The sequence below is a fragment of the Mustelus asterias genome, chromosome 13, assembly GCF_964213995.1.
Source record: "Mustelus asterias chromosome 13, sMusAst1.hap1.1, whole genome shotgun sequence".
Classification (NCBI taxonomy): Eukaryota; Metazoa; Chordata; class Chondrichthyes; order Carcharhiniformes; family Triakidae; genus Mustelus; species Mustelus asterias.
In genome coordinates, this window is record NC_135813.1 from 88,675,450 (window position 1) to 88,819,628 (window position 144,179).

A 144,179-nucleotide genomic window follows, 5' to 3' on the forward strand; every position below is an offset into this window, starting at 1 on the left:
CAGCTGATGAATCAAGCATGGTTGCCTCACAAACTTTCGCCCTCCTGTGAATACTGACACTGTTCGCAATGCTCCCAATGATTACTATATTGAAGGAAAATGATCAATAGCTGGGAGTGATTACGAGGTGGTAATTGGGCGGCACAATGGTTAGCACTGCTGCCTCACAGCGCGAGGGATCCGGGTTCGATTCCCAGCACCCTCCTCCAGCAGCCATCCCCCCCCCCCCTTCACTCCCAACAGCCATCGCTGGCATCCCCTAATCCTCCTCCCACATCCAGCCACCAGCACATCTAAATGAATTCCCCCACCCCAATTCCCCATGGGGGTCCCACTGGGGCCAACCCCTTGGCACAGATTTGCACTGCCAGGTTGGCAGGGGCATGTGCCACCTGGCATTGCCAACCTGTGCCGAAGGGCAGTGTCTGACCAAGTCCCTCTCCCCTTGGGGGATATAGTTACCTTTGCACACCCCCAGGGAGACCCCCTGGCAGCTTCACATCAGGTTGGCGTGGTGTCAGCATACGGCGGTGAGGTCAATACCTGGCGAGGGGTGGTTAATGATGTTGAAATCTGCTCAAACCCGTGTAATAGGTTCATGCCACCATGGGTGTGATGACATTGCTGGCAAGAACTGTGACCTCTGGATCCTGAGCAGGTCCCCCCCCTCCCTTCCCCCCACCCCGCTCCCCCTCCCCCCCTCCCCCCGCCACAGCCGCCGCCCCGGCATTTGCACAGATGGCGAGAGTGGGCTCAAGATTGCCCCCACTCTCACAGTTTAAAATAAGGGGTGTTTTTAAAAAACACTTCAATTATACAGTCCCCACAGTGCGGGGGGGGGGGGGGGGAGGGGGGGGGGAGCAGGGTAAATACGTGAGGATACAGGGATAGGGGCGGGGTGGGATTGTTGACAATGTAGGCTCGATGGGCTGAATGGCCTCCTTCTGCACTGTAGGGATTCTATGATTCTACTTCCTATGTTAGATTCCCTGCTGTGTTAAAGTCATTCCTGTGGGTTGCTTTGACATGAGTGTTTCTTCATATGATAATGATATGGAAAGTGCCCCGGCCTTGCGAACCTTATTCACGCTGTCTGGTTTTGGTCATATTTCCCGATTTATCTCAATGGCAGCTCAGTTTCCCTCTTTTGCCTCTCATTCCTGCGACTTGCGGCTTATTGTTTTCTGGTTTCAGGAGGCTGTCCAGAATGAGCAACTGTGGAGCGGGTCATATCAATCAAAACTGGAAACCTCCCTGCCCTGAAAGCCCTTTCGACACAGGCTTGTTTGGAAAGGGTTGCTGAGATTGAAGGGGGTTGGAGGCGTGGGGGTGGGGAGGGGGGGGAGGGGGAGTGGGGTGGGGGGCAGGGGGGAGTTTGAGGGAGGGGCGGGGGGGGTTGGTAGCGGGGTGGGGGTGGGGAGCACTGCCGCGTATATCAGCCTCTTTAACTGAAGGTCTATTTGTCATAAAAACAGGCGTGTTATTCTTGCCGGTCCAGCTCCCTGTGTAAGTGCGGTAACTGTGCGAGCTGTCTGGCCACGAACACCAGCTGCCTCATGTTCCTTCACAGTTGTGAGGCTGCAGCAGCTCGATTGTCCAGACCCCGAGTTCCGCCCCGAGCTCTGGAGTTTCTCATTCTGCTTCAAATGTTTTTGTTTTAAACAGAAGCTTCTTGACTTGGGTGCACCCCCCCACCCTCACCCCCCCACCCTCACCCCCCCACTCCCCCCCCCCCACACCCACCCCCATTCCCCCCATCCCCCCCCCTCCCCACCCACTCGCTCACTCAGGTGAACAGCCACAACCCTGTGGCCGTACCTCTTCGAAGCAGAGCATGCTGGTTACTTGGGCCGATATCGATTCTCCAACCATTGAACTGAAAAACCGTTCATTATGGCATTGCTGCTTCCGGAAGCTTCCTGTGTGCAAATTGTTGCTGCGTTTCCTACAACAACAAATTAAATTTATGTATTACTTATTTATTATTGGTGTCACCAAGTGAGATCAACTGAATTGGGGTCAAGGGAATTGGGATCAAGTGAATTGAGATCAACTGAATTGGGATCAACTGAATTGGAATCAACTGAATTGGGATCAATTGAATTGGGATCAATTGAATTGGGATCAAATGAATTGGGATCAACTGAATTAGGATCAAGTGAATTGAGATCAACTGAATTAGGATCAAGTGAATTGAGATCAACTGAATTGGGGTCAAGGGAATTGGGATCAAGTGAATTGAGATCAACTGAATTGGGATCAACTGAATTGGAATCAACTGAATTGGGATCAATTGAATTGGGATCAACTGAATTGGGATCAAATGAATTGGGATCAACTGAATTAGGATCAAGTGAATTGAGATCAACTGAATTAGGATCAAGTGAATTGAGATCAACTGAATTGGGGTCAAGGGAATTGGGATCAAGTGAATTGGGATCAAGGGAATCACGATCAACTGAATTGGCATTGAGTGACCTGTTTCTTCTGCCTCATGTGGTCATACATGGTACTACAGCGAGAACTTACCCCAAGTGAGAATGGAAATAAAAGTGAGATTTTTGGGGGTAACATCCCGTGGTTCGTGAGCCCCCCACTTTGAAAAATGCTGATCTCAGATGCTGCTCCACCCGCCGCCAGTCCCCTTTGCCTGCAGACAGGCGCCCACCTCCAACGATTAAACTCCCCCCCACCAGTGTGAGAAAAGCTGAGAGCAAACTGGAAAATTCCAGCCGCTCTCTCTTGTTCAGAGTTAACGAGGTTGTGAACGAACCTCATCGCCTGCCTGCCAATGGGGCGTGGGCGACCATGCCACGAGCAACCCCCATCCCCCCACATCCACGCCCCCCTCCCCCCCCAGTTAAAATGGCCAGTCTGGGAACAGCATCAGGAAGCTGTAACACCAGCCAGTTCCATTATTTTCCGACATCCTCCCCTCAACCCCCCTCCCCACTCCACATTCCCATCCTGGTGGGATCCGGAAATTCGGCTCCAAGTTATGAATCGGAATGCAAATAGAAAATTCCAAATGGATCAGGTGGCACCATGCAAGGAAAAAACTATGAACGGTGACACAATGGCCAGATGCTCCTTATTGTTGTCCAGTAATTTGATTTGATTTATTATTGTCACATGTATTCGTTTACAGTGAAAAGTATTGTTTCTTGCGCGCTTTAAGACAAAGCATACCGTTCATAGAAAGGGAAAGGAGAGAGTGCAGAATGTAGTGTTACAGTCATAGCCAGGGTGTAGAGAAAGATCAACTTAATGCGAGGTAGGTCCATTCAAAAGTCTGACAGCAGCAGGGAAAAAGCTGTTTTTGAATCGGTTGCTACGTGACCTTAGACTTTTGTATCTTTTCCCCGAAGGAAGAAGGTGGAAGAGAGAATGTCCGGGGTGCGTGGGGTCCTTAATTATGCTGGCTGGTTTGTCGAGGCAGCGGGAAGTGTAGACAGAGTCACTGGATGGGAAGCTGGTTTGCGTGATGGCCTGGGCTTCATTCATGACCTGCTTAGTTCCTTGCATCTTGAGCAGAGCAGGAGCCATACCAAGCTGAGACACAACCAGAAAGAATCCTTTCTATGATGCATCTGTAAAGGTTGGTGAGAGTCACAGCTGACCTGCCAAATTTCCTTAGTCTCCTCCATTAAGGAGGGGGCGATGGCCGAGTGGTATTATTGTTAGACTATTAATCCAGCAACTCAGCTAATGTTCTGGGGACTCGGGTTCGAATCCCGCCACGGCAGATGGTGGAATCTGAATTCAATTTTAAAAATCTGGAATTAAGAATCTACTGATGACCATGAAACCATTGTCGATTGTCAGAAAAACCCATCTGGTTCACTAATGTCCTTTAGGGAAGGAAATCTGCTGTTCTTACCTGGTCTGGCCCACATGACTCCAGAGCCACAGCAATGTGGTTGACTCTCAACTGATCTCCAAGGGCAACTAGGGATGGGCAATAAATGCTGGACAGCCAGCGATACCCATGTGCCACGAATGAATAAAACAAAGTAGAGGTGTTGGTGGGCCTTCCTAACTATAGTGTCAGCATGGGGGGACCAGGACAGGTTGTTGGTGATCGGGACACCTAAAAACTTGAAGCTCTCAAATATTTCCATTTCATCACCATTGATATGACACATTAGAAGGTACAGATTGGTGGCAGGATTGCACTCAGCTGTGATGCACCCCACAGGTGAACAGCCTGGCAACACTGAACTCACCCATGAGGAATTGGCACTGGGACCAAGGTACCGGGGGCCTGAGGTACTGTAGTGTCGCCGCCTTGTCACAAGTCGGCTTACATTAACACCGCAATGAAGTTACTGTGAAAATCCCCGAGTCACCACACTCGGGCACCTGTTCGGGTACACGGAGGGAGAATTTAGCAAGGCCACTGCACCCAACCAGCACGCCTTTGGGAAGAAACCGGAGCACCCGGAGGAAACCCACACAGACACGGGGAGAATGTGCAGACTCCACACAGACAGTGACCCGAGGCTGGGAATCGAACCTGGATCCCTGGCGCTGTGAGGCAGCAGTGCTAACCACTGTGCCACCGTGTCGCCCACCTTCAGGAGAGGGATAAATTACAATTGAAAAAATTAATCCCTTGATGTCAACGTGCTTTCTGAATCTTTATTTGCTCTGTGAGACAGCTGCAGGTTGCTCTCTCTGGAATCAGCTCAGCGCAGGAACTGTACACACAGCTGTTTGGCAGTGTCACGTTGTAATGTGTCTGATAACTAAAGCTTGACTATAAAATCTAGACAAAGGAATGCGCAATTTGCAAAGTGGCCGTATTTCACATTTTCTTTCTAAATGCTGCAATGTAATTAAACCTGATTTCTGAATAAAAGATCCTGGCTGCCTTTCGGGGTATCCGGTTCACAGACTCTGCCCAAGGTACAGCTAGCTCACTCCCAACATCCCCACAGCTCTGCTGTGACACAGCCAGACATTGCCATCTGCTGGCTGGCCCGGAATATTACATGCTCATTCACAATTATTGGGACAGTAAGTAGCCTCACAAAAAGTCCAACAGGTTTATTTGGTAGCACGAGCTTTCGCAGCGCTGCCCCTTCATCAGGTGAGTGCACGATTTGGTTCACAAACAGGGCTACCAAATCCTGCACTCACCTGATGAAGGAGCGGCGCTCCGAAAGCTCGTGCTACCAAATAAACCTGTTGGACTTTAACCTGGTGTTGTGAGACTACTTACTGTGCCCACCCCAGTCCAACGCCGGCAACTCCACATCACAATTATTGGTGATTAACATAGAAACATAGAAGATAGGAGCAGGAGGAGGCCATTCGGCCCTTCAAGCCTGCTCCACCATTCATCACGATCGTGGCTGATCGTCCAACTCAATCGCCTAATCCTGCTTTCTCCCCTCCCGTTTGCCCTAAGTGCTACATCTACCTATATCTACCAGAAGGAAGGATGTGGAGGCTTTGGAGAGGGTACAGGAAAGATTTACCAGGATGTTGCCTGGTATGGAGGGCATTAGCTCTGAGGAGAGGTTGGAGAAACTTGGTCTGTTCTCACTGGAACGACAGAGGTTGAGGGGCGACCTGATAGAAGTCGACAAGATTATGAGGGGCATGGACAGAGTGGATAGTCAGAAGCTTTTTTCCAGGGTGGAAGAGTCAATTACTAGGGGGCATAGATTAAGATGCGAGGGGCAAGGTTTATAGGAGATGTACGAAGCAAGTTGTTTACACAGAGGGTGGTGGGTGCCTGGAACTCGCTGCCGGGGGAGGTAGTGGAAGCAGATACGATAGTGACTTTTAAGGGGCATCTTGACAAATACATGATTAGGATGGAAATGGAGGGATATGGTCCCCGGAAGGGTAAGGGTTTTAGTTCAGTCGGGCAGCATGGTCGGTGCAGGCTTGGAGGGCCGAAGGGCCTGTTCCTGTGCTGTAATTTTCTTTGTTCTCTTTTCTAGCTGCTTCTTGAATTAAAACTTATCCACAATTATTGGCGATTTTAACAAACCATTTAAAGCGTAGCCTTTCAAACTGGCAAGTCCAAAGGTCAGATTTAGGTTTGTCTTCATCATCTGTTCCCCTTCCCTTTGCTGTTGTGACAGGTTTGCCTTCTTCATACGTTGTGGCTCAGGGACCCAATAGCCTCCGCCACATTTACTGCAGAGGAAGACACTGGGCTGAGAAGATGGACGGTTCGCAGCCTCTCTGGTCCCTCTCCTCAGTCGGCTGAGATTTGTGTTCCTGCCCACCTCTTCCAAAGCCTTTCCAAACAACCAACCTCCAGAGGTCACGGCCGTCAGCGACTGTCGCCCAGTGGTCAGCGCCAATGTCCGCCATCTTCTTATCTCACTGGTGGGTCTCCCTGTGGCTGAGGCCATGACCCAATGGCTATCTCACCATACGGAAGGTCTTTGAGTAAATGGCTGGCATCTATCTGAGACAGCGCAGCGCAGACATCGCTGGCTGAATGGTGGGTTCTTGCTGATGGAACAAGTAGGCACCAGGATCTCTGAGTTGGTGACCTTCTCCTGCCAGGAGATGTCAGGGACGTGTCTGAGACAGTGAGGGTAGAGACTGTGAGGATAGAGACTGTTCAACCTCTTCTCCTGCCTAGCCTATGTTGCCCAAGTCTCACCACTGTAGAGGCTGGCACTGAGAACTGGCACTGAGACTTGGTCCTGGGTATGGGTCCTGGGAGTGGGCACTGAGTGTGAACACTGAGGGTGGCCACTGGGAGTGGGCACTAAGAGTGGGCACTAAGAGTGAAAACTGAGAGTTGGCACTGAGAATGAGCACTAAGAGTTGGTATTAAGAGTTGACACTGAGAGCAGACACTGAGAATGGGCACTGAGAGCAGGCACTGGGAGTGGGCACTAGGAGTGGGCACTGAGAGCGGGCACTGAGAGCGGGCACTGAGAGCGGGCACTGGGAGTGGGCACTGAGAGCACTTGCTTGGTAGACTCGCTTTGATGTATACCACCTTCAATATTCACTCTCCCCACTCTACCAATGCAAAGTAGCGGCGCTGTGTGCTTTATGTAAGCTGCACCAAACCTGCTTTTGACCTCACCTTCCAAACCCAGAAGCTTTACCACCTGGAAGGACAAGGGCAGCAGTGGCATTGGGAACACCAGCACAGGCTCGAAGCCACTCACCATCCAGACTTGGAGTTGCATCGCCATGGCTTCACTGTCACTGGATCGATATCCCTCCCTAACAGCTGTCCGAGCATAGCGACAGCACATCTGCCGCAGCAGCTCAAGGTGGAGGCTCAAGGGCAACTAGCGATGGGCAATCGGCAGCAACAACCCTCTCGAAGGATTGAGACTGTCTTCTGCAAATCGGTTTCGCTTCTCTTTTGCAAGTTAGGATTGGAGAATTCTGGAACATTTTCAGCATTTGTGCAAACCCCCTCAAACAGGAAATCTCCAGCTTTAACGGAGAGAATATTGGGATGCTGGGGAGATGTTAGTGAGGCCGAGTGTGTTGATGCACCCACACACCTCCCAGGGGATCACTGGCTGGCAACCAAGAGCGGCTGGATCGTCCTCGGCCAGACTTCATGCCGAGGCCAATCGATCTCCTGGGATAAGAAAAGCAGAATACTGCAGATGCTGAAATCTGAAACACAAATAGAAAGCGTTGGAAAAACTCAGCAGGTCATAGGTTCATAAGATATAGGAGCAGAATTAGGCCATTTGGCCCATCGAGTCCACTCCGCCATTCGATCATAGTTGATATGCTCCTCATCCCCATTTTCCTGCCTTCTCCCCATAAGCCTTCAACCCATTACCAATTAAAAATCTGTCTAACTCCTCCTTAAATTTACTCACTGTCCCAGCATCCACCACACTTTGGGGTAGCGAATTCCACAGATTCACAACCCTTTGGGAGAAGTAGTTTCACCTCAACTCTGTTTTAAATTTGCTGCCCCTTATCCTCAGACTGTGACCTCTCGTCCTAGAATGACCCACAAGAGGAAGCATCTGCTCCACGTCTACTTTATCCATACCTTTTATCATCTTGTAGACCTCAATTTGATCTCCCCTCATTCTTCTAAATTCCAGAGAGTATCGGCCTAAACTGTTCAATCTCTCTTCATACAACAAACCCCTCATCTCTGGAATCAATCTGGTGAACCTCCGCTGAACTGCCTCCAAAGCAACTACACCTTTCCTCAAGAGATCCTGCACATCACAAACTGATCCCAAACATTTTTATTACACGCTACCTTACAAAGATATAATAATCCAGTGTCACACCAGGCTTTTGGACTTGAGTTACATCAAGTCAACTGTGCAGAAACCCACATGATCCTGTTTGATGTATATGTTCCAGTAAAGTCTCCACTTGCCCCATCAGCATCCCCATCTCCCTCACACATTTATCTAGATCACCCTTAGATGTGTCAATACTAAATGTTTTCATCAGTCCTTCTAGTCGTGGGTTGCATATTTTAATCACTCTCTGGGTAAAGATATTTCTCCTGAATTCCCAGTTGGATTTATCAGAGATTATTAGCGATTGCAGCGCCAGGGATCCACGTTCGATTCTGACTTTGGGTGACGGTGTCTGTGTGGAGTTTGCACGTCCTCCCCGTGTCTGCGTGGGTTTCCTCCGGGTGTTCCGGTTTCCTCCCACCGTCCAAAGATTGAACGGGTTGGGTTGTTTGGCCATGCTAAATTGACCCTAGTGTCAGCAGGGTGAGCAGGGTAAATGCAAGGGGTTACGGGAATAGGGCCTGTCTGGGATTGCTGTCAGTGCAGGCTCGATGGACAAAATGTCCTCCTCTGCATTGTAAGGATACTTGGATTCTATGATTCTATTTTATATTGATAGCTCCCAGTTTTGGTGTTACCCTTAAATCATAGAAACATAGAATCCCTACAGTACAGAAGGAGGCCATTCAGCCCATCAAGTCTGTACTGACCACAATCCCACCCAGGCCCTATTCCCGTAACCCTCATTTACCCTGCTAATCCCCCTGACACTAGGGTCAATTTATCACAGCCAATCAATCTAACCCGCACATCTTTGGACTGTGGAAGGAAACCGGAGCACCCAGAGGAAACCCACGCAGACACAGGGAGAATGTGCAAACACCGATAGTGACCCAAGGCCAGAGTCAAACCCAGGTCCCTGACGCTGTGAGACAGCAGTGCTAATCACTGTACTACCGTCCCAACCTAAATGAAAGCATTTAGGGACTAACCGATCTGCTCTTGCAGAGAGCTAGCATGGAGGCAAGGGGCCGAGCAGCCTCCTTCTGCATGACGGTCATTTTGTGGATTCATTGAAATGGAGATGGGAAACAAAGGAAATGGTTCACGTGGATATGGTCCTGTGATGTCCCTTTAAGAGATGTTTTTTTTAAATCATGACCTCTGCAGCTCACAGCCTTAGGTGATGTCATTGGTGGGAGGAGAAATAGGGGTTGTTTTCAGTTTCGTTTTGGCTGCAGTGTTAGAAGCATTTCTGAAAGAAGTCTCTCTCTGTTTTGCTTTGAAAGTTTTGTCAGTTAGCTGAAAGAAAGGCTTGTTGTCATGTTGCAGTAAAGAATCAATATTTTAGGGAGCTGACAACTACAAGCTGCTCTGAGTTTTCAAGATCATTTGAAATCAGCATTCAACCCAGAGAACTGGATTCCAGTATCAAGTGAGCTTTAGCCTGTGCGGTGATAGATCTGTTTAAAGGGTTTTGTTTATTGGATTTGGGTTTTAATTGGAACATGTTAGAGATATTTGTTAAGAGTGATACATTATAGTGATTGTTTTGTTTCTTGTTTGTAATTGATAGAAGTTCTTGCTAATTTTCTTACTGTACATGTTAACTATATTCTTAAATAAACTTTGTTTGATAAAAGCTCCCTAGTGGGTCGTTTGAATCACACCTGAAGTGAAACATCTCATGCCAAATTCAAGATTCAGGCAGGCTTCATAAAACACTTTGCAGTTTCCAACCTGAACCATAACAGTCTGTAGATATGTGCATCCACTTTCGGACTCTACAATCCTAGCTCATTGGGTAAGGTAAAGGCGAAGTCGCATAATCCCAGATGACCATAGGTTGCTGTCCCCTTTGAGGAGGAGAGCTGACTGGTGATGATTTAACCTGAGGGTCACCACACCTCAGGCAAGGAGCAAGGTTGAGATGACAGGGCCTTCATGAATAGTCTCAGCCGGTACGGCAATTGAACCTGTGCCGTTGGCGCAGCCCTGCATCTCAAACTAGCCGTCCAGCCGACTGAGCTAAACCGACCCCCTGCTCTGTGGGTGGTCCTCCCCCCACTTTGGTCAAGTTTGACTTCGCAGCCCAGTCCCAGAGATGTTGGGCACAAAAGTCTAGGCTGACATACCAGCGGAGGGAGTACGGAGGGAGTGCTGCACTGCCAGAGGTGCCGTCTTTTGGTTGAGACATTAAACTGAGACCCTGACTGCGCCCCCCCCCCCCCGCCCCCCCACAGATAAAAGATCCCCCAGCCCGATTTTGAGGAAGAGCCGGATGATATTCCTGCCGGCTTGGCCCCTCGTTATCCCTGAATCAACATCACAAAAACAGATGATCTGGTCATCAGTACTGCTCCCTGGTGTATATTGGATTCTGCGTTCCCTACATCACACTGAGTTTACCTCAGAAATACCTCATCAGGCTGCAAAATGCTTTGAGAACTCCTGAGGTTGTGAAAGGTGCTATATAAATGCAGCTCTTTCTTTCCTCTGACTTGGTTCTAATCACTGAGCTGCAATGGAGACACTGAAAGCAAAATGGAGTCTATGAGATCGAGCAGAAAGAAATAGAATCATAGAATCCTTACGGTGCAAAAGGAAACCATTCGGCCCATCGAGTCTACACCAACTCTCTGACAAAGCATCTTACCCAGGCCCACACCACGCCCTTATCGCTGTGACCCCATGCAATTACCTTCCATTGCCCTAACCTACACATCTTTGGACACTAAGGGGCAATTTAACATGGCCACTCCACCTAACCTGCACACCTTTGGAGTGTGGGAGGAAACCGGAGCACCCGGAGGAAACCCAAGCAGACACGGGGAGAATGTGCAAACTCCACACAGACAGTGACCCAAGCCAGGAATCGAACCCGGGTCGCTGGTGCTGTGAGGCAGCAGTGCTAACCACTGTGCCACCGTGCCGCCCCCATATTACAGTTGCACCAGGATTGGAGTTTAATTTAAGAGATGGAAACAAGGGCAGTGAGTGTTGGTAAGCATGCCTTTTGCAAATCCGTGGATCGTGTGACTGGCGGAAGGGTATGGCAAGGTTATTTGTCGCAAGGTTATTCATCACATTGTACATTTGATATTCAGTTGGAACTTGGCACAAAGAAACATTCAAAATCCAAATCATTCTGCGTCACGGCCAGACAAGAACCCTTTCGCATCCTCACATGCTGCTCCGAATCCTTTATATCATTTTGCCTTCTTCCATATCCACCGAACCTGTCCCAGGAAACGCTGCGAGTTAACTTACTGAGTGACGGAACAGTTTAAATGACAGAAATGAAGGAACTATTCACGGTGTTCAAGGCAGCCAGGTTCAACACTCAACAGCAGGATTCCTTCCAGAAACTTCCTGGATGTTCTTTTTTTTTCTCTGGTAAATAAAGGAGGTCACTGATTGACAGGAATCCTCTGCCAGTCCCAGCCTCCGCCAGGATTCTGTTTCCACAGTTGTTTAAAAGCCACAGTGGTCACAAGGACAAATAATCGTTATTCTGTCACCGCGGTGACCACTGGGGTCACTACATCTGGCACAAGTAAAGGGACATTGTTCTTCAATGAAATTATAGCTGTGTGTGTGAGTGTGTGTGAGTGTGAGTGTGTGTGTGTGTGAGTGTGTGTGTGTGGGGGGGGGGTTATGGGCACAGAGGAAGTAAGTGACTGTCTCAGTGGTCAGCAGAGATTAATAGCAGGAAATTAAAGTGCCAGCCTGGGAAATGTTAATGAGCTGATAAGGTGCAGAAGGACTGATGGAGACAGAGAACCGAGGAGTGGTGCAGAATCGGTCACTAGCACCATCACCAGGGTGGGGTGTGTGAATGTGTGTGTGTTTGTGTCTGTGTGTGTGCTTGTGTGCATGTATATGTGTGTTCCTCTGTGTTTGTGTGTGTGTATGTGTGTGTTGGTGTATTTATGTGTGTGTTTCTGTGAGTGTGTGTGTGAATGTGTGTGAATGTGTGTGTATGTGAGTGTGTGAGTGTGTGCATGTGAGTTTGTATATGTGTGTGTATGTGAATTTGTATATGTGTGTGTGTGAGTGTGCATGTGAGAGTGAGTGTGAGTGTGTGTGAGTGTGTAAATGTGTGTGTGACTGTGTATGAGTGAGTGTGAGCGTGTGAGTGTGAGCGTGTGTGAATGAATGTGTGTGTGTGAGTGTGAGTGTGTGTATGTGAGTGTGTGTGTGTGTGTGTGAACTTGTAAATGTGTGTGTGTGTGTGTGCGTGTGTGTGAGTTTGTGTGTGAGTGTGTGTGTGTGTGAGAGTGTGTGTGAGTTTGTATATGTGTGAGAATGAGTTTGAGTGTGTGTGCGTGTGTGTGTGAGTGACTGTGTGTGTGAGTGTGTTTGTGACTGAGTGAGTGTGTGTGTGACTGTGTGTGTGTGTGTGTGAGTGAGTGTGTGTGTGACTGTGTGTGTGTGTGTACATGAGTGTGTGTGTGTGTGTGAGAGTGAGTGTGTGTGTGAGTGAGTGTGTCTGTGTGAGTGTGTGTGTGTGTGTCTGTGTGAGTGAGTGTGTGTGTGTGAGTGTGTGTGTGTGAGTGTGTGTGTGTGTGTGTGAGTGAGTGTGTGTGTGACTGTGTGTGTGTGTGTGTACATGAGTGTGTGTGTGTGTGTGAGAGTGAGTGTGTGTGTGAGTGAGTGTGTCTGTGTGAGTGTGTGTGTGTGTGTCTGTGTGAGTGAGTGTGTGTGTGTGAGTGTGTGTGTGTGAGTGTGTGTGTGTGAGTGTGTGTGAGTGTGTGTGTCTGTGTGAGTGTGTGTGCGTGAGTGTGTCTGTGTGAGTGTGTGTGTGTGAGTGTGTCTGTGTGAGTGTGTGAGTGTGAGTGTGTGAGTGTGTGCGTGTGATCTTATTTGTCTTTTCTGCCTTTCGCATTTTGGAGTTTTTTTTTACAACCAGGGAAGTTCAGTTGAAGTGTTGTAATGTCAGAAACATGGCGACCAATTTGTGCACAGCAAGATCCCACAACAGCATAATCTATAACTGGGGGATGAATAATAGCCAGAACCCCAGAATAAATCCCCCCTCCCCCCTTCACTGTGGCAGCTTTAGTGTTCACCCAGAGAGGGCAGACGGGACCTCTGTTTAAAGTCTTATCTGAAAGACGTCACCTCCAACAGTGCAGCACTCCCACGGTACCGCACACAAAATTTCACCCATAGGCTCTCAAATTTCCAGCCATTCTTGGGTGTTGGAAATCACGAGCGAGGTTGATGTTCATTACCCATTTATTACCCATCGGCCAAGTTTGTTCCCCATCCCTAGTTGCCCTGAGAAGGTGATATTTGTGACATTTCAATGCAACATTAATTCTTTTTAAACCATTTGGGAGGGCAGTTTTAAAAGTCCAACTCACACACAGGAAGGCAGAATCATTCAATCACAGAACACTACAGTGCGGAAGAGGCCCTTTGGCCCATCACATCTGCACTGATGCATGAACAGCAGCTTAAGATATTGGTGAATCTGTTTTGTTTTCACAACAATACAACAATTTCACAGTCACATTTAACAATAGCTGGCTTTTATTTCCCTTTGTGGTAAAGTCCGTTCCTGTGGAACCTGGGGTGGTTGTGCCATGCTGTTGGCTGGAGATCAGTCCAGCCTCCAGAAGAAGGGGAGCTGAAATTCTTCTTGAGGAAGACAAGGTTTTGAAGGACTTTGTGACTGAGTTCGATGACTTATACACTGTTGAGCCAATTTGAAAGATTTGTCTTAGCTTTATCTTAAGTTTCTGTTTATTTAGTAGTCGCAATTTTGATTTCAATTTGATTTGGTTTATTATTGTCACATGTATTAGTATACAGTGAAAAGTATTGTTTCTTGCATGCTATACAGACAAAGCATACCGTTCATAGAGAAGGAAACGAGAGAGTGCAGAATGTAGTGTTACAGACATAGCTAGGGTGTAGAGAAAGATCAACATAATACAAGGTAAATCCATTCAAAAGTCTGACAGCAGCAGGGAAGAAGCTGCTCTTGAGTCGGTTGGTACGTGACCTCAGGCTTTTGTATCTTTTTCCCGACGGGAGAAGGTGGAAGAGGGAATGTCCGGGGTGCGTGGGGTCCTTAATTATGCTGGCTGCTTTGCCGAGGCAGCGGGAAGTGTAGACAGAGTCAATGGATGGGAGGCTGGTTTGAGTGATGGATTGGGCTACATTCACGACCTTTTGTAGTATCTTGCGGTCTTGGGCAGAGCAGGAGCCCATACCAAGCTGTGATACAACCAGAAAGAATGCTTTCTATGGTGCATCTGTAAAAGTTGGTGAGAGTCGTAGCTGACATGCCAAATTTCCTTAGTCTTCTGAGAAAGTAGAGGCGTTGGTGGGCTTCCTTAACTATAGTGTCGGCATGGGGGGGACCAGGACAGGTTGTTGGTGATCTGGGCAGCTAAAAACCTGAAGCTCTTGACCCTTTCTACTTTGGCCCGTTGATGTAGACAGGGGCATGTTCTCTTTTACGCTTCCTGAAGTCGATGACAATCTCCTTCGTTTTGGTGACATTGAGGGAGAGATTATTGTTGCCGCACCAGTTCACCAGATTCTCTATCTCATTCCTGTACTCTGTCTCGTCATTGTTTGAGATCTGACCCACTACGGTGGTGTCGTCAGCAAACTTGAAAATTGAATTGGAGGGGAATTTGGCCACACAGTCATAGGTGTATAAGGAGTATAGTAGGGGTCTGAGAACACAGCCTTGTGGGGCACTGGTGTTGGAGATGATCGTGGAGGAGGTGTTGTTGCCTATCCTTACTGATTGTGGTCTGTGAGTTAGGAAGTTCAGGATCCAGTCACAGAGGGAGGTGCCAAGGCCCAGGCCACGGAGTTTGGAGATCAGTTTCGTGGGAATAATGGTGTTGAAGGCTGAGCTGTAGTCAATAAATAGGAGTCTGACATAGATGTCCTTGTTATCTAGGTGTTCCAGGGTTGAGTGCAGGGCCAGGGAGATGGCATCTGCTGTGGACCTGTTACGGCAATAGGCAAACTGTAGTGAATCCACGTCGTCCGGGAGGCTGGAATTGATTCGTGCCATAACTAACCTTTCGAAGCACTTCATAATGATGGATGTCAGAGCCACCAGCCAATAGGCATTGAGGCACGCTGCTTGGTTTTTCTTAGGTACCGGGATGATGGTCATCTTCTTGAAGCAGATAGGGACCTCAGATTGTTGTAAAGAGTGGTTGAAGATGTCTGCGAATACCCCCACAAGCTTGTCCGCACATGATCTGAGTCCTCGTCGGAGTACCCCATCCGGGCCAGTCGCTTTCCGTGGGTTGGCCTTCGAGAAAACTGTTCTGAGATCTGCAATGGTGACCCCAGATACAGGTTCATCCAGGGCTTCCAGGGTGGAGGGCGTGCTCTCGCTGACCTCTTGCTCAAAACGGGCGTAGAATGCATTGAGTTCATCAGGGAGGGGTGTGTTGGAGTCGGCGATTTTACATGCCTTCATCTTGTAGCCTGTTATGTCTTGTAGACCTTGCCATAGTCGGTGGGGGTCGGTGTGGCTAGCCTGGGACTCTAGCTTGGTCCGGTACTGTCTTTTGGCATCTTTGACGGATCTCCTTAGATCGTATCTGGCCTTCTTGTATAGGTCAGTGTCACCTGACTTGAACGCCTCAGACCTGGACTTCAGCAAGCAGTGGATATCCCTGTTCATCCATGGTTTCTGGTGGGGGAACACACGGATTTGCTCCTTTGGCACACAAATAGGTTTACATTAACCCTGCAATGAAGTTACTCTGAAAATCCCCTTGTCGCCACACTCTGGCGCCTGTTCGGGGTACACTGAGGGAGAATTTAGCATGGCCAATGCACCGAACCAGCACATCTCTGGACTGTGGGTGGAAACCGGTGCACCCGGAGGAAACCCATGCAGACACGGGGGAATGTGCAAACTCCACACAGACAGTGACCCAAGCCGGGAATTGAACCCGGGTCCCTGGCGCTGTGAGGCAGCAGTGCTAACCATTATGCCACCACATCTGTCTTTTAATATATAATTTATAATTTAAAATTACCCTCAATTTGCCTGTTAATTCATGTTTAGTTTATGTTGACTCTGGATATTAGAGCACAGGAGATTATCTAAGATAGTACTTAGTGTTTGCTTTGTTTGATTCTTGTATAGTAAAAATTCTTTTGTTTTAAACTGTGGAATCTTGTATCTTCATTCTTTTAGTAAATAACTGAGATTTTGGAATTCTACTTATTTTCCGAAAGCAGTTATTGGTTTCTACAAAGGTGGTGACGATAAATTTAAGTATCTACCCTCTTGGAGAATCCTGCCCACCACTCTCTCTCCACATTGACTTTTCCTTGCTAGCAGACAGGAGGTTGGTGGAGGTTCAGGTCCAATAGAAGTTTCCACATGAAGATGTTCCTGGCCGTGAGTGTAAGTTAATAGCATTGGCTGGAATAATACAAGGCACGTTGATGCACCATCAATCGAGCAAAGACTAGTTTGTATGCAAGAACAAATAGGCTTTTGTTCGCAAAAGACTTGGAGCATACCCATGCCGATGAACTGGTCCAGACTTAGGCAGGGGGGTGGGGAGCAGTCGCCTTTATACCTGGACCAGGGGGGGAGGAGTCCCGGGCAGGGCCGGCAGGGGCATGTCCAGGCATGTCACACACACAGGCAATAAGCTAATGGTGTTTTACCACACATGTGCCCCCGGAAACCACGACGGTGATCTTGGCACCTGTCCGCACCTCCATATTAGAGGGGTGAGCTTGGGGCTGGGTGGGGAAGATGGTGGGATGGGCAGGGATGGGCAGGGATGGGCAGGGATGGGCACCCACTCCATTCTACATGTTCCACCCATGGGAAATATACCCGCCAGGGACACGTAAGATTCAGCCCATTGCGTGGCACAAACGTTACTTGCCACCTATCAACCAAGCCTGGATATTGTCCAGGTCTTGTTGCACATGGATACAGACTGTTGCAATATCTGACTAGCTGAACGTTGTGTGATCATCAGCAAACATCCCAACCTCTGACCTTATAACGGAGGGAAGGTCATTGATGAAGCAGCTGAAGATAGTTGGGCCTTGGACATTACTCTGAGGAACTCCTGCAGTGATGTCCCGGGGATGAGATGATTGACCTCCAACCACGACGGCCATCTTCCTTTGTGCCAGAATAACTCCATCCAGCGGCAACATTTCCACCTGATTCCCACGGGCTCCGGTTTTGCTCAGTCAGCACATGGGCAGAAATCCAAAGGCGTCGCTCCACTGTGTACAGGCCGCCAATACCCCTCTGCGCACGCAGCGGTGACATCAGCACGTCCTCACGCGATGACATCCCCCTCATACACATCCTCCCCCTCATCCCCCCTCCCCTCATCCCCTCAACTTCACCCCATTCCCCTCACCTTCACCCCATCCCCTCACCCTCATACACATCCTCCCCCTCATCCCCCCCTCCCCTCCTCCTCACCCCCTCCCCTCCCCCTCGCCCCCTCCCCTCCTCCTCACCCCATCCCCTCACCTTCACCCCATTCCCCTCACCTTCACCCCATCCCCTCACCCTCATACACATCCTCCCCCTCATCCCCCCTCCCCTCCTCCTCACCCCCTCCCCTCCCCCTCGCCCCCTCCCTTCCCCCTCATCCCATCGCCTCCTCCTAACCTCATCCCCTCCCCCTCACCCCATTGCCTCCTCCTCACCCCCTCCCCTCCCCCTCACCCCACCCCCTCCTCCTCACCTCATCCCCTCCCCCCCTCCCCTCCCCCTCACCCCATCCTCTCCTCCTCACCTCATCCCCTCCCCCTCACCCCATTCCCCTCTCCCTCACCCCATCCCCTCCTCCTCACCCCATCCCCTCCCCCTCACCCTATTCCCCTCACCCCATCCCCTTCACCCCCTCCCCTCCCCCTCATCCCCTCCCCTCCCCCTCACCCCCTCCCTTCCCCCTCACCCCATCGCCTCCTCCTCACCTCATCCCCTCCCCTTCACCCCCTCCCCTCCCCCTCATCCCCTCCCCTCCCTTCCCCCTCACCCTCTCCCCTCCCCCTCACCCCATCCCCTCCCCCTCACCCCATCCCCTCCTCCTCACCCCATCACCTCCTCCTCCCCCCATCCTCCTTCACTCCACCCTCCTCTTCCTGTGCTAGCACTCCAATTGTTCACATTATATATTAATGATTTGGAAGACGGAACTGAATGTATTATCTCCAAATTTGCAGATGGTACAAAGTTGGGTGGGAGGGTGAGCTGTGAGGAGGATGCAGAGATGCTTCAGCGTGATTTGGACATACGGATGGCAGATGCGGTATAATGTGGATAAATGTGAGGTTATCCACTTTGGTAGCAATGATAGGGAGGCAGATTATTACTTGAATGGGTGTAAATTGAGAGAGGTGGATACTCAGTGAGACTTTGGTGTTCTCGTGCATCAGTCGTTGAAAGTAAGCGTGCAGGTACAGCAGGCAGTAAAGAAGGCAAATGATATGTTGGTCTTCATAGTGAGAGGATTTGAGTATAGGGATAGTGATGTTTTGCTGCAATTGTATAGGGTGTTGGTGAGGCCACACCTGGAGTATTGTGCGCAGTTTTGGTGTCCTTATCTGAGGAAGGATGCCCTTGCTATAGAGGGAGTACAGTGAAGGTTTTCCAGGCTGATTCCTGGGATGGCAGGTCTGTCATATGAGGAGAGACTAGGTCGGGTTAGGATTGTATTCACTGGAGTTTAGAAGAGTGAGAGAGGAACCCATAGAAACTTATAAAATTCTAACAGGGTTAGACAGGGTAGATTCAGAAAGAATGTTCCCAATGATGGGAGAGTCCAGAAATAGGGGGTCATAGTTTGAGGATAAGGGGGAAACCTTTTAGAACTGAGGTGAGGAGAAATTTCTTCACCCAGAGGGTGGTGAATGTGTGGAATTCACTCCCACAGAAAGCAGTTGAAGCCAAAACGTTGTGTGATTTCAAGAAGAAATTAGATATAGCTCTTGGGGCTAAAGGGATCAGGGGATGTGGAGGGAAGGGGGGGATCAGAATATTGAATTTGATGATCAGCCATGATCGAAATGAATGGCGGAGCAGGCTCGAAGGGCCGAATGGCCTACTGCTGCTTCTATGTATGTTTCACTCCATCCTCCTCAAACCCGGCCTCCTCCTTCTCACCTCCGTCACCCTCCTCCTCAACCCCCACCCCCCTCTCCCTCAACCCATCATCCCCTGCTCCTCGGTGAGCCTGCCTCCCCACTCGGACCAAACTCACTGCCTGAGGCACGACCTCGACTAGGGCCTGGAAAACCGACTCCCTCCCTGTGAGTGACAGGCATTCCGCTTCAGTTAGGAATGAAAGGAGACGGCCCAAAGCAAAGGCGTGACGATATGGGCAGCGCCATTTTTGATCCTGGCCACTGCCTGCACTGTCGCTCACAATCACATAACGGCGAAAAAGACAAGAACAGTTGATGTGCGGCCTTGGGTAACAACCGCAGGCAAATGCACGGTGGCACAGTGCTTAGCACTGCTGCCTCACAGCACCAGGGAACCAGGTTCAATTCCCGGCTTGGGTCACTGTCTGTGTGGAGTCTACACATTCTCCCCGTGTCTGCGTGGGTTTCCTCCGGGTGCTCCGGTTTCCTCCCACAGTCCACAGATGTGCAGGTTAGGTGGATTGGCCATGCTAAATTGCCACTTAGTGTCAGGGGGACTAGCTAGGGTAAATGCATGGGGTTATGGGGATAGGTCCTGGGCGGGATTGTGGTCGATGCAGACTTGATGGGCCGAATGGCCTCCTTCTGTCGGGATTCTATGTATGACTAGGCACAGGAGAAAACCAAAGAAGGAAGTGCTTGTATGATCAGTTCATGGGGACAGCTTCTTCACATCTACCTCTCATCAGTTTGTGCACCTTTATCAAGTCTTCCTTCCTCTAAGGATCAGAGCCCCGAGGCTCTCCTTGAAGTACGGCAGCGTTGATCTGAAGCACTGGGAGGAGCTTGCTGGGAATAGCTCAAAATGGCAGCTTCTTAGTCACCAGAGTGCATCCAACTTTGTGTCCAAATGGTGGTACGAAAGGAAAGAAAAGGAGGAAAATTCTACAATTCAGCTCTAACTAAAATGTAAAGTCAAGTCGGCAGAGTCCCAGATGACCATCGGCTGCTCTCCCCTTTGAGGGGGAGAGCTGACTGGTGGTGATTTAACCTGAGGGTCACCACAACTCAGGTCAGGGGCAAGGTTATTCATGTGACAGCACGGTGGCACAGTGGTTAGCACTGCTGCCTCACAGCTCCAGGGACCCAGGTTCGATTCCCGGCTTGGATCACTGTCTGTGTGGAGATTGCATGTTCTCCCCGTGTCTGCGTGGGTTTCCTCCCACAGTCCAAAGATGTGCGGATTAGGTTGGTTGGCCACGCCCAATTGCCCCTTAGTGTCCCGGGATGTGTTAGTTAGATGGATTAGTGGGGTAAATGTGTGGGGGTGACGGGGATAGGGCCTGGGCGGGATTGTGGTCGGTGCTGACGTGATGAGCTGAATGGCCTCTTTCTGCACTGTAGGGATTCTATGGTTGAGAAGGCGGGGCCTTCGTGAATAACCTCAGCGGGTACGGGAATTGAACCCATGCCACTGGCATCGCTCTGCTTCACTAACCAGCCGTCCAGCCAACTGAGCTAAACTGTGTAAATTTGACGTCACTGTCTGGGCCAGCATTTATTGCCCATCCCTAATGGCCCTTGAGAAGGTGGTGGGAAGTCCATGTGGTGTAGGTACACCCACTGTGCTGTTAGGGAGGGAGTTCCAGGATTTTGACCCAGCGACAGTGAAGGAACGGCGATATATTTCCAAGTCAGATGAGTGACTTGGCGGGGAATCTCCAGTTGGTGGTGGTGTTCCCAGGTATCTGCTGCCCTTGTCTTTCTAGATGGTGGATCTGGTCAAGATGCTCTTTCGGAGAGTCAATGCAGACTCGATGGGCCGAATGGTCTCCTTCTGTATATGTCGGGATTCTATGGTCTCCAGTTCTCTTTTGAATGTTACCATTGAACCAGCTTCCACCATCTTGTTTACAAACTGTTAATCTCCAACCAGACACTTTAATTCCTTGATGAGGTGTGGGCATCACTGGCAAAGCCAGCATTTGTTGTCCATCCCTAATTGCCCTTTAACTGAGCGGCTGAGGGTTGGGCTATTTCAGAGAGTCTGTTAAGAATAGTTGCTGGGCGGCACGGTGGCACAGTGGTTAGCACTGCCGCCTCACAGCACCGGGGACCCGGGTTCGATTCCCGGCTTGGGTCACTGTCTGTGTGGAGTTTGCATGTTCTCCCTGTGTCTGCGTGGGTTTCCTCCGGGTGCTCCGGTTTCCTCCCACAGTCCAAAGATGTGCGAGTTAGGTGGATTGGCCGTGCTAAATTGCCCCTTAGTGTCAGGGGACTAGCTAGGGTAAATATATGGGGTTATGGGGATAAGGCCTGCGTGGGATTGTGTCGGTGCAGACTCAACGGATCGAATAGCCTCCTTCTATACTATAGGATTTTATGATAAGAGTCAACCACATTGCTGTGGCTCTGGAGTCACATGTAGGCCAGACCGGGTAAGGACGGCAGATTTCCTTCCCTAAAGGACATTAGTGAACCAGATGGGTCTTTACAGCAATTGATGGAAGTTTCATGGTCACCATTACTGGGCATCGCTTTGCAATTCTAGATTAATTGGCTGGGTTTAAATTCCACCAGCTGCTGCGGTGGGATTTGAACCCGTGTCCCCAGAGCATTAGCCTGGGGTCTATTGGATTACTAGCCCAGTGACATTACACTGTGACAAACACCCACAACCTGGCCTGCTGAGTGTTCCCAGCATCCTCACATCAGATTTGCGGCATCTTCAGAGTGTTGGGTTTTTCCAATATATTCAATTCCGATCAGCCCGCTAGGATTAACAATGATTGTGGTACATCTTTAACTAATGAATGATGTGGCTGTTTAAGCTTCCGGAACAAGAGTCAAGCTGGTGCTTCTGTGAAAACAATCGGACCATCTTATTTAAAACCATTCACACAGCCATGGGGCTGGCATTATTCTGCTGTTTGCACAGATGTTGATTGTCCAGTGTAGACTGACTGCAGTGCATCATACAGCCAGTAGATGGCAGACTGTATCTTTGATGGCAGCCACACAGGCACACAACAGCAAAATAATATTGGATCAGGAGGAGGCCATTCAGCCCCTCGAGCCTATTCCACCATTCAGTTAGATCTTGGCTCAGCAGGAACTCAATTCCATTTTGATTATCTTTGATGCCTTCACCCTACAAAAAGACTCAGCCTTGAAAGTTTCAGCATCCCCAGCCTTTTAAGTTTATTTTAGTGTCACAAGTCGGCTTACATTAATCATAGAATCACGCAGTACAGGAGGCCATTCGGCCCATCGAGCCTGCACCGACTACAATCCCACCCAGACCCTATCCCCATAACCCCATGTATTTGCCCTAGCTAGTCCCCTGGCACTAAAGGTTTACAGGGATATGGGCCAAACACAGGAAAATGGGACTAGTTCAGTTTAGGAAACCTGGTCAGCATGGACAGGTTGGGCTGAAGGGCCTGTTTCCATGCTGTATGTCTCTCTGACTCTATGACAAATTGCCTCCCTCCACGCTGTAAATGTTTCAACATTTCTTTCTTTGCAACCTTCCAACTGTCTAGAAACTAAGGGACAATTTAGCACGGCCAATCCACCTAACCCGCACATCTTTGGACTGTGGGAGGAAACCGGAGCACCCGGAGGAAACCCACACAGACACGGGGAGAACGTGCAGACTCCACACAGACAGTGACACCGTGCTGTCCCACACTGCAATGAAGTTACTGTGAAAATCCCCTAGTTGCCACACTCCGGCGCCTGTTCGGGTACACCGAGGGAGAATTTAGCGTGGCCAATGCACCCTAACCCGCACTGTGTACAATTCTATGTCGCCCTGCTAAACTGGAAAAGATGCAAAAAAGATTTACAAGGATATTACCGGGACTGGAAGGTTTGAATTATAAGGGGAGGCTGGGACTTTTTTCCCTGGAGCATAGGAGGATGTGGGGTGATCTTATAGAGGTCTATAAAATCATGAGGGGCATCGATAAGGTGAATAGCCAAGATCTTTTCCCCAGGGTAGGGGGAAGTCCAAAACTAGGAGGGATAGGTGTAAGGTGAGAGGGGAAAGATTGAAAAAGGATCTGAGGGGCAACTGTTTCTCACAGAGGGTGGTGTGTACATGGAATGAGCTGTCAGAGGAGGTGGCAGAGGAGGGTACAGTTACAACATTTAAAAAACATTTGAACAAGTATTTGGATGAGGAAGGTTTACAGGGATATGGGCCAAACACAGGAAAATGGAACTCGTTCAGTTTAGGAAACCTGGTCAGCATGGACAGGTTGGGTTGAAGGGCCTGTTTCCATGCTGTATGTCTCTCTGACTCTATGACAAATTGCCTCCCTCCATGCTGTGAATGTTTCAACATTTCTTTCTTTGCAACCTTCCAACTGTCTAGAAACCAGGGCACGCAGCAACCGATCACTGTAATTACACAGGCATCGCAGTTTAATTGAGTTAGTTCAATAATTCTGAATGGAATAATAGTTGGTCTGTGGTGTGTTACAGGATGATAATTTAATTAAGGGCTGCTGGTGACATGATAGCACAGAAGTAAAGATGACGAATGCATCCAATCATTGGGCCGTCCACTCACTTCCTGCCCCAGGATTAGGTTATGGGACTAATTACAGACTATATGATGGATATATCAGATTATCACTGCATAGACCCAAACATTGTCTGGCACAACAGCGTCTGCTATCAGCCTTAGCTCCGCTGCTAGCCCTCTCGTCTCTGCGTCGGGTATTTCTGAGTACAAGGCACACTCCAGAGGATCAACCCTGTAATTTAGACTGGCAGTCCTGGTGCTCCTACTGAGAGAGTGCCAATACAAACAGCAATGTGACAATGATCACAACATCTATTTCAGTGATGTAGGTTGAGGGATAAATACTAAAAGTAAAGTTTTAAAGTTTATTTATTAGTCACAAGTAGGCTTACATTAACACTGCAATGAAGTTACTGTGAAAATCCCCTAGTCGCCACACTCCTGTTCGGATACACTGAGGGAGAATTTAGCGTGGCCAATGCACCTAACCAGCATGTCTTTCATACTGTGGGAGGAAACCGGAGCACCTGGAGGAAACCCATGCAGACACGGGGAGAATGTGCAAATTCCACACAGACAGTGACCCAAGCCAGGAATGGAATTTGGGTCCCTGGCGTTGTGAGGCAGCAGTGCTAACCATTGTGCCACCCAACTAGCCAGCTCGCCAGAGAAAACTCCCCTGCTTTTTTAAATTCATTTGTGGGACATGGGCATTGCTGGTTGGCCAGCATTTATTGCCCATCCCTAATTGCCCTTGGAGGGCAGTTGAGAGTCAACCACTTTGCTGTGGCTCTGGAGCCACATGTAGTAAGAAGTCTCACAACACCAGGTTAAAGTCAAACAGATTTATTTGGTAGCACAAGCCACAAGCTTTCAGAGTGCTGCTCCTTCATCAGGTGAGTGGGAGTTCTGTTCACAAACAGTTGTAATTAGCCCTGTTTGTGAACAGAACCTGATGAAGGAGCAGCGCTCTGAAAGCTTGTGGCTTGTGCTACCAAATAAACCTGTTGGACTTTAACCTGGTGTTGTGAGACTTCTTACTGTGCTTACCCCAGTCCAACGTCGGCATCTCCACATCATGGTCACATGTAGGCCAGACCAGGTAAGGACAGCAGATTTCCTTCCCTAAAGGACATTAGTGAACCAGTTGGGTTTTTCCTCGACAATCGACAATGGTTTCATGGTCATCAGTAGATTCTTAATTCCAGATATTTTTTATTGAATTCAAATTCCACCATCTGCCGTGGCGGGATTCGAACCCGGGTCACTAGAACGTTAGCTGAGTTTCTGAGTTAGTAGTCAAGCGATAATACCACCAGGCCATTGCTTACCCATATCTCCTTATTTTGCCTAATTTTGCTTTATAATGCTGCTGTGAAGCACCATGGGATGTTTTATTACATTAAAGGTGCTAACTAAATGTACGTTGTTGTTGTTGTTGGTGATGAACAACTAGCTGGAAAGTGCACCAATCAGCAGTGGGTGAGGATAGGAAGAGTTTCACCTCTTTTGCTCACCCTGGGTGGACAAACACAGCTTTCTATGCTCATCCTTGGAGAATGCTGAGGTAAACTAGACCAAACAAGAAGTTATTAGATCAATAGAGGCCTTTAAAGTTGTGAAAGGCTTTGATAGGGTTGATGTTGCACAGATATTTCCACTCGCTGCAGAGACTTGAACAAGAAGCCATTAAAAATTACAGTCACTAATAAATGATTAGTGGGTAAATATGTAGGGATATGGGGGTAGGGCCTGGGTGGGATTGTGGTCGGTGCAGACTCGATGGGCCGAATGGCCTCTTTCTGTACTGTAGGGTTTCTATGAAATCCGATGGGGAATTCTGGAGAGACCTCTGTCTAACAGAAAGAATGTTCCCGATGGTGGGGAAGTCCAGAACGAGGGGTCATAGTTTGAGGATAAGGGGTAAACCTTTTAGAACTGAGGTGAGGGGAAGTTTCTTCACCCAGAGGGTGGTGAATGTGTGGAATTCACTGACACAGAAAGTAGTTGAGGCCAAAACATTGTCTGATTTCAAGAAGAAATTAGATATAGCTCTTGGGGCTAAAGGGATCAGGGATATGGGGGGAAGGGGGGGGATCAGGATATTGAATTTGATGATCAGCCATGATCAAGATGAATGGCAGAGCAGGCTCGAAGGGCCGAATGGCCTACTCCTGCTTCTAGTTTCTATGTTACATAAGTTGCAGGCATTACAGACCAAAGTAAATGATTTAAACAATGTGAAGTAAAATGATAATAACAATGATACCAAATATCCATTTCCCTCACTTGTCCCAACACAGTCAGTGGTTTCAGACAGCCTCACCTCCATAGACAGAAAGGAAAGAGTTGCAATGTTGCTGTGCTTCCTCCCTGTTTGAACCAGATAAGTTCAAAACCGAGAGCAGCCCTAACAACTGCCCTTCCTGAGATAAACTGCTCCAACAGGGGCCATGGCCCACCCACTGTTACACTAAGTAAACCCATTATTGTTTTCTTATAGAATCCCTACAGTGCAGAAAGAGGCCATTCAGCCCATCGAGTTGCACCAACTCTCCAAAAGAGCATTTTGAAGAGTTGGTGCCCTCCCCTCCCCTCCCCTCCACCCTTTACCTGTAACCCCGTGCATTTAACATGGCCAATTCACATAACTTACACATTTTGGGACACTAAAGGACAATTTAACATGGCCAATCCACCTAACCTGCACATCCTAAGACACTAAGGGGCAATTTAACATGGCCAATCCACCTAACCTGCACATCCTGAGACACTAAGGGGCAATTTAACATGGCCAATCCACCTAAACTGCACATCTTGGGACTGATTTCCACAGCAACCTCTCGGTTGCAAGACTCTCCCCTTTAGGGTCACATTGAGGCATGTGAATTAAATCTGGTATTAGAGCAGAGAGCCAGAGAGAGTTTCTGCATTGTATGTTTGTGGGTTTAGTCCAGATTTTCAAATGTCCACACTTACAAAGGAACTTGAATTTGGCTGGGTTGATTTGGATCAGAGGAAGAGAGTCACACAGCCATCGTGGCCAGGGCATCAGGATGTCTATTCATTTTGAATCGTCATGTTAATTTGTTTTACTGATTTGCTGGGGCAAAGCCTCACACTCTTCCCCCTAACCCCCCCGCCCCCCCCCCACCACCCCCCCTCCGCCCCCCTCTCTCCCACTTCTGCAACAATACCTGCCCAGTCTAATCCAACAATCTGTCCACTCCCAGACCTGACCTCAGAAAGTTATTGTTCAATATAGCTATCCCACTTACCTCCCAATTCATTTTCTACCTGCGGCCAGATGGAAATTGGGAGCGTTCCAAATGATTGTTCAACTGAAACCAAACTTGTCACAATCTCTTTGAGCTATGAAATTGCTGGATTTAATCAAATTGCAGATTAATTGATTGGTGGACTTGCAAATCCAGTCCTGCTTTGTAAATGCACTGCTCAGGATGACATTATCACATTGTAGCCACATGATCAACTGTCTGTGATGCAATGAGGGACTGCAGACTTTGACTGAAACCATTATCTTCGGGCCCTACTACAACCTTCATTCACTTGCCACCCAACTCCACCCCTCTCCTTAGCAACTGTCGGAGACTGTTCGCAACCTTGGTGTGATAGTTGACCCAGAGGTGAGCATCCAACCACATGTCCAGGCCATCACCTAGCTCCACCTCCTTAACATCACCCAGGTATGGTCCTGATCAGCTCGTCTGCTGTTGAAGCCTTCATCAATGCCTTTGTTACTTCGAGACCTAACCATCCCAAAGTACTCCTGGCTGGTTTCCCACATTCTACCCTCTGTAAACTGTCTTGCTCACCTATCAACCCCCTCCTTCCTGCCCTACATTGGGTCTCGGTTAAATCAACTGTAAAATTCTCATTCCTATTTTCAATTTGTTGCATAGCCACATCCCTCCCTATCCCTTCAATCTCCCCCAGCCCCACAACTTTCTTAAAGACCTGTGCTCCTTGAATTCCTCAGTACTTAGAGTATCCCCAATTTTGAACGCTTCACCATTGATGGCTGTGCCTTCAGTTGCCAAAGCCCTTAAATCTGGAATTTCCTCCCTAAACCTCTCCACCTCTTTCTCCTCCTTTGCGATGCTCTTTAAGATCTACCTCTTTGGCCAAGTAAGAAGTCTCACAACACCAGGTTAAAGTCCAACAGGTTTATTTGGTATCACGAGCTTTTGGAGTGCCGCTCCTTCATCAGGTGAGTCTCATATAATAATAATAAAAAATAAACCTGTTGGACTTTAACCTGGTGTTATGAGACTTCTTACTGTGCCCACCCCAGTCCAACACCACATCTTTGGCCAAGTATCTGATCATTCATTCTGTCCCAATATATTTCCATGCAGCTCTGTGTCAGATTTTGCTTTATACTGCTTCTGTGTTTTAGTTTAAGTGCCATCCTCAGAGCCTCCCTGAAAAAATGCAACCATTCCCACTGGTTTGTGGGAACCTCTTGCTCAAAACTGCCAAAACTGGAGAAGTATCATCCAACTAAGTGCCAACCATTTCAAAACTCTTTGAAAGACCCAGGTGGAGGCCAGGCACAAACAGCAGAAGGAGCACACCGAAAATCTGAGCATCCTACACAGCCACCTTATCGAACACTACCTGCCTCACCTGTGGTGGAGCGGGGAGGAGGTAACAAGGAAGTTAGATAAAAGAGAGCCAGTGGATGTGATTTATTTAGATTTCCAGAAGGCCTTTGACAAGGTGCCGCATAGGAGACTGTTAAATACGTTAAGAGCCCATGGTGTTAAGGGTAAGATCCTGGCATGGATAGAGGATTGGCTGACTGGCAGAAGGCAGAGAGTGGGGCTAAAGGGGTCTTTCTCACAATGGCAGCCATTGACTAGTGGTGTGCCTCAAAGATCAGTGCTGGGACCACAACTTTTCACAATATACATTAACGATTTGGAGGAAGGAACTGAAGGCACTGTTGCTAAGTTTGCAGATGATACAAAGATATGTAGAGGGACAGGTAGTATTGAGGAAGCAGGGGGGCTGCGGAGGGACTTGGACAGGTTAGGAGAGTGGGCAAAGAAGTGGCAGATGGAATACAATGTGGAAAAATGTGAGGTTATGCACTTTGGTAGGAGGAATGAAGGCATAGACTATTTCTAAATGGGAAAATGCTTAGGAAATCAGAAACACAAAGGGATTTGGGAGTCAATGTTCAAGATTCTCTTAAGGTTAACGTGGAGGTTCAGTCAACAGTTAGGAAGGCAAATGCAATGTTAGCATTCATGTCGAGAGGGCTAGAATACAAGAGCAGGGATGTATTTCAGAGGCTGTATAAGGCTCTGGTCAGACCCCATTTGGAGTATTGTGAGCAGTGTTGGGCCCCATATCTAAGGAAGGATGTGCTGGCCAGAGGAGGTTCACAAGAATGATCTCTGGAATGAAGAGCTTGTGTAAGAGGAGCGATTAAGGACTCTGGGTCTGTACTCATTGGAGTTTAGAAGGATGAGGGGGGATCTTATTGAAACTTTCAAGATACTGCGAGGCCTGGATAGAGTGGATGTGGAGAGAATGTTTCCACTAGTAGGAAAAACTAGAACAAGAGGGCTCAACCTCAGGCTAAAGGGACAATCCTTTAAAACAGAGATGAGGAGGAATTTCTTCAGCCAGAGAGTGGTGAATCTGTGGAACTCTTTGCTGCAGAAGGCTGTGGAGGCCAGGTCATTGGGTGTCTTTAAGACAGAGATAGATAGGTTCTTGATTAATAAGGGGATCAGAGGTTATAGAGAAAAGGCAAGAGAATGGGGCTGAAAAAAAAATCAGCCATGATTGAATGGCGGAGCAGACTCAATGGGCCAAGTGGCCTAATTCTGCTCCTATGTCATCTGATCTTATGGGGGGACCCAGCGTTGGACTTTTAAGGTACCTCAGAACCTATAATGCCTGAGTGGGAGAAAGCCATAAGAAGATTAGAACAATGCAAAATTATGTTTTTTAGTTCTGTAGTTTCTGTAATGTAAATAGGAAAGGTTTGTAAAGAAAAGCAAAATACTGCGCATGCAGGAATTTGAAACAAAAACAGAAAATGCTGGAAATTCTCAGCAGGTCAGAGAGAATTGTTTCCCCTCATTGGGAGTCAATGTTCAAGATTCTCTTAAGGTTAACGTGCAGGTTCAGTCAACAGTTAGGAAGGCAAATGCAATGTTAGCATTCATGTCGAGAGGGCTAGAATACAAGAGCAGGGATGTATTTCAGAGGCTGTATAAGGCTCTGGTCAGACCCCATTTGGAGTATTGTGAGCAGTGTTGGGCCCCATATCTAAGGAAGGATGTGCTGGCCTTGGATGAGGGGTTAGGGCCTGGGTGGGATTGTGGTCGGTGCAGACTCGATGGGCCGAATGGCCTCCTTCTGCACTGTAGGGTTTCTATGATTCTATGATTCTATGATTTACAGATGCAGCATAGAAAGCATTCTCTCTGGTTCTATCACAGCTTGGTATGGCTCCTGCTCTGCCCAAGACCGCAAGGAACTACAAAAGGTCGTGAATGTAACCCAATTCATCATGCAAACCAGCCTCCCTCCCATTGACTCTGTCTACACTTCCCGTTGCCTCGGAAAAGCAGCCAACATAATTAACGACCCCACGCACCCCGGACATTCTCTCTTCCACCTTCTTCCAACCGACTCAAGAAGAGCTTCTTCCCTGCTGCCATCAGACTTTTGAATGAACCTGCCATATATTAAGCTCAGTAAGTAGTCTCACAACACCAGGTTAAAGTCCAACAGGTTTATTTGGCAGCACGAGCTTTTGGAGCGCTGCCCCTTCATCAGGTGAGTGGTGAGTTTTCAGAGCGCTGCTCCTTCATCACGTGAGTGGTGATCACCTGATGAAGGAGCAGCGCTCCGAAAGCTCGTGCTACCACATAAATTTGTTGGACTTTAACCTGGTGCTGTGTGATTACTTACTTTACCTACCCCAGTCCAACGCCGGCAACTCCACATCATATATTAAGTTGATCTTTCTCTACACCCTAGCTATGACTGTAACACTACATTCTGCACCCTTTCCTTTCCTTCTCTATGAACGGTATGTTTTGTCTGTATAGCGCGCAAGAAACAATACTTTTCACGGTATGCTAATACATGTGACAATAATAAATCAAATTGAAATCAAATACTTAGAATTTATTGTTTTTATTGCTGTTTATATTGAAATGTGTGTTCCCTTTCTATGGAGTTTAATATTGCATATTGAACTCAGCAGCATGACACTGTAACTTTAAGTGAAAATCCTGCTGTATCATCCTGGGATTAGGGATGTTCAGGGAGCCCCATGGTCACATGACATGATGTAGCAGTCTGCAGCAGGCGGAAGGACACAAACATGTAAATAACATAAGCAACTTCGAGTTAATAAAAACATAGATCTAGAAAAATCGTACACCTCGAGAATATATAGGTTTCCTAAAAGGATGGCACAAGCACGTTCTATTTCCTCGAATATACCTCTGATGATGTGATGGGACTACATAACGCCGGCGGAGGCAGCAGGTTCAGTAGGGAGGAGGTAAACCGGCAGGGCAGCCGGGCCACCTGATTGAAATTCCTGACGCCTAGTCCCCGCCTTCTCTGCGCGCCGATTGGTCCGGGCTGGCGCGCGGAGGGCGGGGTCCGCTGGAGGAGCTAGGACTGCGATTGGTCGGAGCTCGCTGTCAGTCATTCTGAGTGACGTGGGAGGTGGGCAGAGAGACCTGGAGAAGAAACGGGGGGGCCGGGAGGGGTTTGGGCAGCCCGTAAGCGGACGAAGCCTGTGATTGGCTGACCCCGACTGTCAATCAATGTGAATGACGTATGAGGGGCGGGGGGAGGGAAGAGAGTGAGCAAGGTGGGGGGCGGCGACGGGCGCTCCGAGTGGTCGGAACCAGCTGTCAATCAATGTGTGACATATGAGGAGGGCGGAGATCGGGAGGGGGAGACCGTGATTGGCTGCGCGCGGGCTGTCAATCAATGTGAGTGACGTTGAGGGGCGGGGGAGAGAAGAGAGTGAGCAAGGTGGAGTGGGCGGGCTGGGCGGTGGGAGGGGGCGCCGGCGCTACGATTGGTTGGAACCCGCTGTCAATCAGTCTGAGTGACGCATGAGGTGGGCGGAGATCGGGAGGAGAGACCGTGATTGGCTGCGCGCGCGGGGCTGTCAATCAATGCGAATTGCACTGGCTGGGCGGGGATGGGGAGGGGAGAACGGGGCAGGATGGGCGGGCTCTGGGACGGGGCTGCGGCGCGCGGATTGGCCTGGGGGGCATCTGTCCATCAATATAAACGAGGAAAGGGGAAATAGTGATTGGACAATTCGCCTTGTCAATCTTGACAAACGTATGAGGGGGCGGGGTGAAAGGAGTGGTGAGAGACGCATGCGCCGTAGCTCCAGCCGAGCCCGGGAGGAGCAAGGGGGGCCACAGCGAGAGGCAGCCGCCGGCAGCTTGAAATACTCCTCATCCTCCCCTCTGTTACCCGCACTGACTGCAAACATGACTCAGATACTCCCCATCCGCTTCCAGGAGCACCTGCAGGTAAAGGAGCGACCCAGGCCAATTAAATCAGTCATTATTTAAGGGAAAAGGGGGGGTTTAATGTGGGGGTTAATGGGGGAGGAAGCCCCTCACCCGGAGCCGGTTGTTAGGCAACCGCGGCCTAGCTGTGGGAAAAGCCTGAGACTAGGAGTTTAGGGGGGGGGTGGTGGGGTTGGAATTGTCCTTTTTTTTGCCCCCTCCAATAAACCTGGTGTGTGGTGGGCTTCGGGTAGCCCTCTCTCAGGCCATCCATTTTAATTCCCCCCTCCCCTGGGGCTGTTCGGCCATGGGGGGGGGGGGGGGGGGAGGTGTTCGACCAGGGGAGGCTTCACTGGATGCTGTTTATTTAGCAAATGATTATAAACGGTGTGGGAAAGAACGGGGCTGGGGGTGGATACCCATCTACCCACACTGGGGAGGGGGTGTCTGGCGTAGGGTTGAATGGGAGGAAAAACAACCCCTTTTTTATGGGATGGAAACTATTTATCTACTCTCCCCTCCCCAATTCTCTCCTCCCCTTCCTAGGGTGCTATGCCTTTTTTTTGTAATTGAATGAATGGAATGACAGCGCCGCCTCCTTTTTTAAAAAATCTTCCATTGGAATGGTCAATCTATCTCCCTTTTTTTTTACCATCCAAAACCACTGCAGTGGGAACAAGCTCAGTCGGTGCAATAAACTTGTTTACTCAAGATGCTTGATGTTGTTGTTTTAATGCGTATTGATGTTTTAAAGCAAAACACTGCTTCTCACACCATTATGTTAGCTAGATTGAAGTATAAGTGGGTTCAGTATGTGAAAACACTTGGTGACTTTCGTGTATCTAGTACAGATTTTCTCTGGGTTTATGAAGTTTGTCGCATTTGCTTAATTAATCAGTTGTTTCTATTAGTTTTGCAGCAATTTAAGGCTCTTCACATTCCTAGCTGATGTAGTGCAGGGAGCTTCGCTCTGTTCTATCTATTTGTATCTTGATTTTAACTCCAATTGCGACATTGCCTTGGTGTGTGGCTGCATTGAGCGGCGGTAGCGTTGAGATTGTAATAGGGCCAGAATTTAAATCTGTTCCATTTTAAAAATGTCTTATTTGCCTAAAATTTAAACCGCTTCCAAGACTGTTATGGCAATCCCTCCAAACTACTTTGTTGCCCTGTCACTATTTTAAACGAAAGGTAGTAACATACCTGAGATGTTTACTTTCCCGTTTTTGCACTCCCGACCGAGTTCGCAATGTTGGCATTGGACAGTCGGTACATCTCAATTAAGGTTGTTTCCTAGCTTCCCTGACATCTCTTCCCGCCCGCATGAGTAGGACCATGTTTGTCGCAATGACTATTGATCGATGGCTTACAAGATGGTCGAACTTTTAAATGACTGTCAGAATCCTTTGCCGTTCAGTCAAGTGGAACAAATGGTAATTGAGCCGCTCGACGTTATGATGTTTGGCTTGAGCCTTCCCTTTGCTCATTGTCAAACGCACTGATTTGTCTTTCGCCACCCCTCACGATGCAATAGGTGCTTGATAGCCGGTGCAGACTCGACGGACCGAAGGGTCTCTTTCAGTGCTGTAAAACTGACTCTTGAGAACTTAATCAGCTTTCAAACCTTAAAACCCCTCAGTAATAGGATTCTGTTTTCCTATTACAGAATCACCAAGGGTGATGTACCTCAGAGGTATATCGGGACACTCGAGCAAAATAAATATGAAATTCCATCAGGAATAGAACATATGGCCCATCAAGCCTACTCTGCCATTCAAATATGATCAAGTTGGGTTTCAACTCCATTTTCCCTCCTGTCCCACATCCCTTGATTCCCTGACAAAGTATTGATTGAGCATCCACATTCTCGGGGTAGAGAATTACAAAGATTCACTACCCTCAATCTTCACGTGAACAAGTAATGTAGCATGTTCTAATTTTCAAGGATGCGTGGAATTTTTTGTGCTGTAACTTGCTCATGGAAATTCCTGGGTATTGAAAATGTACAGTCGTTATCCCATTTGAGTTGCTTTTCAAGTATTCCTTTGGTTACAAAGTTGGGCTGAACTGAGGCGAAATAGATTCTGCAAGTGCAGTAAGTCTAGTTGTAGGATTCTGGTTTTGATTACTGACTTGTGTATTATATAAGACTCCTCCATTGACTGTAAATGCACTGTTCATATTCTCCTGGTAGTGCTGCACTAGTGGTAAGATGGTAAAGTATTTGTAAATCTGGATAATGTGTTAATGTCTCTTTAAAAAAAAATTCAACTTTTTGAATTGAAATATAAAATTTGGACTTATCGACAATCTTGTCTTTGGAACTTTGCCTTTAGTTCGGACAGGGTCTGTTTGAGACAAATGAAGTGAAATTCTGAATTAAGTGTTGGTAGATGCCTGTCTTTGAAGAGCCTACATGAAATTGGAAATGTCAACTAAGTGGGCAGACTTTTTTTTAAACTTTTACTCCATCCTTAAAGTTACAAAGCCATTGCTTAGTGGGCTGGGCAAATTCAGATCTATTCCATACTTGCTACAAAAATCAAATTCCATTTGAATCCAATTCATGGTCCCCAGCTGACAAATAAGACATGGTACCTTGTCTTGGGCTTGATCTTGGCCAAAATGCAATTGTGACTAGTGTATTCTTGATCCACAATCATGTGTAATTGACTGACTTCAGCACTGGGCAGAGACACTGTTCATACTTGTGGAGCAGATTAGTAGTATCATCATCTGCCCTAGAGGCAGATTGAAAGATAGAGAAATGGGACTAACTATTTCAGTTCTGTGCTATTAATCTTAAATTATAATGACTGAACATTTTTTAACTAAGATGGAAAAATGAACAAACAGCTGGGTACAGTTCTACAGTCAATTCTTAGTATTGCAGCAGTTCCCACTAACCCGGAGTCAAACAGGCTATAGTAGGAAGAAAATTTGATCCTGCCCTCTGATGTATATGTTCAGCAATGATGGTTATCAAGAATAGATTCATAACCATCTCTCCTAATCCCTTCAAGGTTGCTGAGGCCATTTGTGGCTTCGTCTGGACTCAAATCAACTTCAATCATTAATACTGTGGGTGGCATGGTGGCACAGTGGTTAGCACTACTGCCTCACAGCACTAGGGAGCCAGGTTCAATTCCAGCCTTGGGTGGTTTTGTCTTGTGAAGTTTATATGTTCTCTCAATGTCTGCTTGGTTTTCCTCCTACAGTCCAAAGATGTGCAGGTTAGATGGATTGGCCATGCTAAATTGCCCCCTTAGTGTCCCAAGATGTTAGTCATGGTAAATGCATGGGATTGCAGGGGAGGGCCTGGATGGGATGCTCTGAGCTGACTGGCCTCATTCTGCACTCTAGGGATTATATGGTTCTAACCTTGGATTTTTGTTGGTACCACAGACATCTCTTTTAACTTTCAGTAATTTGTACAGTGTGATGGGGCTTGTGGGAACTCAACAACTGCCTTGAAGGGTTGTCTCTTGAATCTGTAAGTTGTAGATCCTTCATGCAACTGCAGTAACAAATGCCTTGGATTAACTGTAGGGGTACTAGGAAACTAGTGATTTGTAGCAGTAAGCACTAGGTGTTGTGTAGAACAGAGATGGGAAAACATCATTGCATTTGAAAATGACTCACTTCACCCTGACAGCTTGTATATTTGTAGTGCCTTTAATACAGATTTTAAAAACAATCTCCAAGGGCATGTTTTAAAATAAAACAACACCGGACTGCACATGGATGGGCCAGATGAGAAATGTGCTTGGGTAGATTTTTAAGGAGTGACTTGGAGGAAAGTGAAGTGTAGGGAGTGAATTCCAAAGCTTGGGACCTGGGCAATTGAAGTACACAGCTATCAGTGGTGAAACAGTTAAAATCTGGGATGCTGAAGAGGTCAAAATTGGTTGTGATCATATTTTGGAGGGTTGTGGCGGAGTTTGAAGACCAAGGTGAGAATTACAAAATAGTTGTTGTCTGACTGGACAAAGTTGATCAGCAAGCACATTTGCGGTGAAGGAGTTGGTGCAATTTTAAGGCATTGGTATCAGATTTTGGACAAATTTATGGAGGATAAAATGTGGAGCATCAGCCAAGTGTGCATTGGAATAGTTAGGTCTAGGGGTAATGAAGGCATGGATGAGGATTTTGGCAGCAGATGGGCAGATAATATGGAGGTGGAAATAGATGGTCTATGGCATGAATGAGGTTGGAAGCTCCTTTCTTAGTCAAATATGGTGTCCAAGTTTTGCAAACATTGATTTAATCTTGGGCTGTTGCCAGGGAGAGCTAGAGCTGATGGGGAATGGAGTTTAGTGGTGACCAAAAACAATTATTTCAGTCTCGTTTAGTTTTGGGCATTCTGCTCATCCAGAACTTTCCAACAGTAGTGTGGTACAGTGATGACTTGCTACTCAGTTGGAGTGAAAAATGGGATTTTTCAGCATTCAGTTCTGAAATGTTGACTTCAAGGTTGGCAGTAATTTTAACAGCAAAGGCTAAGTGACCCCGCAAAATATTCTGCAGCATTAAGATTGGAACTGGGTTTGCACTCATTATCCAATGTGTGGTTGACATTTTAGTTGTCACCTAAAACGGCTGATAATTCGAGGTTGGACATTTCTAGCTAAGTTGAGACCAACTCTTTCTGGAGAGGAAGAAATAGAACAGCACTAAATTGTACTGTCAAATTCACAGACCTGGGTGAGCTGAGTCACAGAATTTAAAAGGAGCTTAATAGTGGAACAGGTGCCCATAAGATTAATTTCCCTCTATCACTCTGGTATTCATTCCATTACTGATATCATGGATATTATGATACTGCTTTCATGGGATTAGTGTCACTGGCCAACATTTGTTACCCATCACTTTAGTGTCAGTGAAACTAAAACACCTGTTATTTACAAATAGCAGTTGGTATTTGTTTCAAAACTGCTGATCAGAGCCCCTATAAATTTTACAGGTATTGATCAAAGTTTTGGTATGAGGAGCATTTTGGGACTGAGTCTGTACTCTGGAGTTTAGAAGGATGAGGGAGGATCTCATTCCAATCTGCAGAATACTGAAAGGCCTGGATAGTGGATGTGGGGAAGATGTTTCTGTTATGAGGAGAGACTAGGATCAGGGGGCACAGCCTCAGTAAAGGGGCAACCGTTTAGAACCAGGTAGAGGAGGAATTTCTTCAGCTGGAGAGTGAATTCATTACTACAGAAGGCTGTGGAGGCCAGGTCATTTGAGTTTATAAAGAGATAGGTTCTTGGTTGATAAAGGGCTCAAAGGTTACAGGGAAAGAGTAGGAGAATGGGGTTAAACTTATCACAGTAAGTTTTAACAACACCAGGTTAAAGTCCAACAGATTTATTTGGTAGCAAATGCCATTAGCTTTTGGAATGCTGCTCCTTTGTCAGATGGAGTGGATATCTGCTCTAGTTCAACTTATCAGCCATGATTGGTGGAGCAGACTTGATGCACTGAACAGCTTAATTCTGCTATATCTTGTAGTCAATGTCACCTGTTTAACCCTTTTTTTACAGGCCTTTCTCTCTAACACTTCTGCAGGAGATCTTTTCTGTTTTTGAAATAGCTTGGTTAAAAACAAGTTGAAAGTTGGATTCTGCAACTAGCAATGTAAATTTCCAGACATCCAGCAATGAGAACAGTTAACACAGCTACAAATATCTGGACTGTCTCTTGGGGTGAAGACAATTTTAAATGAACAAAAGTATTTGAATGTAGTTGGTGCTTCAATCAACAGTACAATGCTACTGAAGTTAATCTTTGAACAAGATGCAAACTGGTCCTTGTACAAAAAGCTAGTGCATTGGACTCTGCAGAAGTGCACACAGCTACATGAATCTGTTTTAGCATTGCTACAGCTGTTCACATGAGGTTTCCTAACTTATCCCAACTTGGGTTTTCTTCCACCTGTGCTCCTTTATGCTCTTATGGATCATTATAAATGCTAAATAAACAATCTTGTTCCTGTGAACCCTTCAAATTATCTGGTATGTCTTGTTTGCTAAAGCTTTGGAGTTGCACTGCACTTTCCTGTCTGGGGCATAAAGATTGCCATATCACCACCTGGTCAAGTCATATTCTTTGTATAACTGATGCACAACACAGTATTCTCAACTCCATTCACAAGCTTGGGGTTGGTGTCTGCCTTGATGGAATTGAGGACATTAGTTGCTGACAGCTCCCACTGTTGAGTGGATACACAGTTGGTCATTCAGTTTAGATCATAAGGTGGCCATTTGGTCCATCTGTTCTGCCATTCAATGAGATCATGACTGATATGGTAAACTGCAACTCCATTTTCCCACCTTTATTCCCTTACTGATTTTAAAAATCTGTCTAACCATGAACATAGACCTCCTGAAGTAAAGAATTCCACATTCACTACTACCAGAAGAAATTCCATTATCTTAAGGGGACAACCCATTATGCCCTCTAATCCTAGACTCTCTCTCATGAGGGATCTCGGCATCTACCCTGTCAATCCCCTGTTGTCTGTCTCTAAGGTTGCTTCTCCTTTCATCATGCATTGTCCTGTCTATCGGTCTGCTGGTGTGCTGGTCCCTATTGTCAACTTGGGAAGCTTGTTTCATAACCAGCTAGTCATCTCTTCTGGAGAGGGGGTACCTTTTGGTATCACATTTTATTCCTGCTGATGTACATAGAAACTGAGCAAGATATTTAATACTCAATGACAGACAGTTAATTGTGTAACCTGTTACTTGTTGGAGTCTGACACTTTCCCATGTAACCTTGGAAATCACTTTTGGGTCATTGCAGTTGGGAATAGGGGTAGCTTGAGTTTCCATGCTTGTTTAGACAATTAACTGAGATACTGTCCCAGAGGTCAGCCTGTGCTTAATTTCATGGACAAGGTTTAAATCCTTGTCAAGTGAGTAGCCATGAGTCTATGGTGCCACCATTTTAACCACATGCACCAAGGTTAGCAGCAACTACCTTTCCTACAGAATACAGGCCAGTGTATTTCAATGCATACCAAGGGGGTAAGGCACTCTGCTTTTGTCTTGTTTTGTCAACAACTTGTATTTGTATAGTATCTTTAATTCAATAAATTGACCCAAGTTGCTTCTCAGCATAAAAGCAAAATTTGACAACCCTCATGAGCTGACACCAATAACAAGCAAGATTGTTCTTGTTGTTTGTGTTGCAAGCAAGGTCAACATTTATTGCCCATTGAGATGGTGGTGATTCATCTTGTATCTACTGCAGCCCATGTTATCTAGTTATACCTGCAGGGCTTTCTGTAGTGATTTTAGTACTGGGCCATTTCACATCTGGGCAGAACTGGATGAGGATGATGGACTTACTCCCCGATAGAGTTTTATAATTGTTAATGAGCATTTTATTACTGATTTTAGTAATCTCCCAGCTGCTATGGCGGGATTTAAATTCCTATCTAATGGGTTATTAGTCCAGTAACATTGCCACTATGCTACCATTCCCCTTAAGAGATGGGTTCCAAGGAACATCTTGTTGGAGGGGCATCCAGAGCAAAGCAGCTGAAGTCACAGCCACCAGTGATAGTGAATTGGGATGGCGAGGGTTGTGTGGTTGGTGGAGATTAGATGGAGGGGTTTGAAAAACAAATCTGGAATCTAAAATCGCCTTGAACAGTGCTGCAATTCAGGATACAGATTTGAATGGCTTCCAGTTTACAAAGGGTGGAACATGGAAAGCTGGCTTGGAATGGTCCAAGTCGAGAAATAAGTGAATAAGGGTTTTGGCAGCATTAGCTGAGGTGGAGTCAGGCAATGTTCAAGAGGAAATGGGTGGTAATGATATGGATGTGATCAGAGCCTCCTATCTATTAAATAACACCCTAGATTGTGAACAACCTGATTCTCCCTCACCTGTCAAGTGATGGAATCTGGCTTGGGAACAGTTTGCAGCAGAGATCCTTATTATTCATTGATGTTGGATGTGCATGAGATCTCACACCCATGACTATTCCACTTATTCTGACATCGATGTGTCTTGTTTTGTGTGCAATAAATTGAGTCCAGTGAATGAAACATAGCTAGTACAGTTTATTTGTGAGCAATTTAAATCTGTCTTGCTCTTTGCCTAAACCAGCAGTTTGAAGCTGAGGGCCAGATTTCAGCCTGTGGACAAGCTGTTCTTTATTAGACTCAAAGAATCAACAATGTGTGGCATTCAAACCTTTTGTTTAACTTCATGCTTGTGGTCCATGGAAGATTGGCAACCCTATTTTCTGATTGGGACTATTCCAATGTTGAGAGCATCTTTTTGTCTCAAATGAGAGCAGTATTTTACAAATGCCTTTGGCTGAAGGTTAAGTGAGGCTCAATGTTTGAATCTGCCGAGTGACAGTGGACATGAACCAACAGCAAGTGTAAGGTGGTTAGAGATGTAGGCAACCAACCATCATTGCTTAAAGAAACTAAACAGCAAAACAAGTTGAAGTGATTTTGTCGATTTTACAAATTAGTAGAATGCATTTATTCAAATGTATATTGTAGTCATTCACATTTTTCCTGCCCTGTCCCCTTGGCATTCACTGAAGCTTTCTGACCTAGCTATCTCGTGAAGCCTTTTAGCTACCATTTGATTTATTGTCACATGTATTAACATAGTGAAAAGTATTGTTTCTTGCATTCAATGCAGATAAAACATCATCTTGGAGAAGGAAACAAGAGTGCAGAATGTAGTGTTACAGTCATAGCTAGGGTGTAGAGAAAGATCAACTTAATGCAAGGTAGGTCCATTCAAATGTTTGGCAGCAGCAGGGAAGAAGCTGTTCTTGAGTCAGTTGGTATGTGACCTCAGACTTTTGTATCTTTTTCCTGAAGGGGGAAGTGTCTGGGGTGCATGGGGTCCTTAATTATGCTGGCTGCTTTGCTGAGGCAGTGGGAATTGTAGACAGTGAATGGATGGTAGGCTGGTTTGTGTGATGGATTGGGCTACATGTACATTCAGTCTCTGAGAAAGTAGAGGTGTTGATGGGCTTAACTATAGTCAGCATGGGGCGACCAGGACATGAAGTGCTTGACCCTTTCTACTTCATCCCTATTGATGTAGACAGGGGCATGTTCTCCTTTATGCTTCCTGAAGTCAATGACAATCTCCATTTGGTTGACATTGAGGGAGAGATTGTTGCCGCACCAATTCACCAGATTCTCTCATTCTGTACTTTGTCTCGTCATTGTTTGAGATCCGACCCACTGCAATAGTGTTGTCAGCAAACTTGAAAATCAAATTGGAGGGTAATTTGGCCACAGTCAAGTGTATGAGTATAGTGGGGGGGCTGAGAATACAGCCTTGTGGGACACTGGTGTTGAGGATGATGTTGTTTATCCTTACTGATTGTGGTCTGAGTTAGGAAGTTCAGGATTTGGCTGCAGAACAAGGTGCTGAGGCCTAGGCCTGGAGTTTGGAGATGAGTTTTGTGGAAATAAGTGTTGAAGGCTGAGCTGTAGTCAATAAATAGGAGTCTGACATAGCTGTCCTTGTTATCTAGATGCTCCAGGGTTGAGTGCAGGGCCAGGGAAATGGCTGTGGACCTGTTATGGCAGTAGGCAAACTGTAGTGGATCCAGGGAGGCTGGAATTGAGTCGTGCCATGACTAACCTTTTTTTGAAGCACTTCATAATGATTGTCAGTCACCAGCCAATAGTCATTAAGGCACACTGCTTGGTTTTTCTTGGGTACCGGCATGATCGTTTTCTTGAAGCAGATAGGGACCTTTGAATCACAAGCTGAGAAATGCTCTTCAGAAGGTGATCAAGACCATATAGATAAAAATAGAGCAGTGATCTTGTCTCCAATTCTACAAGATGTGTGAACTGACCCTCGTGTGAACATTTTGGGAACTTGGGTTGAAGTAAAACAGGCATTTGACCCTGTATGCACTCAGTTGAAGTTGCACCATAATAAATTTATTTCTTAAAAGCACTAAATTTGAAGCATTTAAGAAGCTTATTTCACTGGGAAAAGATTTGAACCGTTGGCTAGGTGGCTAAATATAGTAGTTTGTTGGAAAAGTGGAACTCATCTCCACAGTTTTCAGGAATTGGAGGATTGCAGTGTTCTTGGGGGCCGGTTTAATCAGCCTGCCATTATTTTATGCTTTACCACCATTAGCTACTCAATGATTTCAATCTTAGAATTATTTAGCTTAAAGGTTTGTTTTACCAAGTCATCTTGGTGCTCTTTTGATCTGCAATAGAAAGTTTAAAATTACAATGAGGATGGGAAGTAGCAGCTCAGACTTGCATTTGTATAGTGTCTTTTAATGTAGTGAAACATCCCAGGCTGCTTTGCAGGAGCGCTATCAAATAAAATTGGATCCATCCCAATATTCGCTTGTGGCCAACTGATCAAAGGGATGGAAATTTGAAGTTGGGTCCTAGGGGAGGGTCACCAATGGTAGAATGAAAATTGGATGTGAAAAGGTCAGAATAGAGATGGGGAGGGGGTGATAACATGGGAGAAATTTTAAAACCAGGATGACCATTTAAATATTGCTGGATTGGGAGCCAGTAAGTCAGGACAGTGGAGGTGTGAAATGTGCTGGGCAACAGTTTTGGAAGGTGTAAGCTGGCAGGGTTACCAGGTCAGTGTTTAAATTCTGTGCATTTTGCAAAGTGAGACAATATCAAGTAAATAGTACAATTTAAAGTGTGAGAACAGACATAGAATGTTCATGTACACAACTTTGAAGGTGACAGGACAAGCTGGTGATGTGATTACAGCACAGAGCCTCACTTTTATAAATAGCAGCACAGTTTTGCTTAAACTGTTGGTTAGATCTCAGATAGAATATTGTCTATTCCTGAGCATCACTGCACTTTTGGGAAGATGATCCATGGGATGAGTGACTTCAGTTAAATGGAATGAGAAGCTTGAACTGTTCTGTGGCCACCAACTGGGTTAAGAGTATGAGTTGCTTAAACTGGACTGATCTTGGTAGGGAGCTGGCAGAAGGGTCAACCAGATGCCAATTTGAGCTAAATGCAGCTTTGTGCTGTGAGATTCTAGGATTTGTAAAAGAGCTATTTTTTTCCAGTGGGTGAAGGCTGACACTTAACCAAGCCAAGAGATCTTAACATTCTTGATTGGGTTAGGTGGATGTGGTAAGAGGTATTTCCAGTTGCTGATGTGAAGCTAGGGGACCAGATAGTTGTGATGAATCCAGGGGAATGATTTGTTTCATGGGGAGGATGGTTGAGGTAATAGCTTGGATCTCAAACTGGACAAATACCCGAGAAACTCACTGAAAAGCTGAGGTAGATAGAAGGGGTGAATTTAGTCAGTCGTATACCTAAAGCCTTGACCTTGTGAAGCCAGACTGTAAAGTGTCCATTAGTTCTGCAAAATTAGCTAAATCCCAGTAATCCAATATCTGCTGCACAGCAATGTGGTTGACTAAAATGCCTCAAATGGCCAAGCAATTCACTCTGTTCAAGGATAATGTGCAACAAATGCTGGCCTTGCCAGCAATGTCCAGATCCCATGAACAAATAAAGAAAACAATGCTGTATAAACCTTTTTCATTTGGGCTAAGCTCTGCATGACTTTGCCATATTGTGCCAATGTAAGCATAATATAATTGTCTCCAGGTTTGGTGAAAGAGCTGAATTGCACTGATATAATTCAGTTGCTAAATAAACATTTGTTTTTGTCCCTTAATGCATAAATTAAGGGCTGCATGTGAATCTCAAATTTTCATGAGAATCTGAGTCTGGTTCTTTCAGCTCTCTAACTTTTGCCCATAATAACAGCAGACTTGAATGATCTATTTTAGAACTTGCTGAATAACAACTCTGGAATTTGTCCTAAAGACTGGGAAATAGTGCAGGATGACAAGAATTTGCATGAAAACATCTTTTATGCAGTGCTGGCTGTGACTAACTTTTAAGAGATTGGTCTTGAAGAATGTTGGTCATAAATTTAATGCAAGCAGAAAATGATCCAAATCAACAATTCTTGTTGTAACTGGCAATTTCCTAAACTTGAAACTTAAAGGCGTTGGCAGGTCTTTGCAGGATTTGCAGTCAAGTGGTGCTTTAGTTGCTGGATCTCTTCCCAGCAGTAGGATATCAACAAGCAATATTCTTGCATTTGGGATTTGATTATAGGTGGCAGCAAAGAGGCTGATCCATTGGGCTTGATTTGGACCAAAGTTCTCTAGCTCAAAGGGTGCAAACATCTTTACACTTTTCCTACCATGTGCTTTGTGCACTATTTTTTAAAAACTACAGCGCTTTTAAACAGTAAAATAGAGAGAAGTTTAGCTTGCCTCTTGTGGTGTCTTTGAACAGTGAGATGTGATGATGAGACTAGAGGAAATGTACTAATTGGTGTGATTTCTGCTTATAAAGTCCAATCGAGCGTTTCACTAAATTTGTGTGCTCTGTTCCACCTACCTAAAAAATGAGATTTGTGCCTATTAATGTAAAAATCTGGAGAATAAATAGTTAACCTTTAAGTCAGTGGCCTGTCAGAACTAGATGCTGCTTAACCTGAGTATTTTTCAATGTTTTCTGTTTATACTTGATGTGTTATTGGAATTGTGGATTTGTTTTATCAACAGCTGGCCTTCAGGTTTGGTTTACAACTTGTCATTCCTACTTGGAAGTGGTTACTAATCACCTGTGAATTTTAAAATTATTGCAAGTGCAGATGCTAATTGTCCCATTGAGTACACAACTCAAATGGACCATTTAGGTTAACTGGTCTATGATGGCTCAATGCGCCACCCTACTAATAACACCATATCCTTCTATACCCTTATGTACTTACCTGGCTGCTTTGTTTCCATGGCATTTGTCTCAAATTACTGTTTGCAATATGCCATTAAGAACGATAACCCTCCGTCTTGTCATGTAATTATCACCCCTATATTTGGACTCCATATCTAATCTGAAGTAATTGCGCACTGTTTCCTCTATTTTGAGTAAGACTGCTGTGTTTTGCTGATTTCACAGGCAAATGGAAGGAATTTTATCCATGAAGCCAGTGTTCTGCAAGTCTGGCCATAGTGGTGTTCCACTAGGAGCCCAATTATGCCAAGAATGTTATAAAAACTGAATTTGACTTGGTTTTAAATTAGCAGACCTTAGACTGCAGATCATTGTGACCCTTCAAGGCAATGTCTTGAGGCTTGAATGCTTGTCTGCTGGCTAACTCAGCCCTGTACAATTTGAACATGGTTTCCTTGTTCTAATTTATGCATAAGCCTGTTACTATAATCTTGCATCCAATCAAGATTAGTCTAGTTTAGAAAGATGTCTGGAGCAGGACTGAAGAGGTGCTGCACTGTCAGGAAATACTGTCTTTCAAATGATAAACTGAGGCCCCTTCTGGGCACTTGGTGGATATAAAGGATTCTAGGGCACTATTTTGAAGTGGAGATGCAGCGTTGGACTGGGATAAACATAGTAAGAAGTCTCACAACACCAGGTTAAAGTCCAACAGGTTTATTTGGTAGCAAAAGCCTAGTAATAAACCTGCTGGACTTTTAACCTGGTGTTGTGAGGCTTCTTACTATTTTGAAGAGCAGGGGAGTTGTCTATAAGCAAATGTCTTGTCTAATATCTCTAAAATAAATCAGAAACCTAATCTGGTCATTGTCACAACATTACCACAAATGCTGTTTGTGGGACTTGCTGTGTTCAAATTTTGGCTGCTGTATTCACTAATTTCAATCAAAGTACTTCATTGCCTGTAAATGTGCTTTGGCATATCCTGACATCATGAAATATGCAAGCCTGTTCTTTTGCTATTGTGCACTGCCAACCCATTAGACTTTCCTGTGCTTGCAATCCATAAAACAAACTTCTTAGTTTTCTCCAACTAGAAATGGGGAAACTACTGATTTTTCAGTAGACTGATACAGTAAGTGTATTGTCACAACTATTCCATAACCTACAACAAGCAGGCTAACTGAAGCTCCAATGGCAAAGCTATATTAGTGGAAGGAACATTAACATGTGAACACAGTTTACTCTGTTACATTGTATTGGAAAGCACTAGGTTCATGTCCAGTGGCGAGCAAGGCCACAATATTCATTCACCCATGTGGGTATAACTTTGTAGAGATTGAAAATGGGGTCAACTGTTTTTGCAATCATTAATCTTAACCAGATACAAATAGTTCCATTTTATTCAGCACATTAACCCCACTGTGATGGTGCTAGACATGTCACTTTACTCGTGTAATCTTGCAGAAGAATGGGTCACTTTGCACTTCAAGATCTCTCCCTAAAATGACAATCTGATTGCAGGAGAAATTCTGACCAGGGTTTTCTTTAATTTACATACAGGATGAGTGTCACTGGCTACTCCAGCATTTATTGCCCTTGAGAAAATGGCAGCTACCTTGAACTGCTGCCCCCAAGGTGTAGCCACACCCACAGTGCTGTTGGGGAGGAAGTTCCAGGATTTTTTAACCAGCAATTGAGTGGTTATACATGTCAAAGTCAGAAAAGTGAGTGACATGGAGGGGAACCTCCAGGCAGTGATGTTCCCACGCATCTGATCATCTCCTAGACAGTAGTGGTCATGAGTTTGGAAAGTGCTGCTTAAAAAACCTTGGGTTCCTGCTGTGCATCTTGCAGATGGTACTCGCCACTGCCAGTGCCTCTGGTGGAGGATCAAATGTTTGGAAAGGGTTGCAATCAAGTGGGCTGCTTTGTCCTGGATGGTGTCAAGTGGAGTTTGCACATTCTCCCCATGTCTGCATGGATTTCCCCTGGATGCTCAGGTTTCCTCACCATCCAAAGATGGGTTACATTGTACAGGAGAAGCACTAGGTTTACAACCAGTGCCAGGTGGATTGGCCATGGTAAATTGCCCCTTGGTGTCAGGACTGACGAAGTAAATGAGAGGCTATGGAGGTTAGGACCTGGGTGGGATTGTAGTCAGTGCAGACTTAATGGGCCAAATGGCCCCATCCTGCACTGTAGGATTTTGATTCTGGAGTGTTGGAGCTCTACTCATCCAGGCAAGTGGAGAGTATTCCATCTCACACTTGTGCTTTGCAGATGGTGGACAGGCTTTGGGGAGTCGGGAGGTGTTACTTGCTGAGAATTCCTAGCCTCTGACTTGCCTCTGTAGCTAGTTTTTATATGGCTGGTTAGTGGGGAATTTGGTGGTAAATGCTATTAAATGTCAAGATGCAATGGTTATCCTTTTTGTTGGAGATGATTAATGCCTGACAGTTGTATGGCACAAATGTTACTTGCCATTTTAGTCAGCCTTTATATTGTCCAGGCCCCTTGCTGCATTTGGACATAAACTGAGCATTGTACAGTATTCTGCAAACCTTCCCACTTGCAACATTATGATGGAAGGTAATTGAAGCAGCTGAAGATGGTTGAACCTTGGGCACTATCCTGAGGAACTCCTGCAGTGATGTCCTAAGCTGAGATGTTTGACCACTAACCAATACAACCAATTTTGTGCTAGGTGTGACCCCAAATGGTGGAGGAATGCCATACTTAGTCAAATTCTGCCTTAATGCCAAGAACAGTTGCTCTCAACTCCCCTCTGGAGCTCAGCACTCATGCATGTCTGAACCAATATTGTCAGGACCCACAGCCTCTGCAGTATTCAGTGCCATTGGCTATTTCTTTGTATAATGAATCAAACTGGGGCCTCTGGCAGAAGCTGAGGCGAATCTCAATCTTCTGGCTGAAGATTGTTGCAAATGCTTCGACCTTGTCATTTGCACTGCTGTGCTGGTCCCATCAATGGGAATATTTGTGGAGCTGTCTCCTCCAGTGAGTTTAATTGTGCATGGCTGGATCTGGCAGCACTTGGATTTGATCTGATTGTTGTGAATTGCTTAGCTCTGCTTGTGCTGTTAGTCCTGTTGTAACTTCAGGTTGACACATTTTAGGTATGCCTGGTGTTGCTCCTTGCATGCTCTCCTGCACTCTTCTTTGAACTGGTGGTGATGAGATGCTGGGCCATGAGGTTACAGATTGTGGTTGAATACAGTTCTGTTGCTGATGGTTCAGTACCTCATGGATGCCCAGTCTTGTGGTGTTCAAAGTCCATCCCATTTAGCGCACTGGTAGTGCCACACAACACAATGGAGGGTATCCTCCTTGTGAAGATGGGACTGTGGTAGTATCACTGGACAGATGCATCTGGCAGGCAGGTTAGTGAGGATGAGGCCAAGTGTTTTTCCTTGGTTACCTCATCACCTGACACTGTCAGTCCCAGTCTAGCAGCTATCTTAAGACCTAGCCAGCTAGTGGTTGTATTACTGAGCCACTGTTGATGGATGTCCTCCAGAGTCATTCCGTTCCCTTGCTACCTTCAGTACTTCCTCCCAATTGGTTTTCAAAATGGAGTACTAGTTTATAGCTGAGGGGTTGGCATAGGTTTAACCTGGTGCCATGAGACTTCATGGGGTCCAGACTCAATATTGAGGACTCCGAGGCCAACTCTCTCCTGCCTGTATGACTGTCACCTCTACTGGGTCTGTAGAGCATTCCCAGGTATGGTGGTGTCTCTGACATTGTGTAAGATATGTCAGGCTGTTGCTTGACTAATCTGAGGCAGCTCTCCCAATTTTTGACAAGTCCCCAGGTGTTAGTAAGAAGAACTTTGCAGGGTTAGACACATCTGGGAATGCAGATCCTTGAGTGACAGCACAGGTGGTGAAGAAAGCATAATATGCTTGCCTTCATCAGCTGAGGCATCGAGTAGAAGAGCTGGCAAATTGTTAGTTATGAAATGTTGGTCAGCCCACATTTGGAATAGTGTTCAATTCTGTCACCATGCTACCAGAAGGACATGGTGGCTTTGGAGGGAGTACAGAAAGTTTACCAAGATGTTACCTGGTATGGAGGGTATTGGTGATGAGATTAAATAAACTGGAATTATTCTTCCTGGAAAGACAGAGGCTGAGGGGCATAGATAAGGTGAACTGTTGGAAGCTTTGAGCTGAAGGGCCTGTTCCTGTGCTGTACTGGTCTTTGACAGGGCTGGGTTTGCCTTTGTTTCCAGTGCCTTGGTTATCTGGTTTCATTCACTTGTTTTCTTTGTAGCAGATAGTTTCTTTCTTTGAATAGTATCATAGGATTTTCATTTTAGTTTTGATATTTGATACTACTCCCATCAGTACAGTGCAGCCCTAATTTAATGAATGCTGAACCAAGAAAAACATTTTGACCAGAAGCGGCATGGAGGCCTTGTGTGCAGTCCATTTGGAGATCAAGAAGCTATTTTTAAATGCACTTGGGAAGGATGGTACTGTTGAGGATACTTCTCTAGCAAATGTGCCATACTGACTACCACAATTGTCCTATTAAGCAAATACTTCTGCAATTATACTGCACTTTATCTGCAGCATGACTGATACTAATTCAGTGTCCCTTTTCAAATTTATTAGCCAGACTGGTACTGCTTACTGTTTCAAAGCTACCTCAGCTTGGAAAGATGTTGGCAATATAGAAACTGTTTAAGCAGGTTTATTGGAATTACTAGAAGTTGTTTCAATGTTATAAAGCTGTCAATTCCTCAAGGAAAGTATAACTATTGACCCAAGGGGACAGTTTGTCTTGCATACTAAAATGTTAAGTTCTGAACTGCTTTTGTGATTCTATATACTAGACCTTGTGTATTTTGAGAAAATTCTCAACTTTTTCAGGAGTGACAGTGAACTTTTCTAGGCAGATCCAACTTAATTTGGGATGTCCTGGTTGTGATTTGGTAAATTAGCAATGTTTAAACCTAGGCATAGATGATTCTACATTGGGCTTTAAGAATAAGGTTCTGTGGTTTTTTAGCAGATATTGGTTATCTATAGGAAAATGGTTGCATTCAAATAGTCAATTCTGGTCAGTAGCTTGCACAATTTCTTGTTTGGATGTGTTAGTGAAAGAACCAGAAATCTGAAACTTTTTTAATAAAAGTATGACTGTAATAAAGATATTAATCTGACCACAGGAACTGTTGGCTTGTAAGGGAAGGAAGTATGGGAGTAGAGACTGCAGTTAAATGGCTTGCAAAAAAATGATCTGGCTGCTTTGAACTGTATTTCTGCAGTCGTGTGCTCATGTAAGATGTCTTAGCAAAAAAATCTCTAGTTCTGGTTTCAATAGCTTTGTTTGAATTACCAGCTTGCATTTTCAGTACTAAACATCCTGGTTTACCTAGTTGCCTAATTCCAGTTCTGGACCAAATGATGACTCCAGTCACCACATGGATGGCATTTTAAAACATGAATTCATTCTAACTTTTAAATAACTGGAAACACAGCTTGCATACTAGATTGTAACTTTTCCATTTAACATGGATTCAATTCTCTTTTTTTTCTCCTCTTCAGCTTCAAAACCAAGGGGTGAATCCTGCCAACATTGGGTTCAGTACCCTTACCATGGAATCGGACAAGTTCATTTGCATCAGGGAGAAGGTGGGAGAACAAGCGCAAGTGGTGGTGATAGACCTGAATGACCCAACAAACCCAATTCGGCGTCCAATATCTGCTGACAGTGTTATCATGAACCCAGCAAGTAAAGTGATTGCTCTGAAAGGTATGTCTCCGAATACAACAACCTTGTTGAAGTGGCACAGCCTTGCTAGCCACAAATTAGTAACTTTTAATGGCATAAGCAGAATTATTGCTTCTTGCACACTACTTTGTTACTGATTATATACTTTCCTTCCTGCATTCTTGTCTCCATTCAGATGGTGAGTTCTTTCTGTGTTCTGTGGTAGTTCCGTCTCTGTAGTAAGTGGGTCTTTTCATTATGAGCAAACCACATCAATTTAATGTTTGCACTTTGTTTAATAACTTGCTATGAATAATATCTGTTTCTAACCAGATTGTTGGCAGGGGAGTCTAACACACAAACCTTGTCACTTCCAAGATGTTTTAGGCTTTACTAATTGGAATCGGGTAGTCTTAATGTTTGGCTAATTGACTAATACCCACACTGCATTTGTCTACTTGGTGATCACTTGTTTAAATTGAATAGAATTAGTACCTTTTTCTCCCTTGACTACACTTCTGGTACCTAGACCATTTTAACAATGAATGTGCAACTGTTAATTTTTTAAGCCTTTTGATCAGATGTTGAACATAAACTATTGGATTTGAAAGAGGGATAGTGGTGAAATCTGATCTGACAACTCTATCCTCTTGCACCTAGTGATTTTAAATAGTAATATTCATAACTCTCTCAATGTTCAAAGACTGATAAGGAGAGAGCCAGTAATATAAAGGTGGACAGTGAAGAATTTCTATAGATATTTAAATGAGAAAAACATTAATTGCCCAGACGCACATGCTATAGGACAAATGAAAAGTAGGGCTATGGCAGATGAATTAAACTGGTATTTTACATCTGTATTCACTAGAGGGCACAAACAACATCTCTGATATAGCTGTAAATCAAAGTGGGAGGGAGGAGCCCAGGGAAATGGCATTGAGCAAATTGGGTCTGTGGGCTGATAAATCCCCTGGTCTGGATGGACTTCACCCTAAGGTCTTGAAAGAAGTGACTAATGTAAAAGTTGATGCTTTGTTTTAATTTTCCAATCTTCCGTTAGATTGGAAGGTAGCAAATGTAACTCTTGGTCAAAAAGGAGACTAAGACCAGTTAGCCTAATATCTTTTATGGGCAAATGTTAGAAACCCTCATTAAAGATGGGGCACTTATTCAAGGCAATTGGGCAGAGTCAAAATAGCTTTGTGAAAGGGGAAAAGATGTTTAAATCACTTTATTGTAGTTTTTTTTAAGGAGTCACATGCTGTGGATAAAGGATGTATCATTTGGATTTCCAGAAGACATTTGATAAGGTGCCATATCAGCAGTTGTGTAAAATAAAAGCTCTTACAGTTCATGCTGTAAGGGTAACTGGCATGAATTGAAGATTGGCCAACAGGAAACAGTTGGTATAAGTCTTCTAGTTGGCAGGAGGTGATGAGTAGTGTTGGGGTCAATGCTGGGGCCTCAACATTTTGCAATTGATATAATTGACTTGGATGGAGGGACTGATGGTATGGTTGCTCATGACAAAGGTGGGTAGGAAAGTAAATTATATGGGGACTTGAGACTACAAAAGGACATGGGCCAATGAGGTGAGCAAAGATCTGAAAAATGGAGTATAATGTGGGCAAATGCAAATTTGTCCATTTTGGCGAGAATAAAGCTTAGTATCTAAACAGTGAGATTGCAGAGGGATCTGGGTGTCCTAGTGCACAAATCAAGGCTAGTATACTCGTACAGCAAGTATTAGGAAATCTAATAGAATATTATTGATTATGCCTCAGTTGTACAGGGCATTGGTGAGGTCTTATCTGGAAGTAAAATACTGTATGCAATATTGGTCTCTTTTTAAGGGAAGATGTAAGCTGTTTCAGAAGGCTTTCTAGACCAATATGCCAGGTTGTCTTTGGAGAGGTTAGACTTTGTATCCACCAGAGTTTGAGGCAACTTGGTTGAAACATCTGAGGATCCTGAGGTATTGACAGGATGTGGGGAGGATGTTTCCTCTTGTCAGAGAATCTAGAACCAGGGGTAAAAATAGAGTTATTCATTTAAGACATGGAGAATTTTTTTGAGGGTCATGAGTCTTTGGAACTGTTTCCACTGTCTTAGTCTTTGAATATTTTTAAGGTAGATCTCATTCTTGGCTAATAAAGGTGAAGGGTTATCAGGGGTAGGCAGGGTTGAAGTTACAATCAGATCATGATATTGAATGGTGGAGCAGAATTAAGGGGTGAGTGGTCTATTCATGCCCCTAGTTCCTATATAAGATGGGGTTCTGACCAAGACCACAGTATAAACGTTTCATTTTTGTCATAAGTAAGCCTACGTCCTCACTGCAGTAAGGTTGCTGAAAATCCCCTAGTCACCACACTCTGGTGCCTGTTCAGGTACACTAAGGGACAATTTAGCACATCTAATCCACTTAACATGCACATCTTTGGACTGTGGGAGGAAACTGGAGCAAACTCATGCAGACACAGGGAGAATGTGCACAGACAGTGACCCAAGCTGGGAATCCAATCTGGGTCCCTGGCACTGAGGCAGCAGTGCTAACCTCTGCCATCATGTTGCCCACAGTGCTTGCCACCTTTAGAATCATTACAGCACCAGGTGGCCATTTGGCCCATGTTCCTGCTGGCCTGTTTCTATTAGTCAAAAGATTCCTGCTAGCTTTTGGCTTGTGGTCAGGTTACACTATTCAAATGTTAGTTTTTATTTTCATAACTTAAATCCAACTGTTTTCTTTTCCTCTTAAATTTGTGACCATCTAATTTAACAGTGGTACACAGTTGCTGGAGTCAGCATCTGCATACAGCCATTTTGTGCTAGTTGAGAATTTCACCATGCAGGGTGATGGAAGCAGTTTCACTCCTTTTCTGAATTCATTAAGTGTAATGTTATAGCACCAGTGTTTACAAATGTGGCAAGATCCACCTAGTGTTGGGGCTAATAGATTTAGTGAGTGCTGACAGTGAGGTGCAAGTCTGACAGTAATGGTACTAAAATAGATAGTTCTCTAATGCCAGATCATTTTCCATTTTCATGCTGTTGTGCTGATTAGATTACAAACTAGCAGCTAAATCACTTGCAGAATTACACGTTTAAACAATTGAACCAGAATAATAGCATTTGGTCTGCAATTTTATTAATACAAAGCTGCTGATAAATCATCTATTAAATGGTGCCTTTAAATGTACTAAATATCCCAAGGCACTTTGCAGGAATGTGGTCAAAGAATTTAATACCAAATTGCAGATGACCCATGACTTGGCTAAAGGTGAAAGGAGGGAAGAGGTGTGCATGGGGAGGGAATTTGGAGCTTGGGGCCTTGCCAAGTGAAGGCATAGCCATTGGTGGAGTGATCTCATTTTGAGGGCCTAAAGGCCAGAATTAAACAGCAAATATCAGCAATGCTAAGGCTATGTGAACATGCACTCAAGTAACCTGATTTTAGCAACACTTGATTTACTAATGAAGTGACTACTGCTTACCAAGTTTGTTTTTGGTATGGAAAGACTTAAGAGATGCTTGTGCTGCTAAAACAGCATTTTGAAGAGTGTTCCCCAAATCCAGAATCCATGTTGGAGGGCTGGACCTGGACTAATTAAATCTTGAACCAGCAGAGAAGATCACAACGTGAATGTGGCTTTTTGGCGTGCTTGGAAGTTTAAAATTCCCTGAACTTATTGCTAGCTTAGCTGAATCTTGTCTGGGTTGCACTGACAATATTGCTGATGTGATCAAACTCGTGCCAGTGACAGGATGCTGCAGTTGTTGTCTTGCAGTATAAATGGTTGTTTTCTACTTCAGTGGGACTAGAAGCTTTCCTTGGCAAACAGCTTCACCCAAGCCAACATGTACAGTAAATGACAAACCACTTTATATTTGTTTAAAATGCTTCGTGGTTTGGCCAAATGAAGTACTTGTAACATGAATTATGGGTGTGTCAAAAATTTATTCATCAATAATTTGCAATGTTTTGATGGTTGTGGTTTGCTGTCTGAAATGACCTGTTAATCTATGCATGTGCTGTGCTTTCTGCTCTAGTCTTCCTTTGTTGAGTTGTGAAGATGAGCCTTTGCAAAAAAGCTTGCGTTTCTCTTCTGGAGTGGCTCATTTAGTAGTATCCAGAAGTGGAGTTTGCCTGAATTAACAACAACATTTCACTGTGTACTGTTGCTCAGATGTTGTATTGTAAAAGGTTGTGTAGGATTTATTGGCATGCAGTTTTTTGATCAGATTGGTGACTCTGCTGTTGTATATGTTCTGCTGACAGCTGAATTATTTAAAATTGCAGTTGATCGGGCAAACACAGAAGGAGAATGCACATCTCCACTTTCTCCCCTTTCTCCCCCCCCCCCCCCCCCCCCCCCCCAAAATTAATCCCCAAGTCCAGGTGACCTACAGCTACCCCATGTCTGCTGTTGACCTAACTGCTGGTTTAAAAAGTAACCATCATTCCTTGACTTCTAAACAGAAATTCAAAAGAGATGCTTTAGCTAACGTACAAAACTGTGGTGCAGCATGAAATGGCCTGGTTCTAAGTACATCAATTTCTTTACGGAGCTGCTAGTCCTCAGTCTTCAATCAGAAGCAATTTGTAATCGGTAGACTGGCAGATTTCTGCAATTTAAAATGACCAACTGTATGAAGCAAACATGATGCAGTTATGCAATGTAGACCTGAGATTGAATGGTGTTTTATAGTCTAGACTATCAGACTTTAGATCTACCAGTGTCTGTTACTGTAGCTTTGCTAATGTGGTGCAGTTCCTTTTGGGTTATTTGAAAATCTTCAAATCATTGTGTAAATATGACGACACATGAAATGAGGTGCTGGAGGAGAAGAAACATGTGTAGCTGTTGGTCTTCAGCTGTGTTCCTTAACTAGTTCAAAATCTTTCATGAATAAATTCCTACTTTGCAGAAGTAGCTTAGGACTGCACTTGCATTTTTTGTATTGTTTGAGGTGTGTATTCATGCTGACTCCTTGCACTGCAAACCATATATGCAGTTTGAAAACAAAATTGTCATTGCTGTCTACACAGATCAGGTTACCAATGGCCAAGGGATATGGTGCTTGGACTAATGCAATTACATTGCTGCCTCTAAGGGTTCAAACTTGCACACTACACTCCAACACTGACCCCAAGAACTCAACCACATGTGGTATTTGTAATGTGAACATACTTCATACAGTGAATGGAAAACCTTGTCCAAATGGTCTAATTTTTTTCTCTCGTATTAGCTGGAAAAACCTTACAGATATTTAACATTGAAATGAAGAGCAAAGTGAAAGCACATAATATGGTTGAAGAAGTGACATTCTGGAAATGGATCTCTTTGAATACTGTTGCCCTAGTAACTGAGACTGCAGTATTTCATTGGAGCATGGAAGGTGACTCTCAACCACAGAAGATGTTTGACAGACATGCAAGCTTGGCAGGCTGTCAGATCATTAACTACAGGACAGACCTTCAGCAGAAGTGGCTGCTCCTAATTGGAATTTCTGCACAGGTAGGTTGCTGTAGTAAGTTTTTTTTAAAGCCATATATTTTGGCTCCTTGTGATTTTGATTTCTTCCACTCCCCTTAAGTGTTCATTGCAACAGTTATCAGTGGCTAAGTTGCAGCATTTGAGTAATGTACATTCCAACTCCAATGATGTATCTAGGCTACTGCACTGTTGCAAGCACTATCTTTCAATAAAATGAAATATAGGCCCTGTCTGCTTATTTGGGTTGACTGATCTGTGGCACTAAATGATGTCCTGGCCAGTACTTCCCTCGATCAGGAATATGTTTGGTTGTTGCATTGCTATTTGAGACTTGGACTGCCACTTTCATATTGACTACATTGGAAATAATTCCTGCCTATAAAGCACTTGGGCAAGTGCTGATAAACTCTGCATGGAAGCGAGGCTGAGTAGCAGCTGTACTAATCATGGAGAATTTTGGATAGATGTGTCCAGTTAATAGATTTCCCCATACTCTTCCCTTTCTCCAAGCCAAAAAGGCAGAACATGGTTTTTGTGCTGACCTAAAATGCTTTGAGCTGGATTAGTGTCCCTGTTCGCTGCTCTGACACCCATCGACACTGAATCTGTGCAATCCTTTGGCATTAATGCTCACTGTCCATCTATTTTGGAGAAGTGCAGTACTCCCAAGTTTATCTAGTGTCTCCATTCTACAGCATGGTTTTCTAGTGTGGCTGTCTGCTAAGTAAAGGTGTATGAACCACCACCTTGATTTGGACTCTTTTTTTTTTCAATAAGGAGCAAGACTCCACTACTTGACCTAAAAAAAAAATCAGTTGCAATTGCAAGAATCATGTCCAGACTGATGGTTGTGAAATGTTCTGTGGAACAATCATAGGGAAGAGACTTGACTGAAACAAAATGAACATTGAATCCCAAGTTCAACTTTGCTCCTTTGTGTATACATTTATTAAAACACCATTTGGCTTTAAAGCTGCCTAAAGAACAGAATTAACAGCATCTCAATCTTGCACATGTCCAACTTTGCAAGTTAACAATTATGTTCAATAGTGATTTTTATTTGCGCTACACCAGGAATCTTTTGCCACTCACATTGTATCTGTGTACTTTAGGCAAAAGCAGCAGGTTATCAACTTAATCTGTGCCTAGGGATTCCTAATCTCCATTTAATCAAGTTCAAGCATTCCTATACAGCACAAATTTCCCCAAGTGAAGCAGCAGTTGGGCAAGGAGGGCATAACTGTATAGAACAACCCTAAATGAGGGGAGCACAAATTGTCACATAGGCTTTGTGCTTTTCCTGGTAACTGGTACTGCCTGGAAATCTCACTCTTCAATTTTCAGATATCAGCCCATGCACACCCAAGTCGTCCTCATTTGGGAAGTGCACTTTTTTCCACTTTCCAAGCCAGACATCTGGGGTTTAAGATTGCCCACGAACAATTCTGTTTCAGAACAATTGGGTTGAAGTTTGCCCAGGCTCATTTCACATGCTAATTCTTACAATCAGCAGGCAAATTATCAGTTGGCACTGGGTATGAATTGGGTTCTGTGGTGAAGTGTATAGCTTGGCTGTCAAATAGGAAATACATGCAAAATGACCACTGATCTGGAAACAATACCTGCTCCATATTTTAACCAGTCAAGTGCCAGATTGGAATATTACTCCAATCCACAATAGTCTGCTAGTTGTTCTGGGCAATAAATTCAGCCGTTTGGTAGTGGTATTGTAATTGGGTGTGGGTTGTAGGTAAGTGCACTCTGCCTTGCTCAAGGCTGATGTGAATAGTGCCAGCAGCTGACCATGCCCAACTGACTGCTCCTTTCAACTGTCTCTTCCTCATTTCAGCAAAACCGAGTAGTTGGTGCAATGCAGTTGTACTCTGTGGACAGAAAAGTATCTCAACCGATTGAGGGGCATGCTGCAGCCTTTGCTGACTTCAAATTGGAAGAGAATCCTGCACCATCAAACCTCTTTTGTTTTGCGGTCCGCAGTCAGGCTGGAGGGAAGGTAAGGTGCAAAGTCAGTTTCTGCTTAATGGAGACGTTCTGGTGGCAGTTCAAACTTTCACATTTTTAGTGTTTAAGTTTAAATCTACAAGTCCATAATTACCTCCAGAATTGTCCTGAGTAAGCTACTGTAGAAAACAGCATTGCTGCAAGATGGTATCATGAGTAACTGTTATGCAATATGATGTATCACTTCCCAGATAATCCACCTGGGAATTGGTTATATTACTGTCTTTTGTAGCTAAAATGTATGCCCTGGCTTTCTGAAACTGACTTGTAAAATATCTTGCAGTTGCATATTATAGAAGTAGGTCAGCCAGCTGCTGGGAACCAGCCATTCACGAAGAGAGCAGTGGATGTGTTTTTCCCTCCTGAGGCCCAAACTGATTTTCCAGTAGCAATGCAGGTAAATAACTTCATTTAAACTTTGTTTGAGGTCAGCCACTACATATTGTACACTATTGGAGCAAAATGTGCAGCTGTCTTGGCATGAATTCTACAGGTGCAATTTTGCTTTCCTTGGGGCAGCAGTGATTAGCATTGCTGCCTCACAGCACCAGGGACCCATGTTCAATTCCTGACTTGGGTCACCTGGAGTCTGCATGTTCTCCCAGTGAGGGTTTCCTCCCACAGTCCAAGACATGCTGGTTAGGTTCACTGGCCACACTATATAATTTTAATAAAAACAAGACAGGAGTAGCTGTTTACTAACCAATTCATAATACAGAGCTAGTGCAAGGTGAGCAAGTTCAGCACATTCTGCCAGAAGACTGCATTTGACAAGTAAATTACTGTAGATGCTGGAAGCTGAAACAAGAACATAGAATGCTGGAAAATCTCAACAGGTCTGAAAGTATCTCTGGAGAGAGAACAGAGCTAACTTGTCATCCAGACTCAAAATGTTAGCATCTGGGGAGAGAATAGAGCCATCAGACCTGAGATTTTCCAGCATTTTTGTTTTGTCACTGCACTCTAACTGGTGTAAGTGTCCTCTTAATCACATGAAGATGGGTGTGAATAATTCTTCTCTTCACAGAAAAGAAATTTGTGACCAATTAAAAGTAAGATTATCTTTCTGCCCCTACCTGCAGTATACAGTATCCCTGGTTGAGGTTAGACCCTTGAGTCATTGTAAATTTTGTAATGGAATGGCACACAACAATAAAGTCATCCTGGTTTATGCATAAAAACACTTGAGACAACAGCACCAATCTGTGACTTAGAGAACTGCACAAGTGAAGGTTCTCAAAGATCCTATGGTACAGCAGCAAGCATTTCTACAGTTCACAGCCCTCTGCTTTGAATCAATCCACTGCACTAGTTGTCTCCTGTAGTGACCATTTGGCAAAAACCTGAAACTGAAGCCTTGGGTGTGGTTGCTAATGACAGGTGAGGGCAGTCGTGTCCCAGGACTCGGGTCTTATGATCTTTTTAGTGGGTCACATCCACCCACCCTAGTGCTTGACATATCCTTGTATTTGGTATTCCAAAGGTGAACACATATTCACTTCTATATGTGAAATGCAATGGAATTTAGTTTTGTATGATTGGAATGTTTTCCTTTTTGTAGATTGGAACAAAATATGGGGTTATATATCTCATCACCAAATATGGTTACATTCACTTGTATGATTTGGAGTCTGGTGCTTGTATCTACATGAACCGTATTAGTGCTGAGACCATTTTTGTGACTGCTCCCCACGAACCTACATCTGGTATTATTGGAGTCAATAAAAAAGGCCAGGTATGTTATCTGCTGAAGGCTTTCGCATTTCTCAATCTCAATGAGGCAGCTGATAAGTTTCCTTTTTATAGTTAACATGCTGCTTCCTAATTGTTCCTGTATAATGTTTGGCTTGCAAGGGCATAGCATTAAATGCTTGCAATAGTGTCCCTGAATCACAAACTGGATGTGACAAGTCAAAGTCCGGATACTCATTTCCACTTTTTTGACAGGAACATTTTACTGCAAAAGCCACTTCATCCATTCCTAGGTGTAATGTGGAAAGCAAGTGCAGAATATTTGACAGAGATCTTGCTCTGTGCATATGTATAGATGAGTATCGTTTTCTAGCCTGGGGTGTACTACCATTACTATTTAACTGTCCTGTTGAGATTTCTTGGATGTGACTAGGGTGCAGATTACATTCTACTAGACTTTGCACATGATTTGCTTGTATTTTACTGTCACCTGTATAAAGGTCTTTGTATACTGTTCCTTAATCGAGCATTTTTTTTACTTGCAGGTATTATCTGTCTGTGTGGAAGAAGAAAATATTGTTAACTATGCCACTCACGTGCTCCAAAACCCAGACTTGGCTCTGCGTATGGCTGTAAGAAGCAATCTTGCTGGTGCTGAAGAGCTCTTTGCGCGAAAGTTTAATACCTTGTTTGTTCAAGGAAGCTATGCTGAAGCTGCTAAAGTAGCTGCATCTGCACCAAAGGTGTGTGCATTCTGCACCCCCATTCCTCATAGCCACTGACTGTGAAAATAGACCTTTTCTTGTAACTTCCAATTTGTAATGAATTTTTGATCTGAACTGAAAAGTAGCACTTTTAGACACCATGTTTGCTGGATTTGAATTTGTCAGCTTCCACTTAGCTTATTTTCCAACCTGAGGGATGGACAAGCCTTCTAGCAATGATGTGGGTATTCACATTGAACAGAGCAGAAGCAGTGCAAATATTTGCTATGCTTGTTTAATTTGAATTTAACTTGCATTCCATGTGCATATTTTAGCTGCCACATCAGATAAGCAGCCCATTATTTTTTCCCTGCCTATTTTCACCCATTCTCCCATTGTTTTTCTTGGCTAGTTTTGCCATTACCATCCCATTGGTTTCCTTCTCTCTCCATTCTGTGCTAGAATTATCCTCAAAGGACCACTAGTACCTTTTTTACCTTTACGAACAGCAACCAAAGATACCCAATTCCAACACTGCCCCCACTCCCCTGCCCCAGCCACTTTCACTATCAGACTGCTGCAAACTTCCTACATCCTGTTTACCCTCAAGCTGAGCTTTCAACCCAATATCTTCTACCTGCTCTAAACTCTTGTACCGTTATATTCTTGAAGCTAGATTTAGTATTCCAATGATCGGCGGCACGGTAGCACAGTGGTTAGCACTGCTGCTTCACAGCTCCAGGGACCTGGGTTCAATTCCCGGCTTGGGTCACTGTCTGTGTGGAGTTTGCACATTCTCCTCGTGTCTGCGTGGGTTTCCTCCGAGTGCTCCGGTTTCCTCCCACAGTCCAAAGATGTGTGGGTTAGGTTGATTGGCCATGCTAAAATTGCCCCTTGGTGTCCTGGGATGCGTAGATTAGAGGGAATAGTGGGTAAAATATGTAGGGATATGTGGGTAGGGCCTGGGTGGGATTGTGGTCGGTGCAGACTCGATGGGCTGAATGGCCTCTTTCTGTGCTGTAGGGTTTCTATTATGATCTTCTTCCTTGGTGCTATTTAAGTTCACTCTTCCAGAACTGCTTGTATGGTGCGGTACAGTGAGGCAGCAATGCTACCCACAGCACCAGGGATCCAAGTTCAATTCCTTGTTTGGGTTGCTGTGTGGAGTTTGCATGTTCTCCCCATGTCTGTGTAGGTTTCCTCCCACAATCTGAGAGACATGCTGGTTAGGTGCATCAGCATGCTAAATTTCTCCAGTGTACCCAAACAGGCATCAGTGTGGCAACTAGGGGATTTTCCCCTTCACTTCATTGCAGTGTTAATGTAAGCTCACTTGTGACACTAAAAACCTGTTCCCACTGACCTAAATGACCCATGGTTCTTTCTCCCCCACCCCACATGTGCCTTGGAACAAAAATGAAAAATTTAAAATCTAATCCTTTTGTTACCTTGCCCATTCTTCAGCTTTTTTATTAGTCACAGGTAAGGCTTGCATTAACACTGCAATGAAGTTATTGTGAAATTCTCCTTTGTTTGTTCCCACAAACTCTGTTCCTGACTGCAGTCTTATAAATTCCTCCTCTTTAGTAACCTCAAAGTCACCTTGACCAAGATTTTTGGTCACCCCTCCTATTTACTCTGGGTTCTATGTAAATTCTAGTGGCATGGGTCTGTTTCGTCAATCCACTTCTGCATCCTGAAAAAGTCAGCAAATCTGTTTTACTACTGGGTCCATGTGGTGCAACAGCTTGGAACCTGTGGACTTGTAGTCAGATATTTTGTATGTCAGTTGTGTTTAATAGCAAATTCCAGTGTGGTGATAACTAAATTAATTTGCTTCCAACTACTTTGAGCATGATCCTAAAATTATATGTAATAGTGTGCATGTGGGAGTGTACACAAAGAACTCGAGCCTGAAATGTGCAGTGGGTAAGAGTTGTATGTTAAATATGTGCAGTGCTGTGACATTAAATGCTATAGCTGGGGTTACTACTGTCTCTTTTTTATTAGGGTATTCTGCGGACTCCAGACACCATTAGAAAATTCCAGACTGTCCCGGCCCAACCAGGGCAAGCTTCGCCTCTTCTCCAGTATTTTGGGATACTCCTTGATCAGGGACAGCTGAACAAGTATGAATCATTGGAACTCTGCCGACCAGTCCTGCAGCAAGGCCGCAAACAGCTGCTGGAAAAATGGCTGAAAGAAGACAAGGTGACCAGTTTTGTCTCTACCGGGGCAGATGGGGCTGACTTGTCAGGGCCTAGAGTATATTATAAATGCAGCTTTAAGTATTAAGAGGATTGCATCCACTTTCATCTATAGTAATTCATTTTTTTCTGTGCTTTGAACTTTTGTAGCTGGAGTGTTCTGAGGAGCTGGGGGACTTGGTGAAGACAGCTGATCCCACACTAGCTTTGAGTGTCTATCTCCGAGCCAATGTGCCAACTAAAGTTATACAGTGTTTTGCAGAGACTGGGCAATTCCAAAAAATTGTTCTCTATGCAAAAAAGGTATTTTCTTCAATCCTAAATGACTTGCCTATTCCACTGGAAATGGTGCCTGTTAAATGTTTGTTCATGTATAACTCATTAATGCAATGCTAGTAAATGCTTGAGCTTGGAGGCTACACAAACTATACATTAAAATAACTATTTTGTAAATTTTCATGTGCTAGAATGTGTATTGGTTTTCATGGGAGTTTCAGCAAAAATTATCTTGCCATTTATAATTTGAGATCAGCAGATATTTTTCCATGACGTCACATTGTGCTTTGTGTTGACAGGTTGGTTACACTCCTGACTGGGTTTTCCTGCTGAGAAATGTTATGCGGGTGAGCCCTGACCAGGGGCTTCAGTTTGCACAGATGCTTGTCCAGGATGAGGAACCTCTAGCTAATATCAATCAGGTTAGTTACAGAACTTGTCTAAGCTTTGCTTTCCTTAATCAAAACTTTAGATGTAATCGGTGTGCCTCCAGCTGATTAGCTGGGGCTGAGCAGAGCTCAGTCAAACTTGATTTTTGGTACTATTGTGGGGGGTTGGTTTCTGGGAATTGGTATAGATTTGGTTAATAAAAATGTGGATGAAATCACTTTTTTTCCTTATTTAATGTGGCCTATAGGATCAAACACAATCCAATTTGAGCAGCAGCTTTGCATTTAGTTAGAACCATAAAATCCCTGCAGTGCAGAAGGTCAAGACTGCACCAACCCTCCAACAGAGCATCTTGCCCAAGTCCATTCTCTCTGCCCTATCCCCATAACACTGCACATTTGCCATGGCAAATCCATCTACATGTCTTTGGCCTGTGGGAGGAAATCAAACCAGAGCAGCTGGAGGAAATCCACACAGGGAGAACATAACTCCACACACCTCACCCAAGGCTGGAATTGAACTGGGTCCCTGGCACTTTGAGTGCTAACCACTGCTGCCATTTCTGCAACCTTTAACTGTTTCTGTAAACTTTGAGAAGTGTAAATGCAGAAATTTATTTTTGGGCAGATGTGATGTGCTTTAATGCAATGGTGCAGGCTGGCTTATGATTTTTAGCAGCATGTTGGACTCTGGGCTCACTATCAAGCTTTGTGTAAGCAGAAATGAAGATATTTGAGTAATCTTTATCCAAATTGAATGAACTACACTACCCTGTTATATAATGGACCAATGAATGCTCATGATGACAGAATCCTTGATTTTTGGACTTTGTTGCTGAAATTCTTTAAATTTAGAACTTTAAGACCTAGATATGCTGAGTGACTTTCAAGTGAATTTACACTAACAGTTTGACTAATAGTTTCCTTAAACTCTACTATCTTCCAGTGACCTTCACAGATAAGTGATTAAGCCAGACCTCATGACCATGCTTTGAATATCTGCATACCTAACCCTCTGCTCAAACTGGGATTCTACAGCACATTTTGATGCCTGTCAAATGGCATTCCTTGAGTTATGTTTTTTACTATTGACGACTTATTTGTGGAATAAATATTGGCTAAAACACCAGTCCTGTTATTTGAAATAGAGCCCTGTGACCCTTTTTTACATCCAGCTGAGCAAGCAAATGGAATCTCAGTTTAACATCTCGCCCAAAAAGACAGCACCTCCCTCATTACAGTGCACCATCAGTTCTGCATGGGAGTGTGGGCCTTGTGCTGAATGGGTGGATTTGAGCTTGGAACCTTGTCAGTTGTGGTTCAATTGGTACCACTCCTGCCTCTGAATCAAAGTTTAGCCTATAATTGTCAGCAGGCTATCTGATTGTGAAGAGTGTCAAAGCCTTTTCTTTGTCCTTTGTTTGAGTCAGCTAGGTAACTGTCCAGAGCAAGAATCTTGCCTCCTGATAGAGCAGCTTCCCTGGCTAGAATTGGCTGACTCTCAGCAAGATTCAAATCTGGCAATTTTTTATTTTGATCAATGTGGATGGACACTGACAATTGTAATACTGAGAAGCTGTGACAGTTCCTGAAGGTTAATGCTGTGTTTCCCTCCTAGATTGTGGATATATTTATGGAGAATAACCTGATCCAGCAGTGTACCTCTTTCCTATTGGATGCTTTGAAGAATAATAGACCTTCTGAGGGTCACTTACAAACCCGTCTACTTGAAATGAATCTGATTCATGCACCACAGGTGGGAAATATGTTTTACTAACTTGCTATACTAGGAGTTTGAGAACACAATCCCATGTCCTTCACTGGTGTTCATTGCATTATTTCTGGACTGATAAATTGGCAACGTACAGATTATATAAATGTCCCTGTTTTGGTCTATTGACATCTTGCTGTTATTGAATTAATGTTCTGAATATAAAAGTATTATTGACTTTTTTCCAATGCTATCCTTCTCTCTCCTTGCAGCATCAAGGGCTAAATGCTAATCTGACAAAGCTAAATTTTGTCTGAAGTAGCCATTAACAGTAGCATTGTTTGTACACTGATATAGTGCAATGTTGAGCATCCAAAGCATTAACAAATTTGGTGCATTGCAGTGTGGCCATGGCCTTGGTTCTTGGGGCAAGTGGAATGGAGTATGTTTGTGGAAAGCATTGGGGGCCATACTGAGATTACAAAGTCCAATCAATTGGGTTTTCATAAAGTTCCCACTTCTGATGTGTGATTCATTAAATTCACATGTTGGTCAAGGTGCAATCACTAGTCTCAATATTGGATTTCTTTATCTAAACTTAGATCAATTTAATATTGCAATGCCATCCATAGCCTGGCTATTTACCACCTGGAATTCTGACTTGCCTATACTAGTTTGAATACTGCTTAAGTTTCAGATTGCATGCAACCTTTAAAGTTTGTTTGTCACAAGTAGGCTTACATTCTCACCAATGAAGTTACTGTGAAAATCCCCTAGTTGCCACACTCCAGTGCCTGTTTGGGAGGGAGAAAATTTGGCATGACCAGTGCACCTAACCTACACATCTCTTGGATTGAGGGTTGACACATTCAAGGATGGGAGGGAATCTATGCATGGAGCCAAAGGAAATGGGCAAGGTATTAAATGAGTACTTTGCCAAAGAGAAGGACTTGGTGGATGATTAATCTGGGAAAAGGTGTGTAGATAGTCATGTTGAGATCAAAAAGGAGGTATTGGGGTTCTTGAGGAACATTAAGGTAGACAAGTCCCCAGGGCCTGATGGGATATACCCAAAATACTGAGGCAAGGGAGGAAATTTCTGGGGCCTTGAGAGAAATCTTCGTATCCTCACTGGCTACAGGAGTGGGCACAGTAAGAAGTCTCAACACCAGGATAAAGTCCAACAGGTTTATTTGGGAGCATAAGCCACTAGCTTTCAAAGTGCAGCTTCATCAGGTGAGTTGGATTTCAGTTCACAAACAGGGCATATAAAGACACCGACTCAATTTACAAAATAATGGTTGGAATGCAAGTCTTTTCAGGTAATCAAGTCTTAAATGTGAGTGGAGAGAGGATTAAGCACAGGTTAGAGATGTGTATTGTCTCCAGCCAGGACAGTGAGATTTTGCAAGTCATGGGGGTTACAGATAGTGTGGCATGATCCCAGTTGAGGGCATCCTCGTGTGCAAAACTTGGCTATCTGTCTCTGCTCAGCAACTCTGCACTGTCGTGAAGGCTGCCTTGGAGAACACTTACCTGAAGTTCAGAGGCCGAATGCCTGTGACCACTGAAGTGTTCCCCAACAAGAGAACACTCTTGCCTGGTGATTGTCAAGCAGTGTTCATTCATCTGTCGTGTCTGCATGGTCTCCCCAGTGTACCATGCCTCAAGACATGCTTTCCTGCAGCATATCAGGTACACAAAATTGGCTGAGTTGCAAGTGTATGTACCATGTTCTCATGTGAGATGATGGCATCCATGTTGATCCAGCATGTCTTGCAGAGGTTGCTGTGGCAGGGTTGTGTGGTGTCACGGTCACTTTTCCTGAAGGCTGGGTAGTTTGCTGCAGACAATGGTTTGTTTGAGGTTGTGTGGTTTGAAGGCAAGGTGTGGGGATGGCCTTGGCGAGATGTTCATCTTCATCAATGTCATGTTGAAGGCTCTATGTCATAGCTTCTCTGTTCCAGGGAAGTACTGTACAACAAAGGGTACTCTGTCCACCATGTCCTGTTTGTCTTAGGAGGTCGGTCCAGTTTTTCACTGGCGTGTCGGAACTGTTGATCGAGTCGAGCACCATATCCTGTTATGAGGGCATCATTGTGTCTGGAGGTGTCTGTTGCAATTCTCTGAGCAGATCCTGTGTATACAGAGGGCTTGTCTATAGGGGATGGCTTCTTTAACGTGTTTGGGTGGAAGCTGGAGAAGTGGAGCATGAGGTTATCTGTGGGCTTGCAGTACAGTGAGGTGTTGAGGTGACCGTCCTTGATGAAGATGCATGTCCAAGAATGCAACTGAGTAGTCCATGGTGAGTCTGGTAGGATGGAACTTGTTGTCGTCATATAGTTGTTTCAGTGATTGTCTGCCATGAGTCCAAAGGGAGAAAATGTCATTGTATCTAGTGTATAGCATTGGTTGAAGGTCCTGTGCAGTGAAGAGGTCTTCAAACCTGTGCGTGAAGATGTTGGCATATTGAGGTGCAAATTTGGTCCCCATGGCTGTTCTGTGTCTGGAGCTTTACAGAACCTTAGTCAGACTGCACTTGGAATAGTGTTCAATTCTGGACGCCAGAAGGATGTAGAAGCTTTGGAGAGGGTATAGAAGAGTTACCAGGATGTTGCCTGGTATGGAGGGCATTAGCTGAGAGGTTGGAGACACTTGGTTTGTTATCACTGGAATGATGGAGGTTGAGGGGCAACCTGATAGAAGTCTGCAAGATTATTAAGGGGCAAAGGTTAAAGGAGATGTACTAGGCAAGTTTGAGTGGTGGGTGCCTGCAACTTGCTGCCGGGGGGGGGGGGGGGGTACGCACCTGGCGAGGAAACCCATGCAGACATGGAGAATGTGCAAATTCCACAGTGACCCCAACCCAGGACCCTGGTGCTGTAAGGCAGCAGTGCTAGCCACTGCCACCCATCCACGTGAACCAGAAAATATCTACTGGATATTGTATAATCGAACTGTTGCCACCATCTTAATTGAAGTGTAAATTTGCTAAATTACAACACTTATTGACTATAACTACCTGTTTTGATGTCCTTGCTAGTTGGGCACTAACTTGAATGTTGGCTAATAATCAAAAGCCAGAGGTACTTGCAGCTAATTCAGCAATTCTCAAGGGCTGAAAGATCTGCTTTGCTATCTTGTGCACGATATGCTGACTGTCTAGAATATGACCTCTGTATTGCTACATCTTAATCTAGTCAATTGTAACAGCTGATTAGTCATCCATATAACTCCATGAACTGCAATAATGTGTTTACTAATAGGACTTTGTTTCTTCAGGTTGCTGATGCAATCCTTGGAAACCAGATGTTCACTCACTATGATCGTGCCCATATTGCCCAGCTATGTGAAAAAGCTGGTTTGCTGCAGAGGGCTTTGGAGCACTATACAGATCTGTACGATATTAAGCGTGCTGTTGTGCACACTCACCTTTTGAACCCTGAGGTATGAGTTTCCCTAATACAAAACTTATTTGGGCAGGCAATAAAAGGTTAACAGTCAAATACAGTTTTGACATGGCTGTCTCTATGACACCGTCAGAGTTAGAGGCAAGGCTTTTTCTTGGCAAACTGGCATTGTCTCAAATTCCTAATTCAGCATTCTGTTCCCTTAATCAGACAATTGCTGCCTCTTGTGGCTTCTGGATGTATAAGACCACTTGGAGACTACAGTATCATAATTGGCTTCCTAAAACTGTTTAATGATTCTGACAGTTACCAAATGACTTGCAACTTAATGTAGTACAAGTTATTGGTTAAGACTGCAATCCAGTAAACATTGACTTTTGCATGAGCAATAATTATGGGGTTGCTTGTTTCTTAAATACCTTCCATTTAAAAGTAGCCATGTTGGAATGTAGACATGGTTAAAGGATATATAAATGCAAAGTAGGATGGCTGCATGGAATTGGTTCCTTCAGTAAAGGCAAGTAAGCTGGCTAAGATCAAGCCCCAAGATGGAATGCAAAGCTGTTTCTTATTGGCTTGAATGTCTTGTGGGGATCATGAATGGGATTCTATTTAGTTTTTGGAGCAAGCCAGGAAAGGATTTGGGCTTGCCCACACATTGGCTTTTACTTCTAAGAATGGAGTAAAATTTAAGAAACCGAGCCTGGCCTGAAATCTGGTGTGATGTCTGTCAGTTTACAACTTGTATGTCCCCTTTTGGGGAATTTGAATTGGAGTAAGCAAGGAGATTGATTTAAGATCTTGCTGTTTATTGGCTAACTCTGAGAAAGGATATTAAAATTCTCAGGCTTGTGTGAATGAAAGTCAGCCAGGATGTTTATAAACCATTGGCAATTTTTCCTGAGTTGATCATGAGTACTAGCTTCCTGTGGGATTTACATGTCCCTGGTTACTGAACTGTAGAGGTCCACACCCTGCAATAAGATGGGAAAGCCATGTGTGACATGGATTTTTGAGGGGGGGATTAAATGAACAGCTCAAGCATTGCCTCCTAAACTGGGTCTGGCTCAAGTCATTTATCAACTGCAAATTTTTAATGCGTTCATCTATTGGAATGGTCATTGCAGAGCAGCATCATGGCTGAGTCAGGGCAGCAATGGGAATTTACCTGGGTCAGCCAGTTTTGAAATCCAGTAACCCTGGCTGAAAGCCATCCTGGCTCTAATTTCTCCCACACCCAAAAGATCTTTCAGGGAATATACCCTTAGAATTGAATCATTTCCCCCAGAATTCATTTGCTTTCAAGATTTGAAGTTGGATGTTGATCTCCAACTCTAATGATATTTGAGATGGATGTTAAATTCCACATCAGTATTTTGTGGCACTTTATGCAGGGTGTCTTCAGGTGTCCTGGCAGACTTAGTTTTCTCACATAGCCATACAGTGCCAAAGAAGGCCATTCAGCCCATTGAGTCTGCACCAACTCTCCAACAGAGCATCTGACCACAAATATTCCCTGCTAATCCCCCTGACCTACATACCTTGGGGCACTAAGGGATAATTTGCATTGTCAATCCACCTAACCTGCACATCTTTGGACTGGAAGGAAACCCACGCAGACACCGGGAGAATGTGCAAACCAGACACCCAAGGTTGGAATTGAACCTGGGTCCCTGGCACTGAGGCAGCAGGGCTAACCAGCCTGTTTACTAGCTGATTTCATTCCACTGGGATTTGATGGTAAACATCCTGGCATTGTTGCCTACATTTGTGAAGCTGTTGAGGTACAAATGCAATCTCATCCAGCTGGTTTTAACCAATTCATCCATAAGTCATTTGTAGAAAACTGGTGTTTAATTGTTTCTTCTTCCTCTTAGTGGCTTGTGAACTTCTTTGGCGCACTCTCTGTAGAAGATTCTCTTGAGTGCTTGCGTGCCATGTTGTCGGCTAACATCCGCCAGAATCTTCAGCTTTCTGTGCAAGTCGCATCCAAGTACCATGAGCAACTTGGCACACAATCACTGGTGGAACTTTTTGAGTCCTTTAAAAGTTATGAGGGTAAGTTGTTTTACAGCACAAGTGAGTGTAACACTGCAGAATGCTTGAGGAAATAACTTGTATCCTTGTGCAGTAGATACCCATGATTAACTCCTAACTTCTGCTAAACTTCCCGTTTCCAAACATTTTGCAGGATTACCTTTGTCCTAGTCAGTTTTACAGCACAAGATGCCCTTGAACCAAAATCATCCAATCTAATGCAAATTGACAGAAATATCAGCAGCACTCTAACCTGTTGCTGTTTTTGTCAAATTGGAAAGATTGAACTGGAGTAACCATTTTTTCTAATTGTATGTATTCTGCAACTTAATCAGATCTAATGTCAATTTCTTCACCCTTTAGCTAGCGCATTCATCTTTCGATCTGCATTATTCAAATTCAGTGGCCTTGTTTCAGTACAATTTCATTGCATCCACTTTTTTCTGCTAAGAGTTTCTCAACTTGTTGTAGCTTAAAATATTCATAGTGCTTAAAAATGGCAGCAACAGAACAGTATTCAAAGAACCAAATTAAGATATTTTAATATTTTGCTAGTGGGGTAAGTGTGAAGAAACTTTGCTTGAGAAAAGAGCCATGGGGGGTGAACTAATTCTTCAGGACTGACTATAGGAGTTGGATAGGCTTCCTCCTGTTCTTGGGGCAATATCTGATTTCTAATAGCATTTGTGTACTAGAGGTTAAAATCAATTGCAGGTGTAGAGATGTGCTTTTTCCCCTTTTGACATAACCTGATTCTTGTTGAAGAATGTTGCCAACAAGTCAAAGCAATACCAATAGCTCAGCCTGTGCAGCAGATTGCTGTTGCTCTAAGGACATGAAATCCAGAGCTGCTAATGGAGTAGGTTCTGACATTGACTTGTATTCTGCTGAATGTGATGAATGATTCCAGATGAAGTAAATGTTTGTTTAGAGCTAATTTCCTCATTTTTTTCCAACAGGGTTATTTTATTTCCTCGGATCCATTGTGAATTTCAGCCAAGAGCCAGATGTTCACTTCAAGTATATTCAGGCAGCATGCAAGACTGGGCAAATTAAGGAAGTTGAACGTATATGTCGTGAGAGCAATTGCTACGATTCAGAACGTGTGAAGAACTTCCTAAAGGTACTTTGTGCTGCCATTGTATCTTGTTTCATTTGAGTCTTGTAACAACACATTGCCCATTGGGTCACATTCTTGCCTCTTGGAAATGTTTTGGCTTGCAGCCTAATTGAATGTCCAGTGCTATGTCCAGTGCTATGCGACACACGACAGCGCAGAGTCGCGGAGCAGAAACTGATAGCCAGGTTCCGCACACACAAGGACGGCCTCAACCGGGATATTGGGTTTATGTCACACTATTTCACATAAATATTTCTGCTTTTTTCCTCCTGAGTCTTTATCATGCGATCCTAGAATCAGAATTTATGTCACACTATTTGTAACTCCCACAGTTGCGTGGACCTGCAGAGTTTCACTGGCTGTCTTGTCTGGAGACAATACACATCTTTTTAGCCTGTCTTGATGCTCTCTCCACTCCCATTGTTTTGTTTCTTAAAGACTGGATTAGTTGTAAGTATTCGCATTCCAACCATTATTCATGTAAATTGAGTCTGTGTCTTATAAGTTCTGTTTGTGAACAGAATTCCCACTCACCTGAAGAAGGGGCTCAGAGCCTCGAAAGCTTGTGTGGCTTTTGCTACCAAATAAACCTGTTGGACTTTAACCTGGTGTTGTTAAACTTCTTACTGTGTTTACCCCAGTCCAACGCCGGCATCTCCACATCAGTGCTATGTGGCCAGGGGGACTATCCTTCTGCAAGGTATTGATTTAAGTTCTAGTGAAGGTCCCTTACCACTATTCAAGATTCCTGCTTGATATGGTATTTCAGCTCACTGAAGTTGGCAAACACCACATTGCCCACAGAAACAAACTTTAAAATTGGCAGGTACATTTTCCCTACATTAGAAGTGAGTATAGCCTGGCCAGCCCCTCCAGCATGCTCTGCATCACTATCTGAAACATTCCTACTTCATCTACAATTCCCTTGGATTCCAAATTATTCAGTTTGAATATACACCAACTGTGTAGCTGCATTGGAGGTCGAGAATTCCAAAGATTGTCAATGAGTGAAGAAATTCTCCTGTCTGTGGCTGGCTTCTGATCTTGTGACTGCTCAAAACTGAGTAACCAGAGAAAACCGTCCCTGTCGAGCCTCTATCTTCTCGAGGGGATAGATCTATTCTGGTTTCTCTTCAATGCTTCAGTGATGCCTTGAACAAGCTCTTGAAGTGAAGGAAAGAGGGAGAATCTTCACTTGATTTTTTTTCAGAAGTGGATGTGTTTGGGTTTGTTAATTTGTCTTAAATTGATCTGCCACTTTAGTAGCATGTAGGTTATTTCCTCCACTGGTATGTTAGAAATGTTCAGGGTTAAACATGACCAGATTTACAGAAACTAAATTTGCCATGCTGTTGATTACCTACAGATTCTGAAATGTCACTGTCTAATGCTGCTATAAAGAATTTTAAACTGGATGGATATATATCTGTAGTTTGGGCAACTGACTTGAATTACTGCTTTCAACTTTTAAATTGGTTGTGTAGTAAAACACCTTTGCAACTAACACCAATAACCTTTTTTTGTGGAGGGAGGTACAGCATCTTTATGTATACTCTAGGTTAATGGTGACTTACCAGATGCACCTATTTCAGTAGTTTTTGTCTGCTCATACCATTCACTGCTCCATCTTTATGCAATGATGTTTGAAGAATGCATATCAAGAAATTTGGGTTAAAGTTTGAATTTTATTTTGGATTTGGTGGGGGGAAGCAATTTGTTCCAAATTAGGCTGGTGAAGTTCATTGAGCATTTTTTGCATGGGAAATGGAATTTTTTGTATCTGCCTACCCTATGGATTATATAACATCCATAACTTTTCAAATTACAACTGAAAATTGTAATCTCACTTAAAATATTTATTTGTACTCTAAATCCGAAGGGTCGCAAGTTATTTCAAATGTGGTTAAGCATTGTTCTTGAATGCCCAGTTTTGGCTTTTTAAGAACTGATGTTTGTCCAGTTTGGAATTAACTGATGGGGTTTGTGGTGTTTGAAAATGTTGGCTCTATAGCTGTTCATGCTTCAGTTAAACAGTTGAGTCACTGCAGCCTGATTTTTAGTTGCTTCTGGTACCAGACAGTAATTCTTTACCTTGTTTTCAGGAAGCTAAGTTGACTGACCAGCTCCCGCTTATCATTGTGTGTGACCGGTTTGACTTTGTTCATGACCTAGTTCTGTATCTGTACCGCAACAACCTGCAGAAGTATATTGAAATTTATGTCCAGAAGGTGAGTGAAATCATTAAAGCCATTTTGGGAATTGAACTTTCAAATGTTGATTCCATGCAAATGGAGTAAGCTATTTGGCCCTTTGAGTCTGCTTTGGCTTTCAATAAGATTGTAAGTGATCTATCTCAACTCTTATACTGATTCTCATAATCTCTCAATCTATCTAGCAGCCTTGAATGCACACAGTTGCTGAACATCCACAGTACTTTGGGATATTCAATTCTAGATTTGTTATCCTTGAGTGAAGAGATTTTTCGATCCTCCAATTTGAACACTCCAGCCAGGAAAAACCTCTTCCCAACATTTGTCCTGTCAAAGCCTTTAAGAATGTTTGTTTCAGTGATGCATCTCATTCATCTAAACTCTAGGGAATATTTATAGAACAATCTCCATTCCAGGAATTAATTTGAACCTCTTTAATTGTAGCTCCTCAAAAGCAAATTCCTTTCTTGGAAGGAGCCAAAACATTACACATTACTACAAAGGTGATCTCACCAGGGCCCTACATCCTTGCATTAAGACTTGCTTAAGGCTAATGTGCCATTTTCCTTCCTAATTGCTTGCTGTACCTCTGTTTAAAGGTGAATCTGAAATCCTTGAGGGGTAGAGAGAATAGTTAATGATTTTCAAACAGAAGGCACAATGGCTTCCTTTGTACTGATTCTATAAGTAACATTTTGCATAGCTTGATCTGAAATCTTGCAAAAGCAGTGTGACATTTTAAAAAATCCATATAGGGTGACATTTCAGTAGACATCTTGAATGTTAACTCTTAACTGGTGTATAACTATTCTAAGAATTTGACCTGTTTTTGGGCAAAAGTAACTGCTTGGAAAGCAAGAATAAATTCATGAGTTGAAAGCCAAGTTAATCCACTTCAGCTTTCTTATGCTAGCAAAAACAAATATTGCTAATTCTCGTCTCATTGTGTGCAGGTGAATCCTAGCAGGCTTCCAGTAGTGGTGGGTGGACTGCTGGATGTGGATTGCTCTGAAGAAGTTATTAAAAATCTTATCACTGTAGTCCGTGGACAGTTTTCAACTGATGAGCTTGTGGGTGAAGTGGAGAAAAGGAACAGGTCAGTAACTACAGTAGTTGATTTTGTGCTTGCCTCTTTATTTTGTTTTGAGGTAAGTGAATGGGGTTCCCCTGCTGGCTTTCAGTGGCATTGCTACTTCTGTCGCCTTCAGTATCAGGTTGTTTTTTATTTGCCCGTTCCCTCAAGTACTTGAAGGAAGCATGTTTAGTCACTGAAGGATTCAGATAGCCCTGTATACAGGAGACTTAGTGAACCATCATTCTCTCTCATTACCTGTTGGCGTCCTTCGGTTAAAGCACTAATGAGGATTTTTATTTTTGACTTGGAGCCACAACTGATTCCTATGTAATGTACATAATGGGGCTTGGTTAGCATTGCAACAGACTGGCAAGAGTACAAAGTTGAGGGAGCTGGAGAAAATAGTGGATGCACAGCAGGTCCACCAACATGCAAACTTAAACACAAATGTACTTTAAATTTCCAAACGTTCTGCAACCTCTGATCAAACACCCAAATTAGCACTTAACCACTTGAGTGTTCAAATTCCCACTCTTAATTGTGCCAAGAAGCTTCATGGTGCAGACATAGTCTCTTCACAGCTCCAAGACTATCTGTCTCTTGTGTAGCTTGAAACCCATGACCTTCTGACTGAGGCAGGTGCTGCTTTTGAGCTCCAGCTGACATTGGGGGTTTGCCTTGGCCATCTTTTCCCATCTGTAAATTTTGAAATCCATCTACAAATTCTTGAGGTATAAATGGCCTTGAATATCATTTCTACTGGTCTATCCTTTTCAAAAAGCTATGTAGCATCTGATTTGGCTAATGGTTGAATTCTAAGAATTGTGGTATAAATACCAAGTGTTTTTGATCAGACCTCACTAATGTTGTCTCATTACAGATTAAAATTGCTGCTTCCATGGCTGGAGGCTAGAATTCATGAAGGTTGTGAAGAACCTGCTACTCACAATGCTTTGGCAAAGATCTATATTGATAGCAATAACAATCCTGAGCGGTTCCTGCGTGAAAACCCTTTCTACGATAGCTCTGTGGTTGGCAAGTACTGTGAAAAGAGGGATCCACATTTGGCCTGTGTTGCTTATGAAAGGGGCCAGTGTGATCTGGATCTCATAAAGGTTAGCGTCTGTGTTATTTGGCCTACAGCACATTCTCTGAGATGGATACTATCTAGATAAAGGCTGGTCTGATTCATGCTACCCAGAACTAATCTTTTGTACCAGAACAAGCTGTTGCGGTGCAAGGGAGCATTGAATTTAATTGCAGGTGTAGTCAACTTCTATGAACTGTAATTGTAGTAACCTGGAATGCATTTAGGCCACTTGTGACATAAAATGCACTTGTTATAGTTACCAATATTGCTACAATAAAGGAGTCCCTTTCATTTACCTGAACAGTTTGGCAAGGCAGTAGTTGAGTACTCCAATCTTCAATCCAATACATAAATTTAATTATTTTGTAGAAGGGTGTTGACAAATATGGAGTTGTAGGGTGTAATACATCAGATCAAGCTAATTTGATCCTTTAAATGTATAATTTAACTATCCAATCTTAGGTTTGCAATGAAAACTCTCTGTTCAAGAGTGAAGCTCGCTATCTTGTACGTAGAAAGGATCCAGAGCTTTGGGCCAATGTCCTTGAAGAAAATAATCCCTTTAGACGACAGCTGATTGACCAGGTATGCTGTTACGTTCTACTATCTTTGTCTTAAACTTTCAAGTTGTGTTTGCCCAATTAATGAATGCATGACTTTTATCAAACTTGCTGACTAGAAAGGTACCATGTTTAAACCTTTGTGCAGTAAGAAGTCTCAATACCAGGTTAAGATCCAACAGGTTTATTTGGCAGCACAAGCTTTCGGAGTCTTGGGCTCCATCAGGTGAAGGAGCCTGAGACTCCAAGCTTGTGCTGACAACTTGTTGGACTTTAACTTGGTGTTGAGACTTGCTGTTCTTGCCCCAGTCAATCGCCACATCATGGCTACCATAAACCTTTTGTGCACAGGGTATGCTGATTTCACCTGGACATAAAGCTATTGAGTGAACAGTCAGGATGTCTGTCTGATCCCTGGAAGATGGCCACTGATTCTCAATAAATTAGTATTGGTGATTTGGATGAAGAAAGGGTTTAGAATGAAAATAGGTGGATTTAGAATGGAGATAAGAATTTGAATTTTAGCAACACCACCTTAAATGGATTCCGTGTAACAACATGGACACTTTGGTGTTAATGAAACCTGATGCAAGCTTTCAGCTAGATTGAATATGCCAGACTCCAGAAGAGCTGAATGCCAAGCAACTGTTAGATGCACATCAGTGGATATTGTAAGCAGGGTGACATTTGAAGGTGTTCAGTTGTTTTACTCGTGAGACTTGGCCTTGCTACTGGGCATTCAGCAGGGTTACAATGAGAAATTTACCTTCAAATTTCCATTAACTGTCTGAATTTGTTAGACCAGTGAGTGGCCCTCCATCTCTGGGCTGCAAGATTGAAATCAGGCTTGTTCACTAACCATGACTCCATGAATAATATTTAAATACATTTGAAATGTTTAAATCATTTGTTAATAGAACTCATCAACTTGATATAAACAAAATATATATTTGCACCAGAGCATTTCAGTGTGCAATCAGCATGTCTGTCTCTCTCTCCATGTGCCCTTGCTTTACATGCATATCACATCAATCGTACTGGCAGGAAAACTACATGGTTAGAAATTGGAATGTCAACCTTGCATGGGGGCAGCAGTCTGGCAAATGTCTTGTGGGCTGCATGTGGCCCTAGGTCACAGGTTGCCCACCACTGAGCTAGATTAGGTGTGTGAGCATCTGCTGATTGTTCCTGACTTGGATGTGGCAGAATGATTGATTCATTCCTTCATCTTGCCTCTTACCTGGTTACTGAGTGCCATCTTTTGGCCACCTAAGATATTGAGCTTGTTTGGAATTTATTTTGGTTCAAACAATTTTCAGCAGTAAGACTCTTGAACTACTTTGTACATTTTTCAGGTTGTCCAAACAGCCCTGTCGGAAACCCAGGATCCAGAGGAAGTATCTGTTACTGTGAAGGCCTTTATGACTGCAGACCTTCCCAATGAGTTGATTGAACTGCTTGAGAAAATAGTTTTGGATAACAATGTCTTTAGTGAACACAGGTAGAAAATTTTGACCTAAACTAATTCTTGCAATGTAAATCTATTAAACATTTTGCAAATATTGGCTAAATGCAGGTGTTGTAATGGACTATTTGCATGGTTTTATCTCAATGGATGATTGGCATTAGCTCCCAAAAAAAGGTCTGATGGCATTGTAGTTCTACTGAGTACAGTGGCAGTTGGCACCCCAGTGTTCAGGTGTTGGAGTTGCCCCTCCACTGCTAAATCCAGGGGGTGGTGATGGTGAGATTGTGGGTGAGGAATGGGCTTGGTCTTCAAGTCCTGAAGAGCTGTACATCCACCACTGTTTTGAATTTCTGCAGCTGAAGACTTATTCAGTTTCAGTCACTGCTTGTGCATGGAATAAGTTTAAAATATTTTGTAGTTTCTATTTGATTGCATTTGCCAATGAAATTTGTTTTGGGATTGATTCTGAGATTAATGTAATCCCCATGCACAGAAATCTGCAGAACCTACTGATTCTCACTGCTATTAAAGCAGATCGAACCCGTGTTATGGAGTACATCAATCGTCTGGACAACTATGATGCTCCTGATATTGCCAACATTGCTATCAGTAATGAGCTTTTTGAAGAAGCCTTTGCAATTTTTCGGAAGTTTGATGTGAATACCTCTGCAGTGCAGGCAAGAACATTTGTTTTCTTTGTTCTATTGAGTTATTACTTTGAATAACTTTAGGTGCAAGTTGGCAGTGTGTATTGGTTCTGTTGTCTGACTTTGAAACACTTGGAGGATGAGCACAGGTATTAATTTGGGGAATTAAAATGGTTAGTTTAAACTTTTATTGATCTCCATCCTTAGGTTCTGATTGAACACATTGGAAATCTTGATCGAGCTTATGAGTTTGCAGAGCGTTGCAATGAGCCAGCTGTATGGAGTCAGCTGGCAAGAGCACAGTTGCAAAAAGACCTGGTTAAAGAAGCCATAGATTCCTACATCAAGGCTGATGATCCATCTGCTTATATGGAGGTTGTGAAAGCAGCCAACAAGAACAGTAAGTAATGGACAATGAATCATCCATTACTTTGTTACTGAATGCAGTGTTCTAATGTAAATCAAAACATCCAAGAATGTGGCCATCCATTCTGTTTCTTTCCCTGACCTATTAATCTTCCAGCCTCCCCTCATCTCAACACATCCTGCTCATTAGATCATTTCCACAGCTCCAAAACCAGTTGCTATTATAACTGGTTCGTTCCCTTTTGAAATCTGAATCCCTTTCCCCTCCATCCCTAACTACAGCCCCATCCCCATGCCTGCTTTCCTTGTTTCTTGAATGTACCAAATTTTCCTGTACTCCATTTGTGAATTCCCTCCAATGTTTCTTGCCCTTGCCACAACAGTATGATCAAAGTCACAGCACATGCTGTGACCATGTTACCCTATCCTTCTCTACCTGTCAGTAGCCTTTTATTGTTAACTATGCCATCCTCAAGCTGCCTTGGTTTGCCAGATGAGTGGGGCTATCCTCACCTGGTTCTGTTCCTATCCAGCCATAACTAGTGAATTGTCTGCAGTAGTTTCTGTTCCCATGCCCACAAGTCCCTGAAAGATTAATCCACTTGCACCATTATTCCAAAACATGCCAAGGGTCCCACATAAGCTGACAAAAGCATGTCCTGTCCATTGCCTCAGCTGGATTGCTTGTCCAACATCCATTCCTGGAATTCAAATGGGAAGATCATTTGTTGTGGTGCATTGCCACTGGTTCCATCCCCTTGCTGACCATATTTGCAGCCTTGATATCCTACTTGCCCTGGAGCTGAGCTTCCAACCCATATCTTTTCCATTATCAAGACTACCATCTCCATAATATTGCCCATCTCTGCCTCAGCTTATCTGCTAAACCTTTAAATACATCTATCAACCATTCCAGTGTACCCTTGGCTGGGTGCTCCACTCCATCTTATTAACTGAACTGTTCAAACTCTACCTGTATCTTATTGCCTGGTGTGGGATGTAAACTAGCATAGACCAGTTGGGTTGATTTTGTTTCTGGGTTGTGGACTTGTATAATTAGCTTGCATTTCACATACCCATTACTCCATTACCTAACCCCCATTGACTCCTGGTCCACCAGCAAGTGAGAATTTTTATCCCCCTGTTCAAATCACTCTGCACTTGCCCCTTATCCCGTGACTGTAACCACCTCCAACCTTGATGCATGCATGCCTGCATGCACCTTGATTGCCCTGCCATCTCGGCCCCAAGCTCTGGAAGTTCATCCCTAAACCACTTCCCTCTTTCTTCTCTCCAACTCTTCCATCACCATCCTTTAAAACCCACCTTGTTTCACCAGGCCTCCTTGGTTTGGAGTCCAATTAGTCCAATTTCACCTTGATGTTTTGCTGTGTTAAAGTGCAATTATAATTGCAAGTTTAATCTTTTTTGTTTGCTTGAGTCTACTTAATCAACTATGTGTTGAACATTGAAAGTGTCAGCCAAAAAGCTGCATTTTTTACTGCCTTATCATGCTACTGCTATCCTACCACCATTTTATCCTTTGACAATCTCGTCATTCTGCAAATCAGAAGTGACTTGTCCTGCAGTTTGATTTGACTGACTTTTCACTACACTAACGTGGTAATATTTTTGTCAGCTATACAGACAAAGTAGATCATGGGGAAGGAAACAAGAGTGCAGAATGTAGTGTCAGTCATAGCTAGGGTGTCGAGAGATCAACTTAATGCAAGGTAGGTCCATTCAAGTCTGACAGTAGGGAAGAAGCTGAATCAATTGGTACATGACCTCCTCCAACTTTTGTATTTTTCCTGGTGGAAGAATGTCTGGGGTGCATGGCGTCCTTGATTATGCTGGCCGCTTTTGAGGCAGTGGGAAGTGTGGACTAAGTCAATGGATGAGAGGCTGGTTTGCATGATGGATTGGGCTGTATTCACAACCTTTTGTAGTTCCTTGCAGTCTTGGGCAGAGCAGGAGCCATACCAAGCTGTGATACAACCAGAAAGAATGCTTTCTATGTTGCATCTGTAAAGGTTGGTGTAGCTGAAATGCCAAATGTCCTACTTCTGTGAAAGTAGAGGCATTGGTGGGTTTTCATAACTATAGTGTCAGCATGGGGAAATTAGGACGGGTTGTTGGTGAGCTGGACACCTACACTACACAATGACAAGCACCCTATTGCAGCTGTTACTCCAGCTGACTTGGAGCAAGAAAAGCAACTGAATGGAATAAAGGCTGCCTATCCAAAATGTTTTTGTTACTCTGCAGGTTTTCAATTAGCGCTAGAATTTCCAGTAAGAGCCGATTTGACTCTTCTGTGCTTGACATCCTTACAACTACCCAATTAAATTCTTTCCCATCTGTTCACCTGTGCAATATTGCTACCTGATGATTTGCTCAAACAATTCATTTCCCACCACCCCCTTGAGTGTTTTGAAAGTTTGTTTAAGATATTTAATAGGTTTGTTATTAGTGAATATTGTAATCCAAATTTGACCTTTCAGATAACTGGGAAGATCTAGTGAAGTTTCTGCAAATGGCTCGGAAGAAAGCCAAGGAGTCCTATGTAGAGACGGAGCTGATATTTGCTCTGGCAAAGACTAACCGTCTGTCTGAGTTGGAGGAATTTGTTAATGGACCCAATAATGCCCACATTCAGCAAGTAAGTAATACCTTGAATACATTAAGCTTCTCAAATTATCACTTTGTTAACTTGCATTCATTTGTATTTTAAATGCTTTACCTGTAAATCAAAGTTGTCCAATTTGCATGCAACCTTGGCTCAAGCCACAGTGCATTGCACCTGTATAGATTTGAGTTACTTTACTGTGCTACACCAAATGGAGAGAACATTTAGAAATGCTCAGTTAATTTTTCAGTGGAAGGTTTGAATCTCAAAGCATTGTGGGTTCCTGAACTGACTTTAGTGGTTCCAACTGGTATAGTTACCACATGATGTTCAGACCATTAACCTCCCCTGAAGTGTTTAGGTTTTGTTATAAAATTAACCTTTTTAGTTTGGAACTTGCTGCCTGCTAGGGTGCTGGAAGTAGACAACTATTTGAAAGAGATTGGATGGACATTTGAAGCAAAAACTTGCACAGCCAAACAGAAGGAGCAGGGGAATGGGACTGACTGGTTTGCTCTGCAGCAAGGTGGGATAGATTCACTTGATGGGTGGAGTGGTGGTCTCCTATACTGTGTAGTTAGACAAATTTCTAACTCTTGTGAAAACTGACTTATGGCACAGATGGCCATCAGTCTGTGCTGAGAACATGTATGGAACTAATTGTAACTTCTGAATGTAGGTTGGTGATCGCTGCTATGATGATGGCATGTATGATGCAGCAAAGTTACTTTACAACAATGTCTCCAACTTTGCACGCTTGGCTTCCACTCTGGTACATCTAGGAGAGTACCAAGCTGCTGTGGACAGTGCCCGCAAAGCTAACAGCACCAGGACTTGGAAAGAGGTATGTGGTATACAACCATCATCTAAGTTAGTTACTCATTGCCACTGAAGCGGTTTTTGCATTTCGGTCTAACTAGTGTATGGAATTGGTTCTTGAGAAGATTCTGAATCTCTGGACAATTAGCCAATGGGTGTTAAATGCTGGCCTGGCCAGTGAATTGCAGCCCACAAATGGATGAAAACTGATAAACTACCTACCTAACCAATGATCTAAGATGGACACTGGTATGAAAACATTTTTATCAAGTTTCTATTAAATAGCCACTGAAGTTTTATCTAAACCTCTGTTGTGAATCTAATTGACAACTGGTGTGCAGATTTAAAGTTAATTTAATGTGAATAATCTTTGGAATTGCCTCTTCACCTCTAGGTTTGTTTTGCCTGTGTTGATGGTGAGGAGTTCCGTCTGGCCCAGATATGTGGACTACACATTGTCATCCATGCAGATGAGCTGGAGGAGTTGATCAGTTATTACCAGGTAATGCCAGTTCTGTAATGGCTGTTTAGTTTCCCCTCTGCTGCAAGTATATGGTCTACCAAGCATTACTGGTAGCCACTGTATTGGTGTTTCCACACTTGTAACCAGTACCAAAACTGAAATACAGGATTGATTTGTGATGTAGATACTAAAGCAGATTGGGGACATGCTGCAATGCAGTGCAGATTTTGTAACTCAATCCTAAGTAGCTAGAAGGTAAACAGTTTGCCTCTGATTTGGCTTGGATTCCATGGTTTAATAAAGAAATTAACATTATTGAAACATTAGCAGGGCATGTGTACTATAACAGTAATTATTTGCATGGGAAATGGGTGGATCTGGCTGGCTGCCACAATGCTTTATAGGAGACTTGTAACCATAATCTGACAGCAAATGTTGTAGGCTTTTGCTGTGCTTCCTGTTGACTGAACAGATCAATTTAGAACAGATATTCCAATTTAGAAATAGATATGAGTGCTCTTTCCTAGATTTCAACTAAATGCAAGGTTTTGTGATAGCTTTTTGATACTAGGTGTCATGAGTAGCAAGTAGGTTCTAGAATGATGTCCGAAGCACTTGCATTATTCTGACTTCCAGTTTTTTGTAAAGTTGCGAGTATCTCCTCCTGATCTCCATATACACCTAGCAGGGTCCTGAACCAGTGCATCTTATTACAGCCCTTGTGTGGCACATTCACTGTTCATAAAGTCCAGTGCCTTGAGCCAGATGTGAACAGTTGACTGCCCTCCCTGGAAAGCTGGCTCTCTACTCGAGGGAAAGAGTTGGGAAAATTAAACATTAAGGTTGGGCTTTGCCCAGCAAAATGGATGGTCATTGAAATGTTTAATCCAATCTGAGTATGTATAGATGTTCAATAGAATATTGATCCACGAGTGGACTGTAGGAAAAGACGATATCCATAGTGACTAGGAAGTTATTGGTGAGCTTCCTAATGGCAGTGAGAGCCTTATTCTACTCTAAACATAACACTTCAATGTTTTTAAGATCAAATCAATGACCTGTATTTTAAAAAAAATTGTCCCAAATTTGCATTTATAGGATACTCCGATGAAACAATGAAGCTTAGTTTGATTTATTAGTTATCAGAAATGTTGCTGCACTTAGTGAAATGGCCTGAATTCCATTACTCATTCTAATTGCTGGTGTCAAGGATAGAACACTATTTCAAATGGTGAAAAGCATGGAGGCCCTTGGGCACTTGGGGACCCAGGGTCATAAATCATTAAAATGTCAAATGGGTACATAGAATCAAATGGTCTAATGGAATGCTGGTCTTTGACTAGAATTCAACTGGCTGAAGTCACTCTAATGACATAGTTAGATGACTGGAGTACCGTGATCAGCTCCACAAGCATGATGCTTAAGAAAAATTGGCTGAGTAGTGTAGACTTGGCAGAATTATCAGGATTCCAGGTTTAATTGAGGAACGATTACTCAAAGGCTGCATTTCCTAGAATGTAGAAGGCAAAAGAGTGACTGACTATAAGGAGAACTGTTGACAAATAGCTAGGAAAGTGTTTGAAGACTACATGGGGTTGCAAATGGATAAAGATTCAGCAAAATATGGCAATTGGTGGATAAAATGGAGGGGTGAGGGGAATGTTTGGCAAGAAGTTTTAAAAGCGGTATTAAACAGAATGGATGCAAGGTTCTTGAGATGCAGAATGATCTAGGTATTCTAGTGAGTCACTGCAGGCCCAGCAAGCATTTAACAAAAATAACAATTTGTTTAACAAATTTAATAAAAATAAGTTGTACAGAGCATTGCTGAGACCAATCTTGAATACAGTGTGGTTTTGGTTGTGTAAATGCATTGGCAGTTCAGATTTTACTAGATTGATACCCGGAGCCATGAAAGGTTAGTGGGGCAGTCAAAATTGAGTTGAAACCACAATTTGGTCACCACTGGTGGAGCCAGCTCGAGGGGCTAAATAGTCTGCTCCTGTTTATTGTGTTCATGTGCTATTGTTACCCTTGAATTAAAAATTGCTTTATTTTGCACTAGGATCGGGGATACTTTGAGGAACTAATCTCTCTCTTGGAAGCAGCATTAGGTTTGGAACGGGCTCATATGGGAATGTTCACCGAGTTGGCAATTCTGTACTCCAAATTTAAGCCTCAAAAGATGCGTGAACATTTGGAACTCTTCTGGTCCAGAGTTAATATTCCAAAGGTATTTGCAGTTTATACTTTCCACTTCAGTTTCTTTCAGACTTTCCATGCATAGTAAAACATTCTTCAAAACATTCCAAAGGTGGCTTAAAGTTGGCACATTGCAGTGTTCTGTCTTGATTGAAACTTAATGGCTAACTTCCTGGTGAAGTGGGCTTGAACTTCACCAGATTTGTATATTCTGACAAAACAGAACTGTAGGTGTTTGTTCAAGATATCTGATACTGAAAACCAAACCAGGATTATTTCAGTGCAATTGTAAATTTTTATTTCCAGTGGCAAGTTGAGAATTCTATGCAATGAATTATAATCACTACTGCCCCAAAGGGTGGCAGAAGCAAATTAGATAAATATTTAAATAACTATGCTGGTGGATAGGTCTACCAAAAGTAGGCATAATGGGTTGAATGGCTGCCTCCTGTGCTCCATCATACTTGTACCATTTTCTATACAAAACACAATCTCTTTGGAAAAAGTTGGGATCTATTTGATTATGCAGATTAGCCTCATTTGAACTGGCACTTGCTAACTTTGTCTTGCTTTCCAGGTCCTTCGTGCTGCAGAGCAGGCCCATCTTTGGGCTGAGCTGGTCTTCCTGTATGATAAATATGAAGAGTATGACAATGCAGTAATTACTATGATGAGTCACCCAACCGATGCTTGGAAGGAAGGGCAGTACAAAGACATTATTGCAAAGGTACTTGTTGCTGACCAATATGCTACTGTACCCAAGTGAGATATCATTCCACAGTCCTGTTTCTGGGTAGTTGTGTTTTTGTGCATAGATTGGTGTTGCTTCATCACTTGGGTCAAAATACTGAAACTGTTGCCCATAGTGAGTGCTCCATGTTGGGTATCAGTAGGAGATTTTTGAAGTAACAAGGCAGAATTCCTGTTCTCATGCCAAACAAGTGGTTAATTCTCCAATTTCCCCCTCAGGTTGCCAATGTGGAATTGTATTACAAGGCTCTGCAGTTTTATTTGGACTTCAAGCCACTATTGATCAATGATCTCTTGCTGGTGTTGTCGCCACGTTTAGACCATACCAGAGCAGTCAGTTTTTTCAGTAAGGTAAGTCATGATTTATGAAGTACACAGCGAAATCCTTTGACTTATTGAGATTAAGTTTCAAGATTTTGTGTGGACAAATGTTGCTGTGACTTTGAAAGTGTTTAGTATTACTGTTTGCTCTGATCTGTAGGTGGACCAGTTGCCGCTGATTAAGCCATACTTGCGTTCTGTTCAGAATCACAATAACAAATCTGTGAATGAAGCTCTGAACAACCTACTTACTGAAGAGGAGGATTATCAGGTCAGTGCTGCAATGTATTGAAACTTCTAGGAAAGACTTTTTTGAGCAGGACAACTGCTCAAGTGAATTCCCAATTCAGAGTTCTTGGTGAATTAGCAAGTTGCTTTTTTCATAGCTTAGTGGTTTTGCACCAGATCTTAATGGGAAGATTCCATGTAGAATTGGGGGGGGGGGGGCGGGGGGGAGAAAGATAGTCTATTGGAATTGTAGGTAGCATCATTACATGTTTACCTGTGACTCAGTCACTGCTTCAGGGCATCCCTGCCTCCATTGTTAGGGTGGCCATTTAAAACCAATTTATACTATCTTCTAACTTGGAGTAAGTGTTCCATTAAATAGGAAGTTTTATTTCTAATGGCATGATTTGTCTTTAGTGATTGGTTCCATTTCAAGCATGCTAACCTTGTGTATCCTATGTTTTATTGGGTCTTTGATTTAAGGATTTTTGGGTGCCTTTTGAGTAGTGTGCTGCATGTACTGCAGTCAGACACAAGCGCACTTCCTCCCAAGGAGCTGTCAACCCCAAAAGTGATCCCTAGTAATTGTCATGGGAGCAGTGTAAACAGTAAACTTTAATTCAAATCTTTTGGGTTTTTGTACTTTGGATAAGGTTGTCAGCAACTTGTTCGAAATTTGCCCTGACTACATGCTGTTTTGTTTCACCTTTTTTACAGGGCTTGCGTACATCTATTGATGCATATGATAACTTTGACAACATTATCCTTGCTCAGCGATTAGAAAAGCATGAGCTAATTGAATTTAGGCGCATTGCTGCTTATCTCTACAAAGGTAACAATCGCTGGAAACAAAGTGTGGAGCTTTGCAAAAAAGACTGCTTGTACAAGGTAAGCATCTGTTTGAATGCTTTCAATCTTTCTCCAGACATTTGAGTGAAAAATTGATTCTGAACTTCCTGTGTAAGGATTCAACTTTTGAGTAACTGCCTTGTTTTGTAGGATGCAATGCAATATACAGCAGAGTCCAAGGACACTGAGCTCTCCGAGAAACTCCTGCAGTGGTTCTTGGAAGAGGGCAAGCAAGAATGTTTTGCATCCTGCTTATTTACATGCTATGATTTATTACGACCCGATGTAGTTCTTGAGCTGTCATGGAGGCATAACATCATGGACTTTGCAATGCCGTACTTTATTCAAGTTATGAGGGAATACCTTAGCAAAGTAAGTGAACTTTTAAAACCCTTTGTGCTACTTTCAATCACACTAGTTAAAAGCAGCTTATTATAGGGATTGCACAAAACACAATATTGAAGCTTTTGGAAAGTTGAGATGACAATTCATGGTTTGACCACTGACCTAGAAATCAGGCTTTCATCTGCATAAGTTGGAGTAGATGTTCTTGCATAACTGAGCACAAGTAGAATTGGTAACTTTGATTATGCACTTTGGTTTGGTATTTTTGCTATATTATTCCTGGTGGCACTTCATTGGAGTATTGATCAAGTTTGATATCAGACCACAAAATATTAGAACAAGTGACTAAAGTTTGAGCAGAGGTAGGTTTCAATTGCCTTAAAGGAGAAACTGTTGTGGGGAGGGATTTCTGCATTGAAAAGCTTAGGCAGCTGAATAACTTGCATTGGTGAATTGATTGAACATCTGATCTACAAGGTCAATCAGTGAACGTTTGTGGAGCTTTGTAGAACAGCGGATTGGAGGGCAGGAGGAGTGAGGCTATCTCTGCCTATGTACAAGACTGATCAATTGAATCTAGCAGCATTGGCTTGGAAGCTGGGTACAGTATTGGTGTATTAGCAAACTGGTACAGTATACCTGAACTCAAGGCATTACTCTTTGCATAGTTTTGATTTGATGCAATTGAAATAGGAAGATTGCCTCCTGTCCTAGATGTTAGTTTTTCAACTGGTTCAAAAGAACAAGTTTAACATTTGCTGTGTTCCATCTGTCTATGAATGTTCTTTAGCTGTTCAGGTTGGCTGAAATGTAGATGTGGGTAGGCTAGAATAGACACTGCAGCAGATTAGCATAATGTTTCATGAATATGCTAGGATTGCTGTGAGCAACTGCAGTAGACATTTGTGTACTTGGTGTGTATGTGCATAGTCTGCATTAGTTTGTCTATTGTATGGACTGTACTTCAGTTAATCAAATGAGGATTACAATGATTTTCATGGTGGCATTCAATAGACAAGCCAACTGCTACCTACGTGTAGACTTGAGTGAAGGTGTTTGAGTTTTTTTCCTTTCCAACCATTGAGAAATTGAAGCATTTGCTGGTGTAGCCCTACTAAAGTTTAAAATCTTTTCTATATGGATCATTTTGATTTTCCTGTCTTTAAATTTGTGCTTTTACTCTAGGTTTCAAGTTTCACCTCTGAATTTTCTTGCAGGTTGATGAATTAATGGAAAAGGTGACCATCTGCTTTTTCTCTAATATAGTTGGACTCCCTGAAATGTAGCTGTAGGTTTTTGCTCAATGCAGAGGGAGCTCCTTAACCAATCATAATTGCCTTGCAATTAATTCTTCTGTAGATATTGACTAATCCTTAGAACTTTAACTGCTTGCTGTCTTATCTAACTGCAAGATTTTTGTTTGGCTTAATGACCTATCTTCTAAGACTCTGGAACATGTTGATGAAGCATTGCCTTTTAAACCTCCCTGCTTCCAAGAGGCTTTATAAACCAACCTTCCAGCTATTAAAACCCTGCTGGGCATTTTTGTCACTTGTTAACAAGATGTTCACTCTTTCGAATTTTGAATTTGATATTGCTTTTAAGGGAATGAGTTGAGCTGACTAACTTATTTTTAATGTTCTATCCAACACCGCTTCCATCTTCCCATTTGAAAATTAAGGGTTTTTTGGCCCACAGGCTGTTTGGGTTTTTGTGAAAAGAGAATGGATTTAATTTTGATTTAAATAGTGAATTTGCCATCCACCGTCCAACACAGCTGCTTCTGTCCCTGCAATGCTGCATTGCATTTTGGTGAAAGACCTGAAGCAATTCCCCTTTAACATTTATAGCTATGCTGCTTAGTTTCTTTCCCTGCTGCAACATTTGAGCTGAAGTCAACTGATAAAAGCCAAAGCAATATTGATAAGGCTATTGAATTTGACGCAATCAGCAAAGTGTATAGTAATTGGCTTCATTACTGGCAGTTGTGCAGGAATGCACCCCACTTGATCAGAGGAATTCTTGGATATGATTGCTATCCCTAATACTTGACGCTCCCTCCAGCCATGTTTATGGAAAACATTTGGGTTTTTCAAGTTGCGAACTGCAAATCTGTTCCTCCTTGGGATACTGTTCCAAGAACACCATTTTGGAACCAAGTCTCGTGTTTCAGTCCATTGCTAGAGCAGCATTAGAGGCTACACTTGTGGTGGAACAGTGAAGTTCGCACTGCCTCGCAGCACTAGAGATCTGGGTTCATTTCTGGCATTGTGCAGTGGTCTGGACAGACCTTGTGTCTGTGTGGGTTTCCTTCCACAGTGCAAAGATGTCGGGTAGATTAGCCATGGTAAATGGGTTGGGCTGGGGGGGCGGCTAGGTAAGATGCCCTTTTGGAGAGTTGTGCATACTGAGCTGAATGGCCTTCTATGAATGTCAGAAGCAGCTTCAGTTCCTGATTTTATTTTCCCCCTCAAAAGAATGTGGTAGAGTAGGTTTGATACTAATGAGCCTAGTTAAATCCATGCTTGCTAGACCCAATGCCCTTAGTGAGATAATGCAGTCTGCCATTTGTGTGTAGAACCATCCTGTCACCTGACCAGCACGTCTTTCAGACTGGGAGGAAATCGGAGCACCTGGAGGAAATCCATGCCAGACATGGGGAGAACATGCAAACTTCCTCCCAGTGACCCAAGCCAGAAATCCAACCTGGGTCCCTGATGCTGAGACAGCAGTGCTAACCACTGCCTAGGAAAATATCTGATTCTGCAAAATCTAGCCTTTTGCAATCTTAACATTTTAGAATTTCTTGCATTACCATTATCTGCATAACCTTTTCAAGCATTTAATAATTGTCACCTGTAGTCTTTCCATGTTAAAAGCATTGAACCTAAATGTATTGTGTAGATAAACCAGGCAACTTTCTCACTAGACAAAGTTCTCCTTCAATCATAGAATGCCTTTTGTGGCTCTTGATGCAAATAGAGGTAAGTATCATAACCTTTCTTTGGATGTTTCTTTTGTAACATATTGGAGGCTTGTAACTTTGTTTACAGTAAATGGTTTATGATGTTGCCTTAACTCAGATGAAGTGGAGTCTGTTAATTTTTCTTCTCTTAAACCATAGGTAGATAAACTTGATGCTTCAGATAGCTTAAGAAAAGATGAAGATCAAGTGACAGAACCAGCTCCACTAGTATTCGGTAGGTTTGCTTGAGTGGTGTATATTTGCATGCATGTTGAATATCACCATGAGCAAGAAAATTGTGACTGTCTTGAGTTTTACCAAATTTTATAAACCTACATGCAACTCCAGTCCCATCTTTGTATCTGATTGACTGACTCCCTTGTTTGCATAGTTGTAAATGTCAGAACAAAACTTGGTATAGTACAAGCAAAGTGTGGGCAGATACTAAAAGTGCCTGACAGGTCAGGCAGACGGAGGGAAAAGCAATGGGTTATCAGGTGGGCTTGGCCCTTTTGGCTTGTCAATGATTTTGGCCCTTGATGTCTTACAGCTTCAAATCAAATGAGGCAAGTATGCCTGCTTTCTCTCAACTACCTTTGACAAAGGGTCATCTGGACTCCATGTCAGCTCTTTTCTCTCGGATGCTGCCAGACCTGTTCAGATCTTCCAGCATTTTCTTTGGTTTCAGATTCCAGCATCAGCAGTAATTTGCTTTTATCCTCTTTACTACCCCCTCCATGTGGCATGCCACTGGACACCATTCAGTAAACAAAGAGAACTGAGTGGTACAGGGTGTATTCTACATCTGGAACTTGCCAGTGTCCTGCTAGTATCACTGCAGTTACTGGAGTGGTCCTGTCTGTGGAATCCATGCTGGGCCCTCTTAGCACTGTACAAACCTGATCATAATCTGTAGCTAACTCTTGGTGACCAAGCCTGGATTAATATAGGTGCTTGGAACAGCACTAAGCATACCTTCACCAGATCAATGAACTACTATACAGGATTAGCTGCATGCTAAACATCAAAGCAACAGCCTATAGATGAAGTTAAACAATACTAGAAATCAGCACATGGGATGTCTAAGTGTCTGATTTAGTCCATGGTGGAACTCTGGATTTAATACTCCAGTGATCTCTGGGTATGTCTAAATGTCACCTGCAGCAAGTGGAGCTGAAGTTTGACTGCAGGTACCTTTTTTGTGGTTTTCTGTACAGGTGCTTTCAACATATTTTAATAGCATTGAAAGCTCCAGCTCTTATGCCTCATCCTTTCCTCAATTTAATGTCTCGTTTCTTAAATTTGTATCTTGTCTACTTGCTGCCCACCTCTGCTGCTCTTGGTTCTCTACAAATCACTATTGTCACCAGCAAATAACCTGTTGCCATATGTCTAGGTACAGATTTGATGCCCTGCAAATAACTACCTGCCCACTATCTTTTTCTTTTGTGTCCTCTACTTAAATCGGTGCAGTCATCCTCTGCCTAGCCAGATGCCTGCAAATTCATACACTGCATCCATTGTATTCAGCTGCATAGCTGCACATCTTTGAAAGTTTAATTTGTCAAACTTGTTGGATGTAACTGGTATCTAGAATCCTACAGTACAGGAGGCCATTTGGCCCATCAATGTCTGCACTGACCCTATCCCCTTAACCCCATGTAGTTATCCCACCAATCTGCTTGACCTACATGTCTTTGGACTGGGAGGAAACCCCCACAGGAAGGCTGGGATCAAATCCAGATCCCTGGCACGGAGAACTGTTAACCATTTTGCCACCATACTGCCCAAATCTGTGCTGGCTTTAATTTTCCTCCATTCGTTGTGATCCTATTTAGTTGCAGTCTATTCTGAACAATGCTGCAGAGGCTAATTGTCAGAAATGTCTGCCTGCATTCCTGTGTTTGCAATATCTCTCACTAAAGTACTGAATTTCCATCTTTACAAAAGTAATAACTTGCTCATAACTGAAACCTGTGCAACTTTGATATGTTTCTCCTTCAGATTGCCTTTTACTCCTGTACCCCCCCCCGAGCTAATTTCCCAAAAGTTGTGATGTTTTAGTCAAACAAAAGTAGGACAGATGTTCTGTGCCAAATATGAAATGGGCTTTGTCATTGATCTACTCTGTGGAGGGACTTCCTTGACTCAGATTCGTAAATTAAGCAGTTTTCAGACTTCTGGGCGTTTCTTCCTGTATAAACTCAATGTGATGGGAGTGAAATGTTGAGGTTGTTGATCAGTGTTACCAATTTGGTAACTCAGCACAGTGCAACTTCATTTTATAAAGCAGATTTGCTTGGGGATTTTTCTATATATTGAAGTCTCGATGGCTATTAATTTCAGGCTTGAATTTGTTTTCCCTGTGTAAACCCCTGGCAGGGTTGATGATGCCACATGAATTGTAATAACTTGTTGCTTTCTGATTTTTCTAGGTCAGCAGTTGATGTTGACAGCAGGCTCCACCCCAGTGCCCCCACAGCCTGGTTATGCTTACGGTTACCCAGCTGGCTATGCTCAGCCTGCTTATGGCTTCAACATGTAGAATATCAACACGTTGTCAGTTTCACCATTGCTACTCAAATCTTCATGAAAGTGTATGACACTCATAAGAGCACAGGATTATGGCTGAGCACTCCTGCAGCATGAAGATTTATAAAGGACTTCTGTTACTGTTATTTATTACCCACTATTACATTTCAACTTTAAAAATGTAGCTTTTTTAAATTGTATTTAGGAAATTCAAACTGTTTTGAGGCACTGATTAAGAATGAGATTGAAAGTATTAATTAGTTTACTGAATCTAGTAATATTCCCAGTAGCAGCTGCCAATGTTGTTTACAAAGCTGGTAGCTTAGTGCAATGTGAACTGTTTCTTCCCACACTGGCCCATGCGTACCTTGGGTGATGTGTTGAGATGAGGAATAACGGTACTGAAGGCAGCATTCAAATATTTCCCCCTGGAGTTTATGCTTGGAATTAACTTTGTCAGTATTTGCATGCGTTGCCAAATATTTAATGCTAAAAGTGCAGTTAGAAGGCAAATGCAGACTGTGTTTCTTGGTTCAGCACTAAATTCCCATTTGGCCTCCTGTGTAGAAGGGTTCTAGCTTCTATGGATGGAGCACTCGGTTCTGCATCAGTTTAGGCCTCCAAGCCAAAAAGAAAACTGGTGTGCCACTGTTTAATAGAACATTTTTGTGCCTAATGTAAAATTTATGATGAGGAGCCTTGTTGCTAATCATGAATATTAGGTTTAATAGAATGTAACCCAAAGTCAGTCAGCACTGCTTGAAGTTTTTTTGAATATTTAGCCGAGCACACCTGGCAAATGGTCTTTTATTGGACTGCAGTTAGTTGGGGGCCATGTGATAATGAGTGAGAATTGGATTCAGTCCAGTATGGAATGCTGGTTATAGTGGTGACAGTGCATTAAAGGGAAATTGTGCTGTTAAAGCTTCAGCATCAAAGGTATTGTGAATATTTACTTTGTACAGTTGCGCAAACTTATTGGTTAGCAAATAAAAATGGATGTGCATTTGACTTTTTCCCCCTCCTGCTGCCCTCATGTCGTCACCAGAGGGATTAATAAAGTTTACACATAATTCTCATGACACTGTTGTATGCTCAGTAATTCATTGCCTCAAATGTGTTTATTTGTAAGCAGAATAACGTTAGCAAGTAATGCTACTGAGTTCTGATCAGCTGGGTTTCTTGGTTTTAACCTGGATCTTTCTGGAACCTGATGCAAGTTGCAGGTTATCAAGATGCCAGCTATCCAAATGTCACCAAGCTTGTCTTTCTGGAGCAGAAGGTATTTTTTTCTTTCCAGCCAACTAAAAACTCTGGAGCAGAATTGGAACCTGTTGGATAGGAATTCAGCAAATGTCATTGTTGGATCCCAGCGGGGAAGGGAGCATGACTGCAGTGTCCAAGAAAATTCTTCTAATTCAGCTGACATTCCTGAATGTGACTTGTCTGTTACCAGGGTGGATGGGAATTGGTGGTCAGAATATGAATTGTAGCAAGAGAATGGCTAATTGAATGTGGCTTTAATGTGGTTTTGATGTCCTAGGAGATGTACTGGCTGCTTTTTATTTTGTTTGCAGTTTTGCAGTTGGCATTTGTATATCAGTAGCCTTGATAAACTTGGCATTAAGAGATGTAGTAGTAGTATTATCTAGAGACTTGGTCATGCTGTGGGGATCTCTGGTTTGAATCTCACCATGGCAGATTGTGAAATTTGAAGTCCAAGTTCAATAATGACCATTGTTGAAACCCATCTGGTTCACCTATCCTCAACCTGGTCTGGCCTACATATGATTCCAGTTCTGCATGCAGTTGACTTAGTCTAGCAAGCCACTCCATTCAAGGGCAATTGGGGATGGGCAACAAGTGCTGGCTCGGCCAGCAAAGCTCACATCCCATGGATGAGGTGGTTTGCAACAGGCAATGAAGACTGAAGTAGATATTTGTCTCCATAACAGACTGCTTTATTCTGCCTCCCAAGATGATCCATGCTGAGGTTTAGGAGACAGGGCTATGTTGCCAACATGTTAAAAGGACAAACTGGTCCTTTGCAACTGATCCATACCAGCCAAGTCTCCTAAACTGAACTAGTCTCATTTGCCTGTGCTTGGCCCAAATCCTTCAACCTTCCCTATCCATGTGCCTGTCCAAATGTAATTGAAACCACCTCAACCACCGTCTCTGGCAGCTCATTCCATACACCACCTCCCCTTGGAGGGTGTGGGGGGGAAATACTGCACCTGGGGTCCCTTTTAAACTATCACCTATGCCCTTTGGCTTTGCACTCCCCTACCCTAGAGAAAAGACCTTGGCTATTCACCTTATCTATACCCCTCATGATTTTATAAACCTGAGTTCACTCATTCACCTACACTAGAGGGGGAAAAAAGTCCCAGCTTTTCATAATTTAAAACTTCCTGGTAACATACTTGTAAATGTTTTTTGCACTCTTTAACATCCCTTCCTATAGCAGGGTGACCAGAATTGTACACAGCATTCCATGTGGCCTCATCAATGTCTTGTACACTTGTAATGTCCCAACTCCTATATTCTGTCTGACTTTGAAGGCATGTGCCAAATGCCACCTTCACCACTCTACACATGACACCACTTTCAAGGAACTATATACCTGCACCCTTAGGTCTCTGTTCAATACTCCTACCACTGAGTAAGTCATGCCCTGGTTTGTCTTCACAAAATGTAACGCCTTGCATCTGAATTAAACTCCATCTGCCATTCCTTGGCCCACTGGCCCAGTTGATCAAGATCCCATTGTTTTAGATAACTGATTTGGGGGCAGTGGTTAGCACTGCTGCTTCACAGCTCCAGGAACCTAGGTTCGATTCCCAGCTTGGGTCACTGTCTGTATGGCGTTTGCACATTCTCCTCGTGTCTGTGTGGGTTTCCTCCAGGTGCTCCAGTTTCCTCCCACAGTCCAAAGATGTGCGGGTTAGGTTGATTGGCCATGCTAAAATTGCCCCCTAGTGTCCTGAGATGTGTAGGTTAGAGGATTAGTGGGTAAATATGTAGGGATATGGGGGTAGGGCCTGGGTGGGATTGTGGTCGGTGCAGACTCGATGGGCCGAATGGCCTCTCTCTGCACTGTAGGGTTTCTATGATTCTATAACCTTCTCCACTACAACTTGTATTGGATGCTAGTTAAACTTGTGTGACCAATATGCAAGTAAAATCCTGAAGCTGAGGTATTTTGAAACCCATTGGACTAAATAGTGAAATTACTCATCTGGACCATGTCCTGTGACTTGGTTATGACTCATGATTAGGTGATGTACTGGTCTGACTATCTACTAACCGTACAACAATGAGTATTTCTAATTTGTAATGTGGTTAACAATTTGAAAAGCAAATGTGCATTGTGGACTGGCTTCATGATGCAACCACTTAATGCTATTTTTATCATTTACAAATCTGTTCCTATGCATCAGTGCTTAAACATTTCTATCAAGAACCCACAGTATCAATTACTCCTGGGCATGTCTTCCTACTTCTGAAAATGAGCACAGTCTTTAGGCAGAAAGCATTGCAAAACATTTTTACTATTGGTTGTGAATGGAGTCTTGAGGTGGTCGATGGCATTATTCAGAACAGTGCAGTGAACAAAAATTACAGCACAAGAACAGGCCCTTCAACTCTGCACTGACCATGCTACCTGACTGAACTAAAAACCCCTACCCTTCCAGTGACCATATCCTTCATTCCCATCCTAGTCATGTTTGTCAAGACACCCCTTAAAATCACTATCTTATCTGCTTCCACTTCCTCCAAGAGTGTTCCAGGCACCCACCACCTTTTTTTTTGAAAATTTGCCTCATCTCCTTTAAACCTGGCCCCTCGCACCTTAAACCTATGTCCCCTAGTAATTGACTCTTCTACTCTGTGGGGTGGGGGGGGGAGCTTCTCATTACCCACTCTGTGCATGCTCCTTAATCTTGTAGATTTCTATCAGATTGCCCCTCAACCTGTCATTCCAGTGAGAACAAACCAAGTTTCTCCAACCTGTCCTCCATACCCAGGCAACATCCTGGTAATCTTTCCTGTACCGTCTCCACATCCTTCTGGTAGTGTGGCGACCAGAATTGAACACTATATTCCAAGTGAGGCCTAGCTAAGGTTCTATAAAGCTGCAACATGACTTGCCAATTTTTAAACTCCATGCTCTGGCTGATAAGTATACCTTGACTACCTTCTCCACCTGAGTTGCCACTGTGACCTGTGTACTTGTACACTCAGATCCCTCTGCCTATCAATACTCTTGAGGGTGCTGCCATTTGCTGTATGAATGTGATTTGAAACAAGGCTGTGGACAGACTAAATGCAGGGATGCTTCCTCTAGCTGGGGTTTGAGAAGGGGCCAGTGTCGGGATACAAGGTAGGTCATTTAGGATTGAAATTCCTTCACTTGAGGATGGTGACCCTACAGAATTCTCTACCTACCAAAGCCTGTGGAGGCCAATTAAAATTGATTTCTAGACTAGGTGTTGAGGTGTAAGTGAAGGAGCATAGTGTAGAGAGGATCAGCTGTGATGTTGAATGATGGAGCAGGCTTGAAGGGCCAAATGACCAACTGTTTTTACCTGTAGATATCAGGCAATCCCAATTGAGCTTGTTTCATTACTTTGACCCAATGCACTTGGTACATTAACAGTTCACTTAATGTGCAGCCACTAGGCATGCAGCAAGCTGTTTGAGGCCATCTGACAGGCATAGACATCACCTGCTCTGCATAACCACCTGTCCAATGCCCCATGGTTTTAACAGTGAGGCGAAGTGTCTCGGCTACAAGATAGATGGAATGGACAGATAAGTGATGGAATTTAACCCTGAAAAGTGAGATGATGCACTTTTGGAAGGGATAATTTGACAAGGAAGTACTCAATGAATGATAGGACACTAAGAAGTCTTTGTAGAACAAAGGGTCCTTGGTATGGTTGTCCACAGATCTTAAAGTGAATGGGCATGTTAGAGTGGTGAGAGGGGCATATGGGACATTCGCCTTATCACTGGAGACAATTACAAAAGCAGAGATGTCCTGTTTGAGTTGTGTGGAACGTTTGAGGCCATAGCTAGAGTACTGTGTGCAGTTCTGGTCGCCACATTATCGGAAGGATGTGATTGTGCTGGAGGGGTTGCAGAGGAGATTCACAAGAATGCTGCCTGGGATAGGACCTTCAAGTTGAGAGGTTGGATCAGCTTGGGTTGTTTTCATTGGAGCAGAGAAGACTGTCCATGTCTCTCAATCAGGTCATCCCTCAGGATAAGGAGCAGCTGTTCCCTTAGTTGAAGAGTCAGTCACAAGGGGGGCAGGTTTGGGGTGAGGGGCAGGGGGTTTAGGGGGATGTGAGAAAAAACTTCTTTACCCAGAGGATGGTGATGGTCTGAAGTGCACTGCCTGGGAGGGTGGTAGAGGCAGGTTGCCTCACAACCTTTTAAAGTATCTGGATGAGCACTTGACCCACAACATTCAGGGCTATGGGCCAAGTGCTGGGACATGGGATTGTGAGTTCAGGTGATTCTAATGTGTTGGTGTGGACTTGATGGGCTGAAGGGCCTCTCCTGTGCTGTCTGATTCTGATTTTGCATTTGCCTGATCATAGACCAGCTCTCAGTTTAAGTGCTGCACTGTGCTCAAACCATTGAGAATGGAACTTGAACCATGCAGTTACTGGTTCACCATTAAGCCATTACTAGTGGTCATACTGATCAGAAATAGAGAGTGATCAAGAAGAGAGACAGACTACAACTTGCATCTATATAACACCTTGTCTGCCGTAAAATGTCCCAAACTACTTCAGGAATGTTATCCATCCCAAAGGAGGCCACACTAGGGCAGTTGACCAAAGCTAGGTTGGTTTTTTTTAAGAGGATAAGTTTAAATATCTTAGAACATTGGAGGGGCAGAGGTGTGTTAAGGGAAATAATTTGACAATCTGATGCAAGAGGCCAGAATTGGAGGAACATAGGTTTCCTGGAGGGCTGCAAGTTAAAGATAGAAAACCAGGTGATCTGTTTCCAGTTGGAGCGATTAGCAATGACCATACTCTTTCTGCTGTTATATGTTTAATTGTTTTACTTGAATCTCTGCATGGAGCTGTGGAAGTGCAGCAAATGAGCATATGCCCACACCAGCCACTGCACACTTCAGCTCGAGAGATGAATGGAAAATCCTGTTAACTGGAAGTTTCATCTGCTGCTTGAACATCTTTTTCCAATGTTAATGAATGTGCATCAATAATAAAGCACGGTTAAACATCCCCGGCCACATCACTGGTTCTGTGGATTTATGGTGGCACTGCTGTCTCTCAGCACCAGGCACCCAGACTCAATTCTGACCTTGTGTGGAATCTGCACATTCTCCCTGTGTTTTGCATGGGTTTCCTCCCACAGTCCAAAAGATAGAAACAAAGAAACCCTACAGTACAGAAAGAGGCCATTCGGCCCAATCGAGTCTGCACCGACCACAATCCCACCCAGGCCCTACCCCCATATCCCTACATATTTTACCCACTAATCCACGCATCCCAGGACACTAAGAGGCAATTTTAGCATAGCCAATCAACCTAACCCGCACATCTTTGGACTGTGGGAGGAAACCGGAGCACCCAGAGGAAACCCATGCAGACACGAGGGGAATGTGCAAACTCCCCACACAGTGACCCAAGCTGGGAATTGAACCCAGGTCCCTGGAGCTGTGAAGCAGCAGTGCTAACCACTGTGCTCCCATGCTGTCCAGATGTGCTGGTTAGGCTCATAGAATCCCTATAGTGCAGAAGGAGGCCAGTCAACCCATCAAGGTGGCACCAACAGTCCCACCCAGCCCCTATCCCCATAACCCCATGTATTTACCCTGCTACTCCCCTGACACTAAGGGACAATTTAGCATAGCCAATCCACCTAACCCGCACATCTTTGGAGTGGTTAAGGGGCAATTTTGCATGGCCAATCAATGTCAGGGGATTAGCGTGGTAAATATGTGGGGTTACAGGGATAGGGCCTGGGTGTGATTCAGTGTAGGCTTGATGGGCTGAATGGCCTCTTTCTGCATTGTAGGGATTCTGATTCTATAACATTAATGAACCAGATGAGTTTTTAGAACAATCAAATGGTCATTAGACTTAATCCCAGATTTTATTGAATTCAAATTTCACGCTCTGGTGAGATTCAAACCCTGGACCCTAAAGAATTACCCTGGGATGCTGGTCCATCAACAATACCACTGTATAGTATTATTGAAGTTGTGTATATCAGTGTATAGTTTATGGAGTTAAATTTTAAATCCATGATTACTTGTAATGGCAGAACAGGATTAAGGGGCTAAATTATCTTTGTTTCAATCTGCATCAGTGATTTGTTGAGAGGAATTTCAGTCTTAAATCATAGAACATAGAAAAAATACAGCACAAACAGGCCCTTCGGCCCACAAGTTCTGTAAGAGGGCAAATGATGGCTGCCTTTTACAATTGTGATGGCTTTCCATTTACTGGTTTGCAACCTGAAGCCTACCAAGAATGTTGAATGCAAACTGCAGTTACGGGTTCAACATGTATCAGCTGATGGGCTTCATATCCCTTGTGGCAATTGAGAAACTAATTTCAAACTGCACAAGGCTTTTTCCTAAATCTCTCAAAGGTCAGAAAAGTCACAAATGATTCATCATTTAGCCAAAATATGACAAGTTTTTCAGATAAACAGTATTGAATACCTGCCAAAGGACACAGTGTATCTTTTATCAGTGTGTGGCTCAATACAGGATATCCCCAAGGACGGAGTCTATTTCTGGCAATGTAATGGCACAGCGCAGGTACCTATAGGGTTGGAGAATTAGTACCACAACACAGTATACAATATAATTCTCAGTACCCAGCCCTATACTTTGGTCAGTGCGTTCCTCGTTCTGTCCTCCATCTGTTTTTGAAACCTTCCTTCAGCCTAAATCCTCTGACTATTTGAGGAGGATCTCTCAAATTTATTTGTCACATTGTATATCCTACACTAGGTGGCAGTATCTTCCACATTTTTGCCTAAAGTCAAACTTTTCATAGAATCCCCATTCGGCCCCTTGAGCCTGCACCAACCACAATCTCACTCGGGCCCTATTCCTGTAATCCTACTTGTTTACCCTGCTAATCCCCCTGACACTAGGGTCAATTTATCATGGCCAATCAACTTAACCTGCACGCCTTTGTGGGAGGAAACCGGAGCACCCGGGGGAAACCCATGCAGACACGGGAAGAATATGCAGACTCCACACAGTCACCCAAGGTGGGAATTGGACCCGGGTCGCTGGCGCTGTGAGGCAGCGATACTAGCCACTGTGCCACCATAAGAGAAAACGCTGGAAAATCTCAGCAGGTCTGGCAGCATCTGTAAGGAGAGAAAAGAGCTGACGTTTCGAGTCCAGGTGACCCTTTGCCGAAGCTCACCATGCTGCCCGCGTATCCTCCTCTTCAGATTGCCTCAAACCACAGCCAACTCTCAGGACTTGCACTGTGATGCCCCTGAAAGTTGAATTGCTGTTGAACTATACTCAAACTCCTGTGAGATTCCGTTCTGTATCATACTGACATTTTCCACTCTGCATTCAGTAATGCTACCTCCTGTGACGCTGAGTTGGCTGAAGTTCCACCATTGGTCAAACAACGGAAATCTGCAATGGACAAAGATGCCAGGGATTAGGAGTTGTTCCCCTCCCAATAGGTCTGAATGATGAACCCTCATTTCACATAGGGTTGTTCTTCTAATGCTGATCACCAGATGGCAGCACCCTAGCAAAGTGACTCTTGTAATAAATTTCTTACAAATCATGAGGATTCCAGTTTGTAAACCTGAGTCTTAATCTGTTATCGCAAAGAAATAATTCCTCCATTTACAGACTACCAACTCCATTAATTCTCAGATGGAAAACTTAGCGTGAATCTTTGATTTAGTGTTTAATGTATTGGTACAATGCTGGAAAATCTCAGGTCTGACAGCATCTGTGGAGAGAGCCAACGTTTCTAGTCTGGATGACCCTTCATCAGAATGTACTGGTACTTGTTAATGTATTGATGTTGAGTGGGTGTTTTTCATATCTCTATGGGATTCACTTGTAAACTGCCCCTTGGATCAAAAACTGGCATTGAGGGAGGCTATTCGGCCCATTGTTTCCATGCCAGCTGACAATGCTATCCAACCTGGACCACTTTCTAGCTCTTAGCCTGTAACCCTATAGGCTGCTGCACTTCCAAGTGCATATCCAAAAATAAAATAAATTTCAGACACCGACCTTCCCCTACAATCTGGGTAAAGACAATACTCCGAATCCACTCTAATATTCCTACCACTTCAAATGTATGTAGCTCCTCTACTGGTTTATTGACCTCTGTTTGAACTCCAACCATATTAGCTTCATATGGAGCAGGAGTGGGCCATTCGGCCCCTCGAGTCTGTTCTGCCATTTGATACGATCATGGCTGATCTGATTGTAGCCTTAACCCTACTTTCCTGCTTCTATACCATTTGACTCCCCGGTTAGTCAAAGCTGCTCTATCAAGCCTTCTCGTGCACACTGTGACTGAAGCATCCTGCAGTAACACTTCCTGCTCCTCTGCAGTAGGTATTTTGATTTGATTTATTATTGTCACATGTATTGGTATACAGTGAAAAGTATAGTTTCTTGCGCGCTATACAGACAAAGCATTGCATACATAGAGAAGGAAAGGAGGGGGCGCAGAATGTAGTGTTACAGTCATAGCTAGGGTTAAAGTTTATTTATTAGTCACAAGTAAGGCTTACATTAACACTGCAATGAAGTTACTGTGAAATTCCCCTAGTCGCCACAGTCCGGCGCCTGTTCGGGTCGATGCACCTAACCAGCACATCTTTCAGAATGTAGGAGGAAACCAGAGCACCCGGAGGAAACCCATGCAGACATGGGGAGAACATGCAAACTCCATACAGACAGTCACCCAAGCTGGGAATCGAGCCTGGGTCCCTGGCGCTGTGAAGCAGCAGTACTAACTGCTGTGCTACCATGTTGCCATTTGACCCCCCCCCGCCCCCCCCCCCCCCCACCCCACCCTTGTCAGTCAAAGCTGCTCTATCAAGGTAGAGAAAGATCAACTTAATGCGAGGTAGGTCCATTCAAAAGTCTGATGGTGGCAGGGAAGAAGCTGTTCTTGAGTCGGTTGGTACGTGACCTCAGACCTTTGTATCTTTTTCCTGACGGAAGAAGGTGGAAGAGAGAATGTCCGGGGTGCGTGGGGTCCTTGATTATGCTGGCTGCTTTGCCGAGGCAGCGGGAAGTGTAGACAGAGTCAATGGATGGGAGTCTGGTAGGAAGTCTGGGAGGGGTAAAATCGGTGGCCGTAATGAAGCAGATATGCTGCATGTCTGAACTGAAACCGGGCAAAGACAAGTGAAGACCCAAGAAGAAAATGGACGAGTTTCCGCAAAATGTAAAGATGCATTTTGATGTAGAGTTCTGGTAAACAATCTGGGAGACTGGATGCCAGAGTGATAGTCTGGACTAACAGGAGCTTGTCTGTAAACTGGACATAAACGGAAAATAAGCAGGCTGGCATTTCATAATTATAGGAGAGAAAAGATGAGAAGCAAGACAGACTAATAATAGTGATTGAAGGAATTGTGGGGAAAGGCAGAATTAATATGGTTGGAGCTCAGTTTAAAAATGACTTGTTACATACTATAGATTGTGGGAGAGAGATGAGACCGGATCGGTAATCAGATTAGAGAGTTGAGGAAGAGTAACAATTATTCTGAGGCTTTTATTTGCTTATTAGGATGGAGTGGAGAAATTAATTCCTATAACATGTCTTGGACTGTTCCTAAAGCAGGATGTTAGTTGGCTTAGGGCCCTTTCCGAGTAGGGTCATGGTGGAGGTATTGAGTGTTTTACTAAAGGGAACTGGGTGAATTGTAAAATGTTCAAGTGGGATGGGGGAATATTATGTTTTTTGGCTAATTTTATCGGGCTAAAGCCACAGGATACATCCCGGGATCCTGAGGAAGGATTTTATTGAGGCTGTAACTCTGGGTAAATGAGGAGTCAACATGGACTCCATTTTTTAAATAAAAGACACGAGATAATCCCCATTGCCATAACATCTGTGATCGGTTCTTCCCAGGATTTCACATCAGATTCCCTTCTGTTTGTTAATGAGCCGGAAAAGCAATACTGATAATAAAGAAATTAGACTTGCAGCTGTCACTGAATTCTGTCTGCTGGGTCAAGGACTTGAGAAGGCAATTTGTGACAACTGGACTTGGATGACTGGCCCAAAGCAGCAGGCGACCGAGGGGGTCGTTGGACCCGACTGTCTGCCCCTCTACCGCTGCTATATTCGCGGCCGGGTGTCCCTGGAGAGGGAGCATGTGGTGTCTGAGGGCACTGGTAACACCCTCCGTCCCCGCTGGGCACCGTAGGGGCGCATTATCGACCCCTTTAATCACATTTTGATTTGATGTTTTAAGTTTCCTTTGTCCTTTGCTTCGGGCGGTTCCCCTCCTTTTGGGAGCTGCCCCTTTTTATTTCATTTACTTCGTTGGTCAAAAAGATTGACCGCTACGCGTGTTGCAGTGTCGTCACACACACTGATGTTTGTAATACCAACACCGAACCCGGGAAGAGCGGATTTAGACTGAGGATGACCGGGAGTAAGAGCTGATTAATCAGTGCAGCCGAGAGGCTAAGGGCAGAAGTCCCGGGAGTTTCCTGGATTTGTCAGTGTAAAACTAGAATCATGATAAATAAGGTTTAGGCAATAATTTGACTGGATTGTTATCCCCCCATAAGGACCTTTAGCTATCGATCCAGTGGAAAGGAGGGAAATGGAGATGTTTAACGGCCTGTACATATTTAACCGTGAGGTAAGGCTTAAATTTGGAGAAGGTGTAGATTGGGGCAAAGGGCTCCATGTACAATAAAATAATCAGATAAACAAACGGTGCTGAGGGTGGGGCAGGGTTAAGGAGCAGCCATTCAAATCCATTTCACAGTAACTTCATTGCAGTGTTAATTGTGAGCCTTGTGACTAATAAATAAACTTTAATTGTACTTTACTCAAATGGAGAAAATGAGCTTGGAAATGAGTGGAATCCTGGGGGGACCATTGACCTTTATTGATTTATTATTGTCAAATGTATCAACATACAGTGAAAAGTATCATTTCTTGCGTGCTATACAGACAAAGCATACCGTACAATGTGTGTGGGGGTAGGGCCTGGGTGGGATTGTGGTCGGTGCAGACTCAATGGGCCGAATGGCCTCCTTCTGCACTGTAGGGTTTCTATGATTCTATGATACATAGAGAAGGAAAGGAGAGAGTGCAGAATGTAGTGTTACAGTCATAGCTAGGGTGTAGAGAAAGATCAGTTTAATTCAAGGTAGGTCATTCAAAAGTTTGACAGCAGCAGGAGAGAAGCTGTTCTTGAGTCGGTTGGTACGTGACCTCAGACTTTTGCATCTTTTTCCCGACGGAAGAAGGTGGGAGAGAGAATGTCCGGGGTGTGTGGGGTCCTTGATTATGCCGGCTGCTTTTCCGAGGCAGCGGAAAGTGTAGACAGAGTCAGTGGATGGGAGGCTGGTTTGAGTGATGGACTGGGCTTCATTCAAGACTCTTCGTCATTCTTTGCAGTCTTGGACAGAGCAGGAGCCACACCAAGCAGCGATACAACCAGAAACTATGACCTTGAGCAGCTTTTGACAGGATGGTGCATTTCTGGAGATGGATAGAGGGCAGGTAAGATTCCGGGAGTAACGATTGGCTGGGACCTCCTTGGGTGTGGCTGTCTGATCGCCTTGTGGGACTGGTAAGGAACGTTTCACACATTCCTAAATGGCCTTTGCCATTTTTAACATCTCCGAGGTTTGGGAAGGGAAAAGGGATGGAGCAGAGGTGGAAGGAAAGGTCAGTACAGGCCCGTCCCCCCCCCCCCCCCCCCCCCCCCCCAAAAAAAAATGGAACGGGCAAGGTAGACTGTTTTGTTTTCTCAAGGAAGGGGCACAATGATACAAAGTTAGTTCATCTCAGTTTGGGTAGAAGTGGGAGCAGCCCAATTGGTATGAACAGGGCTTCCCTGTCCAGCGATCCTGTCAGCTGAGTTGCTGTTTGGAGACCGGATTGGATTTTGACTCTGATAATGTTGATGGTTAATAGTCTGACACATGCTGCGTTTCCAAGAGGGTTTATGTTCCTTTCATCATAGAATACAATCTTTTTATAGAACCATTGGATACCTACAGGAGGACATTCAGCCCATTGAGCTTGCACTTGACAGCAATCCTACCCAGACCCTATCCCTGTAACCCCACATACTTACCCTACTAATCCCCCTAACACTAAGGGGCAATTTAGCATAGCCAATCAACCTAACCTGCACATTTTGGAGTGTGGGAGGAAACCGGAGCATGCGGAGGAAACCCGCTCAGACACGGAGAGAACATGCAAACTCCACACAGACGGTGACCCAAGCTGTGAATCGAATCCGGGCCCCTGGCACTGTGAGGCAGCAGCACCAGCCACTGTGCCACTGTGCTGCCCCCAATAATGCCAATGTTGAAGGGAGGCTGCTTGGATGATCAAGGTTTCACAGTCTGGGCCTTTGGGTGAATTGTTAGCGAGTGGCTGTAGACAACGCACCAAGACCTGAGCAGATGGATGAAGGATCCTGTGAGCTGTATTAGTTAATTCCAGGTATCCTGCCCAATATAGATTCCCTCGAGCAACAACAGATTAATTGCTCATTTGTTTCAGTTGTGGGATCTTACAGAGTGTACAGATTGATGACATAAGTGACTGCATTTCAAAAGCTACTCTCTCCTTAACCTCTTAGATATATTCATTCACGGGATGCAGGTGTAGCAAGGCCAGATTTATTGCCCATCCCTAATTGCCCTGGTGAAGATGGTGTTGTCATTGTCACGGGTTATAGGTGCAGCCATTCTGTTCATGGGGAGGAGTTCCAGGATTTTGACCCAGCGACAGTGGAAGAACACCTGTTGTATGTTGGAGACTGAATGATGTGTGACTCATAGAAACCCTACAGCGCAGAAAGAGGCCGTTCGGCCCATCGACTTTTCCCAGGGTGGAAGAGTCAATTACTAGGGGGCATAGGTTTAAGGTGCGAGGGGCAAGGTTTAAAGGAGATGTACAAGGCAGATTTTTTACACAGAGAGTAGTGGGTGCCTGGAACTTGTTGCCGGGGGAGATAGTTGTGGTGAACCATTGTTGGTTCCCACCAGGTAGTGCTGAGCCATGGTCTGGCCAGTACTATGAGCCTGTAGATATGTTACTGTTGGGGTTAGGGTTGGGCTGTTCTACCTGTTAATATAGTCCTATGGTACACCCCAGTTGGCTCCGCCTCCTGGGAGAGGTATAAAGGTCACTGCTCTGCCTGGTGACCCTTTAGTCTGGGATCGTATACTGTATATGGTAGCTCCATTATTGTTGGCAATAAAAGCCTTTATTTCCCGAGTACATCCAGCCTCTCGTGTGTTATATCGTGCATCAATTTTATTGCCAACAAGTAAATTCTTTTTTTTAAAAAAAACAAAAGAAAAAAAGGAGCAAATGCTTAAACCCGAACGGCTTACATTGGACCCACGTGCGGCGGGAGCATCGAACACTTTCAACCACTGGTTGAAGTGTTTCCAAGATTACCTCGACGCCTCCACAGCGGTCACCGACGACGCCGACAGACTCCGGGTCCTCCACGCGAGGGTAAGCGACGCTGTATACTTAGCGATCCGTGGGGCCACCGACTACAAAGAGGCCCTCGAGCTTCTCAAGAAGCGATACAACACCGCCAAATGAGATCCATGCTCGACATCTTCTAGCCACTCGACGGTGGCAGCCCGGCGAAACGACGGAACAGTACGCGTGCGAGCTTCAGCAGCTAGCCAGAGCCTGCAACTGCAAGTCAGTGTCGGCAGCCCAGTACATGAACGACCTAGTTCGAGATGCGTTCGTGGCGGGAATCGGCTTGTCGTACATCCGCCTTCGGCTGTTGGAGCAAGGTAACCTCGATCTCACTAAAACCATAGAGTTAGCTGACGCTCTAGAAACGGACACCAAAAGTCTGGAGATGTACCCCGACGACCGCGTGGAGACAGTGTGGCAGGGGCAGTCGCAGACTCCACTTTATTCAGCGGGATCGAAAAACTGCGCGATTGCGTTCCCAGCCTTGGACCTGACGACGGCAGCAGCTCCAGGTGGCCCGCGGTGTTACTTCTGTGGGGGGGGTGAAACACCCTTGGCAGCGATGTCCAGCTAAAGCGGTGTTGTGCTCCGCCTGCGGCAAGAAGGGGCATTATTCCAAAGTATGCCGGACCAAGCCTCCCTCCAAAAACAGCAGTGCGGCGTGTGACTCCCCGGAGCCGGCCTCCTTGTCTTCTGCATCTTCAAGGTCTTCTACCACGTGCGATTCCAGGACGTCGCCATTCCGAACGACGGAGTCACAAGACACGTGCGACCTGCAGGGGCCGCAGGTTTTGGTGCCATCGTCCACGTGCGACCTATGGGGGCAGCCATTTTGGTCGGCACCGACCGTGAATGACCAGCAGGAGTCATCATTAACCATCTCAGCTGCCTGCAGTTGCACCCACGAACCAACGGTGGCGTCGATCATCCTGGACCAGGCCAAGCCTCACAGACTCGACAAGTCCATGATGGACATACAGGTAAACAGACGCCAGATTTATTGTTTGTTTGACAGCGGGAGCATGGAGAGCTTCATTCACCCGGACACCGTGAAGCGGTGTGGTCTCCAGATTCGGACTGTCAAGCAGACAATTTCGATGGCGTCAAGGTCCCGGTCTGTCACCATGCTAGGGAGCTGCGTGGTCAATCTGACGGTGCAGGGCACGGTTTACGAGAACTTCAGGCTCCTTGTGTTACCGCACCTTTGCGCGCCGATACTCCTAGGACTAGATTTTATGGTCCACCTGAAGAGTGTAACCCTGCAGTACGATGGGCCCCTCCCTCCGCTTTCAGTGGGAGACCCGCAGCCTCTAAATTGCCCAACTCACTCCACATGTAGTCTCTCAACGCTTAGGATTACCACACCCTCCCTATTCCAGAATCTCGTGCCAGGCTGCAAGCCCATCGCAACAAAGAGCAGGCGTTACAGCGCTGAGGATCGGATCTTCATTCGATCTGAAGTTCTGCGGCTCCTCAAGGAAGGGATCATCCAACCTAGCGCTAGTCCTTGGAGAGCGCAAGTTGTGGTGGTTAAGAATGGGAACAAACCCCGGATGGTCATAGACTATAGTCAGACCATTAACAGATACACGCAGCTGGATGCGTATCCCCTCCCGCGCATATCTGACATGATCAACCAGATTGCGCAGTACCGGATGTTCTCCACCATCGACTTAAAATCTGCTTATCACCAGCTCCCCATTCGCCCAGAGGGCCGACAATACACGGCCTTTGAGGCGGATGGTCGCCTGTACCATTTTTTAAGGGTTCCTTTTGGTGTCACGAATGGGGTCTCGGTCTTCCAGCGTGCAATGGACCGAATGGTGGACCAGAACGGGCTGCGGGCTACCTTCCCGTACCTGGATAACGTCACCATCTGTGGCCATGACCAGCAGGACCACGATGCCAACCTTCTTAGATTCTTACGCACTGCATCTCGCCTGAATCTGACCTACAACAGGGAGAAGTGTGTGATGCGCGTTATCACACACGAGGCTTGAGATGCTCAAGGAAATAAAGGCTTTTATTTACTATTACAACGAAGCTACCATGTATAGTACACGATCCCAGACTGAGGGGTCCCAGACAGAGCAGTGACCTTTATACCTCTCCCAGGAGGCGGAGCCCGACTGGGATGTACCATAATAACGATAATACAGGTGTAACAGCCCAACCCTAACCCCAACAGCAACAAGTAGAACAACCCATCCCTAACCCCAACAGCAACATATATACATACTCGTAGTACTGGCCAGACCCTGGCTCAGTACTATCTAGTGGGAACCAACGATGGTTCACCACATTCACCCCTCCTTTGAAGACAAAGGCCGGCGGGGTGCAAAAAAAACAGAATAATTTGTCATCAGTCTATAAGTTCAGACGGTCAGGGGGACCGCACCGTCATTGTGACCTCCTCAACACCGGTGATGACACCGGAGTAGGCACTCGCGGTGGCGTTCTCCCCAAGGCGATGTCCAACGGTTCCTCCACAGTCTCACGGGCCGGCTGACCCCGAGGTGATGATAATCCGTTGAGTTCCGACACGCCCTGAAGTGGTGACCATCTCCTGGACTCAGGCAAGCTGTACACGGGAGAAAAAGGGTTAAGTAATGGTCCCGATGCTGCCCGCGCCGTGTCAGGAGGGGAAACAATAGTTGGGGGGTCGCTAACAGGAGGTATGGGAGCGACAGGGGTTTCTACGTCCCCTGCTGGCGCCAGGTCTCGAATCGAGACCGTGTCCTCTCGCCCGTCAGGGTATGCCACATAGGCATACTGAGGGTTGGCGTGGAGGAGATGGACCTGTTCGACCAACGGGTCGGACTTGTGGGCCCTTACATGTCGCCGCAGGAGGACAGGTCCTGAGTACGTCAACCAAGACGGTAATGAGGTCCCAGAGGAAGACTTCCGAGGGAATGAAAACAGCCTCTCATGAGGAGTAGCGTTGGTTGCCGTACACAGGAGTGAGCGTATGGAATGGAGCGCATCAGGGAGCACCTCTTGCCAACGGGAGACTGGAAGGCTTTTTTACTTCAACGCCAGTAAGACAGCCTTCCAGACTGTAGCATTCTCACGTTCCACCTGTCCGTTACCCCTAGGGTTGTAGCTCGTGGTTCTACTAGAGGCAATCCCGTATGAGAGCAGGTATTGCCTCAAGTCATCGCTCATGAACGACGAGCCCCTATCGCTGTGAATGTAGCAGGGGTACCCGAACAGAGTAAAAAGATCACGGAATGCCTTGATAACCGTGGCAGCGGACGTATCAGAGCAGGGAATAACAAAAGGGAATCTCGAGTACTCATCAATGATGTTGAGGAAGTACACATTTCGATCTGTCGAGGGAAGGGGGCCCTTAAAGTCGACACTCAGTCTTTCGAAGGGACGAGTGGCCTTGACTAGTTGTGCCCGGTCAGGTCGGTAAAAGTGCGGTTGGCATTCCGCGCATACCCGACAACCTCTCGTTATGGACCTGACATCCTCCACCGAGTAGGGCAGATTGCGGGCTTTTACGAAGTGGTAGAGCCGAGTGACCCCAGGATGGCATAGGTCATTATGGAAGCTGCTGTTCTCCCATTGAAAGCGGAGGGAGTGGCCCACCGTACTGTAGGGTTACACTCTTCAAGTGGACCATGAAATTTAGTCTGAGGAGTATTGGCGCGCAAAGGTGCGGTAACACCAGGAGCTTGAAGCGCTCGTAAACCGTGCCCTGCACCGTTAAATTTACCACGCAACTCCCTAGCACGGTGACAGACCGGGACCTTGATGCCATCGAAATCGTCTGTTTGACAGGTTGGATCTGGAGGCCACACCGCTTCACAGCATCTGGGTGAATAAAACTCTCAGTGCTCCCGCTGTCAAACAGACAATAAATCAAGTGTTTGTTTACCTGAATGTCCTTCATAGACTTGTCGAGTCTGTGAGGCTTGGCCTGGTCCAGGATGATCGACGCCACCGTTGGTTCGTGAGCGCCACTGCAGGCAGCTGAGATAGATGAAGATGACCCCTGCTGGTCGTTCGCGGTCGGTGCCGACCAACATGGCTGCTCCCATAGGTCGCACGTGGGTGATGGCGCCAAAATCAGCGACCCCTGGTGGTCGTGCATCTCTTGCGACTCCGTCGACTGTAATGGCGGCGTCCTGGCCTCGCACGTGGATGAAACCCTCGACGATGCCGACAACGAAGAACCGGGCTCCGGGGAGTCGCTGGCCGCACTGCTGTTCCTGGAAGTAAGTTTGGATCGGCATACCTTCGAATAGTGCCCCTTCTTACCGCAGGCGGAGCACAACACAGCTTTAGCGGGACATCGCTGCCGAGTGTGCTTCACTCCCCCACAGAAGTAACACCGCGGGCCGCCCGGAGCTGCTGCCATCGTCAGGCCCGAGTGTGGGCACGCCATCACGCAGCTTTTCGAACCCGAGGGACGAGGAGGGATCAGCGACTGCTCCTGCCACGTTGTCTCCACGTGGTCTTCGGGATACAATACTAGGCTTTTGGAGGCCGTCTTCAATGTATCCGCTAGTTCTATCGACTTAGTGAGATCAAGATTACCTTGCTCCAACAGTCTGAGTCGGATATAAGATGATCCGATTCCCGCCACAAACGCATCTCGAGCGAGGTCGTTCATATTCTGATCTGCCGACACTGCTTTGCAGTTACAGCCCCTGGCGAGCTGTAGGAGCTCGTTCGCGTATTCTTCCGTCGTTTCGCCGGACTGCCATCGTCGAGTGGCCAAGAGGTATCGAGCATGCATCTCGTTTGGCGGTTTAATGTAACGCTTCTTAAGAAGCTCGAGGGCCCTTGTGCAGTCGGTGGCCGCACGGATCGCGAGGTATACGGTGTCGCTTACCCTCGCGTGGAGGACCCGGAGTCTGTCGTCGTCTGTGGTGACCGCTGCGGAGGCTGCAAGGTAGTCCTCAAAACATTTCAACCAGTGGTCGAAGGTATTAGAGGCACTCGCCGCACGTGGATCCAGTGTAAGACGTTCGGGTTTTAACATTTGCTCCATACTCTCTGTATCGTTTTCTTTTTTTTAACGATGAGAGTTTAATTAATAGTAAATAAAATTGATGCGCGTTATCACACACGAGGCTTGAGATGCTCAAGGAAATAAAGGCTTTTATTTACTATTACAACGAAGCTACCATGTATAGTACACGATCCCAGACTGAGGGGTCCCAGACAGAGCAGTGACCTTTATACCTCTCCCAGGAGGCGGAGCCCGACTGGGATGTACCATAATAACGATAATACAGGTGTAACAGCCCAACCCTAACCCCAACAGCAACAAGTAGAACAACCCATCCCTAACCCCAACAGCAACATATATACATACTCGTAGTACTGGCCAGACCCTGGCTCAGTACTACCTAGTGGGAACCAACGATGGTTCACCACAGTGTGTATTTCGCACGCGCCGCCTAGCTATCCTCGGATACGTGGTGGAAAACGGGGTCCTTGGCCCTGATCCAGACCGTATGCTTCCCCTCCTCGAACTCCCCCTGCCCACTAGCATCAAAGCACTGAGAAGATGTTTAGGCTTCTTCTCATACTATGCACAGTGGGTTCCCAATTACGCGGACAAAGCCCGTCCGCTCATCATGTCTACCTCTTTTCCCCTAGCTCGCTTAGCTTTTGCAAGAATAAAAGCCGACATCACGAAAGCCATGATGCACGCTATCGATGAGTCCATCCCCTTCCAGGTGGAGAGTGATGCATCTGATTTCGCCCTGGCCGCCACACTTAACCAGGCGGGCAGGCCCGTCGCCTTTTTCTCTCGCACCCTCCAAGGCCCTGAAATTCGACATTCGGCGGTGGAAAAGGAGGCCCAGGCCATTGTGGAGGCCGTTCGGCATTGGCGCCATTACTTGGCGGGAAAACGGTTCACTCTGCTCACGGACCAGCGGTCCGTGGCGTTCATGTTCAACAACACGTTACGGGGTAAGATCAAGAATGATAAAATCTTGAGGTGGAGAATCGAACTCTCCACCTACAATTATGATATCATGTACCGTCCAGGGAAGCTCAACGAGCCCTCGGATGCCCTGTCGCGTGGAACATGCGCTAGTATGCAGGAGAATCGATTGCAGGCTCTCCACAATGACCTCTGCCATCCGGGGGTCACTCGGCTCTTCCACTTCATAAAGGCCCGGAATCTACCCTACTCGGTGGAGGATGTCAGGTCCATAACCAGAAGCTGCCGGGTATGCGCGGAATGCAAACCCCACTTCTACCGACCTGACAGGGCACACCTCATTAAGGCCACTCGTCCCTTCGAAAGACTGAATGTGGACTTTAAGGGCCCCCTTCCCTCGACAGATCGGAATGTGTACTTCCTCAATGTGGTTGATGAGTACTCACGATTCCCTTTTGTCATTCCCTGTTCTGATATGACCGCTGCCACGGTTATCAAGGCATTTCGTGATCTTTTCACCCTGTTCGGTTACCCCTGTTATATCCACAGCGATAGGGGCTCGTCGTTCATGAGCGATGACTTGAGGCAATACCTGCTCTCATATGGGATTGCCTCTAGTAGAACCACGAGCTACAACCCAAGGGGTAATGGACAGGTTGAACGAGAGAATGCTACAGTCTGGAAGGCTGTCTAAGCCTTGAGGTCTAAAGGTCTTCCAGTCTCCCGTTGGCAAGAGGTACTCCCTGATGCGCTCCACTCCATACGCTCACTCCTGTGTACGGCAACCAACGCTACTCCTCATGAGAGAATGTTTTCATTCCCTAGGAAGTCTTCCTCTGGGACCTCATTACCGTCTTGGTTGACGTACTCAGGACCTGTCCTCCTGCGGCGGCATGTTAGGACCCGCAAGTCCGACCCTTTGGTTGAACAGGTCCATCTCCTCCACACCAACCCTCAGTATGCCTACGTGGCATATCCTGACGGGCGAGAGGACACGGTCTCGATTCGAGATCTGGCGCCAGCAGGGGGCTTGGAAACCCCTGTCGCTCCCACACCTACTGTTAGAGACCCCCCAACCATTATTTCCCCTCCTGACACAGCGTGGGCAGTATCGGGACCACCACTTAACCCTCTTACTCCCGTGTACAGCTTGCCTGAGTCCAGGAGATGGTCGCCACTTCAGGGCGTGCCAGAGTTCAGCGGATTGTCACCACCTCGGGGTCTACCGGCCCGTGAGGCACTGGAGGAGTCGCTGGACACCGCCTTGGAGAGAACATCACTGCGATTGCCTGAACCGGTGTCATCGCCGGTGTTGAGGAGGTCACAGCGACGGTGCGATCCCCCAGACCATTTGAACTTATAGACAGATGAACAATTGTTCTGTGTTTTGTACCCCGCCGGCCTTTGTTTTCAAAGGAGGGGTGAATGTGGTGAACCATTGTTGGTTCCCATCAGGTAGTGCTGAGCCATGGTCTGGCCAGTACTATGAGTCTGTAGATATGTTACTGTTGGGGTTAGGGTTGGGCTGTTCTACCTGTTAATATAGTCCTATGGTACACCCCAGTTGACTCTGCCTCCTGGGAGAGATATAAAGGTCACTGCTCTGCCCGGTGACCCTTTAGTCTGGGATTGTATATTGTATATAGTAGCTCCGTTATTGTTGGCAATAAAAGCCTTTATTTCCCGAGTACATCCTGCCTCTCGTGTGATATATCGCGCATCAATAGTGGAAGCGGATACGGTAGTGATTTTTAAGGGGCGTCTTGACAAGTACATAAATAGGATGGGAATAGAGGGATATGGTCCCCGGAAGGGTAGGGGGTTTTAGTTAAGTCGGTGCAGGCTTGGAGGGCCGAAGGGCCTGTTCCTGTGCTGTAATTTTCTTTGTTCTTTGACAACAATCCCACCTCGGCTCTGTCCCCACAACCCCACATACTTACCCCACTAATCCCTCTAACCTACGCATCCTGGGACACTAAGGGACAATTTAGCACGGCCAATGCACCTAACCTGCACATCTTTGGACTGTGGGAGGAAACCGGAGCACCCGGAGGAAACCCACGTAGATACAGGGAGAACGTGCAAACTCCACACAGACAGTCACCCAGGTCCCTGGAGCTGTGAGGCAGCAGTGCTAACCATTGTGCCACCCTAACTTGAGGGAGAATATGGTGTCCCCATTGTACATTGCTCACTGTGCAGCTTGTAGATGATACGCCTTGCAGAAAGGGTACAAATCTTTGGCTATCATACACATTCATACACATCTGGGCAGCACGGTGGCACAGTGGTTAGCATTGTTGCCTCATAGCACAAGGGACCTGTGTTTGATTCCCGCCTTGGGTGACTGCCTGTGTAGAGTTTGCACGTTCTCCCCATGTCTGCGTGGGTTTCCTCCGGGTGCTCCGGTTTCCTCCCACAGTCTGAAAGATGTGCTGGTTAGGTGCATTGACCCAAAGTGTGATGACTAGGGGAATTTCATGGTAACTTCATTGCGGTGTTAATGTAAGCCTACTTGTGACACTAATAAATAAACTTTAATGATTCGAATGTAAGTAAAAGTAAAGTAATGGTGTTTTGACACCAGATATTTGTTTCCTGTACTTGTTGCATGTTGAAAATTGTTTTGTCACCATTTTAACTTATTTAGATGTTGGTCTTTCTCTTGGGTTCCTCAATAACAAGGAGATTGGTTTAGCTCAGTTGGCTGGATGGCTGGTTTGTGATGCAGAGTGATATCAATAGCATGGGTTCAATTCCCATACCGGTTGTTATTCATGAAGCCCCTTGCCTGAGGTGTGGTGACTCTCGGGTTAAATCCGCTCTGTTGGGACTGTGGCAACATTTAGTTTGTGGGAAGGCTGGCTGTGCCTTTTGGAATGGTTTCCCTGTGTTTGTGGATGGGAGTTTTTGTGCTGGGAGTGGGGGATTGCCCTACTCTACTTTGGTTATTTCATTTGCCCTTGGGGAGTGTCGCTGACCAGACCAGCATTTATTACCCGTCCCTGTGCTGTGCTGCAATGTGGTCTATACTGGATTGTGCTGCCTTGTTTTTTGTGCAAAGCTACACTCTTTCCTGTGCTATCCTAGAACAATCGGTAGCACAGTGGCTAGCACTGCTGCTTCACAGCTCCTGGGTTCGATTCCCGGCTTGGGTCACTGTCTGTGTGGAGTTTGCACATTCTCCTCGTGTCTGCGTGGGTTTCCTCCGGGTGCTCCGGTTTCCTCCCACAGTCCAAAGATGTGCGGGTTAGGTTGATTGGCCATGTTAAAATTGCCCCTTAGTGTCCTGGGATGCATAGATTAGAGGGATTAGTGGGTAAAATATGTAGGGATATGGGGGTAGAGCCTGGGTGGGATTGTGGTCGGTGCAGACTCGATGGGCCGAATGGCCTCTTTCTGTACTGTAGGGTTTCTATGATTTCTATGAATAGTTACAGCACAGAAGGAGGCCATTTGGTCCCTCATGCTTGTGCTAGCTTTCTAGACCAACTCACCTAGTTCCTTCCCCCATTGCCCTCCAATCTTATTCCAATTGGATAGACACAATTGAAGCTGCATCCACCACATTCTCGGGCAGTGTATTCCAGATCCTAACCACTCGCTGTGTAAAAGTGTTGCTCTTCTTTGAGTGAATCTTTGTTGTGAATCTTTGGAATTGTCTACTCCAGAGTGTTGTGGCTGCTCCATCATTGAATATATGGGCGGCACAGTGGTTAGCACTGCTGCCTCACAGTGCCAGGCCCCAGGTTCAATTCCGGCCTTAGGTGACTCTGTGTGGAGTCTGCACATTCTCCCGTGTCTGCGTGGGTTTCCTCCCACAGTCCAAAAGACTTGCTGCTTAGGTGTATTGGCCGTGCTAAATACTCCATCAGTGTACCCGAACAGGCGCCGGGGTGTGGCGACAAGGGGATTTTCACAGTAATTTCATTGCAGTGTTAATGTAAGCCTACTTGTGATAATAATAAATACATTTTTACATTTAAGGCTGAGATAGAAGATTCTTGGTCCCTCTCTGGCAGTGGAAGGATATGGGGGGGGAAGTCCAAGGTGATGAAGAATAGTGGAACAGGCTGAATGGGATGTGGGGACTACGCCTATTTTCCTATATGCTCCCATGTTGTTTCCTTTGCCAATTATCTTAAATCTCTATCCTCTGTTTCTTGAGCCTTCACCAATGGGAACAATTTCTCTCTATCTACTCTGTCCAGGCCCCTCATGATTTTGAATATCTCTATCAAATCTCCCTGCCTTCTCTAAAGAGAAAAGCCCCACTTTCTCCACACGTGTGAAGCCCCACATTCCTGGAACTATCCTCATCAATCTATTCTGCACACTCTAATGCCTTCGCATCCTTCCTGAGGTGTGGTGCCTTGTTCTGTGTCCTGTACAGTTATTTGCTCTGTTGTGGTCCTATGATCAGGTGAGTGAGGACTTGTATTCACAAACAGGGCATATAAAGACACAAACTCAATTTACAAGATAATGGTTGGAATGCGAGTCATTATCTTGTAAATTGAGTTTGTGTCTTTATATGCCCTGTTTGTGAACACAAGTCCTCACTTACCTGATGAAGGAGCTTGAGACTCCGAAAGCTAGTGCTGCCAAATAAACCTGTTGGACTTTAACCTGGTGTTGTGAGACTTCTTACTGTGCTTACCCCAGTCCAACGCCGGCATCTCCACATCATGTCCTATGATATAACATATACTGTGCTTGGTTCTGTCCTGAACTGTATTGTATCTGTATCAGAGCTACACTGGCCTCTGTTTTATACTGTAATGACTGGGCTCTCCACTGGGCTGTGCTTTATTTTTTTCATTCATTCGTGGGACATGGGCATCGCTGGCTGGCCAGCAGTTATTGCCCATCCCTAGTTGCCTTTGAGAAGGTGGTGGTGAGCTGCCTTCTTGAATCGCTGCAGTCCATGTGCTGTGGGTTGACCCACAATGCCGTTAGGGAGTGAATTCCGGGATTTTGACCCAGCGACTGCGAAGGAACAGCAATATATCTCCAAGTCAGGATGGTGAGTGGTTTGGAGGGGAACTTGCAGGTGGTGGTGTTCCCATGTATCTGCTGCCCTTGTTCTTCTAGATTGAAGTGGTCGTGGGTTTGGAAGGTGCTGCAGTGCATCTTGTAGATAGTACACACTGCTGCTACTGAGCGTCAGTGGTGGAGGGAATGGATGTTTGTAGATGTGGTGCCAATCAAATGGGCTTTGTCCTAGATGGTGTTAAGCTTCTTGAGTGTTGTTGGAGTTGCACCCATCCAGGCAAGTGGGGGTATTCCATCACACTCCTGACTTGTGCCTTGTAGATGGTGCATAGGTTTTGGAGAGTCAGGAGGTGAGTTACTCGCCACAGTATTCCTAGCCTCTGACCTGCTCTTGTAGCCACTGTTTATGTGGTGAGTCCAGTTGAGGTTCTGGTCAACAGTAACCCCAAGGATGTTGACTGTGGGCGATTCAGTTGATGGTAACACCATTGAATGTCAAGGGGCAGTGGTTAGTGTCTCTTATTGGTGATGGTCATTGCCTGGCATTTGTGTGGCACGAATGTTACTTGCCACTTGTCAGCCTAAGCCTGGATATTATCCAGATCTTCTTGCATTTGAACATGTATTGCTTCAGTATCTGAGGAGTCACAAATGGTGCTGAACATTGTGCAATCATCGGCGAACATCTCCAGTTCTGACCTTATGATGGAGGGAAGGTCATTGATGAAGCAGCTGAAGATTGTTGGGCCGAGGACACTACCCTGAGGGACTCCTGCAGAGATGTCCTGGACTGATCCTCCACAACCACAACCATCTTCCTATGTACCAGGTATGACTCCAACCAGCGGAGAGTTTGCCCTCTGATACACGTTGATTCCAGTTTTGCTAGGGCTCCTTGATGCCACACTCAGTTGAATGTGGCCTTGATGTCAAGGGTTGTCACTCTCACCTCACCTCTGGAATTCAGCTCTTTTGTCCGTGTTTGAACCAAGGCTGTAATGATGTTAGGAGCTGAGTGACCCTGGCGAAACCCAAACTGGGTGTCACTGAGCAGATTAATGCTGCAGGAAAGGATGTCCCGAGGCATGGTACATTGGGGAGACCATGCAGACCCTACGACAACGGATGAATGAACACCGCTCGACAATCACCAGGCAAGAGTGTTCTCTTCCTGTTGGGGAACACTTCAGCGGTCACGGGCATTTGGCCTCTGATCTTTGGGTAAGCGTTCTCCAAGGCGGCCTTCATGACACACGACAGCGCAGAGTCGCTGAGCAGAGACTGATAGCCAAGTTCCGCACACATGAGGACGGCCTCAAACGGGATCTTGGGTTCATGTCACACTATCTGTAACCCCCACGACTTGCCTGGACTTGCAAAATCTCACTAACTGTCCTGTCTGGAGACAATACACATCTCTTTAACCTGTGTTTAATGCTCTCTCCACTCACATTGTCTGTACCTTTAAGACTTGATTACCTGTAAAGACTCGCATTCCAAACATTATTTTGTAAATTGAGTTTGTGTCTTTATATGCCCTGTTTGTGAATATAACTCCCACTCACCTGACGAAGGAGCAGCGCTCCGAAAGCTAGTGGCTTTTGCTACCAAATAAACCTGTTGGACTTTAACCTGGTGTTGTGAGACTTCTTACCAGGTTATTGCTGAGCAGGTGCTGCTTGACAGCACTGTTGATGACCCCTTCCGTCACTTTACTGATCGAGAGTAGACTGGGCGGTAATTGGCCGGATTGGATTTGTCCTGCCTTTTGTGTACAGGACGTACCTGGGCAATTTTCCATATTGTTGGGAAGAGCTTGGTTCTTCCAGTCCAGTTACCTGGGCTGTGTGTTGTATTGTAGGAACTGGGCTATGTGCTCTGGGCTGTGTTATTTTGCACTGGACTGTCTGTGTGTTCTATATGTAGGGAAAGGGCTGTCTGTGTATTTATTATAGAAACATAGGAGCAGGAGGAGGCCATTTGGCCCTTCGAGCCTTCTCCGTCATTCATTGCAATCTGATGCGCGATTAAATCACTCGGGAGGCTGGATTGTACCCGGGAAATAAAGGCTTTTATTACTAACAAGAATGGAGCACACTATATACAATACAATCCCAGACTAAAGGGTCTCCAGGCAGTGCAGTGACCTTTATACTTCTCCAGGTAGGCGGAGCCAACTGGAGTGTACCACAGAACAATACCAACAGGTAGAACAGCCCAACCCTAACCCCAACAGTGATAACAGTAACATATCTACAAATACCCATAGTGCTGACCATCTATGGTTCAGTACTCACAGTGGTAACCAACTATGGTTCACCACATTCACCCTTCCTTTAAAACAAAGGCCTGTGGGGCAAAAAAAAATAGAACAACTGTTCATGTATTCACAAGTTCAGTCGTATTGGAGGACCGCATCGTCTCTGCGACCTCCTCAACACTGGCGGTAATGCCGGTTCTGGTGACCGTGGTGACCTTCTCTCCAAGGCGGTGTCCAGTGACTCCTCCAGTTCCTCATGGACGAGTGGACTACGAGGTGGCGACAATCTACTGGACTCGAGCACGCCTCGAGGTGGCGACAATCTCCTGGACTCAGGCAAGCTGTACATGGGAGTAAGAGGATTAAGTGGTGGTCCCGATACTGCCTGCGCCGTGTCAGGAGTGGAGATAAAGGTCAAGGGGTCCCTAACTAGGGTTGTGGGAACGACTGGGGTTTCCAAGTCCCCTGCAGGCGCCAGATCTCTAATAGAGACCGTGTCCTCTCATCCGTCAGGATATGCCACATAGGCATATTGAGGGTTGGCATGGAGGAGATGGACCTGTTCAACCAAAGGGTCGGACTTGCGGGTCCTAACATGCCACCGCAGAAGGACAGGTCCTGAGTACGTCAACTAAGATGGTAATGAGGTCCCAGAGGAAGACTCCCTCGGGAAGGAAAACATCCTCTCATGTGGAGTAGCGTTGGTTGCCGTACACAGGAGGGAGCGGATGGGATGGAGCGCATCAGAGAGTACCTCTTGCCAACGGGAGACTGGAAGACCTTTAGACCTCAACGCCAGTAAGACAGCCTTCCAGACTGTAGCATTTTCTCGTTCAACCTGTCCGTTACCCCTAGGGTTGTAACTCGTAGTTCTACTTGAGGCAATCCCTTTTGAGAGCAGGTATTGCCTCAAGTCGTCACTCATAAATGACGAGCCCCTATCACTGTGGATATAGCTGGGGTAACCGAACAGGGTGAAAAGATCCCATAATGCTTTGATAACGGTGGCAGCAGTCATATCTGAACAGGGAATGGCAAAAGGGAATCGTGAGTACTCGTCAATCACGTTGAGGAAGTACACGTTCCGATCTGTCGAAGGGAGGGGGCCCTTGAAGTCCACACTCAGTCTTTCAAAAGGGCGAGTGGCCTTAATGAGGTGTGCCCTGTCAGGTCGGTAGAAGTGCAGTTTTCATTCAGCACATACCTGGCAGCTTCGGGTTATGGACCTGACATCATCCACTGAGTAGGGTAGACTCTGGGCCTTTACGAAATGGAAGAGCCGAGTGATCCCCGGATGGCAGAGATCATTGTGGAGGGCCTGTAATCGATCCTCCTGCACACTTGCACATGTTCCACGCGACAGGGCGTCTGAGGGCTCATTGAGCTTCCCTGGACGGTACATGATATCATAGTTGTAGGTGGAGAGTTCGATTCTCCACCTCAAGATTTTATCATTTTTGATCTTACCCCGTAACGTGTTGTTGAACATGAACGCCACGGACCGCTGGTCCGTGAGCAGGGTGAATCGTTTTCCCGCCAAGTAATGGCGCCAATGCCGAACGGCCTCCACAATGGCCTGGGCCTCTTTTTCCACCGCGGAGTGCCGAATTTCAGGGCCTTGGAGGGTGCGAGAGAAAAAGGCGACGGGCCTGCCCGCCTGGTTAAGTGTGGCGGCCAGGGCGAAATCAGATGCATCACTCTCCACCTGAAAGGGGATGGACTCATCAACAGCGTGCATCGTGGCTTTCGCGATGTCGGCTTTTATCCCTTCAAAGGCTAAGCGAGCCTCTGCTGCTAGGGGAAAAGAGGTAGACTTGATGAGCGGACGGGCTTTGTCCGCATAATTGGGAACCCACTGTGCATAGTATGAAAAGAAACCTAAGCATCTTCTCAGTGCTTTGATATTAGTGGGCAGGGGAAGTTCAAGGAGGGGACGCATACGGTCTGGATCAGGGCCAAGGACCCCGTTTTCCACCACGTATCCGAGAATTGCTAGGCGGCGCTTACTAAATACGCACTTCTCCCTGTTGTAGGTCAGATTCAGGCGAGACGCAGTGCGTACAAATCTAAGGAGGTTGGCATCGTGGTCCTGCTGGTCATGGCCGCAGATAGTGATGTTATCCAGGTACGGGAAGGTAGCCCGCAGCCTGTTCTGGTCCACCATTCGGTCCATTGCACGCTGGAAGACCGAGACCCCATTCGTGACGCCAAAGGGAACCCTTAAAAAGTGGTAAAAACGACCATCCGCCTCAAAGGCCGTGTATTTTCGGTCCTCTGGGCGAATGGGGAGCTGGTGGTAAGCTGACTTCAAGTCAATGGTGGAGAACACCCGGTACTGCGCAATCTGGTTGACCATGTCAGATATGCACGGGAGAGGATACGCATCCAGCTGCGTGTATCTGTTAATGGTCTGACTATAGTCTATGACCATCCGGGGTTTGTTTCCAGTTTTAACCACCACGACTTGCGCTCTCCATGGACTAGTGCTAGGTTGAATGATCCCTTCCCTGAGGGGCCGCTGAACTTCAGATCGAATAAAGATCCGATCCTCAGCGCTGTAACGTCTGCTCTTGGTTGCGATGGGCTTGCAGCCTGGCACGAGATTCTCGAATAAGGATGGTGGGGTGATTCTGAGTGTCGAGAGGCTACACGTGAAGCGCGCTGGGCAATTTGGAGGCTGCTGTGCTCCCACTGAAAGTGGAGGGAGTGGCCCATCATACTGCAGGGTTACACTCCTCAGGTGGACCATAAAGTCTAGTCCCAGGAGTATCGGAGCGCAAAGGTGTGGTAACACGAGGAGCCTGAAGTTCTCGTAAACTGTGCCCTGCACCGTTAGGTTGACCACGCAGCTCCCTAGCACGGTAACAGACCGGGACCTCGACGCCATCGAAATTGTCTGTCTGACAGTCCGTACTCGGAGACCGCACCGTTTCACGGTGTCAGGGTGAATGAAACTCTCTGTGCTCCCGCTGTCAAACAAACAATGAATTTGGCGTCCAATTACCTCTATGCCCATCATGGACTTGTCGAGTCTGAGAGGCTTGGCCTGGTCCAGGATGACTGACGCCACCATTGGGTCTTGAGTGCAACTGCAGGCAGCTGAGATGGTTGATGATGATGACCCCTGCTGGTCGTCTGTGGTCGGTGCCGACCAAAATGGCTGCGCCCATGGATCGCACGTGATCGGTGGCGCTAAAAGTGGCGGCCCCTGCAGGTCGCACGAGTCTTGCGTCTTCGTCGTCAGGAATGGCGGCGCTCTGGAATCCATCGTGGTGGAAGACCTCGAAGAAGCTGGAGACAAGGAGACAGGCTCTGGAGAATCACACGCCGCGCTGCTATGCTTGGAGGGTGGTTTGGTCCTGCAGACTTTGGCATAATGTCCTTTCTTTCCACACGCGGAGCAAAATACCGTTCTGGCTGGACATCGCTGCCGAGGGTGTTTCGCCAATCCACAGAAGTAACATCGCGGGCCTCCTGGAGCTGCCGCCATCGTCAGGTCCGAGGTTGAAAGCACAATCGCGCAGTTTTTCGGAGCCGCTGGGTAAAGTTGAGTCGGTGGCTGTACTTGCCACGATGTTCCCACGTGGTCGGTGGGGTACGTTTCTAGACTTCTGGAGGCCGTTTCCATTGTGTCAGCCAATTCTACCGTCTTAGCGAGGTCTAGGTTACCTTGCTCTAGCAGCCGAAGGCGAATATATGATGAGCAGATTCCCGCCACGAACGCATCTCGGATCAAGTCGTTCGTATACTGGGCCGCCGACACTGGCTTGCAGTTGCAGGCTCTGACTAGCTGCTGAAGTTCGCGCAGGTACTGTCCTGTCGTTTCGCCGGGCTGCCGCCGTCGAGTGGCTAGAAGGTGTCGAGCATGGATCTCGTTTGGCGGTTTGTTGTACAGTTTCTTAAGTAGTTCGATGGCCCCTTTGTAGTCTTGGGCATCGCGGATTGATGAGTATACGGTGTTGCTTACCCTCGCGTGGAGGACCCGCAGTCTATCAGCGTCGTTTTGAATGGCTGTTGAGGCATCGATGTAGTCTTGAAAACACTTTAACCAATGGTCGAAAGTGTTCGACGCTCCTGCCGCACGTGGATCTAAGGTAAGCCGATCGGGTTTCAACATTTGCTCCATGGTTTTTTTTTTACCAAAATTTTGTTAGTAATAAAATTGATGCGCGATTAAATCACTCGGGAGGCTGGATCGTACCCGGGAAATAAAGGCTTTTATTACTAACAAGAATGGAGCATACTATATACAATACAATCCCAGACTAAAGGGTCTCCAGGCAGTGCAGTGACCTTTATACTTCCCCAGGTAGGCGGAGCCAACTGGAGTGTACCACAGAACAATATCAACAGGTAGAACAGCCCAACCCTAACCCCAACAGTGACAACAGTAACATATCTACAAACGCCATAGTGCTGACCATCTATGGTTCAGTACTCATAGTGGTAACCAACTATGGTTCACCACACAATCATGGCTGTATATAAATTGTAGGGACTGGGCTGTGTGTGTGTATGTATATTTTGTATTGTAGGGACTGGGTTCTGTGTGTGTTTTGTAGGGACTGGGTTCTGTGTGTTTTGTAGGGACTGGGTTCTGTGTGTTTTGTAGGGACTGGGTTCTGTGTGTTTTGTAGGGACTGGGTTCTGTGTGTTTTGTAGGGACTGGGTTCTGTGTGTTTTGTAGGGACTGGGTTCTGTGTGTGTTTTGTAGGGACTGGGTTCTGTGTGTTTTGTAGGGACTGGGTTCTGTGTGTATTGTAGGGACTGGGTTCTGTGTGTATTTTGTAGGGACTGGGTTCTGTGTGTTTTGTAGGGACTGGGTTCTGTGTGTATTGTAGGGACTGGGTTCTGTGTGTATTGTAGGGACTGGGTTCTGTGTGTGTTTTGTAGGGACTGGGTTCTGTGTGTTTTGTAGGGACTGGGTTCTGTGTGTATTGTAGGGACTGGGTTCTGTGTGTTTTGTAGGGACTGGGTTCTGTGTGTATTGTAGGGACTGGGTTCTGTGTGTGTTTTGTAGGGACTGGGTTCTGTGTGTTTTGTAGGGACTGGGTTCTGTGTGTATTGTAGGGACTGGGTTCTGTGTGTTTTGTAGGGACTGGGTTCTGTGTGTATTGTAGGGACTGGGTTCTGGGCAATGTGCCAGATGCTGAGGATGTGACGCCAGATGAGGCGTTAATGTCTCCGCCCTGTGCATGGAGAGGATCCGAGACACACACCCTCTCCTTAGTCCCAGAGAGAGAGGGAGCAGGAAACAGGCAGAGAGTCGGAGCGCAGAACCCCTCTTCCCCCAGCCCTGCCCGCTGTCCCACAGCAAGGTCAGCAGCCGGACTGCTCAGCTGGGAGGGGCAACACCCTAGTCCCCGGCCCCTGTCGGGCTCTCTCTCTGTCTCTCTGTACCAGCAGCGAGTGATGTCTGAACACAGTCCGCTCCGCACAGCCCGCTGCCTGGCCGCAGCAGCCGCTCCGGCTCCCAAAGCCAAGCTCACCCATCCTGGCAAAGCCATCCTGGCGGGTGAGTAACACTGGGAAGGGGAGAGGAGAATATAACACAATGTTTAATAATCACCATATACCCTGTCCCTGTGAAAGGCGTGTTGTTGTGGACTGTGTGTGTGAAAGGGAGATAACAGTCAGTGTGCTTAAACATTGCTGTGACTGGGCTGGGTGCTAGTCTCTGTGGAGATAGCACATCCCAGTTACAAAAGCACACGCTCTGAGGCTGTCCTGCTATCTCTGTGTCTGTGACAAATCAGTGAAATTAAATTTAAAAACCTGGATGTTCTTTTGAAAAACATGAATTTATATTGTGTTCAAATATTTGTGAATCTTTAGCCCATATGTAGGTGGCATTTGTGATAAAGGCATTGTTTGACTTTGCCAATTCAACTTAACTGGTGTTGTCAGGGCTACAACAATTTTGTTTCTTGTTGGTAGTTGGCACTTGTCATTGCCTCGAGCGAGTGGGGGAACCTTTGTATCTCTAAGAAACTTTATTCCTCTGTTTTAGCAATAGTAGTAGGGGACTCGATAGTTAGGGGCACACACAGGCGGTTCTGTGGGTGCGAACGAGACTCCAGGATGGTAGTCTGCCTCCCTGGTGACAGGGTCCTGGATGTCTCTGAGCAGGTAGAAAGCATCCTAAAAGGGGAGGGTAATCAGGCAGACCTCATTGTCCACATTGGTACAAATGACGTAGGCAGAAAGAGCAGGGAGGTCCTGCAAGAGCAATTTAGGGAGTTAGGTAGAAGGCTAAAACCTCTAGGGTAGCAATCTCTGGATTACTCCCCGTACCACGTGCAAGTGAGGCTAGGAACAGGGAGTTTGTGCAGCTGAACACGTGGCTAAAGAACTGGTGCAGGAGGGAGGGTTTCAGATTCGTGGATCACTGGGAAGTCTTCCAGGGAGGATGGGACCTGTACAAGAAGGACGGGTTACACCTGAACTGGAGGGGCACCAATATCCTGGCTGGGAGTTTTGCTAGTGTGGTTCGGGTGGGTTTAAACTAATGTGGCAGGGGGGTGGGGATCAGAACAATAGGTCAGCAAGCGTAGAGACTGGGGACGAGCATGGGGCCAAGACAAGGCTACCTAAGAGGAAGAGCAATCTGGGGGAGGATGAACTCAGTGGGCCTGGAGGTCTGGAGTGCATCTGCTTCAATGCAAGGAGCGGAACAGGCAAGACAGATGAACTTAGAGCCTTAATGCATGCGCGGAACTTGGATGTGGTTGCAGTGACAGAGACTTGGTTAAAAGGACAGGACTGGCAGCTGAATATTCCGGGGTATAAGTGCTTTAGGCGAGACAGAGGAGGGGCTAGAAGAGGTGGGGGAGTAGCAATATTGGTTAGGGAGCATATTACAGCGGTACAGAGGGTGGACAATTTGGAAGGATCATGTAACGAGACACTGTGGGTAGAGCTCAGAAACAGGAAGGGCGCAGTCACTATGCTGGGGGTATACTACAGGCCTCCCAACAGCCCACGGGAAGTTGCGGAACAGATATGTAAGGAGATTCTGGACAGGTGTGGAAAAAATAGGGTTGTTGTAGTGGGAGACTTTAATTTCCCTCATAGACTGGAAATCCCTTGGGGCTGGGGGGTCCGGACGGGGAGGAATTTGTAAAATGTGTCCAGGAAGGTTCTTTGGAACAATATGTTGATAGTCCAACTACAGAGGGGGCTATACTAGATCTGGTACTGGGGAATGAGCCCGGTCAGGTCATCAAAGTTTCAGTGGGGGAACATGTGGCGAACAGTGACCACAATTCTGTAAACTTTCGGATAGTCATGGAAAAGGATGAGTGTTGTCCTATGGGTAAGGTGCTGAATTGGGGGAAGGCTAACTACAGCCGGATTAGGCAGGATTTGGTGGCTGTTGATTGGGAGAGGCTGTTCGAGGGTAAATCCACATCTGGCATGTGGGAGCCTTTTAAGGAGCAGTTGATAGGAGTGCAGGACAGGCATGTGCCTGTAAAAAAGGACAGGAAAGGTAGGATTCGAGAGCTATGGATAACCAGAGAAATTGTGGGTCTAATCAAAAAGAAAAAAGAGGCATACATAAGGCCCAGGCAGCTAAAAACAGATGAAGCACTGGAGGACTACAAAGAAAGTAGAAAAGAACTCAAACAGGGAGTTAGAAGGGCAATAAGGGGTTACGAAATGTCCTTGGCAGACAGGATTAAGGAGAATCCCAAGGCATTTTATGCATACGTCAGGAACAAGAGGGTTGTCAGAGAAAGAGTCGGACCTCTCGGGGACAAAGGAGGGGAATTGTGCTTAGAACCCAAGGAAGTAGTTGAGATCCTAAATGAATACTTTGCATCAGTATTCACAAAGGAGAGGGACATGTTGATTGGTAGTGTCTCAGAGGGATGTGTAGACCCGTTAAAACGAATTGCAATTACAAGGGAGGAAGTGTTAGGTGTTTTAGGAAGCATTAAGGTAGACAAATCCCCAGGGCCAGATGGCATCTGTCCTAGATTAATGAGAGAGACAGGAGATGAAATTGCTGGGCCTCTAACAGAAATCTTTGTTTCTTCATTGGACACAGGTGAGGACCCAGAGGATTGGAGGATAGCAAATGTGGTCCCGTTATTTAAGAAGGGTAGCAAGGATAACCCGGGTAATTATAGGCCAGTGAGCTTGACGTCCGTGGTAGGGAAATTGTTGGAGAAGATTCTTAGAGATAGGATCTATACACATTTAGAACTGAATAGTCTCATTAGCGATAGACAACATGGTTTTGTATGAGGGAAGTCATGCCTCACAAATTTGGTTGAGTTTTTTGAGGAGGTGACAAAAATGATTGACGAGGGAAGGGCTGTGGATGTCGTCTACATGGATGTTAGTAAAGCATTTGACAAGGTCCCTCATGGCAGGCTGGTGCAAAAGGTTAAATCTCACGGGATCAAAGGTGAACTAGCTAGATGGGTACAGAACTGGCTCGGCCACAGAAGACAGGGTAGCAATGGAGGGGTCCTTTTCTGATTGGAGGTCGGTGACTAGTGGTGTTCCGCAGGGCTCTGTACTGGGACCTCTGCTGTTTGTGATATATATAAATGATTTGGAAGAAGATGTAGCTGGTCTGATTAATATGTTTGCGGACGACACAAAGATTGCTGGAGTTGCGGATAGTGATGAACATTGTCAGAGAATACAGCAGGATATAGATAGGCTGGAAAATTGGGCGGAGAAATGGCAGATGGAATTTAATCCAGATAAATGCGAAGTGATGCATTTTGGTAGATCTAATGCAGGGGGAGCTATACAATAAATGGCAGAACCATCAGGAGTATAGACGCACAGAGTGATCTGGGTGTACAAGTCCACAGATCCTTAAAGGTGGCAACACAGGTGGAAAAGGTGGTGAAGAAGGCATATGGCATGCTTGCCTTTATTGGACGGGGCATAGAATATAAAAGTTGGCATATGATGTTGCAGTTGTATAGAACGTTGGTTAGGCCACATTTGGAATACTGCTTCCAGTTCTGGTCGCCACACTACCAGAAGGACGTGGAGGCTTTGGAGAGAATGCAGAAAAGGTTTACCAGGATGTTGCCTGGTATGGAGGGTATTAGCTATGGGGTGAGATTGAGTAAACTGGAGTTGTTCTCCCTGGAGAGACGGAGGTTGAGGGACGACCTAATAGAAGTATATAAAATTACGAAGGGCATAGATAGGGTGAACAGTTGGATGATTTTTCCCAGGTCGGAAATGACAAACACAAGGGGTCACAAGTTCAAGGTAAGGGGGGCAAGGTTCAATACTGATATGCGGGGGACGTATTTTACACAGAGGCTGGTGGGGGCCCGGAATGCACTACCAAGCAAGGTGGTTGAGGCAGACACGCTAGGATCATTTAAGACTTATCTAGATAGCCACATGAACAGACTGGGAATAGAGGGATACAAACGGATGGTCTAGTTAGGAACACATGATCGGTGCAGGCTTAGAGGGCCGAAGGGCCTGTTTCTGTGCTGTATTGTTCTTTTTAGAGACTTATAAGATTCTAACAGGACGAGACAGGGTAGATGCAAGGAGGATGTTCCCGATGGTGGGGGAATCCAGAACCAGGGGTCACAGTCTGAGGATTCAGGGTAGACCATTTAGGACGGGGATGAGGAGACATTTCTTCACCCAAAGAGTGGTGAGCCTGTGGAATTCATTACCACAGGAAGTAGTTGATGCCAAAACATTGAATGTATTCAAGAGGTGATTGGATATAGCACTTGGGGCGAATGGGATCAAAGGTTATGGGGAGAAAGCAGGATTAGGCTATTGAGTTGGATGATCAGCCATGATCGTAATGAATGCTGGAGCAGGCTCGAAGGGCTAAATGGCCTCCTCCAGTTCCTATTTTCTGTTATACTCGCCCTTTCCTCATCCCCAATGCCTTTACTTTCCCCCCTCTTCCCTGCAGTGCTGACTTGTGCAGGGCTCCCTTCTCTGCTCCTGCACCCAATAGACATATGAATTAGGAGCAGGAGTAGGCCACTCGGCCCATCAGGCCTGCTCCACCATTCAATGAGATCATGGGTTTGATTTGATTTATTATTGTCACATGTAAAGTATTGTTTCTTGCACCGTATACAGACAAATCATAAAAGCAAATTACTGCGGATGCTGGAATCTGAAACCAAAGGAGAAAATGCTGGAAAATCTCAGCAGGTCTGGCAGCACCTGTAAGGAGAGAAAATGGCTGACGTTTCGAGTCCAGATGACCCTTTGTCAAACCGTTCATAGAGAAGGAAACGAGAGAGTGCAGAATGTAGTGTTATAGTTTGCTATGGTGTAGAGAAAGATTAACTTATGTGAGGTAAGTCCATTCAAAAGTCTGATGGCAGCAGGGAAGAAGCTGTTCTTGAGTCGGTTGGTACGTGACCTCAGACTCTTGTCTTTTTCCCAATGGAAGAAGGTGGAAGAGAGAATGTCCGGGGTGTGTATGCTGGCTGCTTTTCCGAGGCAACGGAAAGTGTAGACAGGGTCCATGGATGGGAGGCGGGTTTGCGTGATGGACTGGGCTGTTCTATTTGGGACCTTACTGCACATTCTCACCTATCTCCGGTAATCTTGCACCCCCTCACTTATCAAGAATCGATCTGCCTTAACTTTGCCTCCACTGCCTTTTCAAAGACTCGCGACCCTCCTGAGTGGTAAAAAATTCCGCTTATCTCTCTCTTAACCAATGCGTCTTTGGACAGCAGTTCTCCTGCTCCCTGTTTATGTAATGTCCTCCTGCCCTCCAACCATAGAATCCCTACGGTGCAGAAAGAAGCCATCCGGCGCATTGAGCCTGCACTGACTCTCCAAAAGAGCATCCTGCCCAGGCCCGTCCTGTCCCATCACCCTGTACATTTATCACGGCCAATCCACCTAACCTGCACATTAGATTGTGGGAGGAAACCAGAGGAGACCCACGCAGACACGGGGAGAACATGCAGACTCCGCACAGACTGTGACCCAAGGCTGAAATTGAACCTGGGTCCCTGGTGCCGTGAGACAGCAGTGCTAACCACTGTCACCAGGCTACCCAAGATCTTTGCACATCACTCCACCAGTGGTGACCACACTACCTCAGCCATAAGCTCTAGAATTCCCACACACACTCAACCTCTAAATTATTCCTTGTTAAAGTTTTGGATTAGTGTCCCCTGATGTGATCGGAATGCCACATGTTGTCAGAAAATCAGTCCTGGAACTGGTTTAGTTGTGGAGGTCTTGTAGATCGGGAGGTAATGCCCCTGTCTCTATGCCTGAGATTTTAGGACCTCTTGGTTCAATCAGCCTTCTAACACTTGCTCGCTATTTCCCAATGGGAAAAGAAGATATCAAACGAACAAGTAACTTAAGATATTGTGGGTGGCACAGTGGTTAGCATTGGTGCCTCTCAGTGCCAGGGACCCGGGTTCAATTCTGACCTTGGGCAACTGTGTGCAGACTCCACACATTCTCCCCATGTCTGCGTGGGTTTCCTCTGGGTGCTCCGGTTTCCTCCCACGCTCCAACGATGTGCGGGTTAGGTGGGTTGGCCATGCTAAATTGCCCCTTCGTGCCAGGGGGAGCAGTCGGGTAAATGCGTGGGGTTACAGGGATGACCTTTGACAAAGGGTCGTCTGGACTCGAAACGTCAGCTCTTTTCTCTCCTTACAGACGCTGCCAGACCTGCTGAGATTTTCCAGCAATTTGTCTTTTAGTTTCAGATTCCATCATCCGCAGTAATTTGCTTTTATCCATTTGTTACGGCGATAGGGTCTGGGTGGGATTGTTGTCGGTGCGGGCTCAATGGGCGGAATGGCCTCCTTCTGGACTGTAGGGATTCTATGAGGAGATTTGATAAAGTTTTTCAAAATGATGCAGGATATGGCCAGAGTAGACGGGGAGAAACTGGGGAAGGATTGAGATGATGTGGAGATGCCGGCGTTGGATACGAAGGATTGAGAACCGGAGGGCACAGGTTTGAGGTAATTGGCAATAGAGGTTACAGCGAGATGATTTCACACAGCGAGTGGCTAGAATCCAGAGTGTGCTGCCTGAGTGCATGCTGGAGGCAGGTTCAACCGAGGCATTGCGTGGGGAGGGGGGAGAGGTAATTAGATTACCTAAAAAGGAGAAAATAAGTAGGGCTATGGGGAGAGGGCAGGAAAGTGGCACTTTGGAAAGCTGGCACAGTCACGATGGGCTAAATGGCCTCCTCCTGTACTGTAACAATTCTGTGATTTGGAAAAGAAGCAATCAAAGTCAATATCCCATGATCGGGACCAGGATTCCCAACTGATTCCAGCCCAAGGATGCAGATGCTAACTTGTGATGTTTCCGCCCTATCCACCATGGGCGGCACGGTGGTACAATGGTTAGCATCGCTGCCCCTCAGTACCAGGGACCCGGGTTCAATTCCGCTCTCGGGTCACTGTCTGTGCGGAGTCTGCACGTTCTCCCCGTGTCTGCGTGGGTTTTCCTCCGGGTGCTCCGGTTTCCTCCCACAGTCCAAAGATGTGTGGGTTGATTGGCCATGCTAAATTGCCCCTTAGTGTCAGGGGATTAGGACTGTAAATGCGGGTTAGGGACCCTGGGTGGGATTGTTGTTGGTGCAGGCTCGATGGGCCAAATGGCGGCCTCCTGCACTGTAGATTCTATCCATGCTATGCAAAGGTCCGAAAATATTGAAATCCAGTGATGTAGCCTAGACCAAAGGATGGAGTAAAGAGGCCAAACATTTGAACTGTCAGTTGATTTAAGATTAGCAATGAAGAGCAGAGGCCAGACCGAGCTGGCGGAGGACAAAAGAGGAACCGGGAGCTCAAAATCTTCCAGAGACTTTGCCTTGTGTTCAGAGTTTAACAATATCATTAAACTAGATTATCTGATCATTTACCTTATTATTATTATTTATGGGAGTTTGCTAATCACCCATTGCCTGATATCTTTCCTACGTTACTTCAAAAGCATGTCACTAGCTGTGAAGGGTTTCAACAGTCCAGCACTCCCTCAGCACTGCACCGGAGAATGAGCTCAAATGTTTGGAGTGAGAATTGAACCTTCAACCTTCGAACTAAAGGAGATGGGCCATGGTTAATACCTCCAGGAAAGCAGAACGGGAATATTTCTCCTATACCCAGTAACAAGCACAGATGACAGTACAATTTACTGAGTAAGGGTTAGGGTGTAATGAAAAGCCTTCAACCTGCATTGGTGTGAATATTTGTATTTACTTGCCACGTTTTTATGACTTGATTTTGGCTGTCGTTCTTGGCTGAGTTGGTAGCACTCTCTCATTTCCGAGTCAGTAGGCAGACAGTTCGAGTCACGTTCTAGTGATTTGAGTGCATGATGGTGGCTGACTGTCCGATTCAGGAGTGCTGCACTGTCGGAAGTGCCATCTTTTGGATGAGACGTAAAACCGAGAGCTATTTTGTCTGTGCGGAATGAACAAACAGTGTGGCACTGTTTAAAGTTTTTTATTAGTGTCACCAGTGGACTTACATGAACACTGCAATGAAGTTATTGTGAAGATCCCCTAGTCGCCACACTCCAGCGCCTGTTCGGGTACACCTGAGGGAGAATTTAGCACGGCCAATGCACCCTAACCAGCACGTCTTTGGGACTGTGGGAGGAAACGAGAGCACCCGGAGGAAACGCACGCAGACACGGGGAGAACGTGCAGACTCCGCATAGACAGTGACCCAAGCCGGGAATTGAACCTGAGTCCCTGGTACTGTGAGGGAGCAGTGCTAACCACTGTGCCACCGTGCCGCCCTATGAAGAAGAGCCAGGAGGTCCGCGATTACACTTGCTGATGTTTCCTTGGTCTAGTTGGTGTCTATTTTGTATCTCTGTCCCTTGTTCAGGAGTCACCCAAAAAGTGGAAACAGTTTCTCCTCCTGCACATTGGACTTCTATCCTCCTAGACCCTCCTGTGCTACCTTGCTTGATCTTGCTTGAAAATGTTTTCTACATTTCTCTTTCCCCGTGACTCTATATTATTTGTTCTGTATGGAGAGCAGGACTCCACAAAGGACTCCAGGTACCACCTAAACATCATTCTAGATAAATTTTACATGATCTTAGTGCTTTCTTTAGAAACCAATCTTATTTGATTTATTATTGTCACATCTATTGGGATATAGTGAAAAGTATTGTTTCCTGCATATAGATCTTTCCACAAACAATGAGATGGTCAAGTTAATTTTGTTTTAGTGCAGTTTGCTGAGGAATAACAGTTGTAATTCTACTATGTTTAAAATCCTTTCTCTGCTTCCCCCCCACAATATTTAGGGGCCACTTGGCCTGGATTACAGATTTATAGAATCTTTACAGTGCAGGAGGAGGCCATTCGGCCCATCGAGTCTTTTGATTTTGATTTGATTTATTATTGTCACATGTATTAGGATACCGTGAAAAGTTGTTTCTCGCACGCTTTACAGACAAGACAAAACATAACATACATAGAGGAGGAAAGGCGAGAGTGCAGAATGTAGTGTTACAGTCATAGCTAGGGTGTAGAGAAAGATCAACTTAATGCAAGGTAAGTCCATTCAAAAGTCTGATGGCAGCAGGGAAGAAGCTGTTCTTGTGTCGGTTGGTACGTGTCTTCAGACTTTTGTATCTTTTTCCTGACAGAAGAAGGTAGAAGAGAGAATGTCCAGGGTGCGTGAGAGTATGTCCTCCACTACGTTTCCTGAAGTCGATGACTATCTCCTTCGTTGACATTGAGGGCGAGATTATTGTCACTGCAACAGTTCACCAGATTCTCTATCTCATTACTGTACTCTGTCTCGTCATTGTTTGAGATCTGACCCACTACGGTGGTGTCATCAGCAAACTTGAAAATCGAGTTGGAGGGGAATTGGCCACGTAGTCATGGGTGTGTAAGGAGTAGTAAGGGGTTGAGAACACAGCCCTGTGGAGCACTGGTGTTGAGGATGATCGTGGAGGAGGTCTGCACTGATGCTGCGACAGAGCATCCCACCAAGGCCCTGTCCCCATAACCCCACATATTTACTCCGATAATTCCCCCTAACCTATCCATCTTGGGACACTAAAGGATAATTTAACATGGCCAATCCACCTAACCTGCACATCTTTGTATTATATTGATGTAACTAATGAAACATTGGTCCCAGAGCAAGTGTGTGTATAGCCTATCTTGTCAGAGTGCCAGTTTCAGAGTTGCCGGATGTTACAGATTTTCGGGGAAGGATAATCCCTTACTACAATTCCTGTGCAATTTAATATTAACAAGAGGTGTGTTTCTGCTTTTCCCAGCCATTTGGCTTCACTGCTGCCTTGCCAATGAAAAGAATGTAGGCGAGGGATTCCTGCATTTATAGAGAACTGCTTCACATCAAGAACAATAATGTTGTTCATCTCAGGAACATTAATCAGACAAAAAATTGGCATTGAGAGCCAGAGGTGGTATTGGCCCAAAGCTCGATCCAAGAGGCAGGATTTAAGCAACGTCTCGGAGGCGAGGTCGAGAGTTTGAAGTTTATTTGTTAGTGTCTCAAGTAGGCTTACATTAACAATGAAGTTACTGTAAAAATCCCCTAGTCACCACACTTCAGTGCCTGTTTGGCTACACCGAGGGGCAATTTAGCATGGTCAGTGCACCTAACCAGCACGTCTTTTGGACTGTGGGAGGAAACTGGAGCACCCGGAGGAAACCCACGCAGACATGGAGAGAACATACAGTCTCCACACAGACAGCGATCCAGGCCAGGAATCGAACCCAGGTCCTTGCCGCTGCGAGGCAGCAGTGCTAACCACTGTGCCAAATTAGGGAGGGAATTCCAGAGCTCAGAGCCAGTGCAGCTGAAGTTACCAGTGGTGGGGTGACTGAAATGGGGGTTGGGGTTGGGTGTTGAAGAGCCCAGACTTAAAGGAGTGACAAGATGTTGGTGGCGATTAGAAAATGGGGTTTTAAAGCCAGAATGCAAATTCGAAAATTGCGGTGTTGCCAGCAAACACCGGGGGCGGTGTGTGAACGGGATTTGGTGCAAGTTACAGCAGAGGTGCATCGTTAAGTGTCTTGAGCACCGTAAATGATACAGCAAATGATAATCATGGGAAATGACATTACGGGGTTAGATCCACTTTGTAATCTGCATGCTTTGGTTGCTGTTGCTGGAATAGCAGATGTGCTATGGGCCATACAGGGCGGGTGTAACATCAGCGCATGTCCAATGTCGTTTGTCCAGTGTGTAAATGTTTGATCTTGCTGTGAAATATGTGCTATGGGGATGTCTGTGAAATGCTTGAATAAGAGCATAACTAGGAGGAGGAGGCCATTCGGCCCCTTGAACCTGATCTGCCATTTAATGTGATCATGGCTGATCGTTTAGCTCAGCCCAACTTTCCCATCCTCTCCCCACGTCACTTATCGTCCAAAAAATGATCGCACTCAGTCTCAAACATAATAATTGATTGAGCACCCACAGCTCGATGGTGTACAGACTTCTAATGATTCATCGTGGAGATATTTCCCATTCCCGTCCTGAATGGCTGAGACTTGGTTATCGGTTCAATACCCAGGGGGGAACCAGTCTCTCCGCCTGTAAAACCTGCTGAGAATTTGAAACATTTCAATGAGATCACCTTTCATTCTTCTAAACTTCAAACAATATCAGCCCATTCTACATAACTTCTCCTTCGAGGACAACCAGGAACCAATCTCGTGAACCCTCAAACCCCATACTTGGCTGGCCTTTCCTTAGATAAGGAGATCAAAACCGTAAACAGTGTTCCAGGTGCTGTCTTGTCAAAGCCTTATATAATTGCAGCAAGATAACCATACTCAAAGACTCTACCCCCTTTGCAATAAAGGCTACCAAGCGATTTGCCTTCCTAATTGTTGCAGCGGTATGTTAACTTTGATTCAAGGATACCTAAATTTATTTGCATATCAGCATTTACTAGTCTCTTGCCTTTTTTAAAATCTGCTTTTCCATTTTCCTCCCAGTGTAAAGAAGTTGATTTGATTTATTATTGCCACATGTATTAACATGCAGTCAAAACTATTGTTTCTTGCACGCTATACAGACAAAACATACCGTTCATAGAGAAGGAAACGAGAGTGCGCAGAATGTAGTGTTACTGTCATAGCTAGGGTGTAGAGAAAGATCAACTTAATGCAAGGTAGGTCCATTCAAAAGTCTGACAACAGCAGGGAAGAAGCTGTCCTTTCCTCTTGCTGTCCACTCAAGTAGTCTATGTCTGTTTTACTGCCCCTTTGTATCCTCCTCACAGCTCACTTTTCCACCTAACTTTTTATATCATCAGCCAGCTTGGATATATCTCACATTCTGCCCCTTCATCGAAACCATTGATAGGATGCAGATGACTGAGGTCCAGGCATCGATTCTTTAGACCTTCCCACAAATGACCTCTTTATTCCTACTCTGTTTTCTGTCCACTAACCCATCCTCATCCTATTCCAGTCCATTCGCCCTAATCTACTGTCACAATTCCTTGTGTGACATCTTAGTGGATGCCTTCTGAAAATCCAAATACCCTGCATCTACTGGGGTCCCCTTTTATTCTGCTAGTTACAACCTCCAAGTTCTAATGGACTTCTACCAGTGTTATTTCTTAGCTGCATACAAACCGATCTACATCTTCATGTTTTAGACTAAGATCCTTTCTCTTGGTGGCTTTTATCTCATCCTAATTATAGAATGTCTCCAGTGCAGAAGTAGACCATGCAGCCCATTGAGGCTGCACCGACTCTCCGATGCAGCATCCCACACACACCCTATCCCCGTAACCCCCCCCGCTAATCCTTAACCTACATATCTTGGGACACTAAGGGGGCAATTTAGCATGGCCAATCCATCTAACCTGCACATCTTTGGAGTGTGGGAGGAAACCGGAGCACCCAGAGGAAACCCACGGGGAGAAAGTGCAAACTCCTCACAGACTGGAATTGTACCCGGGTCCCTGGCGCTGTGAGGTAGCTGTGCTAACCACTGTGCCGCCCATCATGTTGGTTATCTTTTCTAAAAATCATGCACCTTGGAATGCTTAGTCCTCAACCTTGGACCTCTGCAGCCATGTCTTATTAATGACAAATAGATCAAACCTATTTATCTTTATGTGCCACATATTGGCAAATGTTTCATGCATTCAGATGTAACGCTTTTAATTTTATCTTGACTATTTTTTCCTGATGGAGCCTTGGTAATCCTGTAACGCTGTTAATAATCTCTGTCTCTTCCTGACACAATCTGCTCCATTGTCCCACACAACCTTTGACTTTTCTCTTTAGACTTGTAAACTTGCACTTACTTTTCCCCCTCCCTCCTCCGTGTAGTCTAAAGCCTCATCTACTGTCCTATCTCAATAGGTCAACTTAATAGGTCATTGATCCCAGCCTGAGCTAAATGGAGTTGGTCCCAGTAAAACACTCTCTCAGTACTGATACCCCTGGCTGGCTGTCACACCATCCTTTCAGCCATTCATTTAAACCTCAAAGCTGTTTGTCTCTCTCTGCCAGTTTGCGTGTGGCTTGTGTAATAGAGATGATTACATTTTTGAGGTTCAGCTTTTTAATTTGTACCTAATTCCTCAATCTCCCTCAACAAATCATCAGTCTGAGTCCTTCGAATGTCATGAGTTCCTGCCTTGACCACAATATGTGTCTCTCATAGAATCACAGCATGGAAACAGGCCCTCCGGCCCAACTTGTCCATGCCACCCATTTGTTTTAAAGCTAGTCCCAATTGCCTGCATTTGGCCACCATATCCCTCTAGACCGCAATCAATAAGGATAAGCAACAACACCACCTCCACGATCATCCTCAACCCCGGTGCCCCACAAGGCTGTGTTCTCAGTCCCTTACTATACTCCTTATACACCTATGACTGTGTGGCTAAATTCCCCTCCAATTCGACTTTCAAGTTTGCTGATGACACCACAGCTGTGAGTCGGATCTCAGACGATGGTGAGACAGAGAACAGGAATGAGATAGAGAATCTGGTGAACTGGTGCAGCAACAATAATCTCTCCCTCAATGTCAACAAAACGAAGGAGATTGTCGTTGACTTCAGGAAGCGTAAAGGAGAACATGCCCCTGTCTACATCAACAGGGACAGAGTAGAAAGGGTCGCGAGCTTCAGGTTTTTAGGTGTCCAAATCACCAACAACCTGTCCTGGTTTCCCCCATGCTGACACTATAGTTAAGAAAGCCTACCAACGCCTCTACTTTCTCAGAAGACTAAGGAAATTTGGCATGTCAGCTATGTCTCTCTCCAACTTTTCCAGATGCACCATAGAAAGCATTCTTTCTGGCTGTATCACAGCTTGGTATGGCTCCTGCTCTGCCCAAGACCGCAAGGAACTACAAAAGGTCATGAATGTAGCCCAATCCATCACGCAACCAGCCTCCTATCCATTGATTCTGTCTACACTTCCTGCTGCCAACATAATTGAGGACCCCACGCACCTTGGACATTCTCTCTTCCACCTTCTTCCTTCGGGAAAAAGATACAAAAGTCTGAGGTCACGTACCAACCGACTTGAGAACAGCTTCTTCCCTGCTGCTGTCAGGCTTTTGAATGGACCTACCTTGCATGAAGTTGATCTTTCTCTACACCCTAGCTATGACTGTAACACTATATTCTACACTCTCTCGTTTCCTTCTCTTTGAACAGTATGCTTTGTCTGTATAGCGTGCAAGAAACAATACTTTTCACTGCATGTTAATACATGTGACAAATCAACTCAAATCAAATCTATACCCATCTTACCCATGTAACTGTCTAAATGCTTTTTAAGAGACAAAATTATACCCGCCTCTACTACTACCTCTGGCAGCTTGTTCCAGACACTCACTACCCTCTGTGTGGAAAAAATTGCCCCTCTGGACCTTTTGTATCTCTCCCCTCTCACCTTAAACCTATGCCCTCTAGCTTTAGACTCCCCTACCTTTGGGAAAGGATGTTGACTATCTATCTGATCTATGCCCTTCATTATTTTATGGATGTTGTCCAAGTTCTGCTGTCAAGGGAGACAGACTATTTTTTCCCTTTGTACACTCGAGTACAGGAAAGGTAGTTTTAAGCTTGAGCTCTTGAACAAGATGGCTTCTCTTTGGCTAGACCTGGTGTTCCGTGTATCCTTGCTGTGACTTGTCCTGTTCCCATTTCCTCCTTTGACCGATTAACAACAGCAGGTATGGATATGGGGGAGACAGCAAGAGAAAGGTGCTTGTGAATGCAGATCAGTTTATTCGAGCTCTCAGTTCTGTAGTCCCATTGATCCAAAATGACATGATAGAGGAGGCGATGGTCTAGTGGTATTATCACTGGACTATTAATCCAGAAACTCAGCTAATATTCTGGGGACCTGGGTTCGAATCCCGCCTCGGCAGCTGGTGGAATTTAAACGCAATAAAAATATCTGGAATTAAGAATCTACTGATGACTATGAATCGATTGTTGGAAAAATCCATCTGGGGTTCACTAATGTCCTTTAGGGAAGGAAATCTGCCATCCTTACCTGGTCTGGCCTACATGTGATTCCAGAATCACATCAATGTGGTTGACTCTCAGCTGCCCTCGGGCAACTAGGGATGGGCAATAAATGCTGGCCAGCCAGCGACGCCCGTGTCCCACGAATGAATAAAAGAAAACAAGATAGAGGGGTTAGGGAGATTTGTACGGGGCATAGACCAGGCATCCATGATGATGGCGTCAACTTAATGGTAATGTTACAGAATTCATCATCTAGGTGCCAGGACTAATTCTGCAAGAACTCCAGTTCAAATCTCCCCATTGGTGTCTGGGGAATTTATATTCAGGTAATTAAATAAGAGTCATAGAATCCCTACAGTGCAGAAGGAGGCCATTTGGCCCATCAAGTCTGCACTGACCGCAATCCCACCCAGGCCCTATTCCCGTAACTCCACATGTTTACCCTGCTAATCCCCCTGACACTAGGGTCAATTTAGCATGGCCAATCAACCTAACCTGCACGTCTTTGGATTGTGGGAGGAAACCCATACAGGCACGGGGAGAATGTGCAACCTCCACACAGACAGTGACCCGGGGCTGGAATTGAACCCGGGTCCCTGATGTTGTGAGGCAGCAGTGCTGACCACTGTGCCACCGAGCTAGCATCTGTAATGGTGATCGTGAAACTCTCAACTTGTCATTTAAAAACTCACCCAGTTCATTTTGGGGAAGGAAATCTGCCATCTTTACCCGGTCTGTCCTATATGTGACTCCAGACCCACAGCAATGTGGTTGACCTTTGGCTATCCAGTGAAATGGCCTGGTGAGCCACTTGGTTGTCAAAGGTGCTCACTACCACCCCCTCAAGGGCAGTTGGGGAAGGGCAGTCAATACTGTCCTTGCCAATGATACCCACGCCCTGTGTGAGTGAGTGAATTTAATTTTTAAAAAACTAAACTGGGTGAATGGCCTGTTTCTGTGCCGTGGACTCAAAATAAATTTAGTTGTCCTCGGATAGTGGCGACTCTCCAAGTGAGATGATTGAAACTAGGAGTTTCACGTGTTGTGTGGGAAATTCCTCACTAGAGTAGGATTCTTATAGCTCCGTGATGTGGGTGGGAGAGAGAAAGTATTCCAACATTCCAGAAAGGAGTCCTGGAGCGAGACAGTGATGGATATATGCCCTTGACTGGAAAATATTTCTTTAAGTTAGGTGCACAGTTGTTCAACTGGTATCATGTTGAATAACGCAACACATGTGAATGGCAGTGTAAATTGAGAGTGTCTTTTTTTGACCGCAGTCATGTTCTTCATGTAACCCTGTGGCTGGAGTAAAACCTGAAGGTGACGACCAGCAAAGCCTGGCAAGTTTCTAAGTGCAGTAAGAAGTCTAACAACACCAGGTTAAAGTCCAACAGGTTTATTTGGTAGCTTTTGATGGCTTTTGTGGCTTTTGATGGCTAGTGGCTTTTGCTACCAAATAAACCTGTTGGACTTCAACCTGGTGTTGTTAGACTTCTTACTGTGTTTACCCCAGTCCAACGCTGGCATCTCCACATTTCTAAGTTTCCAGATCATCAACAACCTGTCCTGGTCCTCCCACGCTGACACTATAGTTGAGAAACCCCACCAAAGCCTCTACTTTCTCAGGAGGCTAAGGAAACTTGGCATGTCCGCTACGACTCCCACCAACTTTTACAGATGCGCCGTAGAAAGCATTCTTTCTGGTTGTATCACAGCTTGGTATGGCTCCTGCTCTGCCGAAGACTGCAAAAAACTACAAAAAGTCGTGAATGTAGCAGTGTCTCCCATCCATTGACTGTGTCTATACATCCCGCTGCCTCGGAAAAGCAACCAGCATAATTGAGGAACCCATGCAACCCGGACATTCTCTCTTCCACCTTTCCTCTGTTGGAAAAAAGATACAAAAGTCTGAGACCACATACCAACCGACTCAAGAACAACTTCTTCCCCGCTGCTGTCAGACTTTTGAATGGACCTACCTCGCATTAAGTTGATCTTTCTCTACACCCTGGCTATGACTGTAACGCTACATTCTGCATCCTCTCCTTCCCTTTTCTATGAACGGTATGCTTTGTATAGCGCGCAAGAAACAATACTTTTCACTGTATACTAATACATGTGACAAATCAAATCAACTTTGTCACTGGGATCTCTCTTTTGCAGCTGGCATCACTGAAAGTACGATTATATAAACAACAGGCTTGTGTTTCCATCCAGCCTCCTGAGGTAGCTCAGAGCCAGTGTCGTTGCCAAGCCTGGTCAAGGAAGTTAGTTGCAAGTTACAGATGTTGCAACATTTGACAAAGAGGAGACTTTAAAGAGAGTCTTTGAGGA

The 144,179-nt window shown here is 45.2% G+C and overlaps 2 protein-coding genes across 5 annotated transcripts in view; both read left to right on the forward strand.

Moving 5' to 3' along the window:
* Window positions 1-32,275: 32,275 nt before the first annotated feature.
* On the forward strand, window positions 32,276-94,581 carry cltcl1 (clathrin, heavy chain-like 1). 4 transcript variants are annotated; one of them, XR_013499393.1, is made up of 33 exons: window positions 32,276-32,435; window positions 50,752-50,959; window positions 56,168-56,436; window positions 58,265-58,426; window positions 58,718-58,831; window positions 59,996-60,169; window positions 60,672-60,869; window positions 62,841-63,041; window positions 63,188-63,340; window positions 63,613-63,735; window positions 65,321-65,458; window positions 68,696-68,860; window positions 70,701-70,881; window positions 71,820-71,983; window positions 74,083-74,208; window positions 75,144-75,286; window positions 76,146-76,380; window positions 76,818-76,940; window positions 78,271-78,416; window positions 78,877-79,060; window positions 79,238-79,430; window positions 81,901-82,058; window positions 82,705-82,869; window positions 83,239-83,346; window positions 85,373-85,540; window positions 86,087-86,236; window positions 86,479-86,610; window positions 86,741-86,851; window positions 87,526-87,696; window positions 87,808-88,029; window positions 89,188-89,240; window positions 91,127-91,202; window positions 93,403-94,581. XR_013499393.1 is itself a non-coding variant. In XM_078227241.1 (33 exons), the coding sequence occupies exons 1-33, from the start codon at window positions 32,277-32,279 to the stop codon at window positions 93,510-93,512; spliced, it is 5,151 nt and encodes a 1,716-aa protein (XP_078083367.1). In that variant the 5' UTR covers window position 32,276; the 3' UTR covers window positions 93,513-94,581. The 4 variants fall into 4 exon arrangements, 3 of the variants coding, with proteins under 3 accessions (XP_078083367.1, XP_078083368.1, XP_078083369.1); XM_078227241.1 differs by having other exon boundaries at window positions 89,220-89,240; XM_078227242.1 differs by lacking the exon at window positions 89,188-89,240.
* Window positions 94,582-126,587: 32,006 nt separating this feature from the next.
* LOC144502292 (tricarboxylate transport protein B, mitochondrial-like) overlaps window positions 126,588-144,179 on the forward strand; it is a 68,128-nt gene continuing 50,536 nt past the window's right edge. Inside the window, exon 1 of the mRNA XM_078226105.1 lies at window positions 126,588-126,891. Coding sequence (XP_078082231.1) covers window positions 126,789-126,891 — 103 coding nt within the window. The 5' untranslated portion in view covers window positions 126,588-126,788. The remainder of the gene's footprint in view (window positions 126,892-144,179) is intronic.

Coding starts and splice junctions, on each gene's coding strand:
- cltcl1 (XM_078227241.1), top strand. CDS start 32,277: ATGCGCCGTAGCTCCAGCCGAGCCCGGGAGGAGCAAGGGGGGCCACAG. Junction 63,042..63,187: donor AATGGCTGAAAGAAGACAAG/GTGACCAGTTTT, acceptor GAACTTTTGTAG/CTGGAGTGTTCTGAGGAGCT. Junction 86,237..86,478: donor ACAAAGACATTATTGCAAAG/GTACTTGTTGCT, acceptor TTTCCCCCTCAG/GTTGCCAATGTGGAATTGTA.